The sequence below is a fragment of the Crinia signifera genome, chromosome 7 (genome assembly GCF_055691185.1).
Source record: "Crinia signifera chromosome 7, ASM5569118v1, whole genome shotgun sequence".
NCBI lineage: Eukaryota > Metazoa > Chordata > Amphibia > Anura > Myobatrachidae > Crinia > Crinia signifera.
In genome coordinates, this window is record NC_139223.1 from 15664854 (window position 1) to 15805708 (window position 140855).

A 140855-nucleotide genomic window follows, 5' to 3' on the forward strand; every position below is an offset into this window, starting at 1 on the left:
CTGAAAAACAAGATGGTGGCCACGACCTCCTCTGCAGCAGATGCGGCCAGCCCGCTGAACCCTGCAATGTACCCTCAGCCTCATCTGCCTCCCTTCACCAGCTCTCCTGATTCTGGGACAAGCCAGAAAGGAAAGTAGAACACATGGGCCCTCTCTGCTTCTCCTGCTTCCTATCAGGAAATGGTAAGGGCTAAAAATACGTAAAAAATAGGCGTATTCGTATCAAAAAAATATGCCTATTTTATACGTATTTGTATTTTCAGGATATACTATCCCGAAAATATGTAAATTCATATTCATGGCACATACATATTTGTATTTACAAATACGAATGTATACGCCATCGACAGAATATGAATTGGAATCACCATTCAAAAGAATGGTGATTCCTAATTTACTGTACTAAGCGGCTGTATTTTCAATAAGGCCTGCTAATTACCGGCCATTAGCGGTATACGCCCGCTAATTGTCTGTAAAATACACCTAATTTTCCAGGTGTATTTGTCAGATGCCTGCACCGAACAATCAGATCCGTGACTTATTTTCGGGGTAGGGCTTATTTTAATAACATGCCCCAAGTCCTCCTTTAATAACATGTCCCCATTCCTTCTTTAACAACATGCCTCCATTCCTCCTTTAACAACATGCCCATGTTCCTCCTTTAACAACAAGCCCCTATTCATCCTTTCAATACCATAGGGTAAGAGTCCTGCTCACCAACAATAAAGAACTTATTCTTCTTTTTGACTGCGCCACGGCTTCTTCTTGGCTGCGCCACAGCTCCTCTGGCTCCCTATGGCTGCTGCAGCCGCGTGAAATGCGCGGTGACGTCACATGCTGCCTGCAGTGCATCCCTGGGACCAGGAGCTGAAACGGCTTCAGTAGAAGCCAGAACGGTACAAGCAACGCGGAGGTGAGGGGAGGTTAGCGGGGGTGGAGATGGGGTAGAATTTAGTGACTGCGCTACGTTTATGGAAATTTTAATAGGGCTTATTTTCGAGGTAGGGCTTATTTTGGACCAGGGTCAAAAATCAAGGGTATGGCTTATAATCGGGGGAACACAGTAAGTCCCATAAGACTTTGCACAAGAGGTCAGAGGCTGAGAGGCTTGTGCTGAGATCTGCTTGGTGGAGCTTCATCATATGCTTCTCAGGCACATGAAGGATAGCAGCAGCAGCTGCTTTGTCATGGGAGGGTTTTTAATCAGAGGCAGCACTGAGCCTGTCAGGTCTCCTACAGAGTAAGGTACAGAAGAACAAACAAAGGCTTTTCATGTGGTATTATATATTTATATTCGTCGTCCACCCCCCTGCAGTTCACCATTGACCAAGTTTATACAGCTTTTACTCTGTGTTTTGACAGTGTAATATTCTCCCGTGCAGTTTGCGTCCAGTAATGACAAGTAGGAGAGGGCCCCCTTTCCAAAAATGCCCCGGGCCCCCTAAGGGCTTAATCCGGCTCTGGCTGCAGCCCTACACGAGATTGAAGATCTCAGATGTCCTGACACTGGATTTACTTCTTTAATGGGTTTAAGATGTGTTTTTCTTTATGTTCCCATTTCCCTGTGCATAGCAGGTTGCTGTGTACTATGGATGCCAAATGATTGACACTGCAGAATTTATTTTGCCTTTTCCTTAGACAAGTGACAAGGCATGTCCATGGACTTGTTATTCTTTAGATCTATGGGGACGATTCATGTTTTTTTTCCTCCCCGAATAACGTTTATCTAATCGTTAACAGTTATTATACCATTGATATAAACTAGGGGTGCCAGCCCTTTTCCCCTGACTTGGAGACTATTGATGCTTCTAATGTGCTCCAGAGGGAGCACCTGTATACGGAAGTTTAACACCAGGCAAAAGATTGCCAAGGAGACAGGTTTTCTCCGAATTTGTTCTACATATGTTTCGGGGTATGCTGTCTATATTATTTGTCCTAATATTTTCTGTTCTATTTGGGGTTGCTTTTTTTTTTTTTGGGGGGTGGGGGGGGGGGGGGGGTGGGGTTGGGGTTAGGTAAGAGATCGGGTCTTGTTGCAGCCTTAGTCATATTATGCTGTCTTATTCAAATGTCTGCTCTAAGAATATGTTCTTTTCTTGGAACGTGGGTGGAGTAAAATCTCCTATAAAGTGTAATGTAAGAAATTACTCTATCTCAAGAAACAGAAGGTGGATATTGCTTCTGCAGGAGACTCACCTCACCGACATGGAACATATAAAACTTGGATCAATGGGTTTTCTGGTAGCGGCTTCCACCTCATTCAGCTCCAGGGCCTGAGGGGTTGCCATTTTGGTTAAATTGTCAAATTTACCCCGATATATGTAGATTCTGAAGGCAGGCTGATTATAGTTAAGCTCCAGATACATAAAGATTCTTATATAGTATGCAACCTAATACCTCCTCTAGAAGGTTCTATCGCAAGGTGTTGTCTAAACATTACCCTCACTCAGATTCCCAGTTGAGTGTCGGAGGCGACTTCAGTATGGTAGCCACTCCCTCCCTTGATAGATCTTCTTGCCCGAGACGCCCAACTTGTCAACCCATAATTGATATAAGATTTATTTTAAAACCATTGCACTTGATTGACTGCTGGAGATTACTACACCCAACGAATAGGGACTTCACCTGCTTCTCGTTTGCTCACGGAACATTTTCCCGTACTGACTATATATTGCCTTCCTCTTTCATTTTGACAAAATTTTTAGATGCAGGCATTGAGACAATCAGTATTTCAGATCATTCGCTCATTTCGTGCGATATAGCCACTTCACTTGAAATGGGGAGTACCTATAGTAGCTACACCCCTGTATATAACACATGTAACTGTGACATGGAAGGTGGCCCCTCTCAGCTCTGGGCCCCATAACAGCTGCACCCCCAGCACCTATGGTAGCTACACACCTGTATATAACACATGTAACTGTGACAGGGAAGGTGGCCCCTCTCAGCTCTGGGCCCCATAGCAGCTGCACTCCCTGCACCTATGGTAGCAACATCCTGTATATAACACATGTAACTGTGACAGGGAAGGTGGCCCCTCTCAGCTCTGGGCCCCATAGCAGCTGTACCTATAGTAGCTACACCCCTGTATATAACACATGTAACGGTGACAGGGAAGGTGGCCCCTCTCAGCTCTGGGCCTCATAGCAGCTGCACTCCCTGCACCTATAGTAGCTACACCCCTGTATATAACACATGTAACTGTGACAGGGAAGGTGGCCCCTCTCAGCTCTTGGCCCCATAGCAGCTGCACCCCCTGCACCTATGGTAGTTACACCCTGTATATAACACATGTAACTGTGACAGGAAGGTGGCCCCTCTCAGCTCTGGCCCCATATCAGCTGCACTTCCTGTACCTATAGTAGCTACACCCCTGTATATAACACATGTAACTGTGACAGGGAAGGTGGCCCCTCTCAGCTCTGGGCCCCATAGCAGCTGCACTCCCTGCACCTATGGTAGCTACACCCCTGTATATAACACATGTAACGGTGACAGGGAAGGTGGCCCCTCTCAGCTCTGGGCCCCATAGCAGCTGCACTCCCTGCACCTATGGTAGCTACACCCCTGTATATAACACATGTAACTGTGACAGGGAAGGTGGCCCCTCTCAGCTCTGGGCCCCATAGCAGCTGCACTGCCTGTACCTATAGTAGCTACACCCCTGTATATAACACATGTAACGGTGACAGGGAAGGTGGCCCCTCTCAGCTCTGGGCCCCATAGCAGCTGCGCCCCCTGCACCTATGGTAGCTACACCCCTGTATATAACACATGTAACTGTGACAGGGAAGGTGGCCTCTCTCAGCTCTGGTCCCCATAGCAGCTGCGCCCCCTGCACCTATAGTACCTACACCCCTGTATATAACACATGTAACGGTGACCGGGAAGGTGGCCCCTCTCAGCTCTGGCCCCATAGCAGCTATACTCCCTGCACCTATGGTAGGTACACCCTGTATATAACACATATAACTGTGACAGGGAAGGTGGCCCCTCTCAGCTCTGGGCCCCATAGCAGCTGCGCCCCCTGCACCTATAGTAGCTACACCCCTGTATATAACACATGTAACTGTGACAGGGAAGGTGGCCCCTCAGCTCTGGCCCCATAGCAGCTATACTCCCTGCACCTATGGTAGTTACACCCTGTATATAACACATGTAACTGTGACAGGGAAGGTGGCCCCTCAGCTCTGGGCCCCATAGCAGCTGCACCCCTGTATATAACACATGTAACTGTAACAGGAAAGGTGGCCCCTCTCAGCTCTGGACTCCCTGCACCTATGGTAGATACACCCCTGCACCTATGGTAGCTACACCCTGTATATAACACATGTAACGGTGACAGGGAAGGTGGCCCCTCTCAGCTCTGAGCCCATAGCAGCTGCACTCCCTGCACCTATGGTAGCTACACCCTGTATATAACACATGTAACTGTGACAGGGAAGGTGGCCCCTCTCAGCTCTGGGCCCCATAGCAGCTGCACTCCCTGCACCTATGGTAGCTACACCCCTGTATATAACACATGTAACGGTGACAGGGAAGGTGGCCCCTCTCAGCTCTGGGCCCCATAGCAGCTGCGCCCCCTGCACCTATAGTAGCTACACCTCTGTATATAACACATGTAACTGTGACAGGGAAGGTGGCCCCTCTCAGCTCTGGGCCCCATAGCAGCTGCACCCCCATGCACCTATAGTAGCTACACCCCTGTATATAACACATGTAACTGTGACAGGGAAGGTGGCCCCTCTCAGCTCTGGCCCCATAGCAGCTATACTCCCTGCACCTATGGTAGTTACACCCTGTATATAACACATGTAACGGTGACAGGGAAGGTGGCCCCTCTCAGCTCTGGGCCCCATAGCAGCTGCGCCCCCTGCACCTATAGTAGCTACACCCCTGTATATAACACATATAACTGTGACAGGGAAGGTGGCCCCTCTCAGCTCTGGGCCCCATAGCAGCTGCACCCCCTGCACCTATGGTAGCTACACCCTGTATATAACACATGTACTGTGACAGGGAAGGTGGCCGCTCTCAGCTCTGGGCCCCATATCAGCTGCACCCCCAGCACCTATGGTAGCTACACCCTGTATATAACACATGTCACTGTGACAGGGAAGGTGGCCCCTCAGCTCTGGGCCCCATAGCAGCTGCACCCCTGTATATAACACATGTAACTGTAACAGGAAAGGTGGCCCCTCTCAGCTCTGGACTCCCTGCACCTATGGTAGATACACCCCTGCACCTATGGTAGCTACACCCTGTATATAACACATGTAACGGTGACAGGGAAGGTGGCCCCTCTCAGCTCTGGGCCCCATAGCAGCGGCACTCCCTGCACCTATGGTAGCTACACCCCTGTATATAACACATGTAACTGTGACAGGGAAGGTGGCCCCTCTCAGCTCTGGGCCCCATAGCAGCGGCACTCCCTGCACCTATGGTAGCTACACCCCTGTATATAACACATGTAACTGTGACAGGGAAGGTGGCCCCTCTCAGCTCTGAGCCCATAGCAGCTGCACTCCCTGCACCTATGGTAGCTACACCCTGTATATAACACATGTAACTGTGACAGGGAAGGTGGCTCCTCTCAGCTCTGAGCCCCATAGCAGCTGCACCCCCTGCACCTATGGTAGCTACACCCTGTATATAACACATGTAACTGTGACAGGGAAGGTGGCCCCTCTCAGCTCTGGGCCCATAGCAGCTGCACTCCCTGCACCTATGGTAGTTACACCCCTGTATAACACATGTAACTGTGACAGGGAAGGTGGCCCCTCTCAGCTCTGGGCCTATAGAAGCTGCACTCCCTGCACCTATGGTAGCTGCTCCCCTGTATATAACACATGTAACTGTGACAGGGAAGGTGGCCCCTCTCAGCTCTGGGCCCCATAGCAGCTGCACCCCCTGCACCTATGGTAGCTATACCCTGTATATAACACATGTAACTGTGACAGGGAAGGTGGCCCCTCAGCTCTGGGCCCCATAGCAGCTGCACTCCCTGCACCTATGGTAGCTACACCCCTGTATATAACACATGTAACTGTGACAGGGAAGGTGGCCCCTCTCAGCTCTGGGCCCCATAACAGCTGCACCCCCAGCACCTATGGTAGCTACACACCTGTATATAACACATGTAACTGTGACAGGGAAGGTGGCCCCTCTCAGCTCTGGGCCCATAGCAGCTGCACTCCCTGCACCTATGGTAGCTACACCCCTGTATATAACACATGTAACTGTGACAGGGAAGGTGGCCCCTCTCAGCTCTGGCCCCATAGCAGCTGCACTCCCTGCACCTATGGTAGCTACACCCCTGTATATAACACCTGTAACTGTGACAGGGAAGGTGGCCTCTCTCAGCTCTGGGCCCCATAGCAGCTGCACCCCCTGCACCTATGGTAGTTACACCCTGTATATAACCCATGTTACTGTGACAGGGAAGGTGGCCCCTCTCAGCTCTGGGCCCCATAGCAGCTGCACCCCCTGCCCCTATGGTAGCTACACCCCTGTATATAACACATGTAACTGTGACAGGGAAGGTGGCCCCTCTCAGCTCTGGGCCCCATAGCAGCTGCACTCCCTGCACCTATGGTAGCTACACCCTGTATATAACACATGTAACTGTGACAGGGAAGGTGGCCCCGCTCAGCTCTGGGCCCCATAGCACCTGAACCCCCTGCACCTATGGTAGTTACACCCTGTATATAACACATGTAACTGTGACAGGGAAGGTGGCCCCTCTCAGCTCTGGGCCCCATAGCAGCTGCACTCCCTGCACCTATGGTAGCTACACCCTGTATATAACACATGTACCTGTGACAGGGAAGGTGGCCCCTCTCAGCTCTGGGCCCCATAGCAGCTGCACTCCCTGCACCTATGGTAGTTACACCCTGTATATAACACATGTAACTGTGACATGGAAGGTGGCCCCTCTCAGCTCTGGGCCCCATAGCAGCTGCACACCCTGCACCTATGGTAGCTACACCCCTGTATATAACACATGTAACTGTGACAGGGAAGGTGGCCCCTCTCAGCTCTGTCCCCATAGCAGCTGCTCTCCCTGCACCTATGGTAGCTACACCCCTGTATATAACACATGTAACTGTGACAGGGAAGGTGGCCCCTCTCAGCTCTATCCCCATAGCAGCTGCACCCCTGCACCTATGGTAGTTACACCCCTGTATAACACATGTAACTGTGACAGGGAAGGTGGCTCCTCTCAGCTCTGGGCCCCATAACAGCTGCACCCCCAGCACCTATGGTAGCTACACACCTGTATATAACACATGTAACTGTGACAGGGAAGGTGGCCCCTCTCAGCTCTGGGCCCATAGCAGCTGCACTCCCTGCACCTATGGTAGCTACACCCCTGTATATAACACATGTAACTGTGACAGGGAAGGTGGCCCCTCTCAGCTCTGGCCCCATAGCAGCTGCACTCCCTGCACCTATGGTAGCTACACCCCTGTATATAACACCTGTAACTGTGACAGGGAAGGTGGCCTCTCTCAGCTCTGGGCCCCATAGCAGCTGCACCCCCTGCACCTATGGTAGTTACACCCTGTATATAACCCATGTTACTGTGACAGGGAAGGTGGCCCCTCTCAGCTCTGGGCCCCATAGCAGCTGCACCCCCTGCCCCTATGGTAGCTACACCCCTGTATATAACACATGTAACTGTGACAGGGAAGGTGGCCCCTCTCAGCTCTGGGCCCCATAGCAGCTGCACTCCCTGCACCTATGGTAGTTACACCCCTGTATATAACACATGTAACTGTGACAGGAAAGGTGGCCCCTCTCAGCTCTGGCCCCATAGCAGCTGCACCCCCTGCACCTATGGTAGCTACACCCTGTATATAACACATGTAACTGTGACAGGGAAGGTGGCCCCGCTCAGCTCTGGGCCCCATAGCACCTGAACCCCCTGCACCTATGGTAGTTACACCCTGTATATAACACATGTAACTGTGACATGGAAGGTGGCTCCTCTCAGCTCTGGGCCCCATAGCAGCTGCACCCCCTGCCCCTATGGTAGCTACACCCCTGTATATAACACATGTAACTGTGACAGGGAAGGTGGCCCCTCTCAGCTCTGGGCCCCATAGCAGCTGCACTCCCTGCACCTATGGTAGCTACACCCCTGTATATAACACATGTAACTGTGACAGGGAAGGTGGCCCCTCTCAGCTCTGGGCCCCATAGCAGCTGCACTCCCTGCACCTATGGTAGCTACACCCTGTGTAAAACACATGTAACTGTGACAGGGAAGGTGGCCCCTCTCAGCTCTGGGCCCCATAGCAGCTGCACTCCCTGCACCTATGGTAGTTACACCCCTGTATATAACACATGTAACTGTGACAGGGAAGGTGGCTCCTCTCAGCTCTGGGCCTCATAGCAGCTGCACCCCCTGCACCTATGGCGGCTACACCCCTGTATATAACACATGTACCTGTGACAGGGAAGGTGGCCCCTCTCAGCTCTGGGCCCCATAGCAGCTGCACTCCCTGCACCTATGGTAGCTACACCCCTGTATATAACACATGTAACTGTGACAGGGAAGGTGGCCCCTCTCAGCTCTGGGCCCCATAGCATCTGTACTCTCTGCACCTATGGCAGTTACACCCCTGTATATAACACATGTAACTGTGACAGGGAAGGTGGCCCCTCTCAGCTCTGGGCCCCATAGCATCTGTACTCTCTGCACCTATGGTAGTTACACCTCTGTATATAATACATGTAACTGTGACAGGGAAGGTGGCCCCTCTCAGCTCTGGGCCCATAGCAGCTGCACTCCCTGCACCTATGGTAGCTACACCACTGTATATAACACATGTAACTGTGACAGGGAAGGTGGCCCCTCTCAGCTCTGGGCCCCATAGCAGCTGCACTCCCTGCACCTATGGTAGTTACACCCCTGTATATAACACATGTAACTGTGACAGGGAAGGTGGCCCCTCTCAGCTCTGGGCCCCATAGCAGCTGCACTCCCTGCACCTATGGTAGCTACACCCCTGTATATAACACATGTAACTGTGACAGGGAAGGTGGCCCCTCTCAGCTCTGGGCCCATAGCAGCTGCACCCCCTGCACCTATGGTAGCTACAGCCCTGTATATAACACATGTAACTGTGACAGGGAAGGTGGCCCCTCTCAGCTCTGGGCCCCATAGCAGCTGCACCCCCTGCACCTATGGTAGTTACACCCCTGTATATAACACATGTAACTGTGACAGGGAAGGTGGCCCCTCTCAGCTCTGGGCCCCATAGCAGCTGCACTCCCTGCACCTATGGTAGCTACACCCCTGTATATAACACATGTAACTGTGACAGGGAAGGTGGCCCCTCTCAGCTCTGGGCCCATAGCAGCTGCACCCCCTGCACCTATGGTAGCTACACCCCTGTATATAACACATGTAACTGTGACAGGGAAGGTGGCCCCTCTCAGCTCTGGGCCCATAGCAGCTGCACCCCCTGCACCTATGGTAGCTACACCCCTGTATATAACACATGTAACTGTGACAGGGAAGGTGGCCCCTCTCAGCTCTGGGCCCCATAGCATCTGTACTCTCTGCACCTATGGCAGTTACACCCCTGTATATAACACATGTAACTGTGACAGGGAAGGTGGCCCCTCTCAGCTCTGGGCCCCATAGCATCTGTACTCTCTGCACCTATGGTAGTTACACCTCTGTATATAATACATGTAACTGTGACAGGGAAGGTGGCCCCTCTCAGCTCTGGGCCCATAGCAGCTGCACTCCCTGCACCTATGGTAGCTACACCCCTGTATATAACACATGTAACTGTGACAGGGAAGGTGGCCCCTCTCAGCTCTGGGCCCATAGCAGCTGCACTCCCTGCACCTATGGTAGCTACACCCCTGTATATAACACATGTAACTGTGACAGGGAAGGTGGCCCCTCTCAGCTCTGGGCCCCATAGCAGCTGCACCCCCTGCACCTATGGTAGTTACACCCCTGTATATAACACATGTAACTGTGACAGGGAAGGTGGCCCCTCTCAGCTCTGGGCCCATAGCAGCTGCACCCCCTGCACCTATGGTAGCTACACCCCTGTATATAACACATGTAACTGTGACAGGGAAGGTGGCCCCTCTCAGCTCTGGGCCCATAGCAGCTGCACCCCCTGCACCTATGGTAGCTACACCCCTGTATATAACACATGTAACTGTGACAGGGAAGGTGGCCCCTCTCAGCTCTGGGCCCCATAGCAGCTGCACCCCCTGCACCTATGGTAGTTACACCCCTGTATATAACACATGTAACTGTGACAGGGAAGGTGGCCCCTCTCAGCTCTGGGCCCATAGCAGCTGCACCCCCTGCACCTATGGTAGCTACACCCCTGTATATAACACATGTAACTGTGACAGGGAAGGTGGCCCCTCTCAGCTCTGGGCCCCATAGCAGCTGCACCCCCTGCACCTATGGTAGCTACACCCCTGTATATAACACATGTAACTGTGGCAGGGAAGGTGGCCCCTCTCAGCTCTGGGCCCATAGCAGCTGCACCCCCTGCACCTATGGTAGCTACACCCCTGTATATAACACATGTAACTGTGACAGGGAAGGTGGCCCCTCTCAGCTCTGGGCCCATAGCAGCTGCACCCCCTGCACCTATGGTAGCTACACCCCTGTATATAACACATGTAACTGTGACAGGGAAGGTGGCCCCTCTCAGCTCTGGGCCCCATAGCAGCTGCACCCCCTGCACCTATGGTAGCTACACCCCTGTATATAACACATGTAACTGTGGCAGGGAAGGTGGCCCCTCTCAGCTCTGGGCCCATAGCAGCTGCACCCCCTGCACCTATGGTAGCTACACCCCTGTATATAACACATGTAACTGTGACAGGGAAGGTGGCCCCTCTCAGCTCTGGGCCCCATTGCAGCTGCACCCCCTGCACCTATGGTAGCTACACCCCTGTATATAACACATGTAACTGTGACAGGGAAGGTGGCCCCTCTCAGCTCTGGGCCCATAGCAGCTGCACCCCCTGCACCTATGGTAGCTACACCCCTGTATATAACACATGTAACTGTGACAGGGAAGGTGGCCCCTCTCAGCTCTGGGCCCCATAGCAGCTGCACCCCCTGCACCTATGGTAGCTACACCCCTGTATATAACACATGTAACTGTGGCAGGGAAGGTGGCCCCTCTCAGCTCTGGGCCCATAGCAGCTGCACCCCCTGCACCTATGGTAGCTACACCCCTGTATATAACACATGTAACTGTGACAGGGAAGGTGGCCCCTCTCAGCTCTACCCTCTATCCCAACATCTGGAGCTTCTTGACTTCAGGGGGCAACATGTGTGTCTCCTGGAGACATATTAAATCTATCTTTTGTTTATTTAAATAGGACAAAAGCTTTCTTCTTTTAGCAGGGGTATGTATTCCTCTTATATTTAAATAAGCAATCTTAAGTGCCATCATAGGTTCTATCTGCAATATTTAACCCACTAATCATCGGTTCATCAATGTAGGAATGGAAAGGGGAAGGGAAGACACATAAGGAACAAATCAGACAAATAAAGACAAACAAGAACTTTAAATGAGCAGCAAACAAAACCTGGTAAATGGACTTCCAGCAGGTAAATGAACTGGGAACATGTAACGCCCCCACATTCTTATACTTAATTCCTACTATTATAATAAACTGATCCAGCTGGCTCCATCTAGCCATCCCTTCTAGACAATTGTTATAAGAGAATTGAACTATTTTAGATATTAAACCTGACTTCTCTTGTTAAACCAAAGAGCCTCTCGGCCCATATTTTAAAGAATATGTTAAAGACTAATAATCCCCGCCTATACTTTTATATAGAAACAGTCAACGGAGAGAACGAGACCATCAAAAGAGATGACTTAACCTTGGGCACAGTCTTTTAGCAAGAATATATCCATGGACTCAGACACATCAGAATCCCAGACAGAAATGACTCTGGGTTTACCATAAAGAGCTGTGGGAGGAATCACAGGATCTTTCATCCATCTGGAGGAAGGGCAGTGTCTGATATGTCTTCCGGATTGAATCCAGCCTGTTCTTGTTTCAGGAAGTTTTCCGCCTCTCTCGCAGACCTGAAATCTTTAAAGCTGTTTCCCGAGAAGATACGTAAGCATCCAGGATACATCATATAAAACTTGCGATTTGCCTTAGCTAATTCAGAGCAGACATTCGAGTATGAGCGTTTTTCCTTAGATAAAGCCACCGAGAAATCCTGAAAAAACCTCAGGGAGTGACCTTCCCATTTCACTGGGTTGTTTTTTCTGGAGGCAGACCATATAATTTGTCGGTGTAAAAAATGGCGCTGACATTGAGTAGCATAGGAATAGTATTCCTTACAAAATGATCAAGTTGCGCCCCTTTTACGGACTCTGGTATTCCAGAAACCCTTAAATTATTGCGTCTAGCCCTGTTGTCCACATTTTCCAAGCCTTCCCTTCGAGATTTCTGTTCTTTTTCCAGTTTATGTACAGTCTTTCTGAGTGTAAGTAGTTCTCCCATGTTGCTCTCTATTTGAGCCTCTGCAACGTCCAGCCTAGTAGTGAATCTCCCCATCTGGGCAGTGATTTCCCCTACAGCATTCTGTAGTAATGGCTGTATTGCAGCCTGAATTATAGCTGTGAGGTCTTTCTGTGTTGCAGAAGACATACCCTAGATGTTGTGTATGTCTGGTGCTTTACCTCCGTCCTCTGTGATGGGTTTCTTAGCTGCTGGCGTGCCCCGGGCGTTGTCCGGGTCTGACGCCATGCTGTGGTCTCCTCTCCGCTTTTCCTGGCACTGCTGTAATGGCGCTGGGTTGCTCTGTCCTCCGGGCGCCGGACCTTGGGCTGAGTCCATAACTGAGCGGGGACAGCGAGGTGACCGTGAACGATTCCGGCGTGTGGTATTCAGGTTTAAATCTTTATGTTTCTTCAGGCGGCTGACGGAGCAGTGGAGAGAAGCTGCTCACCTCTCCATGCCGGAACCGGAAGTCCTACTATAGACAGACTTAAACATGTCTTTCCAGCACCTCTCCTGAGCTGACTGACCCCCCCTCCCCTTCACTGGGGGGAAGGTCCACTCACTCAACACCTCACACCTCATCCTTTTGTGAGGAGATTCGCTCTCTGTGTCTGTGTGTGTGAATTGTGAAGGGGGGCACATTTCTGCAAGGGGGAATACCAGCAGGTCATTGTCCCCTGTCTTGGGAACATCCAAGCTCAGCCTTTCCGAGTTTAATGGAGCTGAGTTTACCTGTGCTTCGCGGGCACTCCCACCCTTCTGGTTATACACAGCAGCTTCCCTACTAGCCACTGGCTCTATTCCTAAAACAACCCTCTCACTGTACCCAGGGGTATCTTTCCCACTTTCCAGGTATGGGGCAGCCGCAGTGGGAGTCGGCTCACCTGGTATGTTCAGGGCTTTCCATGGCAGTCCAGGACACCTTCCTGAGCCTGACCTTCCCTCCCAGACCCGCAGGTTCTGTGGCTGGGGTGGTGTCACTGAGTTTTGAGAGAGAGGCATCCATTATCCAGTGACGCTGGAAAAATGCACTCTCTGGAGGATTCTCAGTGTCTGGAGGGAACCCCTGCTGTGTTCCTGTATCTGTGTTTGTGTGGCTACAGGAAGGAGGGGGGTTTGGGGGGAAAGCTGCAGTAAGGGACACTCTCTCCCTATCTGACAGGTCTACAGTGCACACAGGACCCACCGGGTCACTTATTATACCTGGTACCACATTTCCCACAGTAGCGCAAGACATCACATTATCAACAGTAACATCAATATCATAACCTGGGGAGACATCCTGCAATACCTGCAAATTAGCCTGTGCATCTTCCACAACACATGGGGCCCATCCTGCTGGCTTACAATTGCACCATGGCAAACCCTCTATATCTGGACCCTATTGTCTCTGAGCAGGAATGGGGTTATCTGAGCATGTTGTCACTATTAACTTATTGGCAGGTACATGCTCTGCCTGCAACCAACTCAGATCTGTCCCATTTGTGCAGTTAGCGTCCCCTGGCCCAATGTCACAACCAGACATCACTGGAAGAACAGGGTTGAAGTCTAGCACAGCAACCTACCACTGGTGAGTGATGGTGTCTCATTCCCAACTAGATTAGGGCATTCATTTAACCCCACAAACTGGCAAGGATTACCCACTATACCTGTCTCTAACTCACTCTCCCCTACCTCCACCTCCACAGAAGGTACGGCACTATCACAGATCATCCCAGGGGCTTCACACAACATCACAACATTGCAATGTTCAGCATGGTTACATACTACCTGAGATGGTTCAGAAAGGTTAGCGACAGTGGGGACAACATTGACAGATATGTGTGGAGTTAATAAAAGTCCCACATCAGTAGTCCCACACATACTTGTGTGCATACCGTCAGAAAGTCCCATTCCTATTTCCGACATTGTCCCTTCCCTGCATACTTTCACTATGCAGTTAGCCTCTTCCGGCAACAAATCTGGAGCAACGGGTGGGAACAGGCTGCTCACATCTTCCAGCTGTTTAAACTGGGCCTTGTGATGTGAGGTCTCATAAGCAGGTTCCATGACTGCTGTAGTAGGCAGAGGCACCTTGCCCTGGTGGGGCACCCCTGGTGAGAGCAAGCTGCTGACATCCTCAGCTTCTGCTTCTCCCAGCAGTTTAAACTAGGACATTGCTTCCAGAGCTGGTAACAGCAGCTGTTCTAGGCGATGCCACTCCGCATCTACCCGGCGGCACTGATCTCTCCAAAATGGGGTATCCAGCTTCCTCCAAGCATCGACCTCCTGCTGCGCGAATTGGTAACATTCTCCCAGTTCTCTCAGCAGCACCCCAGGAGACGCAGATGGACCCCAGACACGAAATGCTGCACGATACTGGCTGAAGGCATTGCACTCATCGTCTCTTGCCTGGGTGAGCTGCTTGGTCATCTCCCCACGAGTATGGTTGTGGCAGGAGATACCTTGCAGCTGGCATTTTTCCGTTAGTTCCTCTGTGCTCATTAGGGTAAACACATCATCATCCTCCAATGGGTCAATATACCCACTGGACCCCTCCGGTACCCTAGGGGATTGGTACTCCGCAGCCTCTGTGACTGCCATGCACCCCACAGTCTCCCTGGTACTAGCAGAGATGTCAGCTCTCTGAGCATCGGTTGTAGTGTCCAGGGCCAGCTCATTATTCACAACCAAGCTGACACTCACTTGGCTTCGGTCTGTAAGGTAAGTGGATCATTTGGCGAGGTACACACTATCTCACCTGTCACTTAAATAGTAGATTGACAGATTAAGGCCTCTCATGTGAGAGTAGACGTCTGAAAATAGAGAAGCAGTACCTGCAGTAGTGTGGTAACTGTAGGTGGTTGTTTCTAGTTCACAGTGTGTAGGGGAGAAGTGGGGACCCTGAGTGGGGTTCCCACAGTTCCCCTATTTTGAGTGAGTTTATTAAAATATAGCTTTTAATCAATACCTTAAAAAATTGGACTACACAGACATGTAACTAGACTTGGACACACATACATAAATGACATAAAAAAGAGACAGTATACGTTTGTTAAATCACCGTGGGTTATGGCCTGATGCCGTCAATCCTCTATAGATTCCGAGGAGGAGATTTAATGACGGCTAGTATCAATCTGACAAGTTAAATATGTGCAGAAAGAATGATTTCACAAAGTATTTCCCAACAATCAACTCAAGGCAGAGTAATGTATCTACTTGTTAATCTTGTTGCATTTATATTTGCAACAATTTATTCTGCAACATTGTTTACTTGGTGGAGAGAAAGTCCAATTATCATATGTGTCTCTAGGGGTCACCCTAAGTACAAATGATCCTGTTTTTTGCCACGGAGGACGTATACATACAAGATTTACTGTCCTGATACAGATATGAGTGTCACACTAAAAAGTGAAGTTTACAGAATGCATATAGATGATACCAGTCTACCTTCAGTCTATGGTGCTCTCACGCTTATAGCACCCAGTGTCTGGTATAGGCAATTATCATATCACATTCAATTGTGCAGCAGATCAGTAGTATAATATCAGCTGTGCTAAATCTGTGGGGTATCGGTATAAGGTTGCCAGAGGTATTCCTCTGGTTCTTATGTGGGTTACTGGTAGGTTCTGGGTAGAGAGGGGTAGGTTGAAATAGAGTAGTCTGAAGATCCCTATGAGGGTATTATGAGGTGTTCCCAAACTTACTTTATATACCCTTGACAGACATGTAGTGAGATCTGGTCAAACTAAGGAAGGTCCCCCTTCCTGTCTGGCAGGTCTCTCTAATCCTATGGTCAGCTGCCACCAAAATAATTTAGTGGGCTTTATGGGTATTGTGGGGGAGCACCTCACCCTGAAGAAGCCTTGGTTAAAGGTGAAACGATCGTTGGTGGTGATAGTGGAGTGACGCCACCACAGCGCGCCTCCTGCAGCAGCAATCAGCAGCTGTCCAGATCTGTCCTGGTACTACGAGCTAAGGTATTTCCTCATACTCCAAAACTACAATGGGAAATAGAAAAATGGCGCAGTAAGATACTTGATGTTTTTTCTTTTTGTATTACAGGCTCCTCCTTAAATTTGTCTGGAGTTATTCTCGCGTTGGTATTGATGACCGGATCAACGAGAATTCAGTGAAAAAAACATAAACGATAAATAATTAAAGATTTATATAAAGAATAGTGTGTGTGTCACTTAATATAAACCAATAATATGGTGAGAAAGGTTTCTAGATTCCACAGGCGTACCAAGACTCACGTTGTTTTACGAAGATGTTCCTCTCATAAAGGTATCTTTGGTACGTCTTTGGAGAGCTTTTAGATTTCTCAGTAGGAATCCTTCTTCATTATGAAGTATTGAATGTTTCCCACACGTGCTCAAATGAAAAAATAGAAGGCGTCTTAGATTCTAATATACTTTGAACAATTACTTCTTAACGATTTGGTGAGTAAGTGGGGAGGCTGAAAAGATGATAAACTTTTGACAGCGTACCTCACTTACGTGATTAAAGTGAGGGAGAACACATGTAAAGGTTTCTTTACTTTTGAAGAAAGAGGGCGTACCCCTACTCACGGTGTGGTTAGATGGTTTCAAACCTGTAAAGGTTTCTTTACGTGGGTTTCTCCCTGGTGCAATAAATTATGTGGCTGTGTGGATCCGGTGTACATCAATTTGGAGTATTAGACATTTTCCTCACGTACTCAAAATAAAGAAATAAAGAGTGTCTGAGGTTCTAATATACTTGAAACATATATTCCTTAAAAATTGGTGAGTAAGTGGGGAGGCTGAATAAAGGTGGTGGACTTTTGACAGCGTACCTCACTTACATGTTTGAAGTGAGGGAGAACACATGCAAAGGCTTCTTTACTTTTGAAAAAAAGGCGTACCCCTACTCACGATGTGGTTAGATGGTTTCAAACCTATAGAGGTTTCTTTACATGGGTTTCTCCCTGGTGCAATAGATTGTGTGGCTATGTAGATCCGGTGTGCATCAATTTAAGCCAGAAGCTTCCCCAGTGCAGGTTTCATAAAACAGAGATTTTTCAAAATATAACTTGGTATAAAAGGTTTTTACAATCACTATTTTAGGAGCCAAAATATAGTGGCGTACCTTACTCACCCCTATTTGTGGGGGAAACACGCTCGTAGCGGTTTCTTTTCCAAGGTGCTTGTGGTTAGTGTGTGAAAAGGCCAAATAGAGCCGGGAAGCCGATGTTAAAAAGGTATCACCGCATATTTTAATCCAAAAAAATTCTTATACATGTCCCATACAATGGATTTTGTGGGCCAAACCACAAAAATCCGAAATCCAATACCAAAAATTATTTTACAAAACCAAACAATAAAAGTTTAAAAATTGAATAAAATCAATACATACATCCAAAAAAAGTGTGTGGCTGTTCACTCTCCTCTGGCAGGATCCTTAGGCCATAACCCACGGTGATTTAACAAACGTATACTGTCTCTTTTTTATGTCATTTATGTATGTGTGTCCAAGTCTAGTTACATGTCTGTCTAGTCCAATTTTTTAAGGTATTGATTAAAAGCTATATTTTAATAAACTCACTCAAAATAGGGGAACTGTGGGAACCCCACTCAGGGTCCCCACTTCTCCCCTACACACTGTGAACTAGAAACAACCACCTACAGTTACCACACTACTACAGGTACTGCTTCTCTATTTTCAGACGTCTACTCTCACATGAGAGGCCTTAATCTGTCAATCTACTATTAAAGTGACAGGTGAGATAGTGTGTACCTCGCCAAATGATCCACTTACCTTACAGACCAAATCAATGTATGTATAGATTACCATGCGTAATCTGAAGTAAAAGAGTGCCCCAAAAAACAGAGAGTCTTTCCTTCTTCTTCTTTGCAACTACAGCCACTCTCTTGGGTGCACCTCCACATTCTCAATTAAACGGAGGGTATCCCTCATGATATACAGCAGTTATTGTGGAACCGTAATGTTATCATAATTTACTATCTCTTGTAATACTTACCTGTGCACCGGTCGCCCTCCCCTTCCCCTTTTCCCTTCAAAAGTGACTCACTTGGCTTCCTCTGTCTGCTTCCAAGATGCGTGATGCGTGATGCATGATGCGGTCCGGTGAAATTCGCGCCAGCGGTCATTTGGGACCTCTGTCCCTTATTAGACTCCCCATGATTGATAACAGAGTCCACATCATGATCCAACACATTATTTACTTCCGCAGAAAGTACAATTTCTGTACGAAGCCCATCTCCTGCTAACTCAGTAGCCACGGCAGATAAAGTCTCACGTAAAGGTTCGCCATCATGATGCCCTGTATCATCCTCCACTGGTTCACCAACAGCGATCAGCCCTCCGAGCCTCACCAGTTCCAACTGGTACTCACGCTCGGCCTGACGCTCTGCAGCCTCAGCCTCTCGTATGGCTTTGCACTCCTCAGCCTCTAGTACGGCTTTCCACTCAGCAACCTCAGGCTCTCGTCTGGCTTTGCGCTCCGCAGCCTCTCTGTCCACAGTGGCTTTGCGCTCCGCAGCCTCTCTGTCGACAATGGCTTGGTAGTGCTGCACCAGCTGCGAAGCGAATACGGGGTTCACATTCTTAATTTGCCTGATAGCAGCTAGAAGGTCGCTCTGCAGTGTAGACTTGCTGGGTCCACCAGAAGTGTTTGACCCTGGCGCGGAATCATTTGTAAGGTCCAGTGCTGACTGAGCCCCTGGGATAGGATTGTCCATGGACTGGTTTCCTCAAGCAGCTAGAGTCCGATCGGCATCCACGAGTGCCCGAATCAAATGTTTTCTACTCTGGCCAGACCAAGGGATATTCCTCTGCATACACACGACCGCCAGGTCATCTCTCTCCATGCTGGTAACCAGCCATCCTGAGTCTCACACTTGTCAAATAAAACGATAGGAAAGAAAAACAAGAGAAGGAGGGGGGGGGGGGGGGGGGACAGAGATTGCATCCACTGTGTGACTTTTAAAACTATAGTAAAGCTCTGAGTTCTGATTCTGGTGATGTGGGTATTTCTCACAAAATTCTACCCACACTCACTTAAGTTCTTAAAGAGAAATATGAATTCTCCACCCCACCGCTTGCCACAAGATGTCACGGACCCACCGGTCGCCTGCTCCGAAACGTCAATCTGAGCAGCTCCGGCCGTGACTGGGTTTCACTTTGGACACTCGGGTCCTTTCTTTGAGGTACACTGCCACCAGCCAAAACATGATTTTAGCACTTGAAACTGCGCAAGGGGCAGCTTGGCTCGCACCTGACCACACAATGCAGTATAAACTAAGGTAACGCTGACCACTCTTCTGAGGCTAATGAGTCTTAAGAACACAGAACCAGGACTGAGAATATGTATTATTTATTCCTAGAAATACTACAGAGCTTTAAAAAATGGTTACAAGATATTACAATGATTTTAAAAGTACACACAAGATTAAATGCAATTTCAGAAATAAAAAGGGATAAAAAGAAATGACAGAACTGTATCTTACACGTAAGTACACATCTTGATGTGGGGGGTCTCCACAAGAAATCTCTGGTCGCTTACAGCCTGTTTGCTGCACCCCCGGGTAGTGACACTGACCATAGAGAGAAGTAGCTTAGTTATACCTTGCAGACTCCCTCATCCCTCCCACCCTTGGGATTTGACTCTTTCCATGCTGAAGGAATGTGGAAGGTCCCTGGCAATGTATCTTCTACAGTCTGCTGTTTTCAAAGTGATTGATCCTCCTTCCTTGCATAGCAGACAGGCTTCACTGATAAGAGATCTGAAGGAAGGGGACAATTTCTAACCTCTTCTTCTGGACCATGGTTTATGAGGGGTCTCAGATCTTATCTTACATCCTAACTCCAGAGGAGTCCACAGATGGCTACACTCCCTGGGTCACCAATAGTCCACACACATAATACATGACATGTTCTGATCTCCCACATAATAATCACAGGCGGCATGATTTTACAAAACATACCAGACATACATTTGTTGAACAGATAATCATAACAGGAGGCATACGTTAATTTGATCCGTCACCTGATCTGATCGTTACACCCTGTATATAACATATGTAACTGTGACAGGGAAGGTGGCCCCTCTCAGCTCTGGGTCCCATAGCAGCTGCACTTCCTGCACCTATGGTAGCTACAGTCTGTATATAACACATGTATCTGTGACAGGGAAGGTGGCCCCTCTCGGCTCTGGGCCCCATAGCAGCTGTACCACCTGCACCTATGGTAGCTACACCCTGTATATAACACATGTAACTGTGACAGGGAAGGTGGCCCCTCTCAGCTCTGGGCCGCATAGCAGCTGCACTCCCTGCACCTATGGTAGCTACACACCTGTATATAACACATGTAACTGTGACAGGGAAGGTGGCCCCTCTCAGCTCTGGGCCCCATAGCAGCTGCACTCCCTGCACCTTTGGTAGCTACACCCCTGTATATAACACATGTAACTGACACGGAAGGTGGCCCCTCTCATCTCTGGGCCCCATAGCAGCTGCACTCCCTGCACCTATGGTAGCTACAGCCCTGTATATAATACAGGTTACTGTGACACGGAAGGTGGCCCCTCTCAGCTCTGGGCCCCATAGCAGCTGCACTCCCTGCACCTATGGTAGCTACAGCCCTGTATATAATACAGGTTACTGTGACAGGGAAGGTGGCCCCTCTCAGCTCTGGGCCCCATAGCAGCTATACTCCCTGCACCTATGGTAGTTACACCCTGTATATAACACATGTAACTGTGACAGGGAAGGTGGCCCCTCTCAGCTCTGGGCCCCATAGCAGCTGCACTCCCTGCACCTATGGTAGCTACACCCCTGTATATAACACATGTAACTGTGACAGGGAAGGTGACCCATCCCAGCTCTGGGCCCCATAGCAGCTGCACTCCCTGCACCTATGGTAGCTACACCCTGTATATAACACATGTAACTGTGACAGGGAAGGTGGCCCCTCTCAGCTCTGGGCCCCATGGCAGCTGCACTCCCTGCACCTATGGTAGTTACACCTTCTTCGATAAATGTTTCCTTACAACAAGAGTGGTGGTGTAATATGTGTAAAGACTACCATCCGGCTTACCCATTTCGAGCAGGCACGCCCAGATCTTAGATTTATGTACTTTTTCTGTGATGCGCAATTTAATATCATTCTCTGTCTCTTCCAGTCGGATCTCGGTAAATGGATACTGCTCTGATGGCTCTATGAACTTGAATCGCAGAACCTGAAATTGTAAATACTTTTATTTATATTTTTCAAACACAATGGAGGCACTGCGCTAATTTAGTTCACAGACCTTAGGCTGAAGGACATGCACCAATAATAAGAAAATATATATTTAGTACATACTGTAATTGACACATAGTATAAAAGTAAGTTCTCTGAGGTTGCCACCAAACAAAGATACTTTTTAACATTATTTGCATATATAAAACAAATTCATATATTACAAAATATATATGTAGAAATAAAATAGGCAATAATATAATAAGAATGACTTAAAATTGACTAATCTAGATGGTAATCGAATTCTAATACTTATTTCATATATGTACTTTTTGCACAAAGTAGTCCACCAAGTGCCCGGTGTAATATGATGTTATTTTTTTTTTAATTGAGTCTTTATTTAAATTTTGCTTATTTCTTTTTTTAGACATTTAAAATACATAGAAAACAACAGAACATATACCAGGCTGTATATCAGGAATTAACAACAATAAATATACACATACAAAAATGCAACATGGAGCAGAGTGCACAATGGTGTCGCATATAGCATTTTATTAATACAACTTGATATCAATGCATGTGAACCCCAAAATATAGTTCCCCTAGCTGGCGGTAACGGAGAATCACATATGAGGCTTTTATACTATGGCTGTAGTATTTTTACTTTGGGAAGGATGGGGGCGACTGAAGGGTTCCGTGGTTTAAATAGCTATGGGAGAGGGGAACTTAATGGCTCATGCGAGGTAGTCTAGGATGGATGAGTTTAGCTAATTGACTCTATAATGAGGGGTATTAAGGTATTTTACCTTATCTGCTCAATAGTCGGACCAAGAAGAGACCAGGAAAACTGCAATAACCATAGAATTTAGGTGCGATAGCACACAGCATTATATGTGCTGGATTAACAGTGATTCCACGTGGAGGAGAAAAAGAAAAAAAGAGAAAGGAAAAGGAAAAAAATAAAGGGTCAGGACTGGAGATACGGTAATAATACTATACTATTCAAATACAACAGTACGTGGGATTATAATATTGTGATAACCGATTATTCAGAAAAAAAACATGTGATGAACTCCCATAAATTAGGAGATGGCAAGTGCAGTGACCCACTTACAAGGCACGGAAAGGGACTGCCGCCCACGTCCTTGGACAGATGACTATATAGGATAGGCAGTGGAGGTCAATGCACTATGCCTACCGTTTAATCGTGCTAGGGTCATAGAATAGTGAAACAATCCAGATCAGGATATGTGCAGTGTACGTGAACATATACCAGTGAAATTCACAATTAAAGTGGAGTGTTTGTGTCATGCATAACTAGGTCCTACCCTTTAAACTGGTAGAATACAGAACAGTGCCATGGGTTCCAAATCGCGTAAAATCTAGTGCTGCACCCTTAAGATGCGTGAAAAAATTTCTCATGCTCAAATATAGTGTTTACTAAATTTAACCATTCTTTAAAATTCGGCCCATTTTGTGCCATCCAGTATCGCGCTATGACCAATTTGGCCAATGCAGTAAGATATGTTAGAAGAAGGCTCAATTCTCTCGACATATCTTCTACTTGCCATATCCCCATTACCAAGTTGATGTCCGTGAGGACGGCTTGTGCCACCCCCAGTCCCTCAATCACCTGGCAGACCCTACCCCAAAAGGAACTAACTCTATTACAGGTCCTCACTAGGTGCCAAAATGTAGCACCGTTCTCACCACACTTTGGGCACGCGTCCGAATCAGAGCCTCTTATCCTACTCAGCTTGACCGGAGATAATATGATGTTATTAGTTTGAAAAGTACTTGCCGTAGATGGGATGCGGGCAGTATGCCAGCAGTCGGAATCCCTGCGGTCGAAATACTGAAGCTGGAATCCCAACTGCCGCAATGCCGGCACTTTGTCCCTCTATGGGTGTCCACGACACCCATAGAGGGAGAATAAAATAATGTGCCGAGCGTAGCGAGGCACGGGGCCCGCTGAGTGGCGATCCATGGCCCCCCTTGTCGGCATTGCGACGGTCGGGATTCTGGCGGCGGTATTTCGACCTCCGGGATTCCGACCGCCGGCATATCATACCGGACCCCCGTAGATGGTATAATAGAGAAATCTGTAGTGTGCCGCTGGTGTCCGCTGTGGTGCCAGGACTCAACACACGCAGCGGGGGTCCAAATGGTTTGAAACTGGCTGGGGATGTGTCGGGTGTTGAGGCTGCGTCTCTCACATGCCTTGATGGTATGGTGTGCGATGCTGTCTCTCTCACTGGCAGCGTGACGATCTCCCTCCCTGCTCCAGACACAATGTAATGGACTACGCTCCCAGCGGCTGGTATACAAGATTTGAACGATTTGTGATGTAAAGTAATTCACCGGCAATGCAATCGGTGGTTGCAAGTGTGAGCACAGAATGGAATAAAGTCCAAATGTATCAAATGAAGCTGCACAATGTCCTTATAGTATGTCCACTAACGCATTTCGCTTTCAAGAAGCTTTTTCAAAGAGTAAAGTTTTACTGCAGCCTTCATATACCTAGCATGTAAGTGGGTTCTGTTTGTGATTGGACCCATATCAACTTGATGCAGGTGTGGTTTAATTTAATCAAGTAGATGGATAACACACATCCTATTTAATGAAGACATTTTTACATAGGAGAGAGCAAATATACATCACTATTTCATTCCTATATGATTTATTCCAGATGGAGACACAAATACATAAGTTGAAGAGTGTGTTTGTGCGTGTGTGCGTGCGTGTGTGCGTGTCTGTTGCATTGCGGGCACACCGTGGCACTCAGAGCCACCAAATTCGGCAACAAAGTACCGCTGGACCTGGTGGTGTGCACATCTAAGCCGTTTTTGGGAAATTTCACTTAGAAATGTAAAAAACACCATAGTTCAATTTGCCTTTATTGATGATCTGGAAAAAAGATTGATGATCTGGGAAACCGAAGACAAAGGAACAGTACCACACCTGCTTTCAATGCTGTCATTGAGTATGAATGCAATCACATTCTAACATGGTGGAGGCTTTCAACAATTGGGAATTATTGGGGAAATACATAGACCACACATCACACACACACTCACATCACACACACAGTACACCATATACGCACACACAGCACACTACTCACACGTATATAGGTAGCACACCTCACACACTTACACATTGGACAGATACACACAACACACACAACGTACCACAAGCAGTACAGCACACACCCATATACACTACAACACACCCCAAAACAGTACAACACACACACACACACAAACACACAGAACACACACACACTTATACCTCTTTTACACCAAAAATCTTGGATCTGACATGGCATTTGGAACATGGATCCAAGCCAGGTTGGATCCGGGATTTGCACCTTTTACACTGTGATGCCTACCTGCAGTGTAGACGGAAGATGACATCATCTCTGTCAGCACCGGGGTTTCCTGTGTTCCCGGCTGTGACCGTGGTGGACCAGTGGAGGGCACTGGGAAGCAGAAAGCAAGAGGGACATGCACTGGGGACCCGGGTACAGGGAACCAGAGGGTTGGCGGAGACCAGAAGCAGGGGCATGGAGTCTAACTTGCCAGCGGTATTCACCAGGGAGTCCCGCAAGGAACTATGGACTTGGCTGCGTCTGACAAGCAGGTCGCGGCCCCCTGCCCTGGTCCTCTGGACGCAGGCTGGGACTGAGTACACATGAGGTTTGAGAGAATGTCTTTGAGACGGCCTGAGAGCCGGGGATGATAGTAGACAGCCTGGGAGCTGTGGGACAGCCTGGGAGCCGGAGGTGATATTTGGCAGCCTGGGAGCTGCAGGACGGCCTGGAAGCCGGGGATGACAGTTGGCAGCCTGGGAGCTGCAGGATGGCCTGGGAGCCGGAGGTGATATTTGGCAGCCTGGGTACAGTCGACACGGGATGTCGGCAACAGGTGGATATGCAACAATACTGTTATACAGCAACTGGTGAACGTCGGAGATGACACCTGGATGTTGACAGTGCCTGTCGACAGATCAGGACTGTGATGGAGAAAGTCACTGATGGTTTTAAAAGCAGTTTGACTTGGGAGCCAATGGGTCTAGCCTGGGAGCTAGTGGTTATTGCCAGCCAGTGCCAGCGGGATCCTCTGCTGGGGATAGCTTGCTCATTCAACCGCAGTAATGGAATTAGCAGGAGCCTCTGGAGATGAACGGAACCAGGTACAGTAAGTAGCAGCAGCAGGACACTTGGAGATGGTATCGCTGGAAGACTGGATAGCCAGGAGCCTTGGGAACTTCTCTAAACAGGAGTACACTCAGGGAATAGATGGAAGCAATTGTTCAAGGCAAGGAAGTTAGGCCCAAGGCCTGATCTATATCCCCCTTGCCTGTTCGTGATTGGCTGCAAGCCGCAGCATCAATCAGAACCAGGAAGGGTCAGTGTACACCTTTGGTTCTGCTACAGGTGTACAGGTCAGAGTTCAGACCAGCGGTCAGTGTGATTGGTTTGCACAGTAGCTGGTCACAGGTGTCATGGCGGCGCCCACGCTGCGTGGGCATGGCGTGAAACTGGCAGAGGGCATCGCCAACTGCCCACGGGGGCACAGGGGACATCACACCATGATCCACCAATGGAGGCGGCACAGACAGTGGACCTGCAGCGCAGGGCAGAACAGCGTGAAGGTAACGGACGCAGTCGCAAACGGGGCTGCGCACCGCGGTTTGTGACAGTCTCCAAGCGCTGGGACCGCGATCAACCCCGCCAGGACCGCCGATCATCGCACTGGGGGCAAGCCCAGCACCAAAGTAAGCACCCCTCCAGCCCCTGTCTGCGAGGTGAATGGATGCCGCAGACAGACATCCATTCACCTCCTCCCTGACTCTGCTGCTGCAGAGCACAGCAGACAGCAGCAGAGGCTGTGTGCGACCCCCACCCAACCTCCATACTGACCGCAGGATGCTGTGTCACCCCACCATCTCTGTCCCTGCATCACCCCGCCATCTCTAGCCCTGCATCACCCCGCCATCTCTGTCCCTGCATCACCCCACTATCTCTGTCCCTGCATCACCCCGCCATCTTTGTCCCTGCATCACCCCACCATCTCTGTCCCTGCATCACCCCATTATCTCTGTCCCTATATCACCCCAACGTCTCTGTCCATGCGTCACACCGCCATGTGGCATAATGTGAATTTTGGCTCAGTCCGGGTGGCTTATTGTGAATCTTTGCTCAATCCGTGTGGCATAAAGTGAATTTTGGCTGTTTCTGTGTGGTATAATGTGAATTTTGGCTCAATCCGGGATGCATGATGTGAATTTTGCCTCAATCCATGTTTCATAATGTGAATTTTGGCTCAATTTATGTAGCATAACAGGAATTTTGGCTCTTCCAGTTTGTCATAACATGAATTTTGGCTCAATCCGGGTGGTATAATGTAATTTTTTTTGCTCATTCTGTGTTGCATAAGGGGAATTTTGGCTCTTTCCGCATTGCATAATATTTAAGGAGCAAGTGTAAGGGGGTCTACTACTGTTTTGCATAATGTGTATAAGGGGCATACAGCATGGTACACTACACTCAAGGACATGCCCCCTTTTCAGTCACGGCACCCTCTTTTTCTGGAATGTGCACATAACTTCAGTCTTCAATTTTCCCATAAAAATTCCACTTCGACCATTGCAAACACATATTTATGCGTAACGCACCTCACACAACACAACACACAACACCACACACCCACATACACTACAACACACACAAAACAGTACAACGCACACAAACACACAAAAGTAAATGCATCATAGGTGCTAAATCTCAGGAGTGGATGTGGAACTCATCAACACACAAAAGCTATGAAGTCAGGAGTGGTGCGTTTCAAACAACAACAACAACAACACCCCTGATTTCATTGCTAGCATTAAGTATCAATGCAAACGCATTCTAACATTATGGTGGAGGTTTTAATAAATTTCAATCTTGAGCCTTTAACGCAGCATAAGACAAGATTTTACAGCAATTTTGGAAATTAAAAAAAAAACCAAGGTTTTCGCGGGCAACGCCGGGCGGATCAGCTAGTAATTAGAGATGTGCGGACTCGGATTCGGGAGATACGAGCCCCCACGAAGCCCGGTTCCGAGCAGCACTCAGAGATTCCCACCTGACTCGGATCCGTCCGCGTGATTAGAACATCATCTCCCGGCGCCGGATTTCGCGAGGCATTATAAGCGGCTGCCGCGTCCGCCATCTTCACTCCAGTCTAGTAGTGGGTTGGGAGAGGGTGTGTTGGAGCTGCTGCTGGGGCTTAAACCTGAGCTTGACCTTGAACGCAATATTTTATTTGCTGGGGCTGTCTCTCAGTGCTGCTGTGTAGTCTAACTGTGTTCTTGTAGTACTACTGTCTCCTCTGTGCGGTCTACCTCTGGTGTGCTGTGCTGTAATTATTTTATTAGCTGGGGCTGTCTCCCTCAGTGCTGCTGTGTACTCTGTTCTCCTCTCTGCTTAGGGTGGGATCTCCCTAGCAAGGAGGACAGTCTAACTGTGTACTTGTAGTACTACTAACTCCTCTGTGCTGGGGCCTACCTCTGGTGCTGTGCTGTACCTAATATTATATATTATATTAATAATTAATTCTATATATAGTCCACTGGTGCTGCCTGCACTGAATAGAGGCTGCCAGTATTATTTACTCAGGCCACTGGCAGTGCTACTGCCTAAATGTACCTACCTATTTATTTATTATTTATTTATTAACAGTTTCTTATATAGCGCACACAGATTCCGCAGCGCTTTACAGAGCATAGTTATAATCAAAAACACATAACAAATTACAGTACAAGACAGTTTCTGACAAGTACATGGTTAATATGGATAGTTGCACCAGGGGACAGGACACTGAAGCAATTATCAGGGTGGCAAAGGTTTATATATTCTAAGAAAGGCACATAAGGAGAGAGGGCCCTGCTCGGGAGAGCTTACATTCTAAAGGGGAGGGTTAGACAGACTGGGGTGACACAGAAGGTGAAGAAGTGAGCTTAGACAGGTAAGGTTGAGAGATTGTCAGGTTTTATGCAGGAGGGTGGGAAGAGGTCAGCTTAGTCTTTAATATTTTAAGTCTAAAAAAGTGCTGGGTCATCCAAGAGTAGACAGCAGAGAGACAGTTGGAGATATGAGTGAGGATATAGGGAGATAGATCAGGAAAGGATCGGTAGATTTTAGTATTATCAGCATAAAGGTGGTAGTGGAAATTAAGTGAGCAAATAAGCTCACCCAGGGAGGACATGTAGAGATAGAGAAGAAGAGGGCCAAGAATAAAATGTTGGGGGACACCTATTATCAATGGAAGAGCAGGAGAGCTAAAGTCATTAGAGGTACAGCTGTGCATTTTTAAAACAGACAGTGCATATGCTAGCAGAAAGAGTAATATTCAAAGTTTTAGCAGTTAAGAGTTGCACTTGTCTTGATTGTAGTTTCCTTCAGTTTCTGTCCAGTTTAAGTCCAGGCTAAGTCTAGGCGACAGTGTGCGGTTGTATATTCCTACTTAGAATCTTCCTACTTTGAATTCTGACAAAATTTCTAAAGCCAGATTTCTATAGCCAGCCAAGGCTTAGTCAGCCTCCAATACTCTAATAAGTAGATCTGTAAAAGCTGTTTCTAACTTCAGTAATTAAGACCGCACCCAATGCCCCTCTCCCACTAGAGAAAGTGAGCAATAAAACTGAGATAAGCAAATGGTGAGATGTTACAGACCATGTCCAAGTCACTAGTCAATTTTAAGTCACTATCTAATTTTAAAAATAAATTTGTACATTTACCTAGGACAAAGCAGTATACTAATCACAGTGATGCTAGTTCAAATATGACTGTTGCATGAATGGAATTGTACCTAGGACAAAGCAGTATACTAATCACAGTGATGCTAGTTCAAATATGACTGTTGCATGAATGGAATTGTACCTAGGACAAAGCAGTATACTAATCACAGTGATGCTAGTTCAAATATGACTGTTGCATGAATGGAATTTTACCTGCAATGAGAAGAGAATAAGACGGGAGTTATGTCACAGCAAGTCCAGGCTAAGTCTAGGCGACAGTGTGCGGTTGTATATTCCTACTTAGAATCTTCCTACTTTGAATTCTGACAAAATTTCTAAAGCCAGATTTCTATAGCCAGCCAAGGCTTAGTCAGCCTCCAATACTCTAATAAGTAGATCTGTAAAAGCTGTTTCTAACTTCAGTAATTAAGACCGCACCCAATGCCCCTCTCCCACTAGAGAAAGTGAGCAATAAAACTGAGATAAGCAAATGGTGAGATGTTACAGACCATGTCCAAGTCACTAGTCAATTTTAAGTCACTATCTAATTTTAAAAATAAATTTGTACATTTACCTAGGACAAAGCAGTATACTAATCACAGTGATGCTAGTTCAAATATGACTGTTGCATGAATGGAATTGTACCTAGGACAAAGCAGTATACTAATCACAGTGATGCTAGTTCAAATATGACTGTTGCATGAATGGAATTGTACCTAGGACAAAGCAGTATACTAATCACAGTGATGCTAGTTCAAATATGACTGTTGCATGAATGGAATTTTACCTGCAATGAGAAGAGAATAAGACGGGAGTTATGTCACAGCAAGTCCAGGCTAAGTCTAGGCGACAGTGTGCGGTTGTATATTCCTACTTAGAATCTTCCTACTTTGAATTCTGACAAAATTTCTAAAGCCAGATTTCTATAGCCAGCCAAGGCTTAGTCAGCCTCCAATACTCTAATAAGTAGATCTGTAAAAGCTGTTTCTAACTTCAGTAATTAAGACCGCACCCAATGCCCCTCTCCCACTAGAGAAAGTGAGCAATAAAACTGAGATAAGCAAATGGTGAGATGTTACAGACCATGTCCAAGTCACTAGTCAATTTTAAGTCACTATCTAATTTTAAAAATAAATTTGTACATTTACCTAGGACAAAGCAGTATACTAATCACAGTGATGCTAGTTCAAATATGACTGTTGCATGAATGGAATTGTACCTAGGACAAAGCAGTATACTAATCACAGTGATGCTAGTTCAAATATGACTGTTGCATGAATGGAATTGTACCTAGGACAAAGCAGTATACTAATCACAGTGATGCTAGTTCAAATATGACTGTTGCATGAATGGAATTTTACCTGCAATGAGAAGAGAATAAGACGGGAGTTATGTCACAGCAAGTCCAGGCTAAGTCTAGGCGACAGTGTGCGGTTGTATATTCCTACTTAGAATCTTCCTACTTTGAATTCTGACAAAATTTCTAAAGCCAGATTTCTATAGCCAGCCAAGGCTTAGTCAGCCTCCAATACTCTAATAAGTAGATCTGTAAAAGCTGTTTCTAACTTCAGTAATTAAGACCGCACCCAATGCCCCTCTCCCACTAGAGAAAGTGAGCAATAAAACTGAGATAAGCAAATGGTGAGATGTTACAGACCATGTCCAAGTCACTAGTCAATTTTAAGTCACTATCTAATTTTAAAAATAAATTTGTACATTTACCTAGGACAAAGCAGTATACTAATCACAGTGATGCTAGTTCAAATATGACTGTTGCATGAATGGAATTGTACCTAGGACAAAGCAGTATACTAATCACAGTGATGCTAGTTCAAATATGACTGTTGCATGAATGGAATTGTACCTAGGACAAAGCAGTATACTAATCACAGTGATGCTAGTTCAAATATGACTGTTGCATGAATGGAATTTTACCTGCAATGAGAAGAGAATAAGACGGGAGTTATGTCACAGCAAGTCCAGGCTAAGTCTAGGCGACAGTGTGCGGTTGTATATTCCTACTTAGAATCTTCCTACTTTGAATTCTGACAAAATTTCTAAAGCCAGATTTCTATAGCCAGCCAAGGCTTAGTCAGCCTCCAATACTCTAATAAGTAGATCTGTAAAAGCTGTTTCTAACTTCAGTAATTAAGACCGCACCCAATGCCCCTCTCCCACTAGAGAAAGTGAGCAATAAAACTGAGATAAGCAAATGGTGAGATGTTACAGACCATGTCCAAGTCACTAGTCAATTTTAAGTCACTATCTAATTTTAAAAATAAATTTGTACATTTACCTAGGACAAAGCAGTATACTAATCACAGTGATGCTAGTTCAAATATGACTGTTGCATGAATGGAATTGTACCTAGGACAAAGCAGTATACTAATCACAGTGATGCTAGTTCAAATATGACTGTTGCATGAATGGAATTTTACCTGCAATGAGAAGAGAATAAGACGGGAGTTATGTCACAGCAAGTCCAGGCTAAGTCTAGGCGACAGTGTGCGGTTGTATATTCCTACTTAGAATCTTCCTACTTTGAATTCTGACAAAATTTCTAAAGCCAGATTTCTATAGCCAGCCAAGGCTTAGTCAGCCTCCAATACTCTAATAAGTAGATCTGTAAAAGCTGTTTCTAACTTCAGTAATTAAGACCGCACCCAATGCCCCTCTCCCACTAGAGAAAGTGAGCAATAAAACTGAGATAAGCAAATGGTGAGATGTTACAGACCATGTCCAAGTCACTAGTCAATTTTAAGTCACTATCTAATTTTAAAAATAAATTTGTACATTTACCTAGGACAAAGCAGTATACTAATCACAGTGATGCTAGTTCAAATATGACTGTTGCATGAATGGAATTGTACCTAGGACAAAGCAGTATACTAATCACAGTGATGCTAGTTCAAATATGACTGTTGCATGAATGGAATTTTACCTAGGACAAAGCAGTATACTAATCACAGTGATGCTAGTTCAAATATGACTGTTGCATGAATGGAATTTTACCTAGGACAAAGCAGTATACTAATCACAGTGATGCTAGTTCAAATATGACTGTTGCATGAATGGAATTTTACCTAGGACAAAGCAGTATACTAATCACAGTGATGCTAGTTCAAATATGACTGTTGCATGAATGGAATTTTACCTAGGACAAAGCAGTATACTAATCACAGTGATGCTAGTTCAAATATGACTGTTGCATGAATGGAATTTTACCTAGGACAAAGCAGTATACTAATCACAGTGATGCTAGTTCAAATATGACTGTTGCATGAATGGAATTTTACCTAGGACAAAGCAGTATACTAATCACAGTGATGCTAGTTCAAATATGACTGTTGCATGAATGGAATTTTACCTAGGACAAAGCAGTATACTAATCACAGTGATGCTAGTTCAAATATGACTGTTGCATGAATGGAATTTTACCTGCAATGAGAAGAGAATAAGACGGGAGTTATGTCACAGCAAGTCCAGGCTAAGTCTAGGCGACAGTGTGCGGTTGTATATTCCTACTTAGAATCTTCCTACTTTGAATTCTGACAAAATTTCTAAAGCCAGATTTCTATAGCCAGCCAAGGCTTAGTCAGCCTCCAATACTCTAGTACCTAGTAGTAGTACTACCTACCTACTAGGCTGCTATATATAATTTAATTAAAAAATAATACCTATCCTCCTGCAGTGCTGCGAGGAACTGTAAAAAATAATACCATGCTGCTGGTGCATTGACGTGTGCCACTGAGTGCCAAGCAGTACCTAATAAAATTAATTATTATAAATTCTGCTGGTGCATATAGTAGTCTGCTACTGCTGTAACTACCTTTTGTGGTGGCCACAGGCAGTGCTACTGCCTACCTATCTAGTATTTTCTCTACCTACTAGGCTGCTATATTATTAATATTTAATTAATTTAATTATATACTGTATAGTCCACTGGTGCTGCCTGCACTGAATAGAGGCTGCCAGTATTTTTTACTCAGTCCACTGTTGCCACTGGCAGTGCTACTGCCTAAGTGTACCTACCTAGTACATACTAGGCTGCTATATATAATTTAATTAAAAAATAATAGCTGTCCTCCTGCAGTGCTGCGTGGAACAGTAAAAGAATAATTCCATGCTGCTGGTGCACATAAGTGTGCCACTGTCAACCAGTACCTAATAAAATTAATTATTATAAATTCTGCTGGTGCACATATACTAGTATTGCTGACATGTCTACCTGTCTTGTGCCTAGTACTGCCGTATCTACCTGTCTTCTGCCTAGTACTGCCATATCTACCTGTCTGGTGCCCACTGCCTAATACTGCCGTATCTACCTGTCTGGTCTGGTGCCCACTGCCTAATACTGCCGTATCTACCGTCTGGTGCCTAGTACTGCCGTATCTACCGTCTGGTCTGGTGCCCACTGCCTAGTACTGCCGTATCTACCTGTCTGGTGCCTAGTACTGCCGTATCTGTAATACCTGCCTGCTGGTGCATACCTACTGACGTATTAATTGCACTCCAGTGGCGCTGTCCTGTGACATAACTCCACAAAAATAATGGAGATCCAAAATATGGAGGTAAAAAAAAAAGGAAAGATGAAGATCCACTTCCTCATAGTTCTGAAGCTGCTGCCACTAGTCATGACATAGACCAGTGGTTCCCAACCTGTGGTACGCGTACCCCTGGGGGTACGCGTCCACCTGCTCGGGGGTACGCGGCAGCCCGGCCTGTAATGGCGGCCGCGGCAGTCAGACAGGTTGCTGGAGAATGACGTATGCGGCGCCGGCTTCTGAGACTGAGGGGAGAAGAGTGCATTGCGCATCTCTCCTACCCCTCAGTGTGCTTCCCTGTGACTTTCCGCCCGTCCGCCAATCAGAGCTTGCGGGCCGGCAGCCAATCAGGAGCTGGCCCGCGAACTTTGATTGGCGGGCAGCCTAGTCACAGTGAAGGGAAGGAGAGATACGCAGTGTGCTGTACTCTCCTTCCCTGAGAGAAGCAGCGGCGGCAGCTACATGGCAGGGGGACACTGGACTGTCCTCTCCCCAGCAGCAGCATCAATGGTGAGTGTGCTGCTGCTGGGAAATACTATGGGGGCATTGCTGGCACTGTGTGGGCATACCATATTGCTGGCACTGCGGGGGCATATTTATTTCTGGCACTGTGGGGGCATTGCTGGCACTGTGGGGCATACTTGTTACTGGCACTGTGGGGCATTGCTGGCACTGTGGGGCATACTTGTTGCTGGCACTGTGGGGCATTGCTGGCACTGTGGGGCATAATTGTTACTGGCACTGTGGGGCATTGCTGGCACTGTGGGGCATACTTGTTGCTGGCACTATGGGGGCATACTTGTTGCTGGCACTGTAGGGGCATTGTTGGCACTGTGGGCGCATACCCAGTACCAGGGGGTCATACCTGGCACCGTGGTGGCATTCCCATTTCTGGCACTGTGGGGGCATACCTGGCACCATTGGAGCATATGTGTATCTGGCACTTTTGGGGGCATATGTGTATCTGGCACTATTGGAAGGCTAACGTGATCCGTTGGAATGTCTGTTGCTTCAGTAATAGAGATTTGACAGTGTTCTGTTATTTTATATGCTGTCCGCAGAATGGGCTGAGCTTATATTGTGGTCAAGTGGTTGCACTTTTTTTTTTTTTATCGTCATTGCCAGTATGACTTGCCCCTGTTAAGCCACACCCTTCAATTGAGGCCACACCCCTTTTAGGCCATGCCCCCTGAAAAATTTCACGAGGGGGTACTCATAAATGAAAAGCCTAATCAAGGGGTACGGGAGACAAAAAAGGTTGGGAACCACTGACATAGATGATGAAATGCCAACAACGTCGTCTGCCACGGCCGATGCCCAGTGTGAAAGTAGAGGGCATGTACAATCGAAACCAAAGTTCGCTAGAAGGAATCGAAAAAGTAAATGTAAATCGTTGGAAGAGAAACTTAGACTTGGCAATATGCCATTTACGACATGGAGTGGCAAGGAACGGCTAAGGCCATGGCCTAAGTTCATGACTAGTGGTGCAGCTTCATATGACGATCAAAGTCATCCTTCTCTCCACCCGCCCAAGCGGAAATTTAAGAGTGTTAGGCTGACACGGACTAAAAAACTCTGAAAACAACTCAGCCTTCTAAAGACATATCCCAAATCCCCAAGGAGTGTCCTAGGGTGGCGGTGGTTGTGATGCCTGACCTTCCCATAACTGTATGTGAAGAGGTGGCTCCTTCCACCATTTGCAGTATGCCCTCTGCATATGCTGGAAGGATCACCCACAGTCTAGTTCCAGATTTTATTAATGAAGGTGATGTTGTACACCAGGAGGAGGATACTGATGTAGCTGGCACTGAGGAGGAAGTTGACGAGGAGGATGGAGAGGTGGTTTGCTTAAATGACGCACCAGGGGGGAATGAGGCACCGGGGGGGGGGGGGGGGGAGTTGTTGTCCATGGGATGAAAAAGCCCATTTTTCATGCCTGGGCAGAGGACCAATAAATCCACCTCTACAGTCTGGAATATTTTTTATCTGAATCCGGACAACAAATGTATTGCCATTTGTAGCTTATGTAAAACTCCAATAAGCAGGTGTAAGGATCTTGCCCACCTAGGGACATCCTCCCTTCGACGTCACCTAAACAACCTTCATAAATTAGTGTTTAGTTCAGGAACTGGGGCTAGCAGTCCAGGGACACCTTAATCCCTTGGTCCTCCTTTTGGTGCCAAGCGCCTGAAAAGTACACCACCAACTCCCTCCTCGTCAAATTCCTCCTCGATCCGCATCTGGGGGAGTCCTGGAGGCCATCTCACCTGTATGAATGACTCCATAGATTCCTCCGGAGGATCCTGCAGCGCTACGCCTACTACTACTGCCGCTGCTGCTGTTGCTGCTCCTGGAAGTCAGTCATCATCCCAGAGGGGAAGTCGTAAGACCGCTACGTCTTTCACTAAGCAATTGACCGTCCAACAGTCATTTTCCATGAGGATGAAATACGACAGCAGTCATCCTATGGCAAAGCGGATAACTGCAGCCTTGACAGCTATGTTGGTGTTAGACGTGCGTCCGGTGTCCGCCATCAATGGAGTGGGATTTAAACGTTTGATGGAGGTATTGGGGGAAATTTACTAAAGGAAATTTGTAAAAAATAGGTGTATTTGTATGCAGAAATACACTTATTTTTGACATTTACTATCCCGAAAATATGGCAATTCGTATTCGTATTGATAGAACATCAATACGATTACGAATTGCCGTATTTTCGGGATAGTAAATGTCAAAAATAAGTGTATTTCTGGATACAAATACACCTATTTTTAGACCTATTTTTTACAAATTTCCTTTAGTAAATTCCCCCCATTGTGTCCCCTTTACCAAATCCCGTCTAGATTCCACTTCACTAGGCAGGTGATACTCGCAATGTACAGGGACATCAGAAAAAGTGTCCTCAGTGCCCTGAAAAATGCGGCTGTACCCACTGTCCACTTAACTACGGACATGTGGACAAGTGGATCAGGGCAAACTAAGGACTATATGACTTTGACAGCCCACTGGGTAGATGCATCGCCTTCCGCAGCAGCAGCAGCATCTCCTGCATGCCAGCACCTTCCAAGGCAGGCTACGCTGTGTATCACCGGTTTCAGGAAGAGGCACAACCCCGACAACCTCTTAGAGAAACTGAGGGAAATCATCTCCCAGTGGCTTACCCCCCTTAGACTCTCCTGGGGATTTGTGGTGTTGGACAACGCCAGTAACATTGTGCGGGCATTAAACATTTCCAGCACGTGCCATGTTTTGCCCACACAATAAATTTGGTGGTGCAGCATTTCATAAAAAATGACAGGAGTGTGCAGGAGATGCTTGCGGTGGCACGCAAAATTTGTGGACACTTTCGGCATTCTGCCACTGCCTGCCGAAGGCTGGAGCGGGAGCAAAACTCTGTAACCTGCCCTGCCATCAGCTTAAAGAGGTGGTGACGCGCTGGAACTCCACCCTCTATATGCTACAGAGGATGGAGGAGCAGCAAAAGGCCATTGAAGCCTACACAGCCACCTACGACATAGGCAGAGGAGCGGGGCTGCACTTGACCCATGTGAAGCGGTGAGGGAGGAAAGGAAACACCCGCCTAGCCAGCCAGATAGCGGAATCCACCCTAGCGATCAATTGAGTGACAGAAGTAGCAGCCAGATAGCCCTCACATCCCACATAGGGGTCTTGTTGGCTGCTTACCCGTACATGTACGGTTAGGTAGTAAGATACCGGTTGCTGAAAAGCGATAAATCTCCAACCCAGGGGTCCTAGAGAGGGGGAGGAACTCTTCCATCTGCCACCTTCAAATTGATTAGCCCCCTCCCCTCCACCCATTAGGCAATGATTTAAGAGACGACTGCTAATAAATGAATAATAATAAAAAAATTAAACAATCAGATTAGACTTCCGGTTCCGGAGCTGGAGGAGCACGCTGCTCTAGCTTAGAGCTCCGTGCCTCCCAGCCTTACCATCACCGGACCGGACCCGCAGGCATCCTAGCAAGCCTGCCTAACACCCCGCTAAACACCCCGTGACGGCCCCCGCTGCCTACCTGATCCGCCTGAGGCACGCTCCAGCCGCCCTGACGCCGCGATCCCGGCTCCCTCCCGCAAGCCGCCATTGATCCCAGCCGGCCGCGTCCACGTGACCTGAGACGCGGCGGCTGCCTCGCTGCTGAGACAGACGGGGGGAACGGACACCACTGGCGGGGCACCCCGGACGATCGCCCTACCTCAACCCCACTGGAGAACAGCTCCCCGCGATCGCCCGCCATTGTGCCTGACCGCCCACACCTAGAATACCGGTGACGCGGAGGCGCCCCGCACGCAGCACTGCAGGAGGACCTGGAAGGAAACACACCTGTGATTCCAAGCTCCACAGCCACGACACATCTGACTGTGAGTAACCTAGGAGCAGAGGACACACCATTACTGCTCCCTCCTGACTCCCCCTCCACCTCCCATCGCCAAGCCATTGGGAGAGACAGACCTAGCCATCTCACTCCCCTCATCCCCTGGCTGAATATTATAACAGCCCAGCTATAATGGCGACCATCAAACCCGATAAGACACAGGGGACCCCAGTTTCTGAGGACACCCCTAGGCACCGCTCCTCTAGTCGCAGCACTAGGGACAAGATGGCGCCCGCCCCGGCTACTCAGCTCCAGAACAAGCAGCCACAGCCCACTGGCAGAGGGAGGAAGGGGGCAGACACTCTGGAGACTCTGATGCCTGCACCACTACCCACAAGCGAGGACTCATCCTCGATACCAGACCCTGGATCCCCTGCCCTTTCTAGTCCTGGCGATAACCCCCCCCCCCCGACCTACAGGTGCATCCCCACTACCACCTCCCCATCAACAACAGGAGCCCCCTATACAGTAACATACTCCGCTATGGTGAAAGCCATCCAGGACACAATCAGCCCCATAATGGAGGCCCATGCAAACAAGGTGACACAGGCAGTGCAAGACTTAAAGTCACAATACAAGCAGATATCTAAGAGACTCACCACCACCGAACAAGTGGTGGGAGAAGTTTTCCAGGACGTCGCAGAGTTAAAAGATAAGACAACGCTTATGCAGAAAACACAGTGGCCCTTATTCTGATCTCGGCGGTACGGCCCGCGTGCGGCCGTACCGCCGATGTTTTCACTCTGCACATGCGCAGAGGTCACTCTGCGCATGTGCAGGCGAAATCGCCGCACAAAAATTTTATACGCCGCAAAGGGGGCGTATAGGGGCGTGAGGGGCTTAATAGCCTCATTTCCCTATGCATACGCCCCGCGTTTCATGGGCGTTCCCATGCAAACGCGGGGCGTATGCATGGTAATGAGGCTATGACGCCAGTGATGGGGGCGGAAAGCTGACATCGCCGGATGTCAGCTCTCCGCCCCCATACAAGCTTTCACACGGACGATTGTCCGTGTGGTCTAAGCTTGCGTGAGCTGGTGGAGCGTGCGGCCCTGCCTTCGATGGTCGTCGACCATCGAATGCAGGGGGCAGCTCCCACCATGGTGGAGGCGTACGCCCCACCATTTTCATGCGGATCGCCAGCCGTGGCGATCCGTCTTGTAGGCGGGGATTGGTTTGTGCGGCCGGAGCAACGTATGCGGCTCCGGCCGCACAGATCAGAATAAGGGCCAGTATCAGATCCAGGCCAAACTAGATGACCTTGAAAACCGATCCCGTAGGAATAACTTGCGAGTGGTGGGAGTCTCTGAAGGGACAGGCCCTCTTTATCTTTATCCAGACCACACTCCCTGAGCTCCTAGGAATCTCCGAGGAATGTGAGGGAATGACCGTCGAAAGAGCCCACAGAATAGGCCCGCAGAGACCCTCAACTGACTCCCGCCCACGCCCTGTTATATTCCGATGTTTGAACTTTGTCCATAAAGAGGCGTTGTAGACAGCGTCCCGACGCAAAAGAGATCTCACCTGGAATGATACAAAACTATACATCTTTCAAGATTACTCGGCAGAGGTCGCCAGGGCGAGGAAGGAGTTTGCCCCCTTATGTTCACGCCTAGCAAGGAGTAACCGAAAATTCGCCCTGATGTACCCGGCCCGGCTCCGTCTGTTCTCTGGTTCAACGTTTAAAGACTTCTCCACAGTAAAGGACGCGGAGTCCTTCCTACAAGAAGAGAACACCGGGCCGCCCTCTCCATCTTTGTTTTCCCAAGATCAGCCTGCTGATGAAAATAATGAAGCCTAGGATTTTTTTTTATTTTTTTTAGGGTTCATCGGTCATCCAATGCTAAGTGTTGTTGAGATCTAGAAGTTAATTGAATTGAGATGTTGAAAACTTGCATGACATTGTTCTGATGCTGAAATGTCGGGGTGGGGGGGGGGAGGTTGGGGAAATTCCCCCTCCCCCCCCTTCCCCGACTGAACATTATTTAGATAATAGTATTTTGTTTTTTCCTTCCACGTTTAAATAGAAACAGGTTTGCTAGGAGTACAGATTAAGCAAATTAATACATTGATAATTTACCGGGTCTGGAATGGCGGGCGAAAGCCCTAATCTACACCTAAATAGGTGCCATATAGTACCACCTTAATGAGGCAGAAGAGGCCCATGGTCTGCTGGCTCGGATCTTGGGGCGCCTGCCTGATCTTGCCACACCTGCCACTTCCCGGAGGTTACTTAACTATGGATTGCTACATTTGTATATGTGTTTATATGTTTGTTTGTCTGTCTGTTTATTGGTTTGTCTCCAACAAGACGAAGATGGTGAGAGGGCCTCTCGTTGGCCATCTTGCTGGCACGATAATTTTGTTAATCCCCCTTTTTACCCTCATGTTGTTCCCTCTCTTGTGTCAGATTGTGTCTAATGTCATAATTTTTATCCGTAGAATGTTCATGTTCACAACTAAGCTCATAATGTTAAGATCAGAAGACGTGGTGGACTCCAGGACCTGTAAGTTGCCTTCCCCTCCCGACTGACAAATGACATGCATTAAGGTTGGTACGATTAATGTGGGGGGCTTTCACTCCCCTGCCAAGCGTAAAAAAATATTACTATACCTATCCAAACTGGCCCTAGACATAGTATTTATCCAGGAAGCCCATCTGGTCTCTGCGGAAATCCTAAAACTAAATACCTTGGGATGGGCTGTATTATCTTCAGCCCCATACAATTCGAAAGCTAGAGGGGTGGTCACACTGATTAGAAGAAACATTCCAACAACAACTCATTCAGCACAGGTAGACCCTGAGGGACGCTATACCATACTAGATGTAACTATAAACAATTCCAGATATATTCTGGCTAATATCTATGCACCTAATACAAACCAAAGCCAATTTTTCATCACTCTAACGGCTAAACTGCTTCCTTACGCCCACCAAAATATAATCCTAGCAGGGGACTTTAACTCAGTGGCATCTGCTGCCTTAGACAGAAATACCGTGTCCTCTACCAGGCGCACTAACCCCAAATATGGGATCCAATACCTCCTCACGCAGCTGCAACTAATAGATGTATGGAGGGCATGCCACCCTATCGAAAGGGAATACACTTGCCTTTCGGCAGCACATGGCACTCTTTCGAGAATCGATTATGTTCTGATTTCCTCTTCCCTTTTTCCTAGGGTGGAGGGGTCAGAACTTGAACCCATAACAATTTCGGACCATGGTGTCTGCTGGATGGCAGTGGCAACGTCTGTGGATAGGGGACCAGTTAAACAGTGGAGATTCCCATCCCAGTTGACAGATACCCCATCTTTCCGCAACATGTTAGAAGCGTCCTGGATGGACTACACAAACAATAATCCCCAAACAGAGGAAGACTCCCCCTCCCTATTTTGGCAGGCCTCCAAACCTGTCCTAAGGGGAAATATCATGTCTTACACGGCCAAGCACAGAAAAGATTCCCAAAAACTATATATTGAAGCCCAGTCACGCCTTACTGAGGCATACCACAATTTCCAGACTTCTCCTACCCTAGCAAAAAAAAACAAATACACTGAGCAGAAAGCACTCTTTGATGCCCTACTGGTCCAACTAGAGTCCAAACTCACTTTCCTGTCCCGGGCAAGATTCCATAGATACGGCAATAGGTCTAACCGACTGATGTCTAACTTGCTTACAGGACAACATCCCCCCTCGATCATACAAGCCTTACGCAGAAAAGACGGCACAGTAATCCATTCCGGACAACAAATAACTGAAACACTACATGAGTTTTACGAGACACTCTATGCCCCCCCACACATAGATGAACAATAAAGAACAACATTTTGGGAACCACTCTCACACCCAACTCTAGATACTGACTCATCCAATACCCTGATAACCCCTATTACAGAGGAAGAGATTCTGGCCACAATTCAGACACTTAAGACAGGAAAGTCACCAGGCCCGGACGGCCTGTCCAATGAATATTACAAATTACTTGCTCCCAAGATTGTCAAACCACTTGCGGCCCTATTTAATTTAATACTACAAGGCTCCCCCCCCCCCCTATACTTCAATTCAGCCATTCTTAAAATTATTCATAAACCCGGTAGAGACCCACTACTCCCAAGCTCCTATCGCCCTATTTCACTCCTTAACACGGACTATAAAATTTTTACAAAAATACTAGCGGACAGGCTCAAGTTCAAACTTCCCTCCCTGGTTCACCCCGACCAAACGGGATTTGTTTTGGGCAGGCACTCTGCACTTAACGTGCGTAAAGCATTAACAGTCATACAGTGGGTGGAATCCACAGACAACTCTGAGCCTTGCGCTCTACTATCCCTAGACGCCGAGAAGGCTTTTGACCTCGTTACGTGGGACCACTTATTCTTTACGATGGAAAAGTTTGGGCTGCCGGAGGAGTTCACCCGCACAGTCAAACTACTATACTCGGGGTCATCCTCCCAAATATTATCAAATAACTATATGTCTAGCCCCATACCACTATTTAGGGGGACAAGGCAGGGCTGCCCCCTGTCTCCCCTACTGTTTGCCCTGGCAGTAGAACCGCTAGCTATAGCACTGAGAACTTCTGAGGACTTTACAGGTGTGCGGGTGGGCTCCTCCGAGGTCAGGCTAAGCCTCTTTGCGGACGATATATTATTATTTATATCTAAACCCAATACCTCCATACCAGCGATCCAACATATTATATCACACTTTTCCCATTTCTCTGGCTTTCGAGTAAATTATGACAAATCCAGATTGTTACCACTCTCAACCCTTTCCACAACACCAGACACATCTCAACACACCTCGCAATTCACTGTATGCACACACACACTCAAATACCTAGGAGTTCTGATCCCAAGAAAACTGAAAGATCTCTATAACGCTAACATTCCCCCCTCCATTATATCGGTCGACAAATTGTTCTCTGGTTGGATGGAATTACCTTTGTCATTGGCAGGCAGAATCACTGTAATCAAGACAATAGCCTTCCCTAAGCTGTCCTATCTTCTACAGATGTTGCCACTTCAAATCCACAGCACAGACCTACAGAAACTTAAAACCCTATACCTCAAATTTGCTTGGGCAGGGAAGAAAGCCCGCATACCATTTAGTAGACTTAAACTAAGCAAATCAGATGGCGGATTCGGCATGCCTGATATACAAGCCTTCTCACAAGCAGCCCATTTTAGGTATATCACTGACTGGTTTACCTCTAAATCAGAGTATACCATCCCCATATTGGAAAAGCAAATATTTAATCAGTATTCCCCGGCAGCTCTGCTACACGCCCCAATAAGACTTATCCCCAAGACAATTAGAGATTCCATCCTGTTCAAGGCGACTTACAGGTCCTGGAGGCAAATCAACAGGGCCGTACATAGACGGTTCACCTCCTCACCATTTACCACTCTCTGGGGTAACCCCTTATTCCCCCCTGGTCTGGAGGGTGCGGAGTTTCTCGGCTGGAGAGACAAGGGCATCACATGCATACGCAAAATATTTGACCCAGGGGGTGGAATACTCCCATTCTCAACGTTGCAGGAGAGATTTGAGCTGCCCCACCGACAGTTCTATATGTACCTCCAGTCGAGACACTTCGCGCAAACACACCTAAAACCAATGGACAGGGAAGCAGATGTGGACCCAATTTCAGATCTATTGAGACCAGATTGTATACTGGGATATAGAATCAAATATTTATATTCCGCCCTAATAGCGACAGATAAGGAGGCACATTACCAACAACTCCAAACTAAATGGACCAAAGATATCCCAGACCTGTCACCCTTACCTACTATACTTAAAAAACTCCCAGTCACCATGAAACACTTGCAGTCGGTTGCTTTACAAGAGACACACACAACATTTTTAAATAGGGCATACATAGCCCCGGTACAGAGGGCACATTTTGTCCCCAGTGATACGGGAAGATGTTATAAATGTCAAAAAACAAATGCCTCGTATTTCCACAATTTCTGGGAATGCAGAAAAACCAGAACCTTCTGGGACAAGGTAATAAATTTTGTCAATTCTACATACTCTCTGAGACTCCGAAAGCAACCGACTGCATGCTTATTCCTATATTTTAGAGATTGGGACCTTGGTCCAAACAAGGGCCGGATCATCCCGACTCTTACTATTATACTAACGATTGCAAAAAAATTGATATTAACACATTGGATTCATAGGACTTCCCCATCCATCATGGAGTTAAAGCAAAATATCTTAAACACACTGTTCTATGAGAGACAGGCGCTGAGAGCTGATCTTGAGAAAGGAGCAGGACGCTTCTATAAAAAATGGGGGCTCTACATCAGCAGCTTAGACCAACTAACACAAAATAGAATCCAAAAAATGTTTGAGACTACGACCTGGTACTTGCTCAGACAACTATCCACCTGAATTAAACTAATTTGGCGATGCCACCCACGTTTTCTTTGGCAACAAGAAGATAAGAATCACGACATTAGAACCGTCCAAACGGATAATTTAGATAAGGACTTTTTGCTTAATTTGGCTACTGTCTGACGTCTCCCCCCCCCCCCTCCCTTACCCTCCCAATACTCTCCCACCCCGTTTCCCCTATTAGACTTATAGATAAGATAGTAAGATCTACTGTTTTGTGAGACTGAAAGAGTGAATTATTCGGATTAATATACCTAAAAATCCATGTGGTCCCCATGAGACTTGGTCCCATGATTGATCGTAAACATTCTGACTATAATACAAATAAGTTTTACAAGTATGACAATTTTCTGGCGATGGTGTGTATATTGGTGTAACTGGATATGTATCCCATAACACCTGATGTTTTGAACAAAGAGTTGCATAGATATACCTAATTATTACCATATGGCGGTTATGTCTCGCAATTTATGTATATGTATATTTTATTCTCTTTCTTATGTACTGAATAATTGAAAAAGACAATAAAAATGTTTTTCAAAAAAAAAAAAAAACAATCAGATTAAATTAATTAATAATAATCATAATCACACAATCAAGCCAGATAGGGGTCTTGTTGAATATTAAACTGATCGAAACAGTTACACACTTGCACAGAAACTCTGTGCTGCATGAATCGCCCACTGCTCCTTGGCTGCACTGTATAAACAGTGCACAATCAAGCCAGATAGGGGTCTTGGTACTTGTTTTGAGGTTGTAGCAGGGGAGTGCAGCTACTCGTTAAACCTTGAGCGAAGATCAGTACTTCTCTATCGGGAAAGAACATCCAAATCGACCAGCTTCGGGAGGGACGCATGTGAAGCAGTGAGGAAAGGAAACACCCGCCTAGCGAGCCAGATAACTGAATCCACCCTAGCGATCAATTGAGTGAAAGAAGTAGCAGCCAGATAGCCCTCACATACCAGATAGGGATCTTGTTGGCTGCTTACCCGTACATGTACGATTAGGTAGTAAGACACCGGTTGCTGAAAAGTGATACATCTCCAACCCAGGGGTCCTAGAGAGGTGGAGGAACTCTTCCATCTGCCACCTTAAAATTGATTAGCCCCCTCCCCTCCACCCATTAGGCAATGATTTAAGAGATGACTGCTAATAAATGATTAATCATCACAAAATTAAACAATCAGATCACATTAATTAATTAATAATAATCATAATCACACAATCAAGCCAGATAGGGGTCTTGTTGGATGTTAAACTGATTACGTTACACACTTGCAGACAAACTCTGTGCTGCACAAAACGCCCACCGCTCCTTGGCTGCACATGGTAAACAGTGCACGATCAAGCCAGATAGGGATCTTTTTGGGGCATAGTTTTTTTAACTGCCATCCTGTCTGCCGCTGCAGTGCCACTCTTACATGAGCCACGTGTTTGTGCCGCACACTTATGTGGCTTAGCATAGTTTTCCAGCTACCTTGGTGCAACCTTTTGCCCTAAAAACAATATTGTGAGGTGTGAGGTGTTCAGTATAGACTGGAAATGAGTGGAAATGAATGTTATTGAGGTTAATATAGCGTAGGAGCAAAAAAAAAAAAAAAAATCAGAACCCAAAAATCCAAACACAAAACGTTCAAGGGGGTATTTTGGCAAAGCCCATTAGAACTCAAAACCTGAAGGTAATCAGAACCCAAAACCCAAAACACGAGAAGTGGCCGGTGCACATCCCTACTAGTAATAATAATAAAAGTAAAAAATAAACAATAAAAATACAGCTACAGTATATATGAAAAATCTTTTTAGAGATTGCTTTTTATATAGAACTCTCTATTTACCCTTTATTGTATTATAATATAAAGAAAAAGACATAAAGAAAAATATTGTTCTTTTAAAATAAATAAATAATAATAATTGAACCCTAGTTGGCATATTCTATCATTTAATAAATAAGAGAAAAGAAAATAAATAATAGAATATGTATCACCACCAGTGAGACAGTGATGAGAGACTTTGCTTAGGAATATGCCAACTAGGGTTCAATCCCGAATAGGATTTATTATATATTTTCTGGATGTATATACACATATATTATTATTTATTTATTTATTTTGAAAGAACAATATTTTTCGGTACTTGTTTCCTAGCAGGGTGCCCATTACGCTGTAAGCGGAACGCGTCCTCCCGACCTTTTCATAGCCTCACTATCCATGTCGGCGTGGAGTTGACTTTATATAGTGTGGCGAGCGCAGCGAGTCACCGAGCCCGAAGCGTGGCGAGGAGACTCGCGGGGCTCGCTGCGTTCGCATACGCTTCGGGCTCGGTGGTTCGCTGCGCTCGCCACACTATATTAAATCAACTCCACGCCGACATGGATAGTGGGGGTATAAAAAAAAAGTTGTGAGGACGCGTTCCGCCGCCGCTCACCACGCTTCTGGGTGGCATGGATAGTGGGGGAGGGCAGTGAAACCTCATTGTATGTCATACAAGTGTATAGCTAATCGCATGCGATTTTGCGGGAGGTGCGATGCAATGCAATCATTGTTTGGTTGGGCTTTGGCGCTGCCAAGCTCTTAAGGGTTTCCCGGTCCCTTATGGATTAGAAATAATTGTTTAGTTGGGCTTTGGGGCTGCCTACCTATTTCTACCTAATTCTACACCAAAAAATCAAGCACGGACCACACAGGTAGCAATTAAGCCCACCCGTTTAAGGGATCACAATAGGTAGGCAGCGCCAAAGCCCAACCAAACAATTATTTCTAATCCATAAGGGACCGGGAAACCCTTAAGAGCTTGGCAGCGCCTAGAGAACATACCGACACGTTAGTGAGCGCAGTGTATCACCCCCAAATCTTTCTACAATGCAATGCAATCCCGTAGGGCCAACAGAGCAGTGAATAAATTACATAAAAAAATCGCATCGCATGGCACTATAATGGCCCATGAGATGCAACACAATGCGATTTTGCTACGGTAGCGTACGTAAGAAAACTGGACGCCCTGCTAGGAAACAAGTACCTATTTTTCTTTATGTCTTTTTCTTTATAATATAATACAATAAAGGGTAAATAGAGAGTTCTATATAAAAATGAATCTATAAAAGGTTTTTCATATATAACTGTATTTTTATTGTTTATTTTTTACTTGTATTATATATATGTATATATTATTACCTATCTATGGTGTTATTTCTTATTTGTATTTGTGTCTCCATCTGGAAAAATCATATAGGAACGAAATAGTGATGTATATTTACTCTCTCCTATGTAAAAAATAACTTCATTAAATAGAATGTGCTGGAAACAATGGTTTCCAGCACACTAAGTATAAGAACCAGAGAGCGCTTAAGTCATGAATTGCTGCCTTAAATGCAGCTGCTGATTAGGGGATGGTCAGTCTCCTGGTAACAATTTGAAAAAACAAATCGGAAAGCAGCGCTTAAATGATAAGAATAGGTGAATCAATTGTACTTAAAATATCATTTTAATGAGGCATGTAAGAATTATGTAGCCCAATTTATTAATGAATAGAAGTTAAAAACAACATCAGAAATTTGTGAAAATAAATGAAATGACCCACAGTGGGGTTGGTATATAACCTGCACTGTCCACAATAGCAGCAGTCCCGATTTTTGATGGAGTCCACACGGCGTATAATCCGGGGGGCTGTCTGAGGGAGTCCTTGTTGATGGCTTGAATGGGACTACAACCTCTCAGCAAATTGTAACCATATATGCCAGGTGTGATTAAGCTAGGTCTTTGTCTTAATATTATGCCTATTATATTTTGCCTATTATAATGAACCCCATACATGGGGATCCAGGATAAAATGACAGGGGGGGCACCATGATAAAAGAGGGTTTAGGTGGGGGAGGGGCGGTGTTAGTGGTGCCAGTGTACATACTAAGAGAGCGGCAGAGAGAGGGTGGGAATGGGATTAAAAATAGGCCCTGGCATTTAAAGTACGCAGGCCCACCATTGCGATAAAGGTGAGGGATGTAGTTGTGCGCGCGCCGAAGGCGCGCTCCGTTAAAGGGGGTGTGACCACTCAACAGGGGGCGTGTCCTTGAGCGTAGTGTACCACACCATATACAACTTCTACACATTATGCAACAAAATACTAGACCCCATTATACTTGCCCCTTACACATGATGCCACATGGCTTGAGCCAAAATTCACATAATGCCACATGGACTGTGTCAAAATTTACATAATGCCACACGGATTGAGCCAAATTCATAAAATGCCATACGGATTGAGCCAAATTCATAAAATGCCATACGGATTGAGCCAAAATTCACATAATGCCAAATGGAATGAGCCCAAATTCACATAATGCCACATGGATTGTGTCAAAATTCACATAATGCCACACGGATTGAGCCAAAATTCACATAATGCCACACGGATTGAGCCAGAATTCACATAATGCCACACGATTTAAGCCAAAATTCACAATACGCTTCATAAACAGGGACATTGTCCACCAAAGGCACGCATTAAACATTTACACCATAATGTCCATTACACGTTAAGTTACACGCCATTATGTCCATTATGTGTTATGCCAAACACCATAATGCATATTATAAATTATGCTACATAAGTGCTGCTTAATTACATGCTCATTGCCAAGGGTTCCATTCTCATTGCCAGAGGTTCCATGCTCGTTGCCATGTGGGATTACATCATGGGTCTTCAAACTGTGGCCCTCCAGATGTTGTGAAACTACAAATCCCAGCATGCCTTGCCACAGTTTTAACACTCCCTTATAGCAAAACTATGGCACGGCATGATGGGATTTGTAGTTTGACAACATCTGGAGGGCCACAGTTTGAAGACCCATGGATTACATGCTCATTGCCAAGGGGGAATACATGCTTGCGGTAAATGGGGGACAGCCGCCGCCAGGCAGAAGTGATAGCCACTGACAGTGGCAGAGCCTGGCTGTATTCAGAGCACTGCAGGTCCCGGCTATTTGAAATAATACCCCTTTCACATCAGAAAATGCATTCCCAGGTTGGCCCCTTTTACACCAGCCTAGTCCCTGCATTTTCTGGTGTGAGGGGGAGAGAAAACCACCCCTCCCCCCTTTAACCAGTTATCTCATTTAACTGGCTATATCTTCGGAACCAACTGACCCATTTACATGAGACAAGTATCATATTGAAGAACTTTTGAGTGGGCTTTGAATGATTTTGGTCCAGTGAAACTGGAATGTTTGGTTCTAGAGTAATCTGCCCTCAAAGAACATGAACAGCCATGAAATTACATTTCAAAAATAAAAAAATTGGTTTAAACGCAATATATCTGGAACCGATTGACCGATATGGACCAGCCTGGTATCATATTGAAGGCCCACTACAAGCTTCTGTGATGCCAGGGGGGGAACTGGCAGCCATCGGAACCGGGTGGGGGTCAGAATTGACAGGTCCCATTATCCTATGGGGAAAAAACTTTACAGCTTTGCCAGGCGATATCTCCGGTTCCCAGGGGGCTAGAGACACGGGGCTGGGCTCGTTGGAAAGCCCTGGTCCTCAGCTGACAGGGGTGGGCACGTGCCCGGATGCCCCCCCCCCCTGAATCTGCCACTGGGTAGATCTATCCACCTTGATGGTGTTGTTATCTATATCCAATCTTGCAATGTCCAATCTGACACCCATAGGTGACATTCAGCGAATTCGGGAAATAACCTCACATGATTTATACCCTTTTCACATCGCAGCTAAAAGCCGGTATTTTGCAGATTTAAAAAGGTTTAAAACGGTAATAGCTGCGATGTGAAATCGCCCTAGTGAATTTATCGGTTCCAGAAAAAACGGCATTTGAGAACGCTAAAAAAGAAGGATCCTACACGGTTCAGACACGTTTTTTGTGTAGTATGGTCTGAACCAGTATTTACTACCCAGGCAGCAGTGAGCACTAAGCTGGTCCCGCTCCATGCATATCTAATGAGCGGGACCCAGCGCAGTGCATATTTAATGAGCGGGTCCCCGCACCCTGCATATGTAATGAGCGGGTCCTGCTCCGTGCAGCGCAATGCATATTTAATAAGCGGGTCCCCGCCCCGTGCATATGTAACATAGCAGTTAAGGTTGAATAAAGACTCATATCCATCCAGTTCAACCTTGGTGCATTAGCTTCCTCCCTTGTTTTAAGGACAGTTTTTGATTATTATTTGTACCCCTGTATATTTTTAACCAATAGATGGGTACTTATTTCCTAGCACAGCGCCCGTCTCATTGATTGTATGCCTTAAGTTTAAGGTACTTAAGGCATACAATCAACGCGATGGACCCGATTTTCTGTCAATCACCTGCTAATTTGCCGGTGAAAGAGAAAATTGCGTTGATCGCGTCCATCGCGGCCCATAATAAGGGGCCGAATTGCGACCGACGCGATCAACGCGATTTTCCCATAGAGAATAATGTTAAATTATTTTTAAAGTCAAAATCGGGTTGCTCGCGTCGGTCGCGGGCATTTTACATAGGTGACAATGTGAAATGGGCCAATATGGCCAATTTCACAGTGAATATGTGTCAAAAGTATGTTTAATGCCCCTACATTGTTAACGCCACCCCGCTATTGACACCAACCGAAAGTGTGGCGAGCGCAGCGAGCCCGCGAAGGGCGGCGGTACGCGTCCTCCGATCTTTTCATACCCCCACTATCCACGTCGGCGTGGAGTTGATTTTATAAAGTGTGGCGAGCCCGTAGCGTGGCGAGCGCAAGCTGATACCTGTGAAGCCCGCGAGGGGACGCGGATACCTGTGAAGGCATCCGCGTCCTTTCGCGGGGCGCGCCACGCTTCGGGCAGGGTGGCGAACTGCGCTCGCCACACTTTATAAAAACAACTCCACGCCGATGTGGATAGTGGGGGTATGAAAAGGTCGGAGGACGCGTACCGCGGGTTTTGTATAAAATGGGGGGTTTTGGGGCTTTTTACATTGAAATCAATGTAAAATCGGGTCTCAGGGACCATTTTACATTGATTCCAATGTAAAAATCGGGTCGATCGCGTCGATCGCATCGCATGCGATTTGGTTGGGCACGCGATGCGATTGACGCGATTTTTCCGACCCGATCAATACAATCAAAATCGCGGGCGCCGTGCTAGGAAATAAGTACCAATAGATGTTTGTTCAACCTTATTTTAAATGTGTTTATTGTGTCAGCTGATGCCAAATCTCCACGAAGAGAGTTCCAAAGTTTGGCTGCCCTGACTGTAAAAAAATGTTTTTGTCTAATGGAATGGAATCTTCTTTCCTCTAATCTAAACTCATGCCCCGTGTCCTTGATTCATTCCTTACAGTAAAAAGGGCGTCTGACAGTTCCTTATATTGTCAATTAGTACATGTTTAGCATGTTCCCCCTTAAACGCCTCTTTTCTAGCGCAAACAGTCCTAAATGGTTCAATCTATCTTCATAGCTTCAATTCTCCATTCCCTTTATTAGCTTTGTTGCTCTTCTTTGTACTTTTTCCAATTCTATGATGTCCTTTTTATAGTGCGGGGCCCAGAATTGTACTCCATATGGAGGTCATACTGTACTTTATGTGGTCTAACCAACGCTTTGTACAGTGGCATAATTACATTTGAGTTTCTTGTCTCCATACCCTGTTTTATGCATGCTAGTATCCAGTTCACGTTTTTGTTGCTATATTACATTGAGCACTACACCCCAGTTTGTTGTCTATTTGGACTCCTAGATCCTTTTCGAGTACTGAATTACCCAATTCATCCCCGCTTAGGTTATAACTAGCACACTGGTTATGTCTCCCGAGGTGCATGACCTTGCATTTTTCCACATTGAACCTAATCTTCCATTTTTTTTGCCCACTCATCTAATTTATTGAGATTTCAGTTTCGTGTCATCAGCAAAGATGGAAACATTGCTGAGTATATCCACCCCAATGTAATTAATAAATATATTAAATAAAAGGGGCCCTAGTACCGACCCCTGTAGCACTCCACTTAGTACTGGTATCATATTTGATACTTTTCCGTTTACAACCACTCTCTGTTCTCTATTGTTCAGCCAGTTCCCTACCCATCTACAAATACTTTTCCCATGCCCAGATTTTCCATTTAATTTATCAACCTCTTATGTGGAACTGTGTCAAAAGCCTTGGCAAAATCAAGGACGACCACGTCTACTGTATTTCCATTATCAAGGTTATTACTGACATCCTCATAAAAGCCTAGTAAATTTGTTTGGCATGATCGATTCTTCACAAACCTATGCTGGTTGTTACTGTGAAGTTCTAAATATTTTTGGATACCATACCTTAAAAATCCCTCAAATAATTTACCCACTATTGATGTTAAGCTCACAGGTGTGTAATTAGCTGGGTCATCCCTTTTTCCTTTTTTGGAATATTGGTACTACAGTACCTCTGCTATTCTCCAGTCTTTTGGTACCTTACTAGATGATAATGAGTTTTTAAAAGTGTAATACATTGGTGTTGCTAATTCCTCCTTTAGTTCCAATAGTACCCTAGGATGGATCCTGTCTGGACCTGGGGATTGTTTGTTTTGATTTTGCTGAGCCGTAATGTCATCTCATCTGTCGTGAAAGTGACTTTAAGATCTGAGTTTCTTGTCCCATTTATGGTACCTGTATGCTCCACAGCCTGCTCTTCCCTAGTAAACACTGATGAGAAAAACTAATTTAACAATTCTGCTTTTCCCTTATTTATTTATTTACAGTTTCTTATATAGCGCAGCAGATTCCGTTGCACTTTACAGTAGACAGTGATCAACAAACTGGGTAACGACAGACAGACTTGGAGCTAGGAGGGGCCTGCTGCAAGCTTACAATCTATAGGGATATAGGGGGGGAACACAAGGACAGGCACCAGTAATAGCAGAGCAGTCCCACCAAGTTACAAGTCCAGAAGAAAAGCTATATAATACATAAGTGCCTCAGAGGGTTATGCGTGTAGAACTTAAATAGGATAGGCTGCCTGAAGAGGTGAGTTTTCAGGGAACACTTGAAAGTGTGGAGGCTAGTGGAGAGTCTTATTGTGCATGGAAGGGCATTCCATAGGATGGGTGCAGCCCGATGAAAGTCCTGTAATAGTGAATGTGAGCTAGTGATCCGTGCAGAAGAGAGACACAGATCTTGTGTAGAGCGGAGAGGTCGAGATGGGAGATATTTTGTAATAAGTAGAGAGATATATGCTGGGGCAGTATGGTTAATAGCTTTATATGCGAGTAGAAGTGTTTTGTATTGAATACGGTAAGATACAGGCAACCAATATGTCAGGTTTTGTGAGCTTGGTGAAACACCAGCCGGAGTATAACGGAGGCTGGGTGCTTTAATGTAGGGCTGTTGCATGAACGACAGAATGGATTGAAGCAATTGAATAAAATTAAACCTTTTTTAATGAAGATACTGCGGTACAAAGATATGGATGATGGCACAATGAAATACTGTCGATATTGGTTGAATGATGAAGAAGACAATAATAATAATAATAATAATAATACTTATTTGAAGAAGCTTGAAGATGATTGGATGGTTGGATGATTGGATGATTGAAAGGTTGGATGGTTGGATGATTGGAAGATTAGATGGTTGTATGATTGGATGATTGAAGAATAAAGAAGGGATGAAGATAAGATGAAGTCCAATAGAAGTTTCTTGCTGAATGAGGTCGTGGCTGCCAGGATACCAGGGATACTGGCCAAGGATATTAACCGTCAGGATTGCAGGAGGAAGATGACACCTTTGGGGTGTTTAACCTTGTCCTTATCCTAAAAGGCGGCAGAGGAGTTCCGTGGACAGATATGGCTTGAGCAGTGGACGACCAGCAGGAATGATCACGATAGACTTCACCCAGGAGTTAGAGGAGTCAGCCTGCAGCGGATACTGCAGGAATTGTGAGGGATGCACAGAGATGCTATCTGGTGGACAACATTGTACTGACTGCCGATCTGGCCCGGCTAGTCAGTATTTAAGTGCTGAGCTGAATTGTGATTGGCTGCAAGTGTGACATCATGGCTGGAGCCACGCAGTATAGGCTGTGGACACCAACAAGATGGCTGCCGCCCGTTGTGGCGACAGAAACCAGCCGGCGGAGAATACTACGCAGAGGCGCTGCGGCCGGCGCTTCCCAGCCTGAGGCCTAGAAGGACGCGGACACCATCATGGCGGATCGTGCCTCGCGCTACCCGGAACCAGCACACCAAGACACTGCACACCAGAACTGACACCCGGCAAATGGACATGGAGCCTGGGTGACAGAGCGACAGAATGTAGCAGGTCGGCATTGGCACCAGCAGCCAGGAGGTGAGCGCCAGGGCAGAGGGCATAGTGTCAGAGGTCTGCAGGGCTGGAACAGCACAGGGAGCAAGGGTAGCTGCAATGGTGGTTGTGACAGCACCCCCTCCTTTATGAGTGGCCCCACGACACTCTTTGGGTTTAGCTGGAATTTTTTTGTGAAAGTCCTGAATCATTCTGGGGGCATGTACTTCAAAAGCATTGGTCCAAGATCTTTCTTCAGGCCCAAAGCCGTTCCAATCAATCAAATACTGTAGACCAGTGGTTCCCAAACTTTTTGAATCATGGCACCCTGAAGTATCAGAATATTTTTCACGGCACCCCTAGGCCAAAAGCTAGTTACTAATTTCAGGAAAAATATTAAATTAGTTGTGATTTAAATGTTTTCCTTAGGTCCACTTATGTGGTGAGAAACATGATTCACTTCTGTTTACCCACATATTCTTAATTGAAAGCCACAAGCACTGATTTTGACTATTTCATTGGCCATAAATAACTTGAATTGGTTCTGGACCACCAACCTCGGGTGTGGTATAGTAGCCCGACAGTCGGGATTCCGACAGTCATAAGTCAGACATCGGAATCCCGACTGCACAGCGTGGGGAGCGCAATGAAGCCCCTTGCGGGCTCGCTGCGCTCGCCACGCTGCGCTCGCCACGCTGCGGGCACGGTGGCGAGCTGCGCTCGCCACCTATTTTATTCTCCCTCTATGGGGGTCGTGGACCCCCTCAGGCACCCCTGCAAGTGCTCTAAGGCACCCCAGGGAGCCTAGGCGCACAGTTTGGGAACCACTGCTGTAGACGCTTGAAATTTGTTCAGAACTAAAGGTTTAAGTAAGGAAATGTGAAATGAATTTGGAATTCTTAAATAATGAGGTAATTTTAATTTATAGGCAACTGGATTGATGATCTGTATTATCGGAAAGGGACCAATAAAATGAGGGGCAAACTTCATCGATGGTACACGAAGACGAATATTACGAGTGGACAGCCATACCTTATCACCCACTCTCAATGTGGGAATAGATCTTCTTCTTCTATCAGCAAATTTCTTGTATTTCTGTGAAGCTTTCAATAATGAACTCCTGACTTTCTTCCAATGCTGACGAAGTTGGCGAAGAGTCAAAGCTACCGCTGGGACACATGTCGAAGGTAGATGTTGGAAGTCAGGAACCCTAGGATGGAAGCCATAATTAATAAAAGATGGTGTAGAAGAGGAAGATGAGTGATATTGATTGTTGTGATCAAACTCGGCCCATGGCAACACCTCGACCCAATCATCCTGAGAGGATGAGACATGCAAACGCAGAAAAGTCTCTACATCTTGATTAACTCTCTCAGTTTGGCCGTTAGATTGAGGATGGTAGGCTGTGCTGAAGTTGAGTTGGATCTTGAGAACTTTACATAGGGCTCGCCAGAATTTAGCGACGAACTGTACCCCATGATCTAAAACTATTTCTTTAGGAAGTCCGTGGGTTCTGAAGATCTCTTTGATGAAAAGATTTGCTAATTTAGGAGCTGATGGTAACCCACGGAGTGGTATGAAATGAGCCATTTTAGAGAATCGATCTATGACCACCCAAATGGTGGTATGACCTATCTGATGATGGGAGGTCGGTGATGAAGTCCATCGATATATGAGTCCAAGGACCCTGAGGGATGGAGAGTGGTATCAATGGACCTACTGGAGCTGAATGGGAGGACTTGTGTTGAGCACAATGAGGACAGGAAGCAATATACTCTTTGACATCTTTTTTCAAGGCAGGCCACCAGTACCTAAGGGACAGAAATTCATAGGTCTTCTGAATCCCTGGATGACCGAAGAATTTGGAATCATGAGCCCAACATAATATTTCTTTCCTTGAACTTGGTTTGACAAAGGTTTTACCTGGGGGAATTGACGCCTGTACAGTTGTTGCAGCGATATGAAGAGGATAAATAATAGGACTTCCCTCATAAGATTTGGATTCCTCTTCAGTCTCCCATGATCTGGACAGAGCATCTGCTTTGCGATTCTACTCCAGGACAGAAGGACAATTTAAAATTGAATCTAGAAAAGAATAAAGCCCATCTGGCTTGTCGAAGATTTAGACACTGAGCATTCTTTAACTATAGCAAGTTCTTGTGATCAGTGATGATGTTAATTATGTGGGTTGAAAAAGGAGAGAAAGAATGTCCTTTTTGGTTGGGTGCACCTATGTATAATTAAAATATAGCTTTTAATGAGAATATATAAAAAGATTTATTGCGAAGTGTTAAAAAATATATTTTCACACACAAAGATTAGACATACAAAGGTTAAAGTCAGAAATAACACTTAGTAAAAATGAGGTGGCAGACAGAAAGCTCTCTCTAAATATCCTTCTCTCGATAATGGATGGATTGGTGTAGAAGCACCTTGTTTTTTAATTCATACAAGTGGGGTACTTAAATTGTAATCCCAATACATGCAGACCTGTTATATATATGCTGCTTATAGGTTATGCCCGCTCTGCGGGTACCCACAGTATCACTACTATTAGTCCTGACACACCAGGTCAATCACCCGTTTACCCAGACTGTATCTGGGACAAAAGTGGGCTATTACCTTGGGTGGTATGGAATAATAATACGCTAAGTTAATTATCCACTGCGATCCCGCAAGTGGATATTATATATCTTTTGGATGATAAGCCTGGCGATTAGTGTCTCATGATATATGTCTCAATGCGCAAGATTTGTTAGCAGGATCTATCAGACTCATGCGTTGTGTTACTGGTCTGAGATCACTGATAACAGATAGGTAGTGTGTACCAATAGATTCACCGCGTGTCCCTTAAAAAAGCGGTTAGGTGTCCCTGCTTATTGTGTCATGGATACAGGTTCAATGACTGGACACACCGGGAAAGTGAGCACTGGTATATATACCGTTAGTGCCCCGCTATAAATTAAAGGGACTGCTCTAGTATATGCAGACTCTTATAAAGCCCAGGATTAATTAGTGTTGAGTTACTTCCCAATTACCCTGCATTTAGCCGGGACAGATCATATGGGTAGGTGATAAAACTCATAGATAGTAACACTCAATTAGGGCTAGCGTTATTCCACTGCGAGCCCGCAAGTGGGAATTGGAGTCTACAGTGATTAAGAGCCACAAAATGAGGTCACACTCTGTACTGTCAGTATGTATCAACGTGGCAGTGATTCAGTGCGTGAAGAGTGATTTGAGACATAGATACTTGAGATCACGCCAGCTCACTGTGTTGTAGTAATCACACAGTGCTGCAGGACTTAGATATCAGATCTCATCAACCAGTACGTCCCTTCCCCAGACCCACAATGTACGCTCAGTGGCTGGGTGTAAAGGGGTTGGAGACGCCGGTGTAGATGCCTGTCTGGCCCCGCTACCCTTACAAGGGCTGTGGGGTGACACTGTCTAATACACACAATCAAAATACATCCTAAATAATGAAAATAATAAAGAGGAGAGAGAGCTGATTCTGTCTGCGCACCGCTAGCTGGCACGCGCTTCGCAGAACAGCTTTTTCTGGCCTTGAAAAAGCTGTTCTGCGAAGCGCGTGCCGGCTAGCGGTGCGCAGACAGAATCAGCTCTCTCTCCTCTTTATTATTTTCATTATTTAGGATGTATTTTGATTGTGTGTATTAGACAGTGTCACCCCACAGCCCTTGTAAGGGTAGCGGGGCCAGACAGGCATCTACACCGGCGTCTCCAACCCCTTTACACCCAGCCACTGAGCGTACATTGTGGGTCTGGGGAAGGGACGTACTGGTTGATGAGATCTGATATCTAAGTCCTGCAGCACTGTGTGATTACTACAACACAGTGAGCTGGCGTGATCTCAAGTATCTATGTCTCAAATCACTCTTCACGCACTGAATCACTGCCACGTTGATACATACTGACAGTACAGAGTGTGACCTCATTTTGTGGCTCTTAATCACTGTAGACTCCAATTCCCACTTGGGGGCTCGCAGTGGAATAACGCTAGCCCTAATTGAGTGTTACTATCTATGAGTTTTATCACCTACCCATATGATCTGTCCCGGCTAAATGCAGGGTAATTGGGAAGTAACTCAACACTAATTAATCCTGGGCTTTATAAGAGTCTGCATATACTAGAGCAGTCCCTTTAATTTATAGCGGGGCACTAACGGTATATATACCGGTGCTCACTTTCCCCGTGTGTCCAGTCATTGAACCTGTATCCATGACACAATAAGCAGGGACACCTAACCGCTTTTTTAAGGGACACGCGGTGAATCTATTGGTACACACTACCTATCTGTTATCAGTGATCTCAGACCAGTAACACAACGCATGAGTCTGATAGATCCTGCTAACAAATCTTGCGCATTGAGACATATATCATGAGACCCTAATCACCAGGCTTATCATCCAAAAGATATATAATATCCACTTGCGGGATCGCAGTGGATAATTAACTTAGCGTATTATTATTCCATACCACCCAAGGTAATAGCCCACTTTTGTCCCAGATACAGTCTGGGTAAACGGGTGATTGACCTGGTGTGTCAGGACTAATAGTACTGATACTGTGGGTACCCGCAGAGCGGGCATAACCTATAAGCAGCATATATATAACAGGTCTGCATGTATTGGGATTACAATTTAAGTACCCCACTTGTATGAATTAAAAAACAAGGTGCTTCTACACCAATCCATCCATTATCGAGAGAAGGATATTTAGAGAGAGCTTTCTGTCTGCCACCTCATTTTTACTAAGTGTTATTTCTGACTTTAACCTTTGTATGTCTAATCTTTGTGTGTGAAAATATATTTTTTAACACTTCGCAATAAATCTTTTTATATATTCTCATTAAAAGCTATATTTTAATTATACATAGGTGCACCCAACCAAAAAGGACATTCTTTCTCTCCTTTTTCAACTGTGATATTTCTCACTGTCCTGGGGTAGCACACCTCCGCCACTACCACAACCTGACGGTCGTGATTGCATCTAGGGGGTCCTGTAACACATACTGTATGGTCTTGTGTGACCAATTTCTTCTGCCTCTTCCTACTATGTTAATTATGTGGGCTGCCCCCTCGAGTAGATATCGCCACTCTTCTAAAGCCTTCTTAATCGCCAGTAGTTCCTGATCCCCAATAGCTTAGGTTTGTTCAGCTGGGGAAAACTTTTTGGAAAAGAAGCCACATGGATGTGAATGTCCGTCAGAACTTGTCTGGGAGAGAACAGCCCCTACGCCAATAGCAGAGGCGTCGACTTCCAGAGTGAAGGATAAACTGACATCTGGTTGGGCCAGGACTGGCGCTGAGATTAACTTTTCTTTGAGAAGAGAAAAGGCTTTGGAGGCATCTGGGGGCCAGTTGGAAGGCTTGGCACCCTTATGAGTGAGGGCAGTTATTGGAGCTACAATAGTAGAAAAGCCTTTGATGAACTTTCTATAATAGTTTGCGAATCCAAGGAATCTTTGAACCCCACGGAGGGTGTGAGGACGAGGCCATGTCTGGATTGCTTCAACTTTAGCTGGATCCATCTCCAGACTGGAGCCTGATACAATATACCCCAGGAAGGGTATGGATGAGACCTCAAAAATAAATTTTTCTAGTTTACAGAAAAGAAGATTCTTCCTGAGGCGAGAAAGTACTTCTTTGACAATTTCTCGATGTTTCTGAAATCAGGATATCGTTGAGTTTGTACGACATGTTTGTAGAGAAGATCACGGAAGAGTTCGTTCATATTGGATTGAAATACCGCTGGTGCATTACTCAGGCCGAATGGCATGACGAGATATTCGTAATGTCCATCTCTGGTATTGAAAGTGGTCTTCCACTCATCTCCTTCACGAATGCGAATGAGGTTGTAAGCGCCTCTGAGGTCTAATTTTGAAAAGATGGTAGCCCCTTTGATCCTGTCAAACAGTTCTGTGATGAGAGGCAACGGGTAACGATTTTTGATGGTGATTTTGTTTAACCCTCGATAGTCGATGCAGGGCCGTAACACTCCATCCTTTTTCTTGACGAAAAAGAAGCCGGCTCCAGCAGGAGAGGAAGAGGGGCGGATAAACCCTTTGGCTATGTTTTCTTGTATATATTCAGACATAGCCTGTGTTTCAGGTAAGGACAAAGGGTAGGTGTGACCCCGAGGAGGACTTTTTCAAGGCATTAGGTCAATTGAGCAGTCCCAAGGATGATGAGGAGGTAACTTGTCAGTAGCTTTTTTACAAAAAACATCAGAGAAATCTTGATATGGAGTAGGTAACTCTTCAGGAACTTGAAGAGAGACTTGACGTGTAGGTGCCACGGACTTAAGACATGACTTAGTGCAAATTGCACCCCAGGCTTGGACATGGGACGTTACCCAAATGATTCTGGGATTATGGACACGTAACCAGGGGAGACCCAATACGATTGGATAGGAGGACTTAGGAATGACAAAGAACTGAATTTTTTCAGAATGTAAAAGTCCGATTTGTAAAGTCAGTGGTTGGGTTTGAAGAGTAACTGTCTCACCTAGAATACGGCTACCATCTACAGCGGTGAGATAAACCGGGTGATGGAGAGGTATGGTAGGTAGATGCCAACGCTTGACAACATCGGTGATGAAACTTTCTGCCGCTCCTGAATCCAGGAGAGCCGGCAACTGTCTGAACTGATGTTTGACTTGTAAAGACACTTGAAGAATACAGTCTTTATTGTTTGGAGAGGTAACAAAAACCCCTAACCTGCCCTCTCTCTTACAGGTTAGGTTCTGGTGTTTCCCGGTTTCTTGGGACAAGAATCAACGGCGTGATGTGGATCGGCACAGTAGAGACAGAGACGTTCAGTATGACGACGCTTGTGTTCATCAGGAGTCAACTTGAAATGCTGATCTTCCCAGCAAGACACTCATTTGCCTGCAGCTCCACTCTGCCACTCCACATTGGTTGCCTGCATTTTCCGTATTCAATATAAAACACTTCTACTCGCATATGGAGCCATTAACCCTACTGCACCAGCATATAGACCTGCTTATATATGCCAAGGTAGTTATTTTATAACCATCTACACCCATTCAGAAAGTGTTTTTGTATACTTTAAAAAGCAGGACACTCAATTCACAGTCATGTGTCAACTTTTTCACTGTAACACAAACATACCAGTTTTTTACTAGGAAAAATACACATAAACCACTTCTAAGAGCAACAATGATGTTTTTGGACTCAATTTCTACTTGCACTGTGATGTACGCTCAGATATACAGAAGGTGTCAGTGGGAAAACGGACGAGATCCGTCCGTGCACTTTGGCGTACGCTCTGATGTACGCCAGGTAACGGTGGCTAAGAGGGAGATCTGTCCGTGCACTGTGGCGTACGCTCTGATGTACGCTCTGATGTACGCCAGGTATCGGTGGCTAAGAGGGAGATCCGTCCGTACACGGTGGCGTACGCTCAAGTGTACGCCACTCCCCTTTGTCTGTGTTTGTGACCGTCCGTGTGCGGCTGTTCTGTGGGCGGACTTTCGCTCACTGTGAGCGTACGGTGAAATGGACCGCACGTACGTTATAACGACCGAACCAGAATAAGGCCCTATATGTAGTCAGGTTTAGCCACATGTCAGATATGTAGTCATATGTAGCCATATGTCATACATCACTTTAGGTTATTTATCACCATCTATAGAACCCCACTCCATCTTTTTTCACACACCTCATTTACACATGGTGGAACGCAATTGGAACGCATCCGGTTCCTACAAATATTGGCACCCACGGATATATTATGATAGTTCACCTTGCAGATAACTTTAGATTAGTTAGGTGAACACACTACACATCCAGAGGATTACGGGTGCATATATCACCCAACTCGGAAGCTCTATACACTGGGGAATGAGACACCCCAACCCTTGCACGGCACACACTAGATCAGTGTTTTTCAACCACTGTGCCGTGGCACACTAGTGTGCCTTGAGCTGTTCTCAAGTGTGCCCCCAGATCTAGAGATGCCGAAACCAGTTTACAGCCACCACCAGTTCAACTGTTATTTACTGGTTTCAAGGGCCAATGTATTTTATTTTTGTTACCTGTGGGGACCAGTGTGATTGTTTTTTTTATATGGGGGCAAATATTTTTTTTTCCCTGTGGGGGCCAATGTGTTTTGCCCTGTGGGGATCTAATGGTGTGCCTTGACAATTTTAAAATCTTATTTAGTGTGCCGCAAGGTAAAAAAGGTTGAAAATCACTGCACTAGATGAAGCCCTGGAGCGCATATGGAACGCATAGCGCTCCCGGAATAACTCATCAGCATCAGCGCACCGGAAGCTTAGAGCACCACACGCAGACTTCCCTACCGGAAGTTAGCGTGACACGCATATGGAACGCACAGCGTTCCCGGAAACAAGCGCTTGATATCAGCGCTCACTCACATTCGAGATACTTTCCCATATGAGTTCTAATACCCATTCAGCAAGTAACACTAGAATACTTTTTTTGTGTCAGAAACCACCTAGGGATGGTGTTTAAAATCTATCATCCGCTACCACCCTATCATAGTCCGTCCTTGACACAGGAAGTGATGTCACGTTAAGGAGGGGTATTTAAACCCCCACAGCACAACTAAGAACTACCGCTCTCTGACTGATGATATTTTACATACAGACACTACTGGTAGGTTGCACTATATTGGTCTTGTATAGATGTATTAGGATTTGTTAAACTTTATTGGCTACCTTTATCTGCATTATGCCTGTAAACCATGTTAAACCTTATTGGCTACCCCTATCTGCATGATGTATAGAAACCATGTCAAACTTTATTGGCTATCCTTATTCGCATTATATATGGAAACCATGACATGTCTGGCAACTTGAATGGATAAAAGTATTAGAAATAATTGGATACTATTTGAAAATGTTAAAATACACACTGTTTAGAATTATACCCAATAAGTAGCAGTGAGTTATATTTATACATAGTAGTAATGTGCTGCGCTATAGTAACGAATGGTCCGTATACTCTGTAATGCTTAATTATTTGTCTGAGAAAGGCGTATTCCACATATGTATATATTCCACATATATAATGTCAAACCCTTCTTGCTGAGAATGCTATTGTAGAAGTGTATTTGTTATAGTGGTAGTTACACACCACCTGTTGAAATGCAATGAGAGACTAGCCGATCTTTGAAAATGTATCATTATCTGTACACTAGATCACAGAAGGTCTACCCTGTTTTATAAAAAACATCAGTTGGAAAGCGATATATACATGTCCTGAGAATACGGTATGTACACAGAGTAATTAGGGTTTTTCATGACACTTCAGTACTGTATGTAAATGTACACCTCCACCTAGCCCCATATTTAATGGACCCCTAATGTATATACTCCTATAGATGTTCTGATTGTACATTGGATCACCGGTCAGATTTATCCGTTGGCTTTACCCACCTTGGGTCCTTACTATATGAAATACTAGTAACATACTGGTATGTATTCTGTTGGATATAAGACACTGGTGAATGGGGTTCCCTCTAATCATCCTCCTCCACCCCCCTTCCCCATTTCTTATCATCCTCTTAATAACTCCCTCCCCAAAAAATATATCAGACTAGACATTAAAAGCTCTTTGTTTGGCATTGTTTCACCATTTTAAATACCCCTATACCCCTGAAGAAGTCCTGTTAGGGATGAAACGCATAGGGTGATTTCAGGAAAATTGGCTCTAAGCAGTATCAAACACAGGACCATTCAATGTGAAAATCTTGTATGAAATACCATAGTTTTTTTATCGTTGTAAGAAACTGTCCGATTCCCCTTCCGCAGGCACTGGCCCTTATTCAGGTCCAGATGCACTTGTACCCATTGTTGCAAAGTACTGATTTTCACAGGTTACATGCAGAATGTGCGCAAGCGGGTTCTGTGATGTTGGAAGCAGGACAGCAGCAGACTGGCAGTGATTGACAGTATGCTGCCATTCAAGTGGCAGGGAGGAGGGCCCAGTGCCGGTGCAAGGCACCGGAGCGCCCCAGACGGGAAGGGAGGTGGGCGCCCCGGCACTCACCTGATCCATGGGGGGGGGGTCGTCGAAGTGGCGGCGGGAGATGCTTCTTGCTCCACGAGGGGAGGGGGGTCAGCGGGCGGCATCGGGAGGGGAGATATGGGGGGGGTAGGAAGAGAGAGAGAGGGACTGGAGCAGCGCCTCGCTCCGGGGGATGGGGGGGGGGGAGGAGAGGGAGTCACTCACCTGATCTGGGGGAAGGGGGGGGGGGGGCTGCTACAGGTGGCCGCCCTCCAGTTGCCGGCGCCCTTGGCAAATGCCCTCGGTGTGCCACCGCCGTTAGGAGGAGGTAAGAGGTCAGGAATCTCCATCGTAGGAGGTAGATTTCCTGGCCTTTGTGACGGACGGCTTGTGTGCACTACCAGTAGCGCTAGCCACCCGATGGTGACTGTGTGGTCAATACTGCAGCAGGAGGTGTCGTGTGTAATAGCTGCCTCCTGCTGCTTTACTGTACAGCGTTATCACTGCTGCTTCCAAGGAAGCTCCACCCACACCTGAAGAACCCCCACTGTGTGCACGTCAGCATTCTGAATTGTACCTTGGGATTTATCTTCGCACTTCTTGGTCCTCTCACAAAATATTCTTTCTTAGTATCTACAGAATCAATATAAGCCGGTTTGTCAATCCAATAAAATTTATTTTTCGTCTCTTTTTTGCGAATAACCTGCAATAAACCACAAATCCATGTTAGCAGATAGATATTATGAAAGCACAGTATGTAATGTACATTGGGATCATGGGTAGTTACTGTGCACAGGTTACGTCTACACCAGGGGTGGTCAAACCTGTTCTCAAGATCTACCAACAGTTTGTGTGTCTCAGGCCACCTGTGGATCCATAGTAAGAATGAATGCAGCATGTTTGACAATGTGACAGTTAGTAATGACTACAGCTGTGTGCACCAGCTAGGTAATCTAGGAATGTCACAGTAATGACTGCACCTGTGCACCAGCTAGGAGGTCTGGTAATGTGACAGACAGTAATGACTGCACCTGTGCACCAGCTAGGTGGTCTGGTAATGTGACAGACAGTAATAACTGCACCTGTGCACCAGCTAGGTGGTCTGGTAATGTGACAGTTAGTAATGACTACAAATGTGCACCAGCTAGGTGATCTGGGAATGTGACAATAATGACTGCACCTGGGCACCAGCTAGGTGGTCTGGTAATGTGACAGACAGTAATGACTGCACCTGTGCACCAGCTAGGTGGTCTGGTAATGTGACAGTTAGTAATGATGGTACTTATGTAGTATCTGGGCGCCCGATTTTTTGATTGTATGCCTTAACTTAAGGCATACAATCAGATGCGATTCTAACCGATTTTTCGGAAAAATCTGGTCGATCGCATCGCAAGCAACCAAATCGCATGCGATGCAACCGACATGATTTTTCCATTGGATTCAATGTTAAATGGTCCCTGTCCATACCCCCACTATCCAAGTGGGAATGGAGTTGATTTTATATAGCGTGGCGAGCCGGAAGCGTGGCGAGCCCCGCGAGGGGACGTGGATTACTTAACATGTATTGCGCGTCCCCTCGCGGGGCTCGCCACGCTTCGGGCTCGGTGGCTCACTGCGCTCGCCACGCTATATAAAATCAACTCCATGCCCACTTGGATAGTGGGGGTATGAACAGGGACCATTTAACATTAAATCCAATGGAAAAATTGCATGCATCACATCACATCGCATGCGATTTGGTTGCATGCGATGCGATTGACCCGATTTTGCCGACCCGATCAAAAAATCGGGCGCCCAGATAATACATAAGTACCGTAATGACTACACCTGTGCACCAGCTAGGTGATCTGGGGAATGTGACAGTAATGACTGCACCTGTGCACCAGCTAGGTCAGTGGTCACCTGTGCACCAGCTAGGTCAGTGGTCACCAACCCGTCTCTCGAACACTCTGCTGCCGCTGCCCGCCCCTCCATTATCCGCTGCCGCTTCCCTTCTCCCTCTGAGGGGAGTGCATTGCACATCTCACCTACCCCCCTCACTGTGCAACTCTGTAATTGGGCCTTCCACCAATCAGAGCTCGCAAGCTGGCAGCCAATCAGGAGCCAGCCCACAAGCTTTGATTGATGGACAGCCCTGTCACAAGGAAGTGAGGAGAAGGAGAGACGTGCAATGCGCTGCACTCTCCTCCCCTGAGAAGGAAAGCAGCAGCATCAGACACAGACAGCGGCACTGCATGGGGACACTGGACTGTCCTCTCCCCAGCAGCAACAGAAACAATGGTGAGTGTGCTGCTGCTGGGACTGTGGGGGCATACCCGGCACTGTGGAGCATACTTGTTTCTGGCACCGTGGGGGCATACCTGGCACTGTGGGGAAGTACCTGGCACTGTGGAAGCATACCTGGCACTGTGGGGAAGTATCTGGCACTGTTGGGGGCAGTGGTCGAAGTGGGGCGGTATACGGGGGTATGCCATACCGCCACTTTAATCTGAAGATAGAAAAAAAACTGGTTGGGGGCATAAATGGCACTGTGGGGGCATACCCAGAACTGTAGGGAAGTATCTGGCACTGTGGGAAAGTATCTGGCACTGTGGGGCATACCTGGCACTGTGGGGGCATACCTGGCACTGTGGGGAAGTATCTGGCACTGTGGGGGGCATACCCGGCACTGTGGTGAAATATCTGGCACTGTGGGGGTATACCCGGCACTGTGGGGGCATACCTGGCACTGTGGGGAAGTATCTGGCACTGTGGGGGCATACCCGGCACTGTGGGGGTATACTTGTTTCTGGCACCGTGGGGGCATACCTGGCACTGTGGGGAAGTACCTGGCACTGTGGAAGCATACCCGGCACTGTGGGGGCATACCCGGCACTGTGGGGGCATACCTGGCACTGTGGGGAAGTATTTGGCACCGTGGGGGGGCATATCCGGCACTGTGGGGAAGTATCTGGCACTGTGGGGGGGGGGGGGCATACCCGGCACTGTGGTGAAATATCCGGCACTGTGGGGGCATACCTGGCACTGTGGGGAAGTATCTGGCACTGTGGGGGCATACCCGGCACTGTGGGGGCATACTTGTTTCTGGCACCGTGGGGGCATAAAAAAAGGGGGTTTTGAGTGGTGCGCTATCACTAAGCGGCCGGCACTGGGTTGTCTGTCACTGTGGGGAAGTACCTGGCACTGTGGAAGCATACCCGGCACTGTGGGGGCATACCCGGCACTGTGGGGGCATACCTGGCACTGTGGGGAAGTATTTGGCACTGTGGGGGGGCATATCCGGCACTGTGGGGAAGTTTCTGGCACTGTGGGGGGGGGGGGCATACCCGGCACTGTGGTGAAATATCCGGCACTGTGGGGGCATACCTGGCACTGTGGGGAAGTATCTGGCACTGTGGGGGCATACCCGGCACTGTGGGGGCATACTTGTTTCTGGCACCGTGGGGGCATACCTGGCACTGTGGGGAAGTACCTGGCACTGTGGAAGCATACCCGGCACTGTGGGGGCATACCCGGCACTGTGGGGGCATACCTGGCACTGTGGGGAAGTATTTGGCACTGTGGGGGGGCATATCCGGCACTGTGGGGAAGTATCTGGCACTGTGGGGGGGGCATACCCGGCACTGTGGTGAAATATCCGGCACTGTGGGGGCATACCCGGCACTGTGGGGAATTATATGGCTTTGTGGGGAAGTATCTGGCACTGTGGGGGCATACCCAGCACTGTGGGGAAGTATCTGGCACTGTGGGGGGCATACCCACCACTGTGGTGAAATATCTGGCACTGTGGGGAAGTATCTGGCACTGTGGGGAAGTAGCTGGCACTGTGGGGAAGTATCTGGCACTGTGGGGGCATACCGGGCACTGTGGGGAAGTATCTGGCACTGTGGGGGCATACCTGGCACTGTGGGAAAGTATCTGGCACTGTGGGGGGCATACCCGGCACTGTGGGGAAGTATCTGGCACTGTGGGGGGGCATACCCGGCACTGTGGGGAAGTATCTGGCACTGTGGGGGCATACCTGGCACTGTGGGGAAGTATTTGGCACTGTGGGGGGCATACCCGGCACTGTGGGGAAGTATTTGGCACTGTGGGGGGGGCATACCCGGCACTTTGGGGAAGTATCTGGCACTGTGAGGGCATACCCGGCACTGTGGGGAAGTATCTGGCACTGTGGGGGCATACCTGGCACTGTGGGGAAGTATTTGGCACTGTGGGGGGGCATACCCGGCACTGTGGGGAAGTATTTGGCACTGTGGGGGGGCATACCCGGCACTGTGGGGAAGTTTCTGGCACTGTGGGGGCATACCTGGCACTGTGGGGAAGTATCTGGCACTGTGGGGGCATACCTGGCAATGTGGGGAAGTATTTGGCACTGTGGGGGGGGCATACCCGGCACTGTGGGGAAGTATCTGGCACTGTGGGGGCATACCCGGCACTGTGGGGAAGTATCTGGCACTGTGAGGGCATACCCGGCACTGTGGAGAAGTATCTGCCACTGTGGGGAAGACATTGTGTTTATGGCATTACTGTGGGTATTGGCGGGCCGGCATCGTGTAACTGATATTGCTGGTGGCATGTGTATATATGGCACAGCATCTATACAGAGAGGCTGGGTGCATGACCAGCAGCTCTCAGAGCACTGGCCATGCCCCTATAACAGAAAAAATGGGTGATGTGGCCTCGCAGGAGTACCACGATAGTAGGTCATGCCCCCTAATTTCGGGCATTTGGCACGCGCAGATGTCCCCTCTGCTCTGCCTCCAGTGTTGGGAGGTATGTATGCAGCATATTGGACATTGCAGTGTGTGGCATAATGTGTCAGGGGCATTGCGGTGTGTGGCATAATGTGTCAGGGAGATTACAGTGTGTGACATAATAGGGGAAATTTACTAAGCTAAATTTGTAAAAAAAAAATTGTATTTTAATAGTAAAATACTATTATTTGGGGCGTATTCATATTTTTGGCATTTACTATGCCAAAAATATGATTATTTGTATTCCTATTGATGGGACATTCATATTTGTATTTACAAATACGAATGAATACACCATCGATAGAATACGACTAGGAATCACCATTCAAAAGAATGCTGATTCCTAATTTACTAACCAGCTGCTAATTGCCGGCCAAATATGCCAGAAAAATACACTTCATTTTCCTGGCATATTTGGCTTCAGCCTGCACGGATCAGTCAGATCCGTGCAGGCCGCAGTGTTAAAAAATAGAAAAATAAATAAAATAAACGGCAGGGAGTCCCCCCCATGGCCGTAACCAGCTCCAGGCTAAAAGAGCCGGGGCTGATATTAAAAAAATCAGGAAACCATTCAAGTAGGGCTTCGCTGTTTTTTTAAAACCAGCCCCAGGCTCCAGGGCTCGGGCTGGTTCCCAAAATACGGGTGGCAAAATGAGTAAGGGTCCCATGTATTTTAAGAACCAGCCCCAGGCCCAACCAGCCAGCAGGGTAATGCCACAGCCGGGGGGAGACTTTTTATACAAGTCCCCACGGCCAAAGCATTAACCCTCTGACCAGTCAGCCTGGCCAGGGGTCCTGGGGGAGTGGGGACCCCCCAATAAAGGGGTCCCCCTCTCCAGGACTTACCTGGCCAGGCTGACTGGTCGGTAAGGTTAATGCTTTGGCCGTGGGGACCCTGGAGCGGTGGCCACCAGCTGATAAAATGGTGTTAAAAAATAGAATTAACTATTGTCTAATACTGTGTGTCATGGACCCACCGGTCGCCTGCTCCGATACGTCAATCTGGGCAGCTCGGGCCGTGACTGGGGTTCACTTTGGACACTCGGGTCCTTTCTTTGAGGTACACTGCCACCAGCCAAAACCTGATTTTAGCGCTTGAAACTGCGCAAGGGGCGGCTTGGCTCGCACCTGACCACACAATACAGTATAAAAATGGTAACGTTGTTGTGTTTCTCTACTGAGGCTAATGAGTCTTAAGAACACAGAACCAGGACTGAGAATACTACAGAGCTTTAAAAAAAGGTTACAAGATATTGCAATGATTTTAAAAGTACACACAAGATTAAATGCAATTTCAGAAATAAAAAGGGATACAAAGAACTGTATCTTACACGTAAGTACACATCGCAGTAGCGCACGCAGGGGGGGGTTTCTGAGTACCCAGAAACCCCCCAGGAGTCTAATGGCCCAAGGTTGAAAGCTGAGGGTCCCCTCTTTCCATGGGTACAAGAATTTTAAAAATCGGCCCTTGGGAACCGGAGATATCTGACTTCAAAGCAGTGGTCCCCATCCAAGCCTGTTAAATGCTATATTCCGAAAACTGGGACTCTCCCCCTTTGATGGACACTAGTAGCTTGTCTCTACTATTCCCAGAACCAGAGATATCAGCCTTTCAGCAGCTGGTTACTGCTCCAGCTCCACACACCTGGTATGTAGTTATATATCCTCATTGGCGGATTGCTCTGCCTCCTGAACTCTGATCCCCTAGTCCCCAATACCATTTGGTAGTTGGGATTCTCTAGTTTTTAAATCCATTAAAATCTGAGAAATCCAATTCCAGGAACTGGAGATATCTGCAGTCAAGCAAGCTGTCCTCCCACCAGAAAATTATGAATAATAAGCCCACTCCACTATATTTATTTATTTATTATTATTATTATTTATATACATTTGGTCTATCTATAATACTTTAACTGACCCGGCATATACTGGGTCACCTAAGTGTCCATCTCCGTGCTTTGCTCCGCCCCTCTGGAAACCCCCTTCCGAAAATCCTGCGTTTTCCCCTGCATCCTGACGTGGGGTCTCCACAAGAAATCTCTGGTCGCTTACAGCCTGTTTGCTGCACCCCCAGGTAGTGACACCGGTCTGTAGGCAGAAGTGTCCTGTTATACCTTGCAGACTCCACACTCCACACACATAATACATGACATGTTCTGATCTCCCACATAATAATCACAGGCGGCATGATTTTACAAAACATACCAGACATACATTTGTTGAACAGATAATCATAACAGGAGGCATACGTTAATTTGATCGATCACCTGATCTGATCGTTACACTGTGGAACTATGAGTCCCAGCAAGCCTCCCCCGCATGCTGGGACTTGGAGAACCAGAAGTCCCAGCATGCAGGGCATTAAAGGGCCCGCTGGCACTTGTAGTTCCACAGTATTAAAAATAGTAAAATAAACACACTGACACACATTGAAAATAAAACTTTATTTCATCCAAAGCCCATACATACATAAAACCAGCCCCAGGCTCCAGGGCTCGGGCTGGTTCCCAAAATACGGGTGGCAAAATGAGTAAGGGTCCCATGTATTTTAAGAACCAGCCCCAGGCCCAACCAGCCAGCAGGGTAATGCCACAGCCGGGGGGAGACTTTTTATACAAGTCCCCACGGCCAAAGCATTAACCCTCTGACCAGTCAGCCTGGCCAGGGGTCCTGGGGGAGTGGGCACCCCCCAATAAAGGGGTCCCCCTCTCCAGGACTTACCTGGCCAGGCTGACTGGTCGGTAAGGTTAATGCTTTGGCCGTGGGGACCCTGGAGCGGTGGCCAACGGCTGATAAAATGGTGTTAAAAATAGAATTAACTATTGTCTAATACTGTGTGTCATGGACCCACCGGTCGCCTGCTCCGATACGTCAATCTGGGCAGCTCGGGCCGTGACTGGGGTTCACTTTGGACACTCGGGTCCTTTCTTTGAGGTACACTGCCACCAGCCAAAACCTGATTTTAGCGCTTGAAACTGCGCAAGGGGCGGCTTGGCTCGCACCTGACCACACAATACAGTATAAAAATGGTAACGTTGTTGTGTTTCTCTTCTGAGGTTAATGAGTCTTAAGAACACAGAACCAGGACTGAGAATATGTATTATTTATTCCTAGAAATACTTCAGAGCTTTAAAAAAAGGTTACAAGATATTACAATGATTTTAAAAGTACACACACGATTAAATGCAATTTCAGAAATAAAAAGGGATAAAAAGAAATGACAGAACTGTATCTTACACGTAAGTACACATCCTGACGTGGGGTCTCCACAAGAAATCTCTGGTCGCTTACAGCCTGTTTGCTGCACCCCCAGGTAGTGACACCGGTCTGTAGGCAGAAGTGTCCTGTTATACCTTGCAGACTCCACACTCCACACACATAATACATGACATGTTCTGATCTCCCACATAATAATCACAGGCGGCATGATTTTACAAAACATACCAGACATACATTTGTTGAACAGATAATCATAACAGGAGGCATACGTTAATTTGATCGATCACCTGATCTGATCGTTACACTGTGGAACTATGAGTCCCAGCAAGCCTCCCCGCATGCTGGGACTTGGAGAACCACAAGTCCCAGCATGCAGGGCATTAAAGGGCCCGCTGGCACTTGTAGTTCCACAGTATTAAAAATAGTAAAATAAACACACTGACACACATTGAAAATAAAACTTTATTTCATCCAAAGCCCATACATACTGATACTTACCTATCTTGAGCCCATAGGTAGGTCCCTGGGTCCAGAGTCCGTGGTGGGTGTGGTCAGGGCTGGCAGTAGAATTCTTGAGGCCCAGAACACTGATATCTCTGGGGCCCCCCCAACCCCTCACGTTTATTTTTTTACATTGCATATTTAATGTACTTTTTTATTATTAGAAACAGATAATTAATGTTTACTATGCAATATAATACTGAAGGGCAGATGGGAGGGCACAGAATTGTGCGTCATGTGGTTTGGCGCATTGTGTGATACTACTAAACTCATTAGTACGAGTAGCCAGACAGGTGACTATGCAGCCATGTTTACAGCCCCGGAGTCCCTCAAAGCCTTGGGGCCCCTCAACTGGGCGGGGCCGGGTACGAGTGTCCCCCTTGACCCCCCCTTTCGCCTGCCCTGGGTGTGGTATAGGGGTCTGACAGTCGGGATCCTGACAGTCATTATCCCGACGTTGGGATCCCGACTGGCTGGAACGAGACAGCATGGTGAGCGCAACTAAGCCCCTTTTGGGAACCAGCCCGAGCCCTGGAGCCTGGGGCTGGTTTTAAAAAAACAGCGAAGCCCTACTTGAATGGTTTCCTGATTTTTTTTTTTAGTGCCAACCCCAGCTCTTTCAGCCTGGTGCTGGTTACGGCCGTGGGGGGGACCTACTATTTCTATTTTTTTCACACACTGCAGCCTGCACGGATCTGAACAAATACCGGTATTTGTTAAAAGGGTAAAGCACCCTGGAGCTTTCCCAATGCAACTCTACACGTTTAAAAAGGCTAAACATACCATTTAAGAGCTGCAGTGGGAAAGGGGTATTAGATTTCAGTTTCAACACACCCCACCCAAATGTAACTCTCTCTGCACATGTTACATCTGCCCCACCTGCAGTGCACAGGGGTTTGCCCATTTTGAGAACAAATTTGTACTGCAATCAGATCTAAATAAGGGCCAAGGTGCGATGAACTTGATTAGTACTAGATTGCATAGTATCTAGTACAAAAAGCATACAATGTGCTACAGCCAGTGCCAGATTAAGATCCACATGGGCCTGGAGATGACATTCACAAAGGGCCCAACCCCCATACTGTCTAAAGGAACACTGCCCGCCAAAGGCACATGGCGCAAAAAAAGGGGTGTGGTATCACAAGTGGCGTAATCACCCAATAATACTCCCGATTCAAATTACACCAAAGTAGCACAATCTGATTGTCAACAGAATTTGCTGTGTTATATAATAAATTGTTAATAAATACATTACACCGCACGTAATGCCCTTATTTCATATTACACCACAGTGTGATGCCCCTTACTCACATCACGAAACACAGTACTGCCCCATATTCACAATATGCCACACACAATGCCCATCGTAGCAGTGCCGCTTATATCCATAATTATGTCTGTGGTAGCCATGCCGCTGATACTATAATAATGGCCACAGTAGCAGTGTTGCTTCTATCCATAATAAATGCCCACTGTATATACTGGTGTTTCCCATAAGCATCCACATTGGTCCTGGCTCCTCTCAGTGAGCTGCCCCAGTCCCTCTCCTTGTGGCACTATACCTGCCGCAGCCCAGCGCCATCAGAGGGGGACCACCCCATCTATTAATATGGGGAACCTGGCTCACAGAGAGCAGACAGACCTGCCTATACAAATAGTCAGGGCCGACGAACGGGGGGTGCTGTGGGTACAGCTGTCCCGGGCCCCGGCCTCTGGAGGGGCCCGGGCAGCTGCCCCCCCACCCGTGCACACCGCCTCCCCCACCCCGCGGCCCCCCAGCCAGTCAGGCACGCACTATACATAGTGCAGCCTGCAGAGCACCGAGCCTAGGACACAGAGGGGCTCGGCGCTCCGCAGGCTGCACTGTGCAGTCACAGTGTGCGCTCCGTCCCAAGGAGAGATGCATCCGGGTGGTAAATAAAGTATGGGAGGGTGATGATGATGATTCTGACGTCACGCCAGTCAGAATATTGTATGAGAGCAGCGCTGCCTGCAGTGATTAGCAGCGCTGCTCCAGGAGCTCAGTGAGAGGAGGAGACGGGACTTCCTGTCACACACAGAGCCCCTGTCTCCTCCTGACAGCCCTGCAGCCTGTCCAGCTCTTCACCCCCACAATCTTCTGTCACAGAGTCTGGGACATAGTGAAGGGGAAGAAGAGACGCACGGCGTAATGCGCTCCCCTGGGATTCAGCAGCATTGGCGATGAAGGCGGCGTGGGACCCGGAGACTTGGACTCTGCTCTCCCGCCCCAGCAGCAGCAACAACGGTGAGTTGTGCTGCTGCTGGGAAAATATATTCTGGCACTGGGGGCACATATATGTCTGGCACTGTGGGGGCATGTCTGTCACTGGGCATATATGTGGCACTGTGGGGGCATGTCTGTCACTGGGCATATATGTGGCAATGTGGGGACATATATGTGGCACTGTGGGCATATGTGGCACTGTTGGGGTATATATGTGTGGCACTGGGGGGCATATATATCCTGCACTGGGGGGGGGGCATATATCTCTGGCACTGTTGGGGTATATATGTCTGGCACTGTGGGGGCATGTTTGTCACTGCGCATATATGTGGCACTGTGGGGGCATATATGTGTGGCACTGTGGGGGCATATATGTGTGGCACTGTGGTGGTATATATGTGTGGCACTGTGGAGGCATATCTTGCACTGGGGGGATACCTAGCACTATGGAGGCATATATGTGTGGCACATCTGACACTGTGGGGGCATATCTGGCACTAGTAATCGGCATCAGTTGTGCGGCTGCGGCGTGTGGGGCATAATGTGTAAATGGGCATTACGGTGTGTGGAGAGTATTGTGTAATTGCCATCACGGTGTGGGGTCTAATGGGCATCATGGTGTGCGGTATAATGCGTAATTGTCATCACAGTGTGCAGCGTAATATGTAATTGTCATCATAGTGTGCAGCGTAATATGTAATTGTCATCACGGTGTGCGGCCTAATATGTAATTGTCATCACGCTGTGCGGCGTAATGTGTAATTGGCATCATGGTGTGCGGCGTAATATATAATTGTCAACATGGTGTGCGGCGTAATATGTAATTGTCATCATGGTGTGCGGCGTAATGTGTATTTGGCATCATTGATAAACAGTGTATAATGATTTAAGTAGTCTGTCATTGTTTGGCCTTGATCTGTGAGGTGTACTAGGTCACTGCGTGGGCCTTTTATATTTTTATGTCACTGTGTGGCCTTCAGCCGGCCAACTAAAGTGCGGGAGGACAATGACAATTCCTGCGGTAACCAATGTCTGTTCATGCAGGCTGCAAAAGTGAGATGTACCGAAAAAAGAGAGAGTGTGTAGCAGCGCTCTAAAAAATAAAAAATCTGGTGGGGATTGGTTAAACTAGTACAAAATGATTATTAAAGATACACTTCTAAAATGTTATTGGACGGCCAGCAAACATAATAAAACATTAGGAAAACATTAAAAATAGTGCACTATAATTGTGCAATAATATGGTTCCTCACCAACCAAAGAATTTGGAGAGTCCTGTATTATGGGCCCATAGATTGGTAGAAAAGTTCCCCAAATGGTCATCCAGAGGGAGAATCACTTGTTGCAGATCTTGTGCTTGGAGTGGCCCAGATTGGCACAAATAACCAACTCCTGCTGCAAAGTTGTTCTGTTGCGAATGATGGTGAGTTTCTCGACCTTCAATGGATGGACCCGATAATTTGTATCCACTTTGGGGAGGGGGGAAGGGGGAAAAATCCGTGGTCCAAATGGAGGAATCAGGACTGCAATCCACAGACACTTGGTGGAGAGGCTGCAATGGTCTCCTTACGCGTTTCCTGGCGTAGTGAAACGCGTAAGGAGACCATTGCAGCCTCTCCACCAAGTGTCTGTGGATTGCACTCCATTTGGACCACGGATTTTTACCCCTTCCCCCCTCCCCAAAGTGGATACAAATTATCGGGTCCATCCATTGAAGGTCGAGAAACTCACCATCATTCGCAACAGAACAACTTTGCAGCAGGAGTTGGTTATTTGTGCCAATCTGGGCCACTCCAAGCACAAGATCTGCAACAAGTGATTCTCCCTCTGGATGACTATTTGGGGAACTTTTCTACCAATCTATGGGCCCATAATACAGGACTCTCCAAATTCTTTGGTTGGTGAGGAACCATATTATTGCACAATTGTAGTGCACTATTTTTAATGTTTTCCTAATGTTTTATTATGTTTGCTGGCCGTCCAATAACATTTTAGAAGTGTATCTATATAATAAGTTGAAGAGTCTGTGTGTGTGTGTGTGTGTGCGTGTCCGTCGCATTGCGGACACACCGTGGCACTCAGAGACACCAAATTTGGAAACAAGATACCTCTGGACCCGGTGGTGTACACCTCGAAGCCGTTTTTGGGAAATTTCACTTAATATTTTAAAAAACACAGAGGGCCAAATGTAATAGGGTGAGAGTTTCAGAAAGTGAGAGATTTTGGGAGAGTTTTCCCCTTTTTTTAAAGCAGAAATCAATTACACTGCAAAACCAGGTTGATTTTGCCATGTTATTGATTGCTGCTTTAAAAAAAGGGGAAAACTCTCCCAAAATCTCTCACTTTCTGAAACTCTCACCCTATTACATTTGGCCCCAAGTTTTAATTTTCCTTCATTGACGATCTGGGAAACCGTGGACGAAGGAACAACTCCACACCTGATTTCATTGCTGTCATTGAGTATGACAGACACATTCTAACATTATGGTGAAGGCTTTAAACAATTAGGAAATAATTGAGGATATACATAGACCACACATAACACACACACACGTACACATTGTACACGCACACACACAGTACACCACATACGCACACATAGCACACAACACACACATTTATACGTAGAGCACCCCACACACTTAAGCTGTGTACACACGGGGGAGATAGGGGCAGAAATCGCTGGAAACACACCGCATGCAGTACAATACAAATCCATACACACTACAACACACACCCAAAAACAGTACAACAAACACACAACTGTTGGCTTCAATCAATTCTATGGAGACGGACCACGATAAAATGGCCGCCCCATAAAGCAGACAGTTCTCTGAAACTGTTTGCGGTATGGGGGCGGCCATTTTATCGTGGTCCGTCTGCATAGAATTATTAATTGAAGCCAGGAGGGGAGCCGGGACGCGCAGACAGGTAAGCCTGCGGCGATGGGGGGGGGGGGGGGGAGTGGCACCGGTGGCCGGGGTGGGGAGGGGGGGAGGCGCCCCCCCATTAACGGCGGGGGTGGGGAGGCCAGCGGGAAGGGGGGGGAGGTGCCCCCCCATTAACGGCGCTTTGTCATGTTATAGTGTACAATTTACTCAATAAATCGTGAAAAAAATATGTGTACATAGAAGTACAATCAAGAAATGAAAGTAGGATTAAAAAATAAATTATGATTCAAACTGATAATTGTTTGGATGGCGGTGGGTTGCGAAACAAATCTATAGGTGGAGGGGGTATGGATATTGTGGGCATAATTGGTGTTTGGTACACCTACAGGGGGTACCCAGATGATGAGAAATTTTCACTACAGTGTCACCGTAGGGGGATTTCCAATTGGGGTTCAGGTGATCTTTTAGGGACCCCTTTACAATCCCGTTGGTCTCTTCTCCTGGAGCCTATGGTCTCCCTCAGTGATTGACTATCATTAAGGGAGACAGTAAGCTCAAGGAGAAGAGACCTACAGGATTGTAAAGGGTCCCTAAAAGACCACCTGGACCCCAATTGGGAATCCACCTATGGTGACAATGTGACCGTGACACTGTAGTGAAAATCCCATCAATTGAGGGCCCCATGTAGGTGTAACAAACACCAATTATGCCCACAATATCCATACCCCCACCTATAGATTTGTTTCACAACCCACCCCATCCAAACAATTATCAGTTTGAAACAGAACTTATTTTTTAATCCTACTTTCATTTCTTGATCGTACTTCTATGTACACTTACATTTTTTTCACGATTTATTGAGTAAATTGTACACTTTGTAACATGGCAATTCTTTTTCTCAGTCTTATTCTTCAACTTCTTTCACTCAAACCTTATTAATGCACCCATTGATGATTGTGATGGCTGGATCAGTGGATTGGCTTGGCGGGTGTAGGGAAGAATTTGGCCCATTGCACCCATTCCCAGTGGGGCATTACAGTGGTGCGGGTAGCGTGCGTCGCGTCATGACATCATGTGGCCAGGCCCGTGGACCTGCTCCCACACTCAGGGGCTGCCCCACTGTTTGGTAGAGATGCCCGGTGCATGTGCTTTACAGATCCCCAGACCTCAGAGACTGCTGCAGGTTTGGTGAGGGGAGTGGCAGTGGCAGGGAGCAGTGAATTTTTAATTAATTATGGCGGGGTAAGTAACGCCCACCCCGGTCCCTTCGCACTCAGCGCCTGTAATTACACACCCTAGAAACTGTACAATTTGAAAGTATAGAAATGGAGGTGGGGCCACGTCCCTTTCTGATTTTGTACCGATTTCTGACCCTCAGATGTTGGAGGATATGTCATACAGTAGGTGCTAAATCTCAGGAGTGGATGTGGAATTCATCAACACATACAAGTTATCACCTCAGGAGCGTTGTGTTTCAAACAACAACACCACACCTGATTTCATTGCCGCCATTGAGTATCAATGCAAACACATTCTAACATTATGGTGGAATCTATAACAAATTACAATCTTAGGTCGTTGGCACAGCATATTGTAAGATGACATTTTTCAGCAATTTTGGAAATAAAGAAACCCCAAGGGTTTCCCGGGCAACGCCGGGCGGGTCAGCTAGTCTTTAATAAACATATTGTACTAGTTTAACCAATTCGCACCAGATTTTTTAGATTTTTTTTTTAGAGCGCTGCTACACACTCTCTATTTTTTCGGTACAATTCACAGGACTGACCATCCTGTTTCTAGCAGCAGCTGGGCAGGACCACTCCTGACAAGCGCCCCTGGTCCAGACTCTCCTTGTGAGAACTGGGTTTTCCCATTTTTTCCTTGTTGCAAAAGTGAGATGTAAGATGATTGTTTTCCGGCTAGACCACACCCCTTTTACCATTAAGCCACACCCTTTTGTTAAGCCACACCCCTATTTATTCAGTACCATATTCTGTGGGGGCGCATTTTTATTTCTTCGCCCTGGGAGCAAAATTGTCTAGAAACGGCCCTGGCTGTGTGTGTATACATGTGTTTGTGTGTGTATGTGGCAGTGTATAATTGTGGGTGTATGTGCATATGCACTGTAGCTACTGTCTGTGTATACATGTGATGTATGTGGCAGTGTATATGTGTGTGGTGGCTGTGTGTATATGTGTGTGTGCATGTGCCTCTGTGGGCGTGTCTGCATTATAGGATTTACAGAACTTGGGGGGGGGGCCGGACTGAAGGTCAGTCCCGGGCCCCAAGATTCTTGGTGGCGGCCCTGCAAATAGACCCATGGATGGGCAAGGTGAGCTGGCATATAGACATATAGGGGGAAATTTACCAATATGAAAAACCTAGTTTTTCGTATTGGTATTTCCCCTCCGACTGCATACGACTGTTTTAGTCGTATGCAAAGTCGTTTTCCGGAGGGGAAATGACAAAGCAGTCAGATACGACTGCTTTGTAACCCTCCGATGGTGTAACCATTCGTATTAGCGGCCGTATATACGGCTGCTAATACGAATTATTTCTAGCAGTCTGCACGGATCATTTAGATCCGTGCAGGCTGCAGTGTGTAAAAAAAAATAGAAAAATAAATAAATTTTAAAAAAAACGGCGTGGGGTCCCCCCCACAGCCGAAACCAGCACCAGGCTGAAGGAGCCGGGGCCGGTAATTAAAAATCAGGGAACCCGACAAATAGGGGTTCCCCGATTTTTAACAACCAGCCCCAGGCTCCAGGTCCGGGGCTGGTTCCCAAAATACGGGGGACAAAATGACTAGGGGTCCCCCATATTTCAAGAACCAGTCCCAGGCCAAACCAGCCAGCAGGGTAATGCCACAGCCGGGGGGAGACTTTTTATACAAGTCCCCCCGGCCAAAACATTAACCCCCTGACCGGTCAGCCTGGCCAGGGGCCCTGGGGGAGTGGGGACCCCCCCAATGAAGGGCCCCCCCCCCCCCTCCAGGACTTACCTGACCAGGCTGAAGCCTGGTACTGTCCCCGATGCCCCTGGGCGGTGGGCATCGGGCTGATTATGGTGTAAAAAAAAGAATAATCTATTGTTTTTTAATGTGGCACTACAAGTGCCAGCAAGCTGGGACTTGGAGAACCACAAGTCCCAGCCTGCTGGGCATTAAAGGGCCCGCTGGCACTTGTAGTTCCACAGTTAAAAAAATAGTACACAAAACACACTGACACACACTTAAAATAAAACTTTAATACATACAAAGCCCACACATACTAATACTTACCTATCTTCTTTCCGTAGGTATCCCTGGTCCTGTGTCGTCTTCTGGTCCTCCTGTGTCGTCTTCTGGTCCATGTCGACGTCGCTGTCCATGTCGGCGATGGCGTCCCCGTCCGGATCCGACGAAATCCATGGAGGAAGCTGTGGAAGGAAACCATACTGACCTGTCCCAGCGCGACGTAGTCCAGGTAAGTGTCTTGGCAAAAAAACAAAACGACAGCCCGAATCCATCCGGACAGAGGGAGCCGCACGGTGTTTGTGTACATCGTGCGGCTCCGCCTCCCGAATGCCGCTATTGACCGCTTTGCGGCCTAGCGGCTCCTGATTGGCCGCTAGGCCGCAAGGCGGCCAATAGCGGCATTCGGGAGGCGGAGCCGCACGATGTAAACAAACACCGTGCGGCTCCCTCAGTCCGGTCTGGTTTCGGGTGTTCGGTTTGTTTTTTTGCCAAGACACTTACCTGGACTACGTCGCGCTGGGACAGGTGAGTATGGTTTCCTTCCACAGCTTCCTCCATGGATTTCGTCGGATCCGGACGTGGACGCCATCGCCGACATGGACAGCGACGTCAACATGGACCAGAAGACGACACAGGAGGACCAGAAGACGACACAGGACCAGGGATACCTACGGAAAGAAGATAGGTAAGTATTAGTATGTGTGGGCTTTGTATGTATTAAAGTTTTATTTTAAAAGTGTGTCAGTGTGTTTTGTGTACTATTTTTTTAACTGTGGAACTACAAGTGCCAGCGGGCCCTTTAATGCCCAGCAGGCTGGGACTTGTGGTTCTCCAAGTCCCAGCTTGCTGGCACTTGTAGTGCCACAGTAAAAAACAATAGATTATTCTTTTTTTTACACCATAATCAGCCCGATGCCCACAGCCCAGGGGCATCGGTGACAGTACCAGGCTTCAGCCTGGTCAGGTAAGTCCTGGAGGGGGGGGACCCAGGCTGACCGGTCAGGGGGTTAATGTTTTGGCCGGGGGGACTTGTATAAAAAGTCTCCCCCCGGCTGTGGCATTACCCTGCTGGCTGGTTGTGCCTGGGACTGGTTCTTGAAATACGGGGGACCCCTAGTCATTTTGTCCCCCGTATTTTGGGAACCAGCCCCGGACCTGGAGCCTGGGGCTGGTTGTTAAAAATCGGGGAACCCCTATTTGTCGGGTTCCCTGATTTTTAATTACCGGCCCCGGCTCCTTCAACCTGGTGCTGTTTTTTTTTTTATTTATTTAATTTTTCTATTTTTTTACACTGAAGCCTGCACGGATCTGACTGATATGATGGATATGACTGATCCGTGCAGGCTTAAAGCAAATACGACAGGAAAATGGTGTTCTATTTTTCTGTCGTATTTGCGTGGGTGTTTCACACCACTTAGCAGCCGTATTATCAGTACGGCTGCTTAGTACATCAGGAATCTCTGTCGTATCCTATCGATGGTGTAGACATTCGTATTTGTAAATACAAATACGAATGTTCCATCTTTAGGACTACGAATTGTTGTATTTTTGGGATTGTAAATCCCGAAAATACAAATTCGTAAAAAAAAAGGTGTATTTCTCCCTACGAATACACCTTTTTTCTACGAATCCATTTTGGTAAATGTCCCCCATAGAATGTAAAGTCAAAATGACTTTCGGTCGACAGGGGGCGAGGTCGACATGGGTTTTTTCACTGTTTTTTTTACCCGAATGTCGACACGGACACAGTTTGAAGTCACTTCTTCACTGTGACTCTCCACCGTGGCACGCACTGGGAGGAGGAGGGAGGGACACTGTAATGTGTCACTCATCATCATGTGCCCTCCGGCTCCTCCTGCAGCGATGCGTGTCTACGGCCGCTGGCGCAACTCAGTGTGTGAGGAGGTAGGACGAGGGCATACATACTCCTGGCTGACTGTACTTGTGTTGTGTGGGGTGATGGTGCAGTTGTATTTCACGGCTGCAGGCAGGGCAAATAGCCGCACTCAGTAAACATGCAGGCAGTGCAGCAGGCTGCACAACCCGAAGTGTGACACTGTCGTGTCCCCCACCTAGTCTCCCGGTCCCGGCCGAGCATATGCACTCCCCCTTGGCAACGATTAGCATTTGCACACCCGTGGCAACGATTAGCATTTGCACTCCCCCTTGGCAACAATGAGCATTTTCTCTCTCCCTTTACACCAAGCATTTTCAACTCCACTGGAATTGAGCATGAAGGCACGGGCATGGCATTTATATGGCATAATATGTAATAGCCATTACCGTGTGTGGTATATGTAATGGGCATTAGTGTGTGGCATAATGTTTAATGGGCATTACAGTGTATGGATAATGTGTAATGAGCATTACGGTGTTTGCCATAATATGTAATGGGCATTGCAGTGTATGGCGTATTTTTTGGCATGCGCCTTCGGCGGGCACTGTCCATGTTTGTACCTGCTTTAGAAAAATTTGTTGAGTCCTGGCATAATGAGTAATGAGCATAATGGTGTGTGGCATAATGTGTAATGGGCATCATGGTGTGTGGCATAATGTGTAATGGCCATTGCAGTGTATGGCGTAACATGTAATGGGCATCACAGTGTGTGGCATAACATATAATGGGCATTATAGTGTGTGATGTAATGTGTAACTGGCATTACGGTGTTAAAAAAAAACATAAGGTGGGCCAAGGGGTGGAGCTGGGGCGGGTCAAGGGGGGCTGTGGGTGTGTCAAGGGGCGTGCCACTGTCTGGGAATCTCACAACACAAAGGTGGTAACCCTAGGTGTGAGGGGGAACAGGGTGGAACTGAGTTCCACCACCTCTAATGATGAGGTGGAACATTTAACCTCCACATTGGCCCTGCACAGTAATTCTCAAAGAAAAGCATTCTAGTTTGCAGGGGGACGCCAAAAACCCTACCCCATGGCCCTGTCATGCACCACATATACTGTACCAGTGATTGCTAACCTTGACCCTTCAATTGTTGTTGATCCACACATCCCAGTATACCCTGCATCAGTTTTAGCATGCCCAAATAGCAAAACTGTAGCAGGGCATGCTGGGATATGTAGTTCAACAACAGCTGGAGTGTCAAGGTTAGCCATCACTGACATATATACACACACACAGTACAGTACAGACTACACACACACCATTCATACAGTACAGAAATAACAAAAAAGTGGTTTATGTTATTGGAATGGGCGCCACCTCTGCCGCAGGTCACCATTCTTCAAGACCAGGACTACAAACACTGGTATGGGTAGACGATTTGAAACAAAATGGAAGATGATGTCCTGCGTGGATTTGTTACAAAATAGTTTGTTCTATTTATAGTAGTGAATGTAATAGAACTTCTTTCGTGTACAATGTTCCAATGTTTCAATCCATACAGTACAGTTAGAGTGACCAAACCCATCCCGGGATGCGGAAAGTCCCGGTTTCAAGTAACTCAAAATGTTGGTGGATTCAGGCATGGCAAATGCCTGAATCCACCTAACACCCCCCCCCCCCCCCCCCACGCGGCAAGACCCGGGCCAGACCTAAATAACAACATGAGAGCAGCAGTTGTGCGGTGCCTGGGTGCCGCTGCGCCGCCGATGCTCAACTGCTCCCGCCCCGCACAGAATTACTGGGACTGGAAGTGTGGGAGGGGAAGCTGTTACGCGGCGGGCGCCTCCCCACCATTGGTAAGTGCGGCCGCTGCGTGACCGCGTCTCCTCCCACACTCCCAGTAATGCTGCGCTGTCAGGCATTGGTGGTCAGTCAGGCGGGCTGCTACTACTGCCCTGGTACCTGCTGCTACACACCTCCACTGCAGCACAGTGGCACATGCAAATGCGCCACGCTGCTACGCGGATGATCCGGGACAGTCCTACTCAGTACATAACTGCTGAGCCTTCCGGCTCCCTCCCTCCTGTCCTGGCAGTGGCTGTTGGCTTCCCGGCCTTTCAAAATTAAAACAGATGCTGCTGCTGCCAACTAGGTACAGTTTTCAGGTGCAATAATTTATATTATGTTTATGTGAATTATGTAAAAATAGGTAAATGTGAATTATCCGGGCGCCCCATGTTGAAATTATATGACAGTACATTAAGAATACGATGCGAGGCGATGCAACGCGATTTCCCTTGAAATTTCCTTGAAGACAAAATCGCGTCGCATTGTATGCTATTGTATGGTATTAAATGCCACGCAATGCGATGCGATTTTAACCCATCCCGCCCAATTGTAATCCCGCCCTCTGCCACATCTGGCAGAATTTCACTCTGAGGGAGTTTTGACAGGAGATAACAAGTGGTTTGCTGTGGTGCTTTGTATGAGACTTTTCGTGAGGTGATTTTTCAGAAATTTTCATTCAATTTCTTTGGATATTGGCCCATTTTGCCCCTTTCATCCTATTTGACGGTATGGCTTTGCCGGGCAGTATCTTCAGCCTCCCCAAGACAGAAGAGGATACTGTGAAGTTCATGCAGGACAATGGGCTTCTTCCATCAACAGCTACCTGTCCAAATGGACACCCAATGCGCCTGTCGGTGAATGAGCGGAAATGGCGCTGCTATATAAAAAGCTGTGGCAAAAAGCAAAGTCTGCGGGCCTCACTATTTTACCCTGGATGCAGACTTCCATTCATGACAATCCTCAGGTTTATTTTCTGCTGGAGTGAGGAACTTACATCCATAGAGTTCTGTGACAAACATCTGAATATATACATCAATAAGACAGCTATCTTCTACAACGCCTTGATGCGGGAGGCGTGTCAATGCGACCTCATGTCCCAGCCTCAACGCCGTATTGGTGGAGCAGGCAAAATTGTGGAGATAGATGAGTCGCTGTTTGCAAAGAGACAAGCCAATGTCGGCAGAGTTCTCCCACAGCAGTGGGTCTTTGGAGGAGTGTGTCGCGAAACAGGGGAATGTTTCATGTTGCCTGTGGAAAAGAGAGATCCGACGACCCTGATGACCGCAATTGCAGAGCATATCGAGGCTGGCACTACAATTGTAAGCGATTGCTGGCGTGCGTACAATACTGGACTGGAGCGGGCTGGATACAGTCACTTGAGGGTCAATCATAGATATAATTTTGTGGACCCGGACACTGGAGCACATACACAAAATATAGAAAGACTATGGGGATGTGCAAAGTGGCGGAACAAACGCCAGCGGGGCACAGGCCGCCATCACCTGGACTCTTATATGCAAGAGTTTGTGTGGCGAAAGTGCCTGGCGGGTGACAGCCCATTTACACGCATTCTACATGCACTAAGTTTGTTGGCTAAGTAATTACGCCTATTAATGATTGTATGATATGTGTTCTTGTTGTTCTAATTTATTGCTGATATATGATAATTACAGTTATTCCTTAAATTCTGTTGTCCTTAATGTGTCAGATATGAATGATATTGATGAATGATATTGGAGGTTCACAACCAGGCCACTATCAACGTGAACCCGAAGCGTGGCGAGCGCAGCGAGCCCGCGAGGGGCGTCGGTACGCGTCCTCCGACCTTTTCATACCCTACTATCCACTAGGGCGTGGAGTGAGAATAGAATAGTGTGGCGAGCGCAGCGAGCCACCGAGCCCGAAGCGTGGCGAGCCCGAAGCGTGGCGAGCACAGCGAGCCCCGCGAGGGGACGCGGACACCTGTGAAGCCCGCGAGGGGACGCGGATAGCTGTGAAGGTGTCGGCGTCCCCTCGCGGGGCTCGCCACGCTTCGGGCTCGGTGGCTCGCTGCGCTCGCCACACTATTCTATTCTCAGCTCCACGCCGACGTGGATAGTGGGGGTATGAAAAGGTCGGAGGACGCGTACCGCCGCCCCTCGCGGGCTCGCTGCGCTCGCCACGCTTCGGGTTTGTGTCATTAGTGGGGTGACGTTAACAATGGGGGTGGGATTTCACTTTTGTCACTTTTTGGGGGTTTTGGGCATTTTTTCATTTAAATAAATGTAAAATCGGGTCTCAGGGACCATTTTACATTGATTCCAATGTTAAAATCGGGTCCACTGCTAAAATCGGGTGCTGCTCTCGTCGCGTCGCATCGCATGCCATTTGGTTAACACGCGATGCGACGCGATTTTTTGGGACCGATCAAAAATCGGGCGCCCGGATAATTCACAAGTACCTAAAAATATAATATATATATATATATAATCTATCTATCATCAACCAAACCCCTTCTTTTTTGCGCTAAATTCTGAAAGATTATTAGTTTGCTGCCTGTTTCCACAATACCCCTGTTGGCTAAGGGGAATTACAAAAGATACAAGAACAAGTGTGGAATGGCGCACTTCTCAACTTCAGTCCATAATATATTAAACAATGTCCATAACTTGGTGTTATTCTCTTTATTAAAAGTCTTTTTAGACAAAACGTGCTGTTTTCACCCAACGCATTTCGCCCAACAAGGGGCTTCCTCAGGGGTATCAGCTTTATAGAATAACGTTGTGGTGAAACTACAAACATGGTGGAAAGTGTGCGATTCTTTCCTCTAAGCCGAAAGAGAAGGGCACCCAACCTATGCTACTGTCTCAATCAGTTGATAACTGGCCCGAAATGGCCCCGCCTCTGGTAGTAAGAGTTGTTTTGGGGTAATAAATGTGGGTATTCAAGTGGATCGCCCATACAATTTGTCACCTGGATAAGTGTTCACTTGTCACCTGGATAAGTGTTCACTTGTCTGGCTCAGCAAGACATTCTTACTGAGCCAGACAAGTGAACACTTATCCAGGTGCCAAATTGGTGACACACCACGTGTGTGTGTGTGAATGTGTGCATGTGTATATATATATATATATATATATATATATATATAATATATATATATATATATATATGTGTGAATACTACAGTTTTATGCAAGGAAAACGCACCAAAAAGGACTTAATATCCCCCAAAAAATGTGGAGGGCTGCCGCCCACCATAACCCCCCGTCCCTGGTTCACCCATCGGAAAGTTGCTCACCCTAAGTACAGTATATGCACATACTTAAAGGTGCTACTCATCAAGAAGCCATTATAGAACTACTTACTGCAGTGATTTTAAAATTGCCAAGGCACACCATGAGATCCCCACATGGCAAAACACATTGGCCCCCTCAGGAAAATAACAAACCTATTGGCCCTAGTATAAAAAACAATGACACTGGTCCCCACGGGTAACAAAAATAAAATACATTGGCCCTTTACTTGAAAAGAAGAGACCAGTAAATAACAGTTGAACTGGTGGTGGCTGTAAACTGGTTTGGGCGTCTCTAGATCTGGGGGCACACTGGAGAACAGCTCATGGCACACTAGTGTACCAGGCACAGTGGTTGAAAAACACTGTCTAATGGTGTGTACGCAATACACATTATACAAGGCCACATGCAGCAGCAGTTAGTGTGGTCCGGATGTGGAGCTTGTAACTGAGGGGCAGATGTATTAATCTGCCTATAACGTTTGGCGAATAAAGAGTCCCGCTTCTCCAGCATAACGTGGAGAAGCGGGCAAACGTTATAGGCAGATGTATTAAGCAGATAAGGAGAGCCGTTATCCCCAGCGTGAACGGCTCTCCTTATCGTCTCCCTCGCCGACCCGCACATGCGCATTGCGCACTCGCAATCCCCCCCCTGGCCGGCTTTCTGGGCATGCGCGAGATCTCGCTAAAACCACGAGATCTCCAGCGCAGCCCAAGCCAAACGCAGGGCTAGCGTTGTCCCCACAGTGGGGGAAAGGACAACGCTAGCCCTGAGCTGGCGAAGCGGCCGGGGTGAATTAATACCTCGAAGGCTGTTAATACATCGCCCCGGCCGTTAATCCATGGGGGGGGATTGCAGGGGACAGCCCCGCCGAGCTTAACTTGGCGGGCTGTCACTAGCGCTAGTGATACATTAGGGAAATCGTAATCCCCCCCCAGTTAACCAGCGTTAAGTGCATTTTTGCACTTAACGCTGGTTCATACATCTGCCCCTGAGTGGCAGGCTCAGGACCCCGGAGAAGGAGAGAGCTGAAGGGAGGGATGGCCTCCACATTGCCTGCACGGATCTTCAACTGATCTTAGGTGAGAGTGAGACTCTGAATGCTAGAGTCTTAGGCATGGGAGAGAGAACAACCGCTGGCAGTCTCTGCAGGGTTGCCTACTTTTGAAAAATCATTTCAGGGAGAAAATTAAAAGTCCGGGGCCGGGCCTTGCATCGCCAGGGGGAGGGCCTTGCATCACCAGGGGGAGGGCCTTGCGCCGCCAGTTTGTCAGCAATTATGAGCAGTTTTTAGCACACCAAGCAGGAAATATGTTGTCCTGCTTCGTGCATTTATAACAATTATCATACAGTTATACATATTCTTTTGCACGTTAAGCAAGTTTTATGATAATTGTTATAAATGCACGAAGCAGGACAACATATTTCCTGCTTGGCGTGCTAAAAACTGCTATCATTATTGAGGTACATGTAACATTTAACAGATAACACACATGAGGTTTTCAACACACACAGCAAAGCCAACTCCTACACTGACAAACAATCTATGGGTTAGGAATGCCCAGTGGATGGGGAAGCCTGGCTGAATGATGACCAGGGCAGGGGCAGCGCTCGGAAGGTGAGGTGACTCACTGCCTCAGGTCGGTCTCGGGGGGCTGTGAATTAAAGGTCCCCAGGGAGTGTGGGCTCTGCTGGGGGAGATTGTTCCTAAAATGTGCAGCTAACAGTGTAAATTTGTATACAGTGAACGGGGCAGGGGCAGCGCTTGGAAGGTGAGGTGCTCACTGCCTGAGGGGCTGTGAATGTAAGGTCCCCGGGGAGTATGGGCTTTTATCTGCAATATACGCATACGGGCCCTTATTCTGGTTGACTCGCTCGAGCGCAAATTTGCACCCTTGCGAGTCAACCAAGACCCGCCCTGCAAATGGTGGTACAGTACACCCACCCCCCTTTGCACGTCGGGTTCATGTGCCCAGCATGCGAATGGATGTTTTACATTAATTTGCATGCCTGTGGGAACCCCCCCATCTTTCGATGGTCGCTAACCATCAAATGATGTTGAAGGCGCGCACATATGTGAGAGTCCAGACCACTCATACATATGCATTTAGATTTCCAGGGAATTGGGCGGACAGCTGACATCTGGTTATGTCAGCTGTCCGCCCCCTGCACGTGCATCACGAATGCATTAGCATGTGTACACCCGGCGTTTTCACGGGAACACACATGAAACATAGAAACATAGAAACATAGAATGTGACGGCAGATAAGAACCACTTGGCCCATCTAGTCTGCCCCTTTTTTTAAACATGTTACCTCAAACCATATTTGATCCTTATTTCTTTGTAAGGATATCAATATGCTTATCCCAAGCATGTTTAAATTGTACTACTGTATTTGCGTCTACCACCTCTGATGGGAGGCTATTCCACTTATCTACTACTCTTTCTGTGAAAAAATTCTTCCTCACATTTCCCCTGAATCTTCCTCCCTCTAGTTTCAGTGCATGTCCTCGTGTTCTGTTGCTCCTCTTCCTGTGAAGAATGTCTCCCACCTGTACCTTCCTCCCCCTAGTGTCAGTGCATGTCCTCGTGTTCTGTTGCTCCTCTTCCTGTGAAGAATGTCTCCTACCTGTACCTTCCACCCCTAGTGTCAGTGCATGTCCTCGTGTTCTGTTGCTCCTCTTCCTGTGAAGAATGTCTCCCACCTGTACCTTCCTCCCCCTAGTGTCAGTGCATGTCCTCGTGTTCTGTTGCTCCTCTTCCTGTGACTAATGTCTCCCACCTGTACCTTCCTCCCTCTAGTGTCAGTGCATGTCCTCGTGTTCTGCTGCTCCTCTTCCTGTGAAGAATGTCTCCCACCTGTACCTTCCCCCTAGTGTCAGTGCATGTCCTCGTGTTCTGTTGCTCCTCTTCCTGTGAAGAATGTCTCCCACCTGTACCTTCCTCCCTCTAGTGTCAGTGCATGTCCTCGTGTTCTGTTGCTCCTCTTCCTGTGAAGAATGTCTCCTACCTGTACCTTCCACCCCTAGTGTCAGTGCATGTCCTCGTGTTCTGTTGCTCCTCTTCCTGTGAAGAATGTCTCCCACCTGTACCTTCCTCCCCCTAGTGTCAGTGCATGTCCTCGTGTTCTGCTGCTCCTCTTCCTGTGAAGAATGTCTCCCACCTGTACCTTCCTCCCCCTAGTGTCAGTGCATGTCCTCGTGTTCTGTTGCTCCTCTTCCTGTGACTAATGTCTCCCACCTGTACCTTCCTCCCTCTAGTGTCAGTGCATGTCCTCGTGTTCTGCTGCTCCTCTTCCTGTGAAGAATGTCTCCCACCTGTACCTTCCCCCTAGTGTCAGTGCATGTCCTCGTGTTCTGTTGCTCCTCTTCCTGTGAAGAATGTCTCCCACCTGTACCTTCCTCCCTCTAGTGTCAGTGCATGTCCTCGTGTTCTGCTGCTCCACTTCCTGTGAAGAATGTCTCCCACCTGTACCTTCCTCCCTCTAGTGTCAGTGCATGTCCTCGTGTTCTGTTGCTCCTCTTCCTGTGAAGAATGTCTCCCACCTGTACCTTCCTCCCCCTAGTGTCAGTGCATGTCCTCGTGTTCTGCTGCTCCTCTTCCTGTGAAGAATGTCTCCCACCTGTACCTTCCTCCCCCCAGTGTCAGTGCATGTCCTCGTGTTCTGCTGCTCCTCTTCCTGTGAAGAATGTCTCCCACCTGTACCTTCCTCCCCCTAGTGTCAGTGCATGTCCTGGTGTTCTGTTGCTCCTCTTCCTGTGAAGAATGTCTCCCACCTGTACCTTCCTCCCTCTAGTGTCAGTGCATGTCATCGTGTTCTGTTGCTCCTCTTCCTGTGAAGAATGTCTCCCCCCTGTACCTTGTTAAAGCCCTTGATATACGAAACGCAGGGTGTTCACATATGCTAATGGCCCTGTCGGGCAACCCACACCCCCCCCCCCTCGAAAGGCAGGGAGCGTGCGCCCAGCGAAGTGATTTTTGCAGAGTTCACTCACCCAGCATATACAAATGCACAGAAATGCTGCTGCATGTGCGCATATGCAAAACATCGGTCCCTCGTGTGAATTTGCACACGAGCGGGTCAATCAGAATAAGGGCCACTGTACCTATGTTGGTGACTTACCTCTTTTGTTGAGTCATCATTCAATGGCACCAGATAGAGGTGGAGCAGGTACTTTGTCCTTTTTTTGCAGTATATCAGGACTGCTCCTGGCGTTCTAAATAGTGACCTTAAAAATGTCCAACACTTCTCCACAATTACCCCAATTCTGGAAAAAGTGGGGTTCTCCAGCACAATGTAAGAGCCTTCCGTTCTTGTTGGAGATTCCAGGATCATTTTTCCGTCTTTGAAATGGATGCATTTGATCCACATACTGTAGGCAGCACAATCTGTACACGGAATGAGACATGATATAGGTGACATGGTCATGGATGCGGTCATGCAAAATAAACGGGGCACAGTCAGGTGGGAAATACGGGTGGGGTTACACAATACTGGAGATCACCTAAAACGAGCCAGCTGGAAAGGAATCCATTAAATGCTTACTCCAATCTAGACTCCACCGTGCAGGACTACTGAGAATCTGCTGTTCAGTGCTACTTTCCATGCAGCTGCATTGGAGAAAAGATTAGCTGATGCTTACAAAATATTACATATTTAAATAAAGTTATGGGACTAATTAGCACCTCAGGGTGCCTCCGCATCTATCTACGAAAGATGTCTAAGATCTGATGAGCAGGAGGATTCATGTGAAAATGAAGACAAGATAGAGTCCTTACAGTCATATAATACCGGTAGATATAGAAACCATTACTTTAATGACGATGCTTCATCAGATTTCAAACCTGCCAGAAAACAAGGCCATTTCCACTATTCAATGGAGGCCAGGGGCAGAACCAAAAATGGAACAATGTTATGCACTCACACATGCACTCAGACCCCATTTGCCATACAACTCCACCACATGCTTTCCATACCTTACAAGACCACAACATATGTGTATACTAGTCTTAAGTCATGCTTATGCAACTCTCAAAAGTTTTGTAAAGTGTAAATGTTTTTCATGTAAGGGACCCTTATCGGCCTTTAACCCCTTTCTCGGGATGAGCTGCAGGAGCGGGCTCTACCGAGAAGTTTCCGTACATGCCACTGTAAAGAAAGGGTGTGCCAGTGGTGCCTCCAGCGGTGAACCACTAGCGCACCACCATCCCCCCCTGTCACTGACACCCCCCATTGCTGATCCTCCCCATTACCGCTCTGGGAGGATCAGGGCTGCTCGGGAGATTCGGCCATGCTCGGCTGTTCGTGTGTCCAAACACAGGAATGCTCGAACGGATGAGTGCTCCTGAGCCACCCCAAGCCGATCTTCTCCCAGCGGCCGCAAACAGCTGAACCCAGCAGCAGCAGCACCAGGGGAGCAGGAGCCAGTGGCTGCCCCTTCTGTGGTGAGTATTTCTGGGGAAGGACAAACCTGCCCTGGTAGGTTTGTCCTACCCGAGGAAAACCCACCACTCAAGGGGATAAGGGTCCACTTAAGGGAGTCTGTTTATTGTGCTGAATTCAGTGCCATCAAGAGGAGAAGAGCAGGTACTTTTTGGAGGGGCCCGGGTCCCTCGTCCCCTTTCCCGCTGCAGAGACCGGGCACTGGGAGAAGAGAGCAGCGGCTGCCGCAGCACCACAGCCTCCCTTCCCCACTCAGCACACGCTGCTCAGTGCCATGTGCTGAGCAACGGAGAGAGGCAGCAGCAGCCCATACCCCCTGTAAATATATTTTTACAGGAGTGTGACCGCACCCCCTCCCATTGGCCATGCCCCTCCTGTTGAACACACCCCCTTTTACCAGGGCTGGGCAGCGCTTTCAGCAGCCCTGATTGTATTCAGAAAGTCATAAGCTTTCCAACGCATTCTATCACAATGCATGAAAATAACAGAAATAGCATGGACCATTATGACAGCACCCTTTAGGGGTTGTCCGATTAAACTCATCTTAGAATTTAGATTGTCCCTTAAGACAATATGGTAGACAAGATGATTAGTTAAAGCGTTCAAGAGTTATCGTGGAACATCCATACACATGCACACCGTTCAATTATACGTATGCAGATATCTGATGGCATGTAAGGTTCACATGGAGTGGTCACACAGCATACAAGTGACGTAGCAAGGTTGGATATAATCAGTGTAGGCACGGAAGTCGGTGACACCTGGTTCATTAAATAACCCCTGTGAGTGCCCAGGAAGGAGGCAGGGCATCCCCCATTTACATCTCCAGAGATGCTGGGATTTCCCTGAAGACTCTATATGCAATGTTGGATCATCATTAGCGAGAGGAGCCGGGTGCTGCAGAACACACTTACCATGCAGCACCAGTCTCCTGTCACTGCAGAGGAGGTATCATATTTAGTGTCACCCCCCTGAAAGGGTGTGGGTCACAGCCTCCTTGTAATGACTCTTGGATAATACATTTTTCATTGGCACACTAATAGCAAAAGGTTTCCTACCCCTGATCAATAATATCAGAAAGGGGTGGATGCAACCCACTTTGGGCCTTTATGAATAAGCGGTCTATTATATAATTGGCTGTATTGGGAATATAGCTTATGCTATCAGCAAATTCAATTTAATTTAGATGTAGTTGCCAATATTTTCTCATTTTTTATATATATATATGGGTTATATTGTAACCTACCTTTTGAAGACAAGTAATGAGGTAAGTACACAGCTGACACTGCATGTGGATTAATTTTTGCCATAATGTTGAACAGAGGACTCACAATCTTATATCCGTCCCTATGAGATTGTGGCAAGTGAGCCCCCCAAGAATCCAGCTGATACTCTATTGTCAACGGGCATTTCACTTGGAATTTAATTCCAGACTGTGAGCATCGGAACAGGCCGGCACATGTCATCTCTAGTCTGTAGAGCGGGAGAGACACAGAAAGAATATTCATTATGTCCAACATGATACAGATCATAAAACCTCACAAGCAGGGAACTCCTGCCTCATCCACTCTTCCTTTACTTAATGATGCCATTATCTCCTCTTCCTTGCTTACAGTGGCTCTGTACCCGCCTGCGGCACCCATCACCTATGGTTGCTTTGCGTGCCTGACATGACATTGGGATTACTAGTCTACTCTTCGTGTGATTCTAACACTTTATGCTCTTGTATATGTGTAAAAGACAGGCCTATGGGTTCCTGATAATTAATATCATTACCTGTATGTTCTTCCATATATAACAGGAACAACTTCCATCTCAGTAGAATCCGGTCTCTAAAGGTCAAAAGAGAGTACAAATGTGATATATTATTATTATCAAGAAATACAATGCTGAGCAGATTACAGGGGCCAAAATCTATGCAGCATATTCTTTGTAAATGGATCAAGTTAAGCATGGCCATCGACCATGAATTATATAAAATGGTCTATGCCTGATGTTTAATACTTTTGCCATCAATGGTGGTGCACCATGTCGGTTCCCACCATTGATGGTATAGAAGCATTAGATGTTTTCTATTTTTCCTATGAGTGCCGGCCCCGGGCACCCACGGAGGAGCCTCCAGGCTGTGATTGGCTCGCTGGCCAATCAGTGAAAGAACAAGGATGACCATTGGTGAGTGAAACCATTGATGGTCCGCCATACCATAGTTTGTTACCATCAATGGCCACACACAGCTTTGCCATCGATGGTTACATCCCAATGGCCAGCCCTAGATCCAGTAGCCTGAGGCTGTTTCTCTTTCTGTTTATTTAATTGTATGGCAGAGAAACCATAGTAGGCAGTGGTGACATATAGACAGAAAAAATAGTGTGATTGGTGCTTAACCCAGATGCTTAGAGTGACACTTACACTTAATTAGGTGTATAGTGAAATGTCCTTTCAGTCCATAACAAATTTCTTAGATACTCTGAATCATCAAACCAGATTTCTCTAGAATGAAAAAAATCAAAGCTGGAAAGTTTTCCCCATGGGATAACATTCTGACCCCCACCCGGTTCCGGCGGCTGCCAGTTCCATCTCCAGCATCAAAGAAGCTCAAGGTTGATCTCAGTCGAACCCAAATTCCTGGGCCTTTAATCTGATACCAGAATAGTCCATATGGGTTAATTGGTTTCAGAGATATTGTGGGTAAACCGATTTATGAAATGTAATTTCATGGCTGTTCATGTTGTTTGAGGGCAGATTTCTCTGGAACCAAATGTTTCACGGGACCAAAATCATTTGAAGCCTACACTAAAGTTCTTCAATATGATAATGGTCACATGTAAAGGGGTCAGTTGGTTCCGAAGCTATAGCCAGTTGGTTAAAGGGGGGTGTTTTTTTTTTTTTTTAGAGGGAAACTAGTCAGGGTTGGTAAGATGGAGGTGGAGTATATACATAAATTCTCTCTCTCAACACAAAGGGCTAACGCTGCTTCAATGTGCATGCTCTGGCCAATGTACATACTCAATATCATCCACAATAGGTGTTTCACATACCTCCCAACAGTCCCAATTACCGTGGGAATGTCCCGGTTTTCGGGGGACATTCCTGCAACCCTCCCGTGGCTGTCAGTGTCCCGCGGCAGGGGGGGGGGCTGTTGGGAGTTCCCCTGTTGGCTGCTGAGCAGCGGGGAATAAATGCTGTGCGCATGCACACAGCGTTTATTCCTGCAGCCAGGGGGTTGGGGGCATGGCTAGAGGCTCACAGAGCCTCTGGGTCATGCCCCCATAGTGGCAAAATGGGGGCGTGGCCTCGTGAGAGAGCCGCAAGTATAGACCACGCCCCCTTTAATTAGGCAACGGCCCCGAAATTTTTGGTGTGCCTACGGCACGCATCACTTTGTCCCTCCTTGGTCTCCCTACAAGTTGGGAGGTATGGTTTCATTTGAATCCATGGATCATGTGACATGCACTCAATTTGGTGAACCCCAGACATTTTATTCTGAATGTTGAAATCTATGTTACAACTTATAAGAATATTGAAGAACACTTGTGTATTTATATAAATATATTTGTCTTCTTTGACCTCAAAACATTGTAGGAGTAATAGTGTGTGCACACGGGCAGATATGGCTTCCGATGTTGCCAATATAGGGAATATCGGAAGCCATATCGCATGCAGATCGCATGCTTTTTTAGGGCTTGCAAGCCCAATGTGCTGCCGATACATGCTCCCGTGTGAGCGTAAATCGGCAGTGAAATAAAGAGGGCAGGCAACACTATATAGTGCAGATCAGCACTATATTGGGCAGTATTCAATGTGAATACTGGCGACGTGCAGCGAATCCTGTTTAGGATTCGCTGCACATTCGCCACTGCTCGCTGCATTCCGGAGCCTCGCCGGCTCCGGTATTCAACGAGTCAGGGGCTCGCTGCCCCTGACCGGCGAATTTGAGCTCCTGCGGCGGACGCCGCAGGGAGCCTGAGGACGATGGCAGGCAGGGAGATGGAAGTCTCCCTGCCTGCCCCAGAACGTTTGTGGGGGGGAGGTGGGCTCCCCGGGAGCCAGGCAGCACAGGCTGCCCCCCGGGGGTGCCAGCAGGGGACCGGGTATATTCACTACACCCGATCATGCATATGTAATGATCGGGTGCAGTGAATATATGAATATCTAATGAGCGACTCAGCTCTGGCCCCCTGCTGGCTGGTCTGTGTAAAAAAAAAAAATATATATATATATATTTTTTTTTTTTATTAAATATATATTCATGTGCTTACAGCATGCCCCTCCTCAGAATAAAATTCCTGATTTTTTTACACCAATTGTAAAAAACAAAACACTTTATTTTAAAAGTTCACCTTCCACTTCACCATAAAAAGATAGCGATTGCTACTCGGTGAATCATGGCGAAAAAAACCTTGAAATGTATTCGCCATCTGGTCATTGAATAGGGTGATTCACCGTTTTAGTCAGAAATTCGCCTTACAGCACAAAATCGCCATAAAAACCTGGCGAATCAGCCTCATTGAATACCGCCCATAGTCTAAATTGTCCCTCTGCAGCATGCCGTACGATCTGATCGTATCGGGACTCGCATCTCACGGCATATCCTGCCATGTGTACACACCACAAGTTATCTACTGAACCAGTGGAGTAGCTAAGCCGCCCATGCAACCCCCCCCCCCCCAATCCCCCGTAGCCTTACCTATCGTGCTGGTCCCGGCGGCTCCGTTCTTCTGCTGAGGACCACCACAAAATGGCCGCCCCCATACAGCAGACAGTTTCAGCGAACTGTGTGCTATATGGTGGCGGACATTTTGTGGTAGTCCTCAGCAGAAGAACGGAGCCGCCGGGACCAGCGAGATAGGTAAGTCTGCGGGGGATTGGGGGGGGGGGTATAACTATAGCACCGCAGCCCCCGGCGCCCCCACATGCACAGTGCCCCCCCCCCCCCGCGATGGCGGGTGCTGCGGTGCTATAGTTACGCCGCTGTACTGAACCTCTGCAGTGCCATGTCTTTGTTTTTTCTGCATATGCAGTCAGACACGCTTTGCCTATGGGCCTGATTCAGATGAAAAATTTAGTTTTGCAAATATTTCTTAGATCCCCATTAGCAGCAGGAGCTACTGCCACCTCTGACTGACCTTTGGCTCTAACTTTGCAGAGTTTGTATGTTCTCCCCGTGCTTGTGTGGGTTTCCTCTGGGTACTCTGGTTTCCTCCCACAATCCAAAAATATACTGGTAGGATAATTGGCTCCCAACAAATTAACCCTAGAATGTCTGTGTATGTGTATATGTGGTAGGGAATATAGATTGTAAGCACCATTGGGGCGGGGGCTGATGTGAATGTTTAAATATTCACTGTGAATCCCCTTGTCTTAAGTACCCTGCCCCCCCCCCCCCCCCAAAGCCTTAATCCAGCTCTGTGCCTATACTATACTAGCTGTGAGTCAGTGACACCTGCGGCCCAGCCATCAGGCCGTCTACTGTGTGCCGTGGCTGAGTCTCCCTCTGTGTGCCGTCTGTGTGCACCAGCCTGCAGTCGCTCGGAGACTGAGTCGGCTGTCTACTATCTGCACTGCGTGCGGCCCGGCTGACCTACTGGACACTGCCGCCTCCCTGGCTCCTGCATGCTTACTGCCCTTTTGCAGCACCCCAGGTTGTCTGATCCATGCTCTGCGGCTGCCTGCTTGGCGTTCTTTTCTGCGAGTGGACGGACAGAGAAAGGGAGCCGCAAAAGTTTCAGTGAGGACCGGGAGCTCAGCTCTGCAGTGAGTGACAGTGTAATCATTATTGTCATTTTATACTAATTAGTGTACCATGCTCTTAATTGTTTTTAAGCCTCTCAAATGGCAATTTTGGCAATACATTTATTGGTACATTCAGAAGAGGGTTGTGTGGGTTTGAGATTAGGTGGGGACGGGTGGGGATGGGGCAGGAATATCAATGTACAGGGCCCCAAGATTTCTGTTGCCGGCTGTAGGATGGAGGTGTGGTTGGTGGAGGTGTAGTTGGTGGAGAGAGAGTGACTGTAGGATGGAGGTGTAGTTGGTGGAGGTGTAGTTGGTGGAGGTGTAGTTGGTGGAGAGAGAGTGACTGTAGGATGGTGGTGTAGTTGGTGGAGGTGTAGTTGGTGGAGAGAGAGTGACTGTAGGATGGAGGTGTAGTTGGTGGAGGTGTAGTTGGTGGAGAGAGAGTGACTGTAGGATGGAGGTGTAGTTGGTGGAGGTGTAGTTGGTGGAGAGAGAGTGACTGTAGGATGGAGGTGTAGTTGGTGGAGGTGTAGTTGGTGGAGAGAGAGTGACTGTAGGATGGAGGTGTAGTTGGTGGAGGTGTAATTGGTGGAGAGAGAGTGACTGTAGGATGGAGGTGTAGTTGGAAGGAGTTAGGATTGACATTATGGGGGAAATTTACTAAGAAGAATTTGTAGAAAAAAATCGTATTTTCATAGTAAAATACAAATTTTTGGGGAGTATTTGTATTTTTGGCATTTATTATGCCAAAAATACGAATTTTCGTATTCGTATTGATGGGACATTCGTATTTGTATTTACAAATACGAATGAATACACCATCGATAGAATATGACAGAAATCACCATTCAAAAGAAAATACGAAATACAAGTGCCAGCGGGCCCTTTAATGCCCCGCATGCTGGGACTTGTGGTTCTCCAAGTCCCAGCGTGTGGGGGAGGCTTGCTGGGACTCATAGTTCCACAGTATTGGACAATGCTGTGGTTGGTTGGGCCCAGAGGCGTAGCGAGGGCGGTGCCGGCGGAGCACACGCTCCGGGCGCAGGATGATTGCATGGCGCCGGAGCTGTGCTGTGGCACCGCCAGCTCGCTCGCCAGTCAGCCAGCTCCCCCGCCCGCCAGCTAGCTAGCTAGCTTTCCTTCCCTGCCCGCCCGCTAGCTAGCTTCCCTCCCCGCCCGCTTCCCCACTCCGTCGGCGTCCGGTGACAGAGATATCTCCCGCTGGACCGCTAGCCAATGGGCGCTTGCGGTCCAGCAGCCAATCAACTGATGGCTGCTGGACCGCAAGCGCCTATTGGCTAGCGGTCCAGCGGGAGATATGAATTTTAAGTAGCCGCATTATTTCTCCCCGACAAAGCGCAGAGAGCCGTGAGCGGGCGGCAGTTTGCGCACTGGCAGGGGGGAGGAGAGGGGAGGGGTGCACACACACACTGTCTCTGTCAGCACAGGCAGGGGGGCGCCTGGCTGTAACTATGGTGTACACCCACCCTGCTGCACTCACCCTCCTAACCACATAACCCACCCACCCTGCTGCACCCACAAACCCACCCTACTGCAGCCACCCACCCACCCACCCTGCTGCATCCTACTGCAGCCACCCACCCACCCACCCACCATGCTGCATCCTACTGCAGCCACCCACCCACCCACCCTGCTACATCCTACTGCAGCCACCCACCCTGCTACATCCTACTGCAGCCACCCACCCTGCTACATCCTACTGCAGCCACCCACCCACCCTGCTGCACCCACAAACCCACCCTACTGCAGACACCTACCCACCCTGCTGCATCCTACTGCACTCACCCACCCACCCTGCTGCATCCTACTGCACTCACCCACCCACCCCGCTGCATCCTACTGCACCCGCCCACCCTGCTGCACCCTACTGCCCCCTTGGCATCGAGCATGAAGCCCCTTGGCATCGAGCATGAAGCCCCTTGGCATTGAGCATGAAGCCCCTGGCATTGAGGTAAGTGGCACTTATGTGTCAAATGTGTAATCGGCATTATGGTGTGTTGTATGTAATGGGCATTACAGTGTGTTATATAGTATGTAATGGGCATTACGGTGTTATATAGTATGTAATGGGCATTACGGTGTGTTATATAGTATGTAATGGACATTACGGTGTGTTATATAGTATGTAATGGGCATTACGGTGTGTTATATAGTATGTAATGGGCATTACGGTGTGTTATATAGTATGTAATGGGCATTACGGTGTGTTATATAGTATGTAATGGGCATTACGGTGTGTTATATAGTATGTAATGGGCATTACGGTGTGTTATATAGTATGTAATGGGCATTACGGTGTGTTATATAGTATGTAATGGGCATTACAGTGTGTTATATAGTATGTTATGGGGATTACGGTGTTATATAGTATGTCATGGGCATTGCGGTGTGTTATATAGTATGTAATGGGCATCATGTGTGGGCTTATGTGTAATTGGAATTACAGAGTTCACTAAAATGTCCAATGGGCATTACGGTGTGTGGTATAATGTTGGTCCATGCCCACTTTTCACTGTGCAGGAGCCTCACCTACTACAAATTGGGGGGGAGGGGGGGCGCGAAACATGCATTTGCTCCGGGCGCCGTGGCACCTAGCTACACCACTGGTTGGGCCTGGGGCTGGTTGGGCCTGGGGCTGGTTCTTAAAATACGGGGGACCTCTAGTCATTTTGTCCCCTGTATTTTGGGAACCAGCCCCGGCCCTGGAGTCTGGGGCTGGTTTTAAAAATCGGGGGAAACCCTATTTGGTTGGTTTCCTGATTTTTTTTATTACCAGCCCCGGCTCTTTCAGCCTGGTGCTGGTTACGGCTGTGGGTGGGACTTGCAGCCTGCACGGATCTGTGCAGAGAGCCTATGCAAATTCGTATTAGCAGCCGTATATACGGCCGCTAATATGAATGGTTATGCCATCGGAGGGTTAAAAAGCAGTCGTATTTGACTGCTTTGTAAATTCCCCTAAGGAACACGAATTTGCATATGGCTGAAACAGCCGTAAGCAGTGGTATTCATTAGTATTCAGATAACGAATACGAAATTTTGTTTTTATATTCTTAGTAAATTTCCCCCTATGATGGAGGTTTAGTTGGAATATATAGGATGAATGAAGGAGGAAGGAATAGTTGGAAGAGTTAAGATGACCGTAGAATGGAGGTGTAATTGGAGGAGATGGGATGACTGTAGTATGGAGGTGTAGTTGAAAGATATAGGATAACCGTAGAATGGAGGTGTAATTGGAGGAGATGGGATGACTGTAGTATGGAGGTGTAGTTGGAGGATATAGGATGGCAGTAGGATGGAGGTGGAGTTGGAGGAGATAGGATGACTGTAGGATGGAGGTGTAGTTGGATAAGATAGGATGATTGTATGATGGAGGTGTAGCTGAAAGAGAAAGGATGACCATAGGATGGAGGTGTAGTTGGAGGAGATAGGATAACAGTATGATGGAGGTGTAGTTGGTGGAGATAGGATGATTGCAGGATGGAGGTGTAGTTGGAGGAGATAGGATGATTGTAGGATGGAGGTGTAGTTGGAGGAGATAGGATGATTGTAGGATGGAGGTGTAGTTGGAGGATATAGGATGATTGTAGGATGGAGGTGTAGTTGGAGACGAGAGAGATACTGTAGGATGGAGGTGTATTTGGAGGAGATAGGATTGACAGTATGTTGAAGGTGTATTTGGAATATATAGGATGACTGTTGGACGAAGGAGTAGTTGGAAGAGATAACATGACTGTACTGTAGGATAAAAGTGTAGTTGGAGGAGATAGGATGACTGTAGGATGGAGGTGTAGTTGAAAGATATAGGATGACCGTAGGATGGAGGTGTAGTTGAAAAATTTAGTATGACCGTAGGATGGAGGTGTAGTTGGAAGAGATAGGATTACTTTAGGATGGAGGTGTAGTTGGAGGAGATAAAATGACTGTAGGATGGATGTGTAGTTGGAGAAGAGAGAGTGACTGTAGGATGGAGGTTTAGTTGGAGGAATTAGGATTGACAGTATGTTGGAGGTGTAGTTGGAATATATAGGATGACTGTTGGAGGAAGGAGTATTTGGAAGAGATAAGATGACTGTAGGATAGAAGTGTAGTTGGAGGAGACAGGATGACCATAGGATGGAGGTGTAGTTGAAAGAAATAGGATAACCGTAAGATGGAGGTGTAGTTGGAGGAGATAGGATGACTGTAGGATGGAGGTGTAGTTGGAGGAGATAGGATGATTGTAGGATGGAGGTGTAGTTGAAAGAGATAGGATGACCATAGGATGGAGGGGTAGTTGGAGGAGACAGGAAGACTGTAGGATGGAAGTGTAGTTGGAAGAGATAGGATGACTGTAGGATGGAGGTGTAGTTGAAAGAGATAGGATGACTGTAGGATAGAGGTGTAGTTGGAAAAGTTAGGATGACTGTAGGTTTGAGCTGTAGTTGGAGGAGATAGGATGACTGTAGGATGGAGGTGTAGTTGGAGGAGATAGGATGATTGTAGGATGGAGGTGTAGTTGAAAGAGATAGGATGACCATAGGATGGAGGTGTAGTTTAAAGAGATAGGATGACTGTAGGATAGAGGTGTAGTTGGAAAAGTAAGGATGACAATAGGATGGAGGTGTAGTTGGAGGAGATAGAATGACTGTTCGATGGAGTTAGAGTTGGAGAAGAGAAAGTGACTGTAGGATGGAGGTGTAGTTGGAAGATATAGGGTGACTGTAGGATGGAGGTGTAGTTGAAGGGTGTAGGATGACTGTAGGATGGAGCTGTAGTTAGAGGAGATAGGATGACCGAAGGATGAAGGTGTAGTTGGAGGAGATAGGAAGACTGTAGGATGGAAGTGTAGTTGGAAGAGATAGGATGACTGTAGGATGGAGGTATAGTTGAAAGAAATAGGATGACTGTAGGATGGAGGTTAAGATGGAAGAGATAGGATGACTGTAGGATGGAGGTGTAGTTGAAGGATGTAGGATGACTGTAGGATGGAGCTGTAGTTGGAGGAAATAGAATGACCGTAGGATGGAGGTGTAGTTGGAGGAGATAGAATGACTGTAGCATGGAGGTAGAGTTGGAGGAGAGAGTGACTGTAGGATGGAGGTGTAGTCATAGGAGTTAAGATTGACAGTATGATGGAGGTGTAGTTGGAATATAGGATGACTGTAGGAGGAAGGAGTAGTTGGAAAAGTTAAGATGACTGTAGGATAGAAGTGTAGTTGGAGGAGATAGGATGACTGTAGGATGTAGGTGTAGTTGAAAGAGATTGGATGATCATAGGATGGAAGTGTAGTTGGAGAAGATAGGATGACAGTACAATGGAGGTGTAGTTGGAGGAGATAGGATAATTGTAGGATAGAGGTGTAGTTGAAAGAGATAGGATGACCATAGGATGGAGGTGTAGTTGGAGGAGATAGGAAGACTGTAGGATGGAAGTGTAGTTGGAAGAGATAGGATGAATGTAGGATGGAGGTGTAGTAGAAGGAGATATGATGACTGTAGGATGGAGCTGTAGTTGGATGAGATGGTACTTATATGTTAGTTGGGCGCCCACTAAACTACGATACGCTTGCCACACTTCAGGCTCGGTGGCACGCTGCGCTCGCCACACTATATGAATTCAACTCCGTGCCAACATGGATAGTGGGGATATGAGTGTACTAACTATAGTGGGTGCCCAACTAATATATAAGTACCGAGGAGATAGAATGACTGTAGGATGGAGGTTTAGTTAGAGGAGACAGGATGACCGTAGGATGGAGGTGTACAGTAGTTTTAGAAGATAGGATGACTGTAGGGTGGAGGTGTAGTTGGAGGAGATAGGATGACTGTAGGATGGAGGTATAGTTGGAGGAGAGAGAGTGACTGTAGGATGGAGGTGTAGTTGGAGGAGATAAGATGGAGGTGTAGTTGGAGGAGTTTGGATTGACAGTATGATGGAGGTGTAGTTGGAGGAGATAGGATGACTGTAGGATGGAGATGTAGGATGACTGTAGAATGGAGCTGTAGTTGGAGGATATAGAATGACTGTAGGATAGAGGTGTAGTTTTAGGAGATAGAATGACTGTAGGATGGAGGTGTAGTTGGAGGAGATAGACTGAATATAGGATGGAAGTGTAGTTGGATTAGTTTGGATTAACAGTAGGATTGAGGTGTAGTTGGGCAATATAGGATGTCTGTTGGATGGAGGTATAGTTGGAAGAGGTAGGATGGAGGTGTAGTTGGAGGAGATAGACTGAATATAGGATGGAAGTGTAGTTGGATTAGTTTGGATTAACAGTAGGATTGAGGTGTAGTTGGGCAATATAGGATGTCTGTTGGATGGAGGTATAGTTGGAAGAGGTAGGATGGAGGTGTAGTTGGAAGAGATAGGATGACTGTAGGATGGAGGTGTAGTTGGAAGATATAGGATGACTGTAGGATAGAGGTGTAGTTGGAGGAGATAGGATGAGAGTAGGATGCAGGTGTAGTTGAAGGAGATTGGATGAATATAGGATGGAGGTGTAGTTGGAGGACTTCGGATTAACAGTAGGATTAAGGTGTAGTTGGAGGAGATAGGATGACCTTAGGATGGAGGTGTAGTTGGAGGAGATAGGATGACAGTATGATGAAGGTGTAGTTGGAGGAGATAGGATGACAGTATGATGGAGGTGTAGTTGAAAGAGATAGGATGACCATAGACTGGAGGTGTAGTTGAAAAATTTCGTATGGCTGTAGGAAGGAGGTGTAGTTGAAAGAGATAGGATGACTGTAGGATGGCGGTGTAGTTGGAGGAGATAAGGTGACTGTAGGATGGAGGTGTAGTTGGAGAAGAGAGTGACTGTAGGATGGCAGTGTAGTTGGAGGAGTTAGGATTGACAGTATGTTGGAGGTGTAGTTGGAATATATAGGATGACTGTTGGAGGAAGGAGTAGTTGGAAGAGTTAAGATGACTGTAGGATAGAAGTATAGTTGGAGGAGATAGGATGACCATAGGATGGAGGTGTAGTTGAAAGATATAGGATGACTGTAGGATGGAGATGTAGTTGGAAGAGATAGGATGACTGTAGGATGTAGGTGTTGTTGGAGCAGATAGGATAATTGTAGGATGGAGGTGTAGTTGAAAGAGATAGGATGGAGGTGTATTTGAAAGATATAGGATGACTGTAGCATGGAGGTGTTGTTGGAAGAGATAGGATGACTGTAGGATGTAGGTGTAGTTGGAGGAGATAGGATAATTGTAGGATGGAGGTGTAGTTGAAAGAGATAGGATGGAGGTGTATTTGAAAGATATAGGATGACTGTAGCATGGAGGTGTTGTTGGTGGAGATAGGATGACTGTAGGATGGAGGTGTTGTTGGAGGAGATAGGATGACTGTAGGGTGGAGGTGTAGTTGGAGGAGATAGGATGACTGTTGGATGGAAGTGTAGTTGGAGGAGAGAGAGTGACTTTAGGATGGAGGTGTAGTTGGAGGAGATAGGATGGAGGTGTAGTTGGAGGAGTTACAATTGACAGTATGATGGAGGTGTAGTTGGAATACACAGGATGACTGTTGGAGGAAGGAGTAGTTGGAAGAGTTAAGACAGTGGTAGCCAACCCTAGCCCTCGAGAGCTACCAACAGTTCACATTTTCCAGACAACCTAGCTGCTGCACAGCTGCACTCATTAATCACTGACAGATTTTAAAAGATCCACAGATGGAACTAATTAGCTCACTTGTGATTCTGTGAGGAGATCTGCAAAACATGCACTGTTGGTAGCTCTCGAGGATTAGGGTTGGCTACCCCAGAGTTAAGATGACTGTAGGATAGAAGTGTCGTTGGAGGAGATAGAATGACCATAGGATGGAGGTGTAGTTGAAAGATATAGGATGACTGTAGGATGCAGGTGTAGTTGGAGGAGATAGGATAATTGTAGGATGGAGGTGTAGAAAGAGATAGGATGACCATAGGATGGAGGTGTACAGATGGGGCTTGGCCCATCTTTGCAGGGCTGGCTTTTCTAACGCCAGCCCTGCCATCACGCCATCCAAGCCAGGGGGTGCATGCTCAAGAGAAGCGCGCGTGCCCCCTGGCAATGGAGCCTGCCTCCGGTCCCCGCCGCCTCCCCCGCCGTCGCCGCAGGTACCCCTCGCCACCCCTCAAACCCCCCTAACCCTGCCCATCTCCCTGAAGCGGAGACGGGCAGGGACACACAGCGTCCCCGCCGTGAGACTGGGACGCGCGTGCGTGTGAGACGCACGAGCGTCCCAGTTCAGTGTAGCCCCTTTCCGCCAACGCTCGCCAGCGGGGAGGGTCTGGCGAGCCACGGCCAAGGATGGCAGGGGCTACATCTGTAGTTGGAGGAGATAGGAAGCCTGGAGGATGGAAGTTTAGTTGCAAGAGATAGGATGACTGTAGGTTGGAGGTGTAGTTGAAAGAGATAGGATGACTGTAGGATGGAGGTGTAGTTGGATGAGATAGAATGACTGTAGGATGGAGGTTTAGTTAGAGGAGATAGGATGACCGTAGGATGGAGGTGTAGTTTTAGGATATAGAATGACTGTAGGATGGAGGTGTAGTTGGAGGAGATAGGATGACTGTAGGATGGAGGTGTAGTTGGAGGAGAGAGAGTGACTGTAGGATGGATGTGTAGTTGGAGGAGATAGGATGGAGGTGTAGTTGGAGGAGTTAGGATTGACAGTATGATGGAGGTGTAGTTGGAGAAGATAGGATGACCATAGGATGGAAGTGTAGTTAAAAGATATAGGATGACTGTAGGATGGAGGTGTAGTTGAAAGATATATGTAGAATGACCGTAGGATGGAAGTGTAGTTGGAGGAGATGGGATCACTGTAGAATGGAAGTGTAGTTGGAGGAGATAGGATGATTGTAGGATGGAGGTGTAGTTGGAGGAGATAGGATGATTGTAGCCTGGAGGTGTAGTTGAAAGAGACAGGATGACCATAGGATGGAGGTGTAGTTGAAAAATGTTGTATGACCATAGGATGGAGGTGTAGTTGGAAGAGATAGGATGACTGTAGGATAGAGGTGTAGTTGAAAGAGATAGGATGACTGTAGGGTGGAGATGTAGTTGGAGGAGATAAGATGACTGTAGGATGGATGTGTAGTTGGAGAAGAGAGAGATACTGTAGGATGGAGATGTATTTGGAGGAGATAGGATTGACAGTATGTTGGAGGTGTATTTGGAATATATAGGATGACTGTTGGACGAAGGAGTAGTTGGAAGAGATAACATGACTGTACTGTAGGATAAAAGTGTAGTTGGAGGAGATAGGATGACTATAGGATGGAGGTGTAGTTGAAAGATATAGGATGACCGTAGGATGAAGGTGTAGTTGGAGGAGATAGGATGACTGTAGGATGGAGGTGTAGTTGGAGGAGATAGGAAGACTATAGGATGGAGGTGTAGTTGGAAGAGATAGGATGACTGGACGGAGGTGTAGTTGGAAGAGATAGGATGTCTTTTGGCTGGAGGTGTAGTTGGAAGAGATAGGATGACTGGACGGAGGTGTAGTTGGAAGAGATAGGATGTCTTTTGGCTGAGGTGTAGTTGGAAGAGATAGGATGACTGGACGGAGGTGTATTTGGAAGACATATGATGACTGTAGGATGGTGGTGTAGTTGGAGGAGATAGGATGACAGTAGGATAGAGGTGTAGTTGAAAGAGATAGGAATACAGTAGGATGGTGTATTTGGAGGAGATAGGATGACTGTAAGATGGAGACGTAGTTGAACCAGATAGGATGACAGTAGGATTGAGGTATAGTTGAAAGAGATACAGTAGCAATACAGTAGGATGGAGTTGTAGTTGGAGGAGATTTAATACCACTGCTTTTAATCCACAGGCACTGCTAGACATACCTTCAGTCCCTCTCTTCCATGAACAGATGCATTATGTATGCATATCTACTGTACAAACACACCTGCCTCTCCTGCTTACATTTCCAAACACAATTACCCTTCCTACTGCCATCTCCAAACACACCTGCCCTTCCTTCTACCATATCCAAACACACCTGCCTTTCCTTCTACATCTCCAAACACACCTGCCTTTCCTTCTATCATCTTCAAACACACCTGCCTTTCCTTTTACCATCTCCAAACACAATTACCCTTCCTACTGCCATCTTCAAACACACCTGCCTTTCCTTCTACCATCCCCAAACACAACTACCTTTCCTTCTACCATCTCCAAACACACCTGACTTTCCTTCTACCATCTACAAACACAACTACCTTTCCTTCTACCATCTCCAAACACACACCTGACTTTCCTTCTATCATCTTCAAACACACCTGCCTTTCCTTCTACCATCTTAAAACACACCTACCTTTCCTTCTACCATCCCCAAACACACCTACCTTTCCTTCTACCATCCCCAAACACACCTACCTTTCCTTCTACCATCTCCAAACACACCTGCCTTTCTTCTACCATCCCCAAACACACATACCTTTCCTTCTACCATCCCCAAACACGCCTGCCTTTTCTTCTACCATCTCCAAACACACCTACCTTTCCTTCTACCATCTCCAAACGCACCTGACTTTCCTTCTACCATCTCCAAAAACACCTGCCTTTTCTTCTACCATCTCCAAACACACCTGCCTTTCCTTCAACCATTTCCAAACACACCTGCCTTTCCTTCTACCATCTCCAAACACACCTGACTTTCCTTCAACCATCTCCAAACACACCTACCTTTCCTTCTACCATCCCCAAACACACCTACCTTTCCTTCTACCATCCCCAAACACACCTGCCTTTCCTTCTACCATCCCCAAACACACCTACCTTTCCTTCTACCATCCCCAAACACACCTACCTTTCCTTCAACCATCTCCAAACGCACCTGACTTTCCTTCTACCATCTCCAAAAACACCTGCCTTTTCTTCTACCATCTCCAAACACACCTGCCTTTCCTTCAACCATTTCCAAACACACCTGCCTTTCCTTCTACCATCTCCAAACACACCTGACTTTCCTTCAACCATCTCCAAACACACATACCTTTCCTTCTACCATCCCCAAACACACCTACCTTTCCTTCAACCATCTCGAAACGCACCTGACTTTCCTTCTACAATCTCCAAAAACACCTGCCTTTTCTTCTACCATCTCCAAACACACCTGCCTTTCCTTCAACCATTTCCAAACACACCTGCCTTTCCTTCTACCATCTCCAAACACACCTGACTTTCCTTCAACCATCTCCAAACACACATACCTTTCCTTCTACCATCCCCAAACACACCTACCTTTCCTTCAACCATCTCGAAACGCACCTGACTTTCCTTCTACAATCTCCAAAAACACCTGCCTTTTCTTCTACCATCTCCAAACACACCTGCCTTTCCTTCAACCATTTCCACACACACCTGCCTTTCCTTCTACCATCTCCAAACACACCTGACTTTCCTTCAACCATCTCCAAACACACATACCTTTCCTTCTACCATCCCCAAACACACCTACCTTTCCTTCAACCATCTCAAAACGCACCTGACTTTCCTTCTACAATCTCCAAAAACACCTGCCTTTTCTTCTACCATCTCCAAACACACAACTGCCTTTCCTTCAACCATTTCCAAACACACCTGCCTTTCCTTCTACCATCTCCAAACACACCTGACTTTCCTTCAACCATCTCCAAACACACCTACCTTTCCTTCTACCATCCCCAAACACACCTACCTTTCCTTCTACCATCCCCAAACACACCTACCTTTCCTTCTACCATCCCCAAACACACCTGCCTTTCCTTCTACCATCCCCAAACACACCTACCTTTCCTTCTACCATCTCCAAACACACCTGCCTTTCCTTCTACCATCTCCAAACACACATACCTTTCCTTCTACCATCCCCAAACACACCTACGTTTCCTTCTACCATCCCCAAACACACCTACCTTTCCTTCTACCATTCCCAAACACACCTACCTTTCCTTCTACCATCCCTAAACACACCCGCCTTTCCTTCTACCATCCCCAAACACACCTACCTTTCCTTCTACCATCTCCAAACACACCTGCCTTTCCTTCTACCATCTCCAAACACACCTGACTTTCCTTCTATCATCCCCAAACACACCTACCTTTCCTTCTACCATCCCCAAACACACCTGCCTTTCCTTCTACCGTCTCCAAACACACCTGACTTTCCTTCTACCATCCCCAAACACACCTACCTTTCGCTGATTAATTCAGAACACTCGCTCAGAACATTGCCAGCATAGCAAGCGGTGAGCAGAGCCTTCTGAGCGAGTGCTCTGGATCCCGCCTGCCTCTCAGGTCATCCCGCCGCCATCTTCACTGTGTCCGTGTCCAAGCTGTGGGCGGCTGAGGACGTGGGAGCAGGGCCTTGTGAGCGAGTGCAAGTCCACCCTGCCTCTCTGCCCGCCCTGCCTGTCCCACCCACCAGAAGTCTTCACCCGGTGCAAGCTGCGGGTGCTGAGGATGTGGGAGAAGACTCCAGAATTGGTAAGTATTTTTTTTCCCCCCACTGTGCCACCAATGCTTAAATATGTTTGGGGGAACACTATACCACCAATGCTTATAGTTTATTTGGGGGGGGGGGGGGGGACGCTATACCACCAATGCTTATGTTTTTTTTTGTGGGGGGGGGGGCGCTATACCACCAATGCTTATGTTTTTTTTTGGGGGGGGGGGGGGAGTGCTATACCACCAATGCTTATATGTTTTTTGGGGGACACTATACCACCAACACTTATATATGTTTTATGCGGGGGACGATACACCACCAATGCTTATGGTTGGGAGGGGATGCTATACCACCAATACTTATATATGTTTTTGGGGGGGACACTATACCACCGCTTATATATGTTTTGGCGGGATGCTATGCCACCAATGCTTATATGTTTGGCGGGATGCTATGCCACCAATGCCTATATATGTTTTTGGGGGGGACACTTTACCACTGTTTATATATGTTTTGGGAGAGATGTGCATTTAAAAAATGCAGTAAAACCCCCTAAAAACAAAGTTTTTACTGCATTTTTTTGTTTATTACATCCTGCCGGGTGTGGATCATTGGGTCGACAACAGCTAGGTGGACAGTCATTAGGTCGACACCATTGGGTCGACATACAGCAAGGTTGACAGGGTTCTAGGTCGACATGGGTGAAGGTCAACAGGGCTCTAGGTCGACAAGGAACTAGGTCGACAGGGTTCTAGGTCGACAGTCAAAAGGTCGAAATGTTTTTTTTTACTGTTTTTTTACCCAAATGTCGACACTCGACATGGGCCGCTGCGCTCGGCACACTATTTTATTCTCCCACCACGTGCTAGTGGATGGTAGGGCATGAAATACCGCCTGTCGGCACATGTCGATTAAAAAAAACTGTCAAAAAACCCACGTCAACCTTTTGACTGTTGACCTAACCCATGTCGACCTAATGCATGTGTGATGATGGCTAACCTTGACACTCCAGCTGTTGTTGAACTACACATCCCAGCATGCCCTGCATCGGTTTTACGCACATACTCTGCAGCCTTTCCCTGTAGGAAAAGGAAGTCCCTTAGAGAGAAATCTGTTCATCAAACTCTGGAGAAACTATTGTTAAACTTCAGATATTGGCTCATATTGGAGACTCTTAAATACAGGGAAGGAATCACAGTTTCTTAGAGGGTTGTTTTTACCCTTCGGCATATACACACACTTTGGATGAAAATATCGAATTAAATATCGAATACTCATTCCATCTCCACAGTGCAGAGAATGTCCGGTAGCCAGCGTCCTTTAGGTTGCTGGGCAACAGGGAGGCACGGCTTCAGACCCGGCCCTAGCAATTAATGTGAGTGCAGGTGATGAGGGCTGACGTCATCCACAGGTGCCCAGTGACGCAGAGGAGGAAGGCTGACGGCGTCCTGCTTGCTGGAGTCCTATTTATAGAGGTATGATTCACTTGTTTTATTGTTCTCACTGTCGCCTGACGACGGAGCTTAGAGCTTCGAAACATTGCTAGAATAAATTAATACTTTTTTGCACAGACCCTGGAGTGCCGTGTTGGTTGTGTGTGCTCACCCCCAACCAGTCCTTTCCTACATAATCTTTGCAAAGGAGTGCCGGATCAGACTGTATCCTATTTTTGTACACCACCATCGCCTGGAGTGTAACAGGATCAAGGCACCTACCACCATCTTCCCAGAACCATCCCTCTATATTGTGAGAGAGCAACAGGGATCCTACATGGAATCGCAGGAGCAATTGGCTGAAAGCAGTGGCAGTCTGCCAGTGGGAGAAGTATACAGCTACTCAGAGGATGAGGTTTCCCACATTCTATTTGCCCCATCACAGAATGCTCCATCTGACATGGAAGAGATTTACCATGCTTTACTAAAATTGCACCGCAGGGAAATTGACTACCAGCAGCATGGGCAAAACCAGACTATTATCGTTTGAAGCACATACCACGCGGCTTCCGCATAAGAAATGTGCCAACCATTGGGAGGTCCAGCCCAGAATTCTGCCGCCGCTGGGTAGCTATTTTAAACAAATGTAGCTTCGACCTCATGCTGCTGGTAATTGAGGAGGCCAGTAGGGAATTAAAAAAGACATTGGATAAGATCAAAGCTTTAAAAATTGAACAGAGTATAGCCCTGGCATCTGCTGAATTTGACACTTGGGCCAACAAATTGAAGTCTAATCTAATCCAATATGCCCAATCGTCCACAGACCCGCCATCCTTGGAGAACCAGAACCAAGGCACAACAACAACATCAGACAGATGGCTCCTCGGTGAGCGACAGTGATTTTGTACTTGCAGAATCCGATGAACCCACACCCTCCTCACAAAGGCCCCCTTTAGGGGCAATTCCCAAGGCAAGAAACGCCCGTATAAGAAAACCCGCCGGGGCGGACAACACGAGAGAACCTTCAAGAAGCTCAAGTCGCAATTGCAAGCAGTCTTCAATTTATCGGATCGATCATTAACCAAAGATGAAATGTCATTACTTAATAAAGGCCTCTCATTCATCCCAACGCAACAACATAACGCATTCCAATGGCAAATAGATCTACACAGAATGAATCGCAATTTACGGTGCAAAGAGTCCTTCCAGCACAAAGTGACAACCCCAGAGACTGACCCGCTTGCGGACTTCATACAGAGCAAAAGTCAATCCAGATTCGACCCTCCTTCCCACAATGCTTCCATTAGAACTTACACCAGACTTATGGATGCATCCATGAAAAGATACAACGACGCCTCTACCATACACCACCCAAACCTCAACAGGAAGGAATTCCAGGCTTTAAAAACCCTCAGCGAAGATAAAAGCATAACCATACGTCCGGCAGATAAAGGGGGTGCTATAGTAATTCAGAACACAGTGACTACAGAAATGAATTACACAGACAACTAGCAGACCCCAAAGTGTATCTGAAATTACACAGAGACCCAACAGCAGAGTACCAGAAGGAACTCAATTGCATCTTAAAAACACCCAGAGAAAGTGGATACATCAGCTCCAAAGTGCAAGATTCCTTAACCACAAAATGTCCAGTAATTCCTGTACTCTACAGTGTGCCCAAGATCCACAAAAATCTTGAGGCACCCCCTGGTCGCCCGATTGTATCGGGCAGAGACAGCCTCTACCAGCCGGTCTCACAGATGCTTGAAAAACTTATCCAACCATTTATTGTAACATCTCCTTCGCATCTTAAGGACACAACATTGTTTCTTAACAGACTAATCCAATGTCCAGACATCTCCAGGGATACGGTCCTATGCACCATGGACGTAACAGCACTATATACCTCAATTCCGCACGCACAGGGTCTTGAAGCCATGAGAACCTTCCTGCTCAGCCTCGGTGAAAATTTCTACTTCAACATCCCGCTGTTCCTTCAACTTCTGGAAAAAGTGCTAACCAGAAACTACTTCTTATTTGACGGAGACATTTATGTACAGCAAGAGGGCTGCGCGATGGGATCGGCAGTGGCACCATCATATGCAAACGTCTATATTATAGAACAGGAACGCATCCTTTTGTACAGTCACCCATCTAGCTCTAACATCATCATGCTCTGTCGCTATATAGATGATCTCTTTGTACTATGGTCCAGCAGCCCAGATGAATTTGAACACATGATGAAGGAAGTGAATGGGCTGGACAGTCCTATTAAATTCACATTTGAATGCAGTCATAATAAAATCAATTTCCTGGATGTCTCCATTTCTCTAAAAGAAGGCATCATCTCTACCAGCCTCCACTGTAAGGAAACTGATCATAATACTCTTTTAAGGGCCAGTAGCCACCATCCTCCATCTCTCAAACGTGGCCTACCATACAGCCAAATGATACGGGCAGCACGTATCTGCAGTGATAAGGAGAAACTACCAGAACTGCTTAATACAGTAGTTAATAAATTCCATCACAGAGGATATGATCTGAAACAACTACACCTCCAAAGGAACAAAGCATTACGTCTTGACAGACCAACACTATTAAAAGAAACAAAGAAAGTCCCCAAAACTGACGTTTTCCCCTGGACAAGCACCTTCAACACCGGGATCCCTGTCATCTCGGTGGCCAGCAAGGCCTTATGGCCTATACTAAAAACGGATACAGACCTGCCATGTATGACAAACCTTAGACCAATGGCATGCTTCCGCAGAGGGCGGAACCTACGTGACGCTCTAGTCCATACCGACATCTCGGACTTTAAAGAATCCCTGGTCCAGAATAAAGCCCCAGGTTGCTATCGATGCCCAAACTGTACAACCTACCAGTACCTCATCAAGAGCAACACATTCAAACACCCACATCTTGATAAAGTCTTCAACATCAAACATGTAGTCACATGCAGTTCCAAATATGTAGTATACGCAATCATCTGCCCGTGTGGCCTATACTACATTGGCAAAACGACCCGGCAGTTTAAGGAACGTGCAGCTATGCACCGTTCCTTTATAAAAGGTGCTCTCGAAGGGAAAGCCTGTGACCAACCAGTGGCGGTGCACTTTAAGGAAATGAAACATCCTCTATCCTCCTTAAAATACATCATTATAGACCAGGTACCGGAGAAAAGGAGAGGTGGAGATTGTGCGACGACCCTATTGAGACTGGAAGCGAGATGGATTTACAATCTGGACACAACTAACCCCAAGGGATCTCTTGGATCCCTTGGGATGCGAGTTCCAACGCATCTCTTGGAACTCTCTAATATAATCTTCTGCACCCGATTCATGACCTAGCTCCCCAAATTACCTAAGCACTTTATTTGACAGCTCTTTTATTATACACCCATCCCAATACTGCAACAGCCCCTTGGCTCATGCTAGAACTCCATGTTTAATTTTCTAGTTTAATTTTCCTAAGTTTTTACATCTCTTTATAGAAATTTGCCAATGTAAATTGCCTGGTGTGTATGCACCCGGCACGGAAATTGCCCGGTGTGTACCCAACTTACACAAAATCAATTGCCATTTGACCCTCTTGATATCCCTGCTGTTTAATAACCTTTTTAATCATGTTTTCTTCATATTATGCACCTTGCATGCAAACCTTCATGCTCTTTCTTAACAGCAAACACTGTTTATTCACTTTGTTTATTTCCTATCTCCACAGTGCAGAGAACGTCCAGTAGCCAGCGTCCGTTAGGTTGCTGGGGCAACAGGGAGGCACGGCTTCAGACCCGGCCCTAGCAATTAATGTGAGTGCAGGTGATGAGGGCTGACGTCATCCACAGGTGCCCAGTGACGCAGAGGAGGAAGGCTGACGGCGTCCTGCTTGCTGGAGTCCTATTTATAGAGGTATGATTCACTTGTTTTATTGTTGTCACTGTAGCCTGACGACGGAGCTTAGAGCTTCGAAACGTTGCTAGAATAAATTAATACTTTTTTGCACAGACCCTGGAGTGCCGTGTTGGTTGTGTGTGCTCACCCCCAGCCAGTCCTTTCCTACATAATCTTTGCAAAGGCACCTGGGCAGCTGACAGTGTTGGAAATAGGAGTGCCGGATCAGACTGTATCCTATATATACATATATATATATATATATATATATATATATATATATATATACAGGTCGGGTATCCCGTATCCGGGCATCCCGTATCCGAATTATTCCAAAAACCGTGGTTTTTTGAAATAATTCAAATTTTTTTTTTTGTTTCCCCCCCCCCCCCCCCTAACCCTCTTTTAATACTTACCAAGTCCTCCGGCGTCCACGGCAGGCCTTCAGCATCCTCTCTGGCGTCTCCAGCGGTCCCAGGAGTGCTTTGCGCGAGTGCGCGCGCGCGCCGGTGACGTCACCGGCGCGCCTGGGAACTTGCGCAAAGCACTCCTGGGACCGCTGGAGACGCAGGAGACGGTGCTGGTGGCCTGCTGTGGACGCCGGAGGACTCCATGGACGCCGTGGGACCATCGGGGACCCACCAGGGGCAGGTAAGTATGACAAAAAAAAAATTATTCCAAAAACCGGAATATTCCCTTATCCGGAATGCTCGTGGTCCCGAGCATTTCGGATAAGGGATACTCAACCTGTATATATATATATATATATATATATATATATATATATATATATATATATATATATATATATATATATATATATATTACAAATTCCGATATTCAAGGGATATATTGCTAAGTACCCTTCAAATGTGCGCCCGCAGGACGCCAATGTCCTAAAATACTTGCGGGGTGAGGCGGCACTCCAGTCATAAAAAAACTGAAAGCCAAAACTTGGTAGACAACATTTCAGCACCTTTTATTTGGTCACCTACTATAAGTTTACCACACCATCTACCCTTTATAGAAATCATGCAACACAATAGTAACCCCCTTATACTGTACTTGCCTCTTACACATTATGCCACATGGAATGAGACAAAATTTACACCGATTGAGTCAAAATTCACATTATGCCACACAGATTAAAGCAAAATTCACACTATACCAAACAGATTGAGTCAAAATTCACAATATGCTTAACAAACAGGGACATTGCCGCGCATTAAAAATTTACACCCTAATGCCCATTAAAACTTATGCTACATAAGTGCTGCTTACCTACTTGCTCATTGCCAGGGGTTCCATGCTCATTGCCATGTGGGATTACATGTTCTTTGCCAAGGGGGAATACATGCTCACAGTAACTGAGGGACAGCTGCCACTGACAGCCATTGACACCCGGGCAGAGAGCAGGGGGCTGCCTGGCTGTAGTCAGAGCACTGCAGGTCCCGGCTTTTTGAAATAATACCCCTTTCACATCAGAAAATGCAGGGATTTACCTGGGAATATGGTCCCAAGATCATGCAGGGACATTCCCAGGCTGACCCCTTATACACCAGCCCAGTCCCTGCATTTTCCGGTGTGAAGGGGAGAGGAACCCCCCCACTCCCCTCCTTTAACCGGCTGTATCATTTAACCGGCTATATCTTCGGAAATAACTTACCCATTTACATAAGACAGTATCATATTGAAGAACTTTGAAGTGGGCTTCGAATGAAACTGGGCCATTTGGTTCCAGAGAAATCTGCCCTCAAAGAACATGAACAGCCGTAAAATTACATTTCAGAAATAAAAAAAAATCGGTTTACCCGCAATATCTCTGGAACCAATGAACCCATATGGACCAGCCTGATATCAGAATGAAGACCCAGCGATTTGGTTTAGTTCGAATGAGATCAACCTCGAGCTTCTGTGATACCAAGGTGGGAACTGGCAGCCATTGGAACTGGGTGGGGGTCTGAATTAGCCGGTCCCATGTTATCCCATGGGGAAAACGTTTCAGCTTTGCCTGGCGGTATCTCTGGTTCCCGGGGGGCTAGTGACGCGGGGCCAGGCTCATTGGAAAGCCCCGGCTTCATCTACAAAATGGAGAGTGGGCCTGGAGCTGTAGCTCCATCAGGCCCATTGTTAATCCGGCCCTGCGCCTGCCTTTCCTTCTACCATCTCCAAACACCTGCCTACCTTTTGTTATCAGGGCTCACGTCTACCTCTTGTTATCTTCAGGCTGATAAAGCAGGGCTCAGGGATACAATACAAAGTGTGACATCACTGCTATCACTGATTGATAATAAAACATTTTCAGTTAAATACAGAAAACTTTCCCTTACCTTGTGCAGCGTGCTGACCGCTTTGTGCTCTGCCTGACAACTCTCTCCCCCTACATCATCTTCTTCTTTCTTTTCTTGTTTTATAAGTTCGTATTTCACATCTAAAAATACATAAAGTACAAACGTGTCAACAGCAAATGATGCAATTATCAGAAAAAATTGTACATTTAATAAAGTCAGTGGAGCAACCTACTTTGCTCGCGGACCATGGGCCTGATTCAGATATGGGGTGTGTGGCTATTACTTCCTTTGAAGCAGCAGACAAGCAGACTCCACCTGTTGCATTAGTGATCTGACCCATGTCCTAGGACGCAGCATTAGATTCCTAACCATTGGGCAGCTTGCAGCATCCATGGTGTCACACAAGCCGTCCACCTCACACATCACAAAATCTCCATCCTACAATGGGGATCTCTAGTAAACAGACTGTCAACAACTGACAATCACTGGATGTCCGCCTTCAATGGTGCAGGTTTTACTGGACCCCTAGCGTCTGTCGGGTGAGCACAGCAGTTCAAAATCATGAACCATGACATTTATTCTTAATTATGTATGCCTATGTACTAAGTAGGATAGCTTCCAGGGTCAGCATTACCCATTTTAAACTCCACTGAAGATGCCCACACGACCCAACTTAGACAGCGTCGTATTGTAAAACAGGAATTTGGATGTTATTCAAGACCATTGGTAGGTGTTCCACACTGATGGGTGTATTTTAGATGCCATACATACCCGAGGCACACCTTGGGGGAGATGTGGCATGCCCAACAAGATGTGTCAATGCACCCCATGTATAACTCTGCTCCTCATGTCCAAAAGTTGGGCAGCGTGGTAAAATGATTTAGCCTAAAATAAAAACAAAGAGGGTCTCACCTGTGGTGGTGGTATAAGTCAGGATTGTGGACAGACTTCTGTAGACGTTCCCAAAGAACAGGTCCGCATCTAAACACATAGGCAGAGGGACCTTCTCATCCTGTGGTTTGGAGGCTTCAGCTGGGTTGAAGCCCAACTTTTGTAAGACAGATAATGGGTCAGTCGTACAAAGTATCTCCTCGATGGACTTTATTGTCTGAGACAGGCCACTCTTCTTTTTGTTTAGTTCAGGAACCAATTTAGAGATGTAGTCCGTGAGCTGAAATTTCTTCATGGCAATCTCTTGCTGGACTCTTTTCTCCAGTCCTTCTAGTTGCTCCTTGATGTCCTTAAACATGGCAGTAATCTTCTCTTCTACACTAGAGTATAACTCGTTCTCTGCCTTCAGGCATTTATCCAGACTGTGGATGTTTCTCTCAGTTTCCTCTCTCTGAGAGACCTGGTTCTTTAGATCGAGTCTCATTTTGTCCTTCTTCTTCTCCGAAGCTTCTTCCAGAGACTGTACCTCATGTTTCATGTGCTCCCCTAATACCCGGCAGGATGCACAGATACAAGCAGCATCCTCAGTGCAGTAATACTTTAGAAGTTCCTTGTGAATGGAGCATTTTCTGTTCTCCAGGGAGTCCGTGGCATCTACCAAATCATGTTTCAATGCTTTGTTGTGTGCGGTGAGGTGTTTGTCACACAGGGAAGCCTCACACTGCAGACACGTCTTGATAGCAGGTACACGGAGGTCACCACAGTATGTGCAGATCACCTCTGGCTTTTCCCGCTCACAGTGCAGTGCCGGAACCTGCTCGTTCAGTTCTGTGTTCACTTGCAGAGAAGGTCTTACAGGAAATCTTTTACCACATACAGGGCATGTATAAAATTGAGATTCATCCTGTGTATTTAGCGAGTCTGTAATACAGACCTTACAGAAGATGTGTCCACACGGCAGACTTACAGGATCCTTGTAAATATTGCTGCAGATGGGACAGTTCAGGTTTATTTCCAGCCCTGGAGACGCCATATCTTGGTGATTGCAAAGAATGAAACTGAAAATAATTTCTGTACAACTATTTCCTGTTATTTGTGACAACAAATATCCCCTAGGGGGAACACAGGCACTGATACGGGTTATCTTCCAAGCTGCTGTGAACAGTGGGGGAGTTAATCCCACTAAAAGAAATAGAATTGGCAGAGAAAGTGGCACAGTGCTGGATTGAGGAGAAATTAAATAAATACCATGGGATAATAAAAAAAAGTTTTTATTTAATTAATACAAACATAAATTGTGAATAATGAAGAAGATTGAATAAATGTAAAAAATCAAGATTTGAAAGACATCATTATATGGTAATAAATTGTGTATAGCACATAGCTGAATGGTACTGTTATATTTGGCCAGTCTCTCACAATGGTGTTGAAATGGATGTAACCAGAGTCCAGTCCAATGAATGTGATGATAATCCCTCAGGGGTGAGTCTCGTACACTCACTATTGTAGATTCTCACTAGAGGCTTATTGGAAGCAGGGAGTTCCTGGAGTGGAGACGGGCTGGCTGGCAACTTTTAGCCCAGGGGGCAAGTCCAGAGCACTGGCCCATAACCCACCCCCAGGAAAAATAAAATATTGCCGCAAGTGGGCAGAGAATAATTTAGTAATACCGCTTTCACACTGCCAAAACGTTTCAAAAACCGGTATTTTGAAACAGTATTTAAAACAGGTCTGACCCTTCACATTGCAGTAGATTACCGTTTTAAATACCGTTTAAGTACCATTCACATCAGTCAACCCATTTAATCCCCTGAACACGTTTCAAGGCAGAATGCAGGGGACAGCCTATCACAGGTCTGTAATCTGTTGTTTTTACTAAATACCGTTTCATAGCCATTTTCACTGCATAAAAATCGGCTCTGAAACGTGTAGGACTCTGCTTTTTAAATGTTTTGAAATACCGGTTATCTTTAACCGGTAAATCAACCATACTTGCCTACCCTCCCGGAATGGCCGGGAGGGTCCCGCAAATCGGGTCCCCCTCCCGGTCCCCCGGGAAGGGGGGCAAGTCTCCCGCATTTCCCTAAAGCCCCGGCACCCCCTCTCCCTGCGGTCTAAAAACTATGACTTTCGCGGGTCCGCGGGGAGGGGGCGGGGCTAGATGATGCAATTCGCGGCATTTTTAGCCCCTCCCCCCACCCACGGACCCGCAAATTGAGGCTTCAGCCCATCATGGGGGCGGGGCTTGATGACATCACCCGTGCCCCGCCCCCAGAACGAAGCCTCTACCCGCCCCCTTTCACTCCTCTCCGGGCTTCTCCCAGGAAGGAGTATGCCAAAGTCGGCAAGTATGAAATCAACTCTGGCGCTTTCCCACTGCAGCCTTAAACGTTTAGAAATGGGGAAAAACGGCAATATACCATTTAACAAGTGCAGTGTGAAAGGAGTATTAGAGGGCGAGGGCGGAGCTACGATCACATTGCGTGATCAGCCCCCCAAAAAATCAAACTTTTGCTCCATCAGAGGTGAGGAGTGTGGGGGCTGCTAAGGGTTGGGAACCCCCCCCTCCCCCTGTATAATAATAATAACAGGACACCACAGGGTGCTCCCCCTGCATAATACCAGGACACTACAGGATGCTCCTCCTGCATAATAACAAGACACCACAGGATGCTCCTCCTGCATAATAACAAGACACCACAGGCTGCTCCCCCTGCATAATACCAGGACACCACAGGCTGCTCCCCCTGCATAATACCAGGACACCACAGGCTGCTCCCCTGGCATAATACAAGGACACCACAGGCTGCTCCCCTGGCATAATACCAGGACACCACAGGCTGCTCCTCCTGCATAACATCAGGACACCACAGGCTGCTCCCCCTGCATATTAACAGGAGGACACCACAGGATGTATATGGCAGACAGATAATATGACCACTGTCAGCACTGCCGCGCTCACACTCTTCCTCTGTGGAGTGTTACACAGCACCCAGACTCACAGCAACAGCAGCCCCCCAACCACTTATGGGCCCACCTCCCCAGCACCAGTCCCCGCTCTCCACCGGTCCCCGCTCTCCTGTCCACAGCCTTACAAATCGCTATCAGCCTCCTCCGCATCCAGCACTGGTTAGGGGCTGACGTGTTGGCTCCCCTTTGCGGTGGCTGTCCTGCTGCTTCATTCCTGCTCCGCCCCAGTCACCTCCTTCACCCCGGCTCCCGCTTCTCTCCATTTTCCTGCGCCCACCCAGACTCTTCCCTAAACCCCACGTGTCAGACGCAGTCAGTGTCATGTGCACTGAGGACATGTCCTCAGTGCCGGGGGCCGGCGGCCATTTTCCTATAGCCGCGGCCATGTTCTGGCAGCCGCGGCCAGCGCTGGACCAGACAGCTGGAGGAGGAGGTAGACAATGTGCAGGATCACCAGATGGTGATCCAGCACGGCCCACAGGCAGTAATTGTTAAAGCGGCCCGGGGGGGCACATGGCCCCCGGCCCAGCCTGCCCCTGAGTGGAGACCTTTTTGCAGGGCTGGTTCTAGGGTGTTTGGCGCCCCCCTGCAAACTATACATTAGCACCCACCCTCCCATACCTTATAAAAGAGGCCGCACATGCACCACAAAAAGGGGTTTGTTTTTACAATGTGTGTATCCATTCATGTTACGACACACAGCAGAGCATAGTATTGTTACTTTAGACCAGGCATGTCCAAACTATGGCCCTCCAGCTGTCCCATCATGCCTTGCTGCAGTTTTGCTATTAGAGAATACTAAAACTATAGTAAGGCATGCTGGGATGTGTAGTTTCACATCTGGAGGGCCACAGTTTGGACATGCCTGCTTTAGACAGTAGTACCCCTGATACACATTACGACACACAGTAGTGTCCCATATACACTTCCCAGTGTAGTAGTGTTCCTGATATATAACGCCTAAATCAGGGGTCTTCAACGAGTGGCCCGCCGAGTTGTTTTTTACTTTACTAGCAGTGGGACGCAGCGGAGGTGGATGTGCTGGCCGGGGCGAGTGGGACTGTGCGCAGACATGCGCATTGTGTATTTCCTGGCGGCGGCACCGTGCACCCGTCCTGCCCACGTCCTTTCAGAGAAGACAGCTGGGAGTGACAACTGCCACCAGCCTCTGATGCCGCCGCCAGCCCCTGACGTTGCGCACGCGTCCCTGCCTGCTCCCAAGTGAAGACAGCTCTCTGACTGAGACCTCTGCCAGGGACACCAAGATTAAGGAAGGTGTCTTAGGTAAGGGTGAAGCCAGCTCGCTAACGCGATGCTGGCCTGGGGTTGGGTGGGCTCTCTGCAATGTTCTTCTTTGCTGAGTATGGGGGGGGGGGTGTGAGCTGGCTGCCTTTTGCAATGCTGTGCTGAACATGGGGTGGGGGGGTGGCTGTTCTGAAATGTGGTGCCGACCATGGGGACGGTGCTGACTATGGGGGAGGGGTAGCTGTCAGTGCAATGTGGCCTGTGTATGGGGAGGGTGCTGACTATGGGGGAGGGGGGCTGGCAGTGCAATGCGGTGCTGACTATGGAGGGCAATACTAGGGCATTTTGTGAGGGACACTACTGGTGGCATTTTGTGAGGGACACTACTGGGGGCATTTTATGAGGGACACTACTGGTGGCATCATATGCATAAGCAGGAGTATTGGGGGCCTTATAGTGCAAGGTGCAATGGGCATCATGGCGTGTGGCATAATGTGCAATGGGCATCACGGTGTGTGGCATAATGTGCAATGGGCATCATGGTGTAATGGGCCTTCATGTTTAGATGTCACTGTGCGGCCTTTAGACAGCCAACTTAAGCGCGGAAGGACAACAACCATTCCTGCGGTAACCAATGTCTGGTCATGCAGGTTGCAAAAGTGAGGTGTCAGGTAATTGTTTTCCTGCTAGTTCACACTCTTATAATTAGCCCACACCCCTTATAATTAGACCACACCCCTTTTTGGGAGCGTGCGCCATAGGCGCGCGCAATTTCTTCTATACCAGATTGTGTATGGGGGGGGGACTGCATTTTTATTCTGTTCACACTGAGACCCTTAGGGTGACATTCTATGGGATGAGATGTGTGTTTTTTGGCTAATATTAGTAAAAAAAATGGCGACATTGCATTTTTCCTTGAAAATCTGTTAATGTCGATTTAATATGACCAAAGAACAATAAGTGAAAAGCGTAAGTTACGTATTATGTCCGTAACCAGCGTACCTCTTATACCTAGCTACGTGCGAACAAAACGTAGCGCAGCGTAGCGTACCTTTATCGTGTATTATACACCAAAGAACCAATACCTTAATAAGAGATCCCTTCGCAGTACTTTGTCTCTAATCTGCGAATACACCTTTAAGGACAGTGTCCGTGATATACCTTATCGCTATATGCGAATAACAGACGAGACCACAGTATAGAAGTGAGGAGATAGAAACTCCGTTAATGATGAATTTAAGTCCTTAATGGACTAAAAGGGGGTTACAGAAATAGAAAATAACAGGTATAACAAGTAATACAATCGTCTAACAATGAGTATAATAATCAAGCTCTACTAGGGGAAGAAAAACAGACACAGGATACAATCAGCCAACAATACAATAAAAGTAAGTACAGTGAATGCAACCGTTTACCGTCTCATCAAATATGCGCAGCGCAGTCCGGTCGGAGCTCGCTATGTTCAGGTTTGAACTATAGCCCGGTCAATGGTCAGGGAAAAGAAGATGTGCCGAAGTGACCAAGGCCGCCCTGGGTCACCTATCTTAAAGGGTCAGAAGGGGGAGGTCAAAGGCCATTCCTATTGGTCAGGGGTCGTATGTCAAGTCCTCTGTGATTGGGGCAAAATGATGCACCTGGTTTGGATAGGTGCAGGGGAGTGAACTTTGGAGTCCTTTGTCTGTTGGCATCGTCGTCAGGGGTCGTAAATAGCAGTAAGAACCGGTTACAACTGGATTCTTTTGTTATACACAATTTAACAGAAACAGTCTTGGGAATATGGATTTTGTTGATAACTATCGGACCGTAGGAATTGCGATTTATTCGCAATGACCGGAATACTGCGCATAAGAAACGGAACGTAACGGTACTAAACATTATACAGACGGATGTATGTAATGCTAACTAAGCTATGTGTGGTGCTCTAAACCTTTAACTATATTTTATTTAGTGTAAGTATGGTATTATGAATTTATGTGTAATAGTATGGCTGCGCTTCTGGTCCACTTTGTCACACAGACTCGGGTATGGATACTTTATTTGCGCAACTCTGCGAACCAAAATGGCGGCCATACTGTCCTAAAATGGCGTGTGTGCAACTCGACTTTAACAGTCCACCCTTTGACAGTAAATATAAAACTGTCATAGTACAAACATTTTACATAACAATACTGAAATTCATAATCCTAACAGAGAAATTGGGATCCGTGAATTAAACATATAAGGGGAGTAAACCATCTGCTCTTTGGCCGATCCAGGATCATGGATAAACGATGGGCCGCATTTATCGAACAATCTACTCAGGGTGATGAAGGATAATGTACAATTTTTGGGATAAAAATAAAAACAAGGTAGGTTACAACATATACACTTTCACAAATATGGTTTCTTTAAAGGGTGGTGGTTTCGATTCTAGGGTCATATACCAAACCCTGGTCTTCCTCTGCATCTCTCGTTCTTACACTCATGATTTCAGTACGTTTTGTCTTTCCCCGGGTCACCACTTTTAAACATTTGAACAATAACACAAAGACTATGATGGCACCACCGATACAGAGAAGGAGTTTTCCGATGTTAGCTATGATTCCTTGCGCCCATTCTCCTAAACCAGAGAACCAGTGCATTGGGTTCAACCAGGAGGTCCATTCGCTGACCTTGTTACCTATTTCTGCCAGGCTGATATTGTGTTCCCTTCTAAATTCCCATTTAGGCTGAGGAATCTCATCCATCCGATGATCGTTGATTTCTTCTGGGTCTTCAGTATTGTTGGTGATGTATGTACAACATTTCACCACAAACTGTGTAGAGAGGGTGACACAATATTCTCCTGTCATGGCTGTCAGATAGTTCAACACCATCCGATGTTGAACTAGCTCTCTTTTATATGCTTGTAACTCTTTCCCAGTGTATCTAAAGGTGTCATCATAAATCTCAGTCATGTTATCTACCAAGCTTGCTAATGCTTGGATGTACTTAAAATTTATGACTCCTTTGGCGGTATGGGTGATATCTAATGCAATGAGGAGTTGGATACCGAATGATTCGTGTATCAATTCAGAAGCTAGGGGTTCTTTCTTGATTGCTAAATCCCTTTTATGGATTTGATCATAATGGGTATGAGTGTACGGAGGAGGTATACCTTTGTGTATGCTTACCATTTCATCATGTGACTGTAGAGTGTCACTTCAGGTAACACTCTACCTAAATAACAAATTCCCACGTAGTTCATGGAGAGCCATTTGTACGCCCTTCTACCACAAATATAATAAACATCGTCAGGGAGAAAATAAGGGACAGAGTATTTCATGATTTTGTCACACATTATCCATAAGAACATTCCCGTCCCCTGTCCCTGACTTGTTCCTCACAGGTCTCTGGCTGTAGGGTCATATTACAATAACCGGCTGATACTCTGCCGGCCATCATTTTACTTTTCTTCACAGTGTAGACATATTTATAGTGTCTCCCACTGGTGCGGATCTTTAACAATAATTCCTTATCAATAGGCTCTCCATCTGGACGCTGGGAGTAAGTTATTGTCTGGTTGTGCCATGTCACTTCCCAAGTACCAGTCATTCTGGAACTAGAGAAGTTCATACATACCAGGGACTTATCCACTTGGTATGGGTGTAATCTAAGACGGGGGGACCTGGTATACAGGTATCTCTTATCCAGTGGCCTCCCTTTATTTAAGACGCTTATCTCAGAGATGTTAAGCGGGTATGGGACTAGGCCTACGCTACTTCTTTTATGTAGTACTTGTGAACACACCCAGCATTCTGTTTGGTTTAAGACCTTACCCACTAGTGAGTGGTAATCACTCAAGGGATGTCGGCCAGTAGTTGCCTTACTCATCGACTGACATCGCTGGATGCATTCTTCTTCCATTTTCGGCTGACAATATCTACAGACACAGTACTCACCAGACAACAACTCATCACATTGCCCTTAAACTACGTTTTCCTCATACCTTTTACCTTCTCCTGTTATGGGTAAAGTATCAAGCTGGTTTAGGGATTCTACTTCACCCATATCTGGGTCCATTATTACACTGTCAGAACTCCGCTCCGATCGCTCTAGAGTGTGGCAGCCACCGAGTATCCTTGAATGAGGAAGAGGAAATAGGAAGAAAACAAGGAAATAGATATATAACTGTGAACCTGTTGCTTGGAGTCCTTCCATCATCTCTACCAGGGGACTTTTATTTGCTCTGCTCTTTGACCTTTGCTCGCTCAGGTTGCTTGACCTTGGCTGCCTTTCAGTCTTCCCGGAACAAAACTTCTAGCGATACTTCTTCTCTTTCGCTCTCTGCACACGGGAACTCTGGGTTACTGGCTTTCTTGCAGTGGGACGAATGTATCCAAGTCTCTCTCTCTGCGACTTTAATTGATGTAGTGCTGGTCAACAAAACTTGGTACGGTCCTTCCCAACGGTCTATCAAACAACCTGAGCGTAAAAAATTTCGGATCATAACAAAGTCTCCTGGTTTAAGATTATGACAGTTCTCGATAGGCATATCAGGTGTCAATAAATTCAGCTCCTTTTGTTGTTTCCTTAGCTGTTTGTTTAGCTTTAGGATATACTGTACAGTTAGCTCATTGTTACACTTGAGATCATCCTGTGGGTCTATCATGACGTGTGGCTGCCGACCAAACAATATCTCGAAGGGGGACAAGTTGAGCGGAGCCCTGGGAGTGGTCCTAATGCTATACAGCACAATGGGCAGTGCCTCTGGCCATAACAACCCTGTTTCAGCCATAACTTTACCCAATTTGTTCTTAATAGTACCATTCATTCTCTCAACTTTGGTGCTCGCCTGGGGTCGGTATGGAGTATGAAGTTTACTATTAATCCCCAGGAGTTTACACATGATTTGGAAGACCTCTCCTGTGAAATGAGTGCCTCTGTCACTCTCAATGACCTTTGGGATACCATATCTACAGACAAACTCTTGACATATTTTCTTTGCTGTAAAGGTAGCAGTGTTGGAGGCAGCGGGGAAAGCCTCCACCCAGCTGGAAAACATGTCAACACATACTAATACATATTTAAAATTTATACAGGGTGGTAACTGTATGAAGTCGATTTGTATTACCTGGAAAGGGCCTTCTGTAGGAGGGATGTGGGATGGCTCTGTTGGGATGGCTTTTCCAATGTTCTTCCTCAAACAGGTGAGGCATGACATTGCCACTCTACCTGCTTGAGAAGCGAACCCTGGTGCACACCAGTAGGCCTTTACCAGCTTGCACATACCTTCCTTCCCAAGATGTGTCAGCCCATGGGCCGCCTCGGCTAGACTAGGAAGGTATGCCCTGGGGGCCACTGGTTTCCCGTGTCCATCTCTCCAAAGTCCGGTGGACTCTTGGCCACATCCCTTCGACTTCCATACTGCTCTTTCCTGTGGGGAACACAAATTCTGCATGTCTATCAGTTTGGATGTGGATACCATGTTCAATGTACAGAGGTTTGTAGGATGGGTGGAAATATTTACAGGGCATGCGGCCCTTTTCGCTGCCTCATCAGCGCGGCTGTTACCAAGGGACACCGGGTCCTTCTCTGATGTGTGAGCTTTGCACTTGATAACAGCCACTCTGTCTGGAAGCTGGATAGCTCCCAGAAGTCTTCTAATGTATGTCGCATGCGCCACTGGTGTGCCAGCCGCCGTCATGAAATTTCGGAGGCGCCATAGGGCTCCAAAATCATGTACTACTCCGAAAGCATATCTGGAGTCGGTATATATGTTAACTGATTTTCCTTTGGCCAGTTCGCATGCTCTGGTCAGTGCCACCAGTTCCGCTACTCGTGCTGAGTGAGGTGGTCCTAAGGGTTCAGCTTCCACAATACCTTCTCCATCTACTACCGCGTAGCCTGTGCACAGCTCTCCCGTCTCCGTTTGTCTGACAGCTACCATCAGTGAATAAGGTTATGTCTACCTCACTTAATGGGCTGTCGCTTATGTCAGGACGTGCTGTAAAGGTCTGATTCAGGTAGGTCATGCAATCATGTTTGTCCCCACCTTCACTAAACTCTGCCTTACCATATTCAGCAACATTCCCATCACCCTCCACCCTTTGTGCCTTGGAGGGCACATGAGGAAGGAATGTGGCTGGGTTTAGTGTGTTGCATCTTTTGATGGTAATATTTACTGGGGCCATCAGCGCCCGTTCCCACTTGGTGAACCGTGCTGAGGACACATGACGTGTTTGGGCAGAATTTAGGAGGGCAGAGATAGCATGGGGAGCATGAACAGTTAAATCGTGTCCTAACACCACATCCTCACTCTTGTTTACTAGTTGTGCTATCGCAGCCACACTTCGTAAGCAAGTTGGGAGTGAGCGTGCTACTGTGTCCAGCTGGCCACTGTAGTACGCTACTGGTCGATTGGCATCACCATGCTTTTGAACAAGTACTCCTGCCGCACACCCAGCTGATTCAGTTCTGTACAGTTCAAAGGGTTTCCCATAATCTGGCATTCCCAGTGCTGGGGCCTTTGTTAGGCTCACCTTTAGTTCCTCGAAAGCCAGCTCAGATTCCTCAGTATGAGAGACCCGGTCTGGCTTAGTTGAGGAAACCATCTCTTGTAGTGGTAATGCCAGAATAGAGAATCCTGGGATCCAATTGCGACAGTATCCACACATGCCTAGGAACGTACGGATCTGGTGCTGGGTCTGTGGCAGTACCATGTTTTGAATCGCTTGGATTCGGTCGTCGGTGAGGTATCTCAGCCCTTGGGTAAGGCAGTGGCCCAGATATTTAACCCTGGTCTGACATAATTGTAGCTTATCCTTTGATACTTTATGTCCTGTCTCTGAGAGATGCATCAGCAGCTGTCTAGTGTCATCCACTGATGACTCCAGTGACTCAGAAACCAACAACAAGTCATCGACATATTGTATTAGTATTGAACCACTCATAGGTTCGCCCCTGTATCAACCAAAAAGGTTTGCCTTACTCCAGCTATATCAACCTTTACCTGAGGTTCCTCTCTAAGGTGTTGTGTTAATCTAACTGGCTGTAGGATACAGGTATGACCTGTTTCCTATTGTCTTACCTGGGTTGCCCTTAGTACAGTGTCAGCCATCAGATGGGGAGGAGGCATGTTGCGTGACCTGTCTGTCTCCTCCCATTGTCTAGGGGCTGGGTATCTCCGTGTCTCACCCTGGTGAGATTCCCATTCTCGCCTATGTGTTTTGTAGCTCCTGGGGTTTCCTGTTTTGCATTGAGTTGAAATGTGTCCCTCCTTGTTGCAGTTGTAGCAAATTATTGGCTTTCTACCTGTGTCTCTGGTGTTCTGGTGGTATGGGGTCTTGTTAGGGGCCTTACTGAAAGCTTGGATGCTAACCATCATTAATTTATCGGTTTGCAGCTCTCTGTGTTTCTTAATGTTACGGTCGTGGTCCATGGCAGATTCCCGTAGGGCATCCACTGTCATTCCACGCCAATTTGGGAAAGATGTTTGGACTCTGGCTCTCAGATTTTCTCTAAGCCCTTCCACTAGCACAGAGACAATCATCTCCCTCAGGTGGGGGTCGTCCTTAGGCTCGGAGACACCAGTGTATTTTGATACCGCTTGCAAGGCCTTAGTGAAATAATCAGCAGCAGATTCACCATCCTTTTGTTTGATGGTGAATATCTTGCTGTATTCCACTGCCGCAGGAAAATATACTCCCAATTGTAAGTTGATTAGGCGTATATTTTCCTGGTTAATCTCATCATTTATTTCCTTGTCCCCTCTCAACCCACTATCCTGAATGAATTTCGGCATGTCTATGTGGGTAGGGAGACAGGCCCTCAACATGATTCTCCAATCCTTGTTGGTGGGTTCATCAGAGTTTCCCAGATCCCTTACAAATTTCCGGCTCAATGCCAGATCTTTCCTAGGGTCAGGGAAATCTGTAATGATGGACCGCAGCTCTAACCGTGTCCATGGATTTAGCATGGTCATCTTTCTGGTAGGTATCACACCCTCTCTGTCTGCCTTACCATAGGGAACCTCCAGTGTGCGTACAGGGTATGTTTGTACCACATCCGCATTACTGGGACCTGGTGGGGAGTCGTCTGTGTCTGTGCTGTGTGGTGTTATCTTACCTGAGTCCATGACTATGCTGTTGGCATCAGCCGTCTCCTCTCCCTGTGCAGGGGCCCCAGCAGCAGGTTTTGCTGGTTCAGCTTTTCCCTCAAGCATGTTAATTGCATGGGAGATGGCCAGTGCCAACAGCTGCTCGTTTTCTTCTCTGATTTCCTTGTAAGGGGATAAAACAGGGTACAAGTTAGCAATGGTTACATTTTTACTTATGCCTTGCTTATCAGTTATTAACCCCTTCGGCACATATGGGGGTGGAGGAGCTGTTGCGGTTGCATTCCTGTTGTGGCTGATTGTATCTGGTATTGCCAGACATCCCATTCCCCATTGTTCCTGTCCTTCCTTCTGCCACAAGTTAAGAATTTCTATGTGCTTCACTCTCTTCTTACGACAGGAGAGTAGACATATTTCATCTTTTACTGCCGATAAGATTTCTGGATCAAAGCTACCAACACTGGGAAATTCTAACTTGCTGCCTTGTGTCATTCTTTTCCATTTCTTTTGGTAAACAACTGCTCGTTCACCGTGCTTACAGCACATAATGAAGGCTGCCGACCCTTTAAGTCGACTAGCTTCCTCCCTAACTGACACGTTATCCCTGCGTGACCCGTTATTACCCATAATTACAGGAATAAACGTTCACAGCTAGTAGACACCGGTGGGTTGTTTATACCTTGAGTAGCTCCCCAAACACTCCTTCTCAGCGACCTAGAAAGCTCCCACAACCAAGTGAGGCGCGAAGGCTACAAGGCAATATACTCAATCACCAAGCTCTCAACTAGTAGCGAACTCCTAGTTGACCTACAAGGTGCGGCCAAATTTTTCCAGGACACAACAAAACTGGTTTTCCTGTATCCCCAAAAACTGTTTTTTCTACAGCAGCTGATCGGATCACTGGGTTCCGATTTAGCTTCTTGTACCCTCCTAGTGGATCAAAATAGGTAGTTCCACGGAAGGGGCAGTTCCTATGGGCACGTCGTCACGTGCACCTTGTCCTACACTGGACTGTCCTACACTGGACTACACTGCGCTTGAGTCGTGTCGTCACACACCCGTTCACCTCAGTTTTGTTTCACACTGGGTGCTAGTTACACCTAGGTCTTATGCTTAAACTTGAAATATTTCTGTACAGAAAAATCATCCCAGGTTGGTAGCTTCTCACTAGATACTTATGCAGGGATAAATCCCTTTTGTGGCTATAGGAATCTATTAAAATAATGCTTGAGTTGCTTGTTTTTGGAAAAATGAACACTAAAAGAAAAACTTATTTTCTCTTATTAATCACCGCTTTATCCACAGTATGTTACTATACTGTTTTAAATAAAGCTAGTGATCAATACTGTTCACCTTTGAGTTCCTATGTGTGCTGCATGTGCAGTGCCAATGAACAGCCACGTGTGTACGTGCGTTGTTCACAGGCCGCCGATGAATCGGCCACCCACGGGTTCTATAGTGTATTTGCAAGGTTGCGCTCGGGTTTCGCTATACGCAGTAATTGCGCCTAAATGTGGAATAAATCCCTTAACTTCGTCCGAAAGTTACGTATCAAGATGCGAAATAAATCCCGCACTCAATCCGTAAATCACGTACAAAGATGCGAAAATTTCCCGATGTGAACACGTGCGCGCGCACCTTGCGTAATACACAATAGACGTTTTACGTTACTGTAAAAGGCCCAGAACTTATCGCCACATGGCGGAGTCCCTGGCCCTGCAGTAACTAATGCTAAAAGTTTATAGTTTTGCACAGAAGGGATCCTCTATGTACTATAATAAAACACAGGCCTTTGTCTCCACGTGTGCGAACCTTATCGCACGTGGCACATATACTGTAATGAACAAGCAACTCAAGACACTATACCCCGTTAAACTACTTGTGGCAGGCAGAAGTACAGTTTACTAAACACTTAAATATGCTTTAAAACACGTGGCTTAATGTTTCCTTGGATTTCACTTATTGTACTTCGAGTTCAACGCTAGCACCTCTCGAACCCCGCACCGCCGCGGACCTGGCCTATCCAGCAATGGATAATAAATACTTCCACCCTTTTGCTGGTATGAGTCAAGCCGCGCGTTTGGTACTGAGCTCTAGAGTGTGAAACGGCGGGACGCAGCCCCCAATTGTTAATGTCGATTTAATATGACCAAAGAACAATGGGCATTATTCTGCTCGGAGCGGCCAAACGTGCGTACGTTCGCCATTACCGCACGCTAGCCGTACGCGGCCGTTGGGGTTAAGTCCACCCACAAATCAGCCGCTTACGTACGGGCAGAAATACCGTAGAAGGGGAGTGGCGTACAAATGAGCGTACGGCAACGTACGCGGCCGGCCCAGCCCTTACACTCCGACAACTGGCGTACAACTGAGCGTACGGCGCCGTCTACGGCCGTCTTTCCTCCGTCTCCCCACCGACTTATTGCGGATATCTGAGCGTACGCCAGTTTGCACGGACGGGTCCCTATTGTTTTCAATGGAAAACTCAGCTTATGTCACCGCTCGTGAGAGTGAGCGTACGTCCGTGCACGCTGGCATACCCTTCACATATATGGACCTGCAAATCTTGCCTCTCAACTACTAATCTGACAATTGATTAATTAATCTATTTGTTATTCAATTATTGTTTTCTATTAACTCAATTGTCTACCTTAATAAAGACCTAATAAAACTACATTTTAACCCACATTACATGTATATTTGTGATGTTCTAATGTGGCATTTTAATCACTATCTATGTGTCCCCATATTGCTGTTATTTTTACATCAAGTAATGTTGGTGTTTCTGTATATGTACTAAATTATGTCCATAATTACTTTGTCCACAATGTGTAACATGTATACCTACCCTGATGTTATGTGTGATGTTGTAATCGGTTTATGTTATTGTATCCTAAATACAAAACCTATGTTAGTATTAGAGTGAACACGTTGACACATGTCGACTTGTGTAGATTGAGTGTGCTACTGCGTAAAGTCTATGAAAGCACGTAGTGAATGTGTCTGTTTAGCAAATACCTACCTTAGCGTATAAAAAGATTCTTACCTTAAATTAAACAAACCTTTAAATGTGGAGAAGTATAGAAACATAAGCTTCCAATGTGTTTGCGTGCTGCATGTGTGGCTTGCAGGCAGTGAAATCATGGTTTGGAGTTAATAGACTGCAGCATTGCTTATTACATTCAGGTGTATGTGTTTGAGTAGTAATCAGCGTTAATTAGCCAACTCAGGCGCACGCTGGCATGCGGTATCTGTAGGGGTGGTTTTAGCTGGCGGTTGGCGGCCGCCTGTTTGGTGTCCGAAACGAACGGTGCCTTAGTCGATCGTGCGGTAGTAGCACCGCTCATTTTTTGTGCACACCCCCGTGTACGCCCATATTTACGCCCATTTTCCCTCATTATTTCGGCCGCTCCCATCAACACGCCCCTATGCCGCCCCATTACCCGTACGCTCGCGTACAGGTTTTTTCGCACGTTGAGACACCGGCCGTAAGCGTTGTGGAGTGTTCGCGCCGGCGCATTAGCGTATCTGCACATGCGCAGATCGTAAAAAACCCCGGGACGTACGCGTACGGCCCGGACGCTCCAACCAGAATAAGGCCCCATAAGTGAAAAGCGTAAGTTACGTATTATGTCCGTAACCAGCGTACCTCTTATACCTAGCTACGTGCGAACAAAACGTAGCGCAGCGTAGCGTACCTTTATCGTGTATTATACACCAAAGAACCAATACCTTAATAAGAGATCCCTTCGCAGTACTTTGTCTCTAATCTGCGAATACACCTTTAAGGACAGTGTCCGTGATATACCTTATCGCTATATGCGAATAACAGACGAGACCACAGTATAGAAGTGAGGAGATAGAAACTCCGTTAATGATGTATTTAAGTCCCTAATGGACTAAAAGGGGGTTACAGAAATAGAAAATAACAGGTATAACAAGTAATACAATCGTCTAACAATGAGTATAATAATCAAGCTCTACTAGGGGAAGAAAACAGACACAGGATACAATCAGCCAACAATACAATAAAAGTAAGTACAGTGAATGCAACCGTTTACCGTCTCATCAAATATGCGCAGCGCAGTCCGGTCGGAGCTCGCTATGTTCAGGTTTGAACTATAGCCCGGTCAATGGTCAGGGAAAAGAAGATGTGCCGAAGTGACCAAGGCCGCCCTGGGTCACCTATCTTATAGGGTCAGAAGGGGGAGGTCAAAGGCCATTCCTATTGGTCAGGGGTCGTATGTCAAGTCCTCTGTGATTGGGGCAAAATGATGCACCTGGTTTGGATAGGTGCAGGGGAGTGAACTTTGGAGTCCTTTGTCTGTTGGCATCGTCGTCAGGGGTCGTAAATAGCAGTAAGAACCGGTTACAACTGGATTCTTTTGTTATACACAATTTAACAGAAACAGTCTTGGGAATATGGATTTTGTCCATAACTATCGGACCGTAGGAATTGCGATTTATTCGCAATGACCGGAATACTGCGCATAAGAAACGGAACGTAACGGTACTAAACATTATACAGACGGATGTATGTAATGCTAACTAAGCTATGTGTGGTGCTCTAAACCTTTAACTATATTTTATTTAGTGTAAGTATGGTATTATGAATTTATGTGTAATAGTATGGCTGCGCTTCTGGTCCACTTTGTCACACAGACTCGGGTATGGATACTTTATTTGCGCAACTCTGCGAACCAAAATGGCGGCCATACTGTCCTAAAATGGCGTGTGTGCAACTCGACTTTAACAGTCCACCCTTTGACAGTAAATATAAAACTGTCATAGTACAAACATTTTACATAACAATACTGAAATTCATAATCCTAACAGAGAAATTGGGATCCGTGAATTAAACATCGCATATTTAATAGGATGCGCTAAGGGACGGATATCGCATATTATGTAAGATAACTCATGCGGACTGAAAGTGTGTGTGAAAAAAATCGCATTTTTATCGCATCCAGATGTTTTCGTACAGAAAAGTATACAAATCGCTTATTTAATGGGATGCGTTTTCGAAAATCGCACTAGTAAGGTGTCTAATAATCGCACTTTTTTCAGACCAGGTTCTGTTGGGCGATTTGGCCCAGAACTCACTTTAGTCAAGTGCACAAATGGTTAATTTCAACACAGGTGCCCTCAATTTCACTCAGAAACACCCCTACATATACCCCAACATCATTAAGGACACCTGTGAGGGTTTGAGACATGGAGATTTTGCAGAGTGGTTTGGAGTTGATGATTTGTGATGTGGCCCATTTGGAGGAGCTGCGCAGGAGGGAGGAAGCTGCACACCAGATCCAGGTAGCCCCCGACTACTGCGTACACTACGTATGTATCGTGCTCGGCTGTACCTGGACTCCCTCTCGGATCAACAGGTTGTGGGGATGTTTAGGCTGAACCGCATTAACCTGTTGGACTTACATGAGCAGGTGAGAGATGATTTGGACCCTTTCGGGGGAGGCAACTATGCAGTGTCTGGCTGCAGAAATTAATGTGTACCCTCTACTATTTGGCCACAGGCTCCACTCAGTCTGTGACCTCATGGTCCTTGGGGGTATCACAGCCCACTTTCTCTAAGCATTTTACTCAAGTGTTACTTGCTTTAAAGAAGTTGTGGCGGACATACATCAGATTCCCCAGTTCTGAGTTGGAGTGGCAGGACCACAAGGTGGCTTTCTATAGACTCTCAGCATTCCCTCACGTGCTGGGAGCTATAGACTGCACACACATTGGGATTAGGGCACCACACTTGCGGGGGGTCAATCGGCGTGGGCGGCACTCTTTGAACGTACAGGTGGTATGTGATGGTCATCTCAAAATCCTAAGTGTTGTAGCAGGCTTCCCTGGGAACTGCCATGGCGCCTATATTCTGAGGCACTCAGCGCTCTGCAACCGATTCAACCAACAACAAATGCCAGAGGGCTGGCTACTTGGTAAGTACATTTTTACATATTACCCTCTCTGTCCTTATTTGTACCTACTCAAATGTGTGTGTTTACAGTTTACAAGCATATTGCTCTTGTCCCAGTGACTCCTGTTTGCACAATGCACATACCTTACCATATAAGGCAATAACTTCCTATCTGTGTTTTAGGTGACTCAGGGTATGGGTGTGTTTCCTGGCTCATGACACCTTTGCACTCCCCAGAGGGCCCTGCACAGCACCGGTATAATGAATCCAATTTTGCAACCCGCAATGTGGTGGAGCGTACATTTGGAGTATTGAAAAGTAGATTCCGGTGTTTGGACCGGTCATCGGGTACGCTGCTTTACCACCCAGCAAAAGTAGTGATGATCGTCCAGGCTTGCTGCATGTTACACAACCTAGCCCTGTCCCAACCTGCCTATGTGGAGGAGGAACATGAGGCAGTTGTGCAGGAAGCCCAACCTACCACACCTCGGGTAATGAGGGGTACGCAGAGGGGGAATCTGGTGCGTACAGAAATCATCAGGCGTTACTTTTCTGGTAAGCACATGTGACCTGTATTCCAACATGTACCTTTGCTGTAAGTGTACTCATAAACAAATTATTTAGCAATACCATCTGTTTCCACCCACATTTAGCCTAATACACAGAGCCCAACTGATGCAGCTGGTGGTGCTGACCTATTCCTTGCTGTAATCAACCTTGTAAGTACATTTGTAACATGTATGAATTTTGCTCTAAAACATGGGTCACCTGGTGTTGTGGAACGGGCCAGGAGTTACCCAACACTACTTTTCAGCAATCCCATTGCCATATACAATTACACTATGTCATATTTCACACAACAATTGTTTTAAAAATAATACACAGACAAAATGGTATGCGTTTAGACATTTTTACTGCAGTATAGTATGTCATAAACAACCTGCATTTTTGTCACTCAAACATTCGTACTGTCGGGGGATGTTACAAGATGTATTGCATATTACATGCAAATTAAAAATGTAAAAAACAAATGAATTATTTTCTCCCACCATCAGCCCACCCTAAACCACTTCTTGAAGCTGCACCCAGGCCACCCCGGGTCCTAATACTCCGACGGGGTGGGGAAGTGGGGGAGCCACTTACTGGGGTGCTAGATACACTACTCAGTGTAGATGCTGCTGCACCTACGACATTGCCTTCCATCTGCTGAAGTTGGGCCTGCATACCTATTAAGGCATTGGTCTGCGCTGTACACGATTGGCTAAGTGCAGCTATACTTTGCGCAAGGCTGCCAATATGGCTATTCTGTTCCCTTACAGCAGAAGTAAGATCTGCAAAACGGGTGTCAATGCTATTAGTCATGCGCACATGAGTACCTACACCAACCCGTACACTCCTTGAAAAGTGTGACGCATGTACCCCTGAATGTTCCCTATTTGCAGGCTTTGGGAGGCCATAAATTCAATTTGTTTCTCCTTGAAATTTACCAAGGAGTTAGCTACTTGTGCAGCAGAAGCTGCTGTATGGGGTGTGTTTGTGGGTGGAGGTGGGTTGGGAGTCACCCCACTTGGTGGAAGATCACTCTGTGATGACGTCTGTATTT

At 46.9% G+C, this 140855-nt stretch overlaps 2 protein-coding genes and 1 long non-coding RNA gene across 3 annotated transcripts in view; all 3 read right to left on the reverse strand.

Annotated features, from left to right (window-relative positions):
• Window positions 1–28585, reverse strand: part of LOC146019826 (nucleoside diphosphate kinase A1) — a 179729-nt gene extending 151144 nt beyond the window's left edge. Inside the window, exon 1 of the mRNA XM_083152410.1 lies at window positions 28578–28585. The gene's annotated coding sequence lies outside the window, so the exon portion shown is untranslated. The remainder of the gene's footprint in view (window positions 1–28577) is intronic.
• Window positions 28586–32800: 4215 nt separating this feature from the next.
• LOC146021380 (NACHT, LRR and PYD domains-containing protein 1b allele 2-like) lies at window positions 32801–93273 on the reverse strand. Its single transcript, XM_083155166.1, has 3 exons — window positions 93061–93273; window positions 65705–65830; window positions 32801–32955 (listed from the first exon to the last, which is right to left on the reverse strand). The coding sequence occupies exons 1-3, from the start codon at window positions 93271–93273 to the stop codon at window positions 32923–32925; spliced, it is 372 nt and encodes a 123-aa protein (XP_083011292.1). The 3' UTR covers window positions 32801–32922.
• Window positions 93274–95632: 2359 nt separating this feature from the next.
• On the reverse strand, window positions 95633–120231 carry LOC146021381 (uncharacterized). The gene is made up of 3 exons (XR_014450886.1): window positions 120192–120231; window positions 96157–96212; window positions 95633–95853 (listed from the first exon to the last, which is right to left on the reverse strand). It is a non-coding gene; the product is annotated as an uncharacterized LOC146021381 (long non-coding RNA).
• Window positions 120232–140855: the final 20624 nt, after the last annotated feature.

What these genes read in the sequence shown, in the direction of transcription:
- LOC146021380 (XM_083155166.1), bottom strand. Translation starts at nt 93,273, where the DNA reads ATGATCCTGGAATCTCCAACAAGAACGGAAGGCTCTTACATTGTGCTG. An exon ending in ATGATGACTCAACAAAAGAG is followed by an intron (nt 65,831 to 93,060) that starts GTAAGTCACCAA and finishes GGTTTATTGCAG; the next exon opens with GTTATTCGCAAAAAAGAGAC. An exon ending in GTGCGAAGATAAATCCCAAG is followed by an intron (nt 32,956 to 65,704) that starts GTACAATTCAGA and finishes TTCTCATTGCAG; the next exon opens with GTAAAATTCCATTCATGCAA.